The sequence below is a fragment of the Marmota marmota genome, unplaced genomic scaffold (genome assembly GCF_001458135.2).
Source record: "Marmota marmota marmota unplaced genomic scaffold, marMar, whole genome shotgun sequence".
Taxonomy (NCBI): domain Eukaryota; kingdom Metazoa; phylum Chordata; class Mammalia; order Rodentia; family Sciuridae; genus Marmota; species Marmota marmota.
The window spans coordinates 7122376-7266554 of NW_026000137.1; the positions used below are offsets into that span (position 1 = coordinate 7122376).

The following is a 144179-nucleotide window of genomic DNA, read 5'->3' on the forward strand; positions in this document are numbered from 1 at the left end:
AATCACTGGGTCAGGACCTTTCCATTGTCCTGTTAGAATATCCATCCAAAGTACCTTGGGCTTATGTACATTTTTTGGACACATGTGCCTTTCCACAGCACTAAGCTCTGATGAATCCAAATTTTAAAAGTTTAGAGTAAAAAGGGTTATTTTAAGTTTATCGTTGGGGGATATATACCCCTTTCCAATTCCCTCTTTTTGCTTTAATAACTACATTTTAATAGTTTGATGAGCTCTTCCAACTATAGCTTGTCCCTGAGGATTGTATGGGATTCCTGTTATATGAGTAATGCCAAATGATGAGCAAAATTGTTTAAAAGAGGTAGAAGTATAACCAGGGGCATTATCTGTTTTTAACGGTTTTGGAATGCCCACAGTGGCAAAATTTTGTAAGCAATGAGCTATAATATCTTTGGTTTTTTCTCCGGCATGAAGGGAGCCCATGAAGGGAAGAACTATCAACTGTAACATGCAAATATTTTCATTTTCCAAATTCTGGCAAGTGTGTGACGTCCGTCTGCCAAATATGGTTAGGTATCAGACCTCTAGGATTGACTCCAAGATTAACTTGTGGTAAAAAGGTCACACAATTTTGACATTGTTTTATTATTTGTCTAGCTTGTTCCTTAGTTATTTTAAAACGCTTCTGTAAAGTATTAGCATTGACATGGAACCTTTTATGAAAATTTGTGGCTTCTTCCAGTGTGGAGAAAATATGTATGTCATGTGCAGTTTTATCTGCTAAATCATTGCCCAAACTAAGGGCTCCAGGCAATCCTGTATGTGCCCTGATATGTCCTATGAAGAATGGATCTTTTCTGTCCCAGATTAGACTTTGTATAGTGGAAAACAAAGAGAAAACAGTAGAGGAAGGGGAAATCCTACCAGCATCTTCAAGAGATACTATAGCATTAACTACATACTGACTATCAGAAAATAAATTAAATACAGAATCTTTAAACATCACAAAAGCTTGTAATACTGCAATAAGCTCTACCTTTTGAGCTGATTGTTTGGGTACTAAAAATGTAAAAGTTTGATCAGGGGTAACTACTGCTGCTGTACCATTATCTGACCCATCAGTGAATATATCTGGAGCATTCATGATAGGGGTTTTTCTTGTCATTTTGGGAAAAACTACAGGATGAGAAGACCCAAAACACGACAAAGGATTAGATGGTAAGTGGTTATCAAATGAAATATTAGATTTGCACATGATTATTGCCCAAGTATTTACCTCATTAGCTAACTCATCAATTTGATCCATAGTATATGGAGTCATAATTTTATTGGGAGAAATTCCAAACACTCCCTTTGCTGCTTTTATTCCTTTGAGTATCAGCTGTCCTACAGCCTCAGGATACCTAGTAAGAATAGTATTAGGAGAATAAGATAAATGCGTACACAATAATGGACCTTCTTGCCAAAATACTCCTGTAGGAATATTTTTTGTTGGTAGTACAATAAATAATAAAGGCAAACTTATGTCAATTCTATCCAAATGCATATTTTCCATATATGTTTCAATGACTTTTAATGCCTTTCTTGCTTCAGGCGTCAACATGCGGGGTGAATTTGGATCTGATGGATCTTTCAGGATATCAGATAAAGGTCCCAACTCTCCTGTTGGTATGCCTAGATAAGGCCTTATCCAATTTATGTCTCCTAATAACTTTTGAAAGTCATTAAGTGATTTGAGTTGATCTACTCGTATTTGAATTTTTGGTGGACGGACCATGGTTGAGGATAACAGAACTCCTAAATAATTAATTGGAAAATTTAATTGTTCTTTATCTATTGCTATCTCTAGATTATAATTTTTTAATTAGTTTGTAAGAGTGGCATAACATTCTAGCAATGTGTTTTTATCTTTGTGTGCTAATAATACATCGTCCATACAGTGAAATATTTGTAGTTCAGGATTTTGATTTCTAAGTGGCTGGATTACTTTGTTAACATAAATTTGACACATAGTTGGGCTGTTAGCCATCCCTTGAGGGAGTACTTTCCATTCATATCTCTGATCAGGACCTTCATGATTCAGTGCAGGGATAGTAAATGCAAAACGTGGACTATCCTCAGGATGAATTGGAATTGAAAAAAACACAATCTTTAATATCTATAACTAAAACATTCCAGGTTTTTGGCAGACAATTGAGGAATCCCCGATTTGAGCAGGTCCCATAATAACCATCTCGTTATTAATAGCTCTTAAATCTTGCAATAATCTCCATTTACCAGATTTCTTTTTGATGACAAAAATGGGAGTATTATGGGGAGATACGGAAAGTTGTATATGACCCTCCGCTAACTATTGTTTGACCAGGTCATGGGCTGCTTGTATCTTTTCTTTAGTCAGGGGCCACTGAGGAACCCATACTGGCCTTTCTGATTTCCAAGTAATTTTTATTGTCTCAGTGACCTCTCCTGAAAACCCAATCCATGTCTGTCTGTTCCTTGATCTATTTGTATTGGTGCTGCTATACCTTGTTCTTGTTCTCCTAATCCTTTTTCCTTCCTAAAACCTTGTCTAGCCATAATAGTGGGCGCATTTGGATTGATGTTATTTGTTAATGTCAAACCTAATCGATCTAGGACATTTTGTCCCCATAAATTTACGGGAAGATGATCCAATACATATGGCTGTATAGTTCCTTCACATCCTTCAGGATCCTCCCAATCTAATACCATTGCACTTCTATGGGGATTAGTTGCCACTCCTAGGCCTCGAAGCGTTTGAGTGGCTTGTTGTAATGGCCAATGTTTTGGCCATTTTTGACGAGAGATGATGCTAAGGTCTGCACCTGTATCCAGTAGCCCATTAAATTCGTGTCCTTGAATATTTAGTTTTAGCATGGGGCGAGAATCTAAATTTAAAGAAAGCATAGCCCAATCTACACCTGTGGAGCCTAATCCCCTGGAACCTCTTTCTATAATACAGCTGGAAAATTTATCATGCAGGCTGGGTATTATTAACAACTGTGCTATTCTATCTCCTGGTGAAATTACTGATATACCCCTTGGAGAACTGGCTATAATTTTTATTTCACCTTCATAATCGGGATCAATTACCCCAGGACTTATCGTAAGTCCTTTGAGAGTAGAAGAACTGCGTCCTAATAGTAAGCCTACTGTTCCTTGGGGAAGAGGTCCTTTTACTCCTGTGGGAATGATCTTAACTCCCATCTCTGGAGTTAATACTGCTCTGGCGGAGGCGCAGATGTCCAACCCTGCGCTCCCTCTGGTTCGTCTGATGAGGGATCTAATGGATAATGTGTCCTGGGCACCTCCCTGATGGTGTTGCTGGGTTCCTCCAGTGCCCCGTATATTTGTGGTCGTGGGCCCCGGAGCATTGGGCCCCCCGTCCGTTTTTTGGCAATGGAGCCCGATGGTTTTCTCCACGATATCGTGGATAAACACCTGGTCCTTGTCCGTTTTTTGATAATGGAGCACCCTCTATGGTGGTTTGAGAACGGCATTCATTAGCCCAACGTCTCCCTCTATGGCATCGTGGGCAAATACCCGGTATTTTACCCCTTTGATCATATCCAGTTTTGTTAAACCCTCCTCCTATGGGGCAACTCCTTCTAAAATCTAAAATGTCTTCTCTTTGACTAAGCAAATAAGATTGTACCAATGTCCGTAACGGTAATGTGCCAACTGGCAGAGTTCCTGGGCTTTCCTTTTCTATCTTTTTTAAATCTTCACCATGATGGTTCCATTGTGATATATTTAATAACCCCTCTTTATTGAACCATGGGCTACACCTTTGTATCGTCTTAACGTATGCCCTGACTGTTCTTGATTTTACTGAGATGCCTCCTTCCTCTAGCAATTTACTTAACACCCTTTCGGTTTGGTTTTTACTAATTTTTAATTCCATATTTCTGCTATAAAAATAACGCAACCCAACAAGATAACACAAAACAAAACCGAAGCAAAACAAAACAAAAACGGAACAAAAAATCATTGTATCAGTTTTTCTATTTTCTTGACATGTGTATTTGTGGTCTATCTCTATCTCTTCCTCAGGGCCGAACAACTTCAAACCTTGAGCCAACCATTTTCCCCAGTTTGCCTGAGAAGGTTCTAGGGACAGGCAGCTTGAAACAAAAACAAAACAAATCAAAACAAGAACACACTGTTTTTTGAAATGGTCACCCATTCTCTGGCCCTGCCCTCAGGGGCGAGCAATTTCACTTACCCCCAAGCCTCAGGCGTCCACCAAATGCTGCAGTCTGGCTGGGCACAAAATAACCAAGGCGTCACGAGGCACTTGTAGGTTCAAACAGGATCTCCTTTATTGCCCAAACTCCCCCGCATGCCACCCACATGGCCCTTCCAGGAACACCACACACCAACTCCCTCCCCTGGAACTTCCTCTGCCCTCCACCGGGCTCTGTAAGAACTCAATGGGGAACTCCGGAACTCCTAGAGAACTCAATGGGAATTCAAAGGGAACTGCCAGAGAACTCAATGGGAACTCAAAGGGCCCATATACAACTGAATACACAGCCTGTTTCAATCCAGCATCATCCACAGCTTAACTTAATTATCATCATCTTAATGGCTCGCTGGCATCACCTCTCAACCACTCCTTCTGGTAAAATGCCAGGCGCCATTCCGACTCGGCTGTGGCTCTCAACAACTAATGTCTCCAAACAAAAGACAAAAATATGTGGTGAGTGCTTTATTACTCATGGTTTACAAGCCATATTATATATAAAAAAAAATCGTTTTTAAAACAACCAGGTTTGCTGGGAAGTGTCCTTTTCCCCTTTGCACCATGAACTTTGGCACCATGAACACCTGAGTCCTTTGTATTAAACATACCCTTTGTGTAGATCCTGGGCAAACCTTGAGGACTTCTGAGGTCTCGGCTCACCCCCCAATCCCCATCATCAATGTTAGAAACTTGGGGAAATGCACACGCACTGTTTCACTTTCTGAGCCCTTCTCCCCACTGGACATGTCCAAAGAGGTGGTGGCCTGGTCATGAGTTAAGAAGCTCCCCCAAGGTCCTCATTGACGATTCGTAGAGAAATCTGAAACACAAAGACTGACTCAGCTACAGAAAAAAAAAAAAAGGCCAGATTATCCAAATGTACATTTCCAAAGGAACACAACCAGGGCGCACCTGAGGGTGCAGCAGGGCCATCGCAAGTGCAGGTCGGGAGTCCCGCCTGGGCAGCCCCACACAGCGAGCCCCGGCAACGGTGCCTGTGTGCACCCACTCAGGTCAGCCCTCAGAAGCTTCCTCAGGACCTCCTCTCAGCCGCACCTCAGATCCACGGCACAGGGAGAAGCACACGAGGTCGTTCTGGCCCATTCTCCCCTGCTGCACAGAGGAGGCTCCGGCCCTGCTCTGCAGCGGGACAGTCCCAGCCAGCTCTGATGCCTCGAGGCCTCTGGGCACCTGGCCCTGCCTGTCCAGCCAGGGGGCGAGAACTCACTGCGCTTCCTTCCAGGCTCTGCTCCCACTCCTAAGGGCCTGTTCCCATCAAGACTCCTGCCTGAGGCTGGCACCTTGCCTCTGTTCCTACAACTGAGCGCACCCCTGCAAGCAGGAGGCTCAGCCCTAGGGCTTCACCAGCTGGTATCTCCTGGACAGCTCCACTGGGCAGAGCAGCTACACTGAACCTCCTGAGTCTGCAGACGCTGTTTCTTGATCTTGTGCCCACCGCTGAGATGATGCCCTTCTGCCTGATGCAGCCTTGCAGACTGTCCAGCCATCTGACCAGGTGAAGCACAACGGCTACTTTGAATGTTCTCAAGGTCGTGCTACAAGCCAGGCGAGCTGTACTCTGAAGTGCTGGGCTCAGTCAGCGCACCCAGGTCACACCACCTTGCAGTCAGCACAAGGCCGCTGTGCACACACCTGCACCCACACCTCAAGACAGATCCAGAGAGCTCTCTGCAGAGTCTGCCGGGAGCTCAGTAACTCTGTCCAGTCACTCAGAGGTACATGTGCTTTCTATACGGACCCACACAGATTTAAGGGAAGAAAACAGACTTGTCCAGGTCCTCTGTCCCTCAAGACCCCCTCCCTCGGCACTGGGTCTTGTGTGCCAGGCAGCACCGAGACAACTGGCCTGGACCTCATGGAGAGGGCCTCTGCAGTATGATGTGGCAGCAGCTCTGGCTGAGCTCCTGGGGCTGCTGTGGGCCTTTGGCTGGTCCACCACCAAATGAGGTGCCCCAAGTGGGGCCAGAAATGATGAGCACGGGGCCCAAGGATGCCACACACACAGGGCTGGGGGCACCTCACAGGACCAACCGCTGCCCTAGGCGGTCTTGCTTCCTCCAGGTCTCCTGCCAAGCCCTGGGCCTGGGGAGAACAGTGCTCAGCTCTGTCCCTCCTGCCAATCCGGAGCTGGAGCTGAGACAGGAGAAGGGGCAGAGTCACAGCCACCAGCATCTAGACCCCAACCCTTAAAACACTGCCGTCTCCTCAGGGAGCATGAGCGCGTGAACCCTGAAGAGAAAGACACGAGGCCGTCTTGGCAGACTGCCTACGCACCTCAGCACTGCTCCACTGGCCCACACCCACGCCAGCCACAAGGCTGGCACACTCCCTGGCCACTCAGGATGGGCAGGGCTCAGTGGAGAGGGTCCTGGGACCAAACTGGATGCCAGGCGGATGCTGGGAGCCCCACAGCAGGCCACCCCTTCGCTCTGCTGCTGCTTGAGGGCTGGGTCAGTGCACTGTGAGGACCCAAGAAGCAATGACAACTGCGGAACAAGAGGAAGAGAACTTGGGGCTTTACAGCTAAAGGGACAGCAGCAGAACATTAGGCCACCAAGCCTGGTGGGCTGTGGATCTCCTTGTGCATAAGATGTGAGAACCGGGGGGTGAGTTCCCTGGGCTCTGAGCCTGTGAAGTGCAGGACCCAGGCTCAGCATCTGTGAAGTGGCCAAGGCAGCAAGCACCCTGTGGTCACCAAGGACCCATGCACTGAGCAAAGAGCAGGATGAAGGACATCACCATCCCTCAAGAAGGGCTTGTGTGTAAGCGACAGGGGTGTGCTCTAAGGAAGCCACAGAAACGCCCTGCCCATGAGCACGTGGAGGAGTGCTGAGACCAGAAAGCATGACGGCCGCTCTCCTCCAGCCCTGCTCAGCCACTGCACCCCAGGCCACCCTCACCGCCCGCAGAGCAGACCAACGTGGCACCCGCTGTGCCAGCAGCACGACCACAGCGCATGTCCTCAGTGGGAAGACTTGGGAGGTAACCCAACCTTCAGAAAGGCTCACACGTCTGTAACCTCAAAGTAAAAGGTGTTGTCTTCACACTAGTGATGGTTAAAATAGCTCCTTGCACACACAAGTTCTTCCCCCTGAGGAGACGCATCCAACTTAGCTCTGCGCTGGGCGAGGCAGTGAAGGCACAGTAAGAAGCCGTTTTTATTTAGCACCCCAACCAGCCAACCAACACCAACGCCGCTGGGGGGAAAGCTGATTGCTCACCTCTGAATCGAGGCCCACTGTATAGACACCCCCGGGAACAAGGGTTCCTGGAGCCTTGGAGATGGTAGCTGGCCAAGGTTCTCAGGTCCAACACTAAACCAGGTCATTCAGAAACACACTCTGAATGTGACATCTCAACTGCTTCCTCCCGATGGATGAATGCTTTGCTTCAACCATTTTTCAGACTGATTGTCTTCAGCGCTGGCTCTGCTGGGTTGCTGCTGGCACAGGGGTGGGACCCAGCAATGCAGAGCCCTGGCTCCCCGCTACCACTGAGAGGACTGCCCAGAGTGCGAGGCTTGGCGGGGAACAGCGCACGGCACCACATGGGCAGCACACAGGCTTTCCACAGCCAGCTCTGCTCTCAGAGCTTCTAGCTCCTCAGGCCCTGCTCAGGGCAGGAGTTAGGAGACACTGGTGAAGGGGCAATGAGGCTTTGCAGCAGGAGCCCAAGTCCACTTCCCCTCAGCGGTAAAAACATTTGACACCCAAAACGGTGTCCTCACTAATGGCATTTTAAAATAAAGATGAGTTAATACTCCTAGAGCTGTAATTCTGGTCGCCCTGGTGAGCTGTGTGCCTGATACACACTTTTTATGCTGCACGTGTTTTCTGATGCACAAAAGCTCCAGCCATCTCAAAATAAGGTCATCGTCTTTGAGAGTTCATGCTCAGAATCAGAGCACTCTGCAGAGGGCAGAAGGTGCTGCTGTTAAATCACCCCACAGGCAGTGTGCTCAGGCTGCACCCGCCCTGGGTGACTCCATGGTGTGTAGAACAGAGGCTCTCAGCTGCGCCTGACCGTTAGTGATCCCATGATTCACAGAACAGCAGTTCTCGGACAGCATCTGCCCTGAGTGATCCCATTTTTTAAAGCTGTTGTTTGCCTTGAACTACTCCATTTTGAGTACCAGAGCCAAGTGTAATGACTCCATACCTGGTTTGTACAGTAAACAAACAACACCTGCCCAGCACCACCATAAGGCATAACTTAATAAATAACTTTCATGTGCTAACTTATCAAACTAAATCCCGAGTACCTGGACATGTGGCCGACCCAAATCCTATCAGGAACAACAGACACGGGACCTAGCCAACCCAACCTCACCAGATGCAGCTGCCTTACCTTAGGCCCATAAAAGGAAAAGCCTGCAAGACTGTCCACAGTGGCACCCTGACCCTGTCACCTGGGACTAGTCATGAGTCTTGCCCAGGAAAATGGCCACAGGCATGAATCTCCCATGTCCGGTCCCACTGGGCTTCAGCAGAGAGCAGTTTTTCCTGCCCTTGGAGGTTATGCATGGCCCACTCAAGCTAACACTGCCCTCCGTGGGGACCCTCTGCCTTGACGACTCTGCAGAAGTGCTTGGCTAAGACCCTCACCTGACCACCCACAGTGGCTCTGGGACTCTGCCTTCAAGCGTCTGTCTGTGCTCCTGGCTCAGCATCCTGCCATCTTTCCTCTCTTCCTTAGTCTATATCTGCCATCGTGTGAAGTCTCCTTTGTGACTTGAGAGTTAGAAATGTTAGAAGTGAAGGCTGTGACCGTCAGCCAAGCATTCGGTGACCTGCCACTGCTCGGTGGGGCAGCCTGTGACGTGATGGTTCCCAGTGAATCCCGACATTGTGGAAAGACAGACACGTTGGGGGTGTGTTGAGGCATCACCACAGCATGACGGTGTGTGTGCATCACACTGCCCACAGAAACCGTGAAAACTGAGGAGTAAAGAGGACACATACTGGAAAGAGAAAAGCAGAAAGCAGCAGAGCGTCTGAAGGCATGGGACAACCAGTGAAGGCCCGACACACGCACAACAGGAGCTCCAAAAGCACATGGAAAGGACAGCGTGACGCCATGGCACCCAGAGCCCCACATCAGCGTCAGACATGAGGCGCAGCCCAGGGAGCCAGAGGCCACTGCACAGGACAAACACTTAACATCACATGGGGCAAACCATGTTCCACGTCCAAAAAGCCAGAGAAAATCCCGAAAGACAGGGAAATACCTCCTGTACTGAGAAGCACAGCTCAGAACTTCACCTGATAAGCACAGGCAGAGGAGGAAGCACTCACTTCAGAGGTCTCAGTTCAGAGCGCCACCCCGTTTCTAGGGCTGAGCTGAGGCAGCACAGCCTGGTGGGTGTGCTGGAGGAAAGAAGCCGGAGGAAGCAGAGGGGAGCTGCGCCCAACCAAGGCACAACAGATACCAAAGGCACAGACCACCTCCTCCAGCACCCCCCGCCTGTTCAGTCACCACCCAATCAATCCCTGTCAGGGACTGATGACCGATGAGGTCAGACTCACAGCCCACTCAGGCCATCACTCCTCTCAGCCCCAGGAAGGCAGCCAGCTGCCTATGGACTGAGACCTCTGAAGCTGTGAGCCCCCAGAAAAAACCCTCCTCCTCTAATTGTCAGGTCTTTTGGTCACAGCATTGAAAAAGCTGACCGCAACACAGTCTGATTTCAAAATGGGCTACAGATCTCAACAGACACTTTATCAAAGAAGTGATTCAGAGGGCAAATAACTGAATGAAAAGAAGTACCACACCATGAGTTCAGGGAAATACACATTAAAACAAGATACCACTTCACACCTAATAAAATGTCCCCAATCTGGAGTGCTGGCCACACCAAATGGCAGCAAGGACGTGGAGCGGCAGGAACTGTCTTCCATGGTGGAGGAGATGCAAAGCGACAGTCATGCTGGAGGACATGTGAAGCACTGCTTATGGAACTGACCCCACTCTGTGACCCAGCAAGAGTCTCCCTTGGTTTGTACCCACAGGAGTAAAAAACTTACAGTCACACAAAACCTGCGTACAGCTGTGTTTGTGATTCCCACACCTAGAAGTAGCCCAGCCGTCTCAGCAGGCGTGGAGGACAGCCCCCTGTCCATGTGATGGGGCTCAGGGTACCCAGAGGACTGGCGAGGAGTCCTTTCTGGGTGTGAGTGGAAGAGTGTGTCCAGAGGACAGCAGCTCCTAAACTGGTGTGTCCAGAAGTAAGAACCATGTGCCTACTGAACAGATGGACACGTGTGCTCTTTCCTCTGGGGCTGACACCTTTCTCTCGACCTTCGATGTCAGCACTCTGGGTTCCATAGTCTTCAAGCTCCCCCAGATTCTCTGGCCTTGGCAGTGACACTGTTACCCCCTAGTTCTCAGTCCTGTGGACTGGGCCTGAGCCACACGACTGACTTCCCCGGCTCTCCAGCTGGCACACAGCCCAGGGAGGCACTGCTGAGCCTCGTAACGGTGGAACCACTCCCAAGATGCTGCTGTCCTCTGACACATCTAGGTATAAACTCTGCAGATTCAGAAGGAGGGAGGATCAACAGGTGGCACATACAGGAATTCAGAGCAGGGGAACCACTCTCTGTGCAGTACTGCAGTGAAGGGTGTAGGTCCTCTTACATTGGTTCAAACTTCAGAAGGTTCAAAACCAAGAGCGAGCTCTAATGTGCACCACGGAGCTTGGGTGATAGTGATGTGTCTGACAAGTGTGCCCCAGGTATGGGATGCCAACAGTGGGAAGGTGCATTATGTTGGGGGCATGGGCATATGGAAAACCACAGCACTTTCTCTTCCATCTTGCTATGGACCTCAACTTCGTTCAAAATTTTCTGGTGTTGTTGGGAATCAAATCCAGGGCCTCTGCCACAGAGCAATATCCTAGCCCTACAAGATTAAGTCTTGGAATAAAACCCATTGATTCTAACATTGCAAGAATTGTTATTAGCAGATTTACTAATAGCCAGCCCTCTGTGTCTGTGGGCTGCACATGCATACACACAAGCAATCACAGATTGAAAATATTTTTAAAACACTGGTCTTCACTGAACATGTGCACACTTTTTTCCTTGTTGTTATTCCCTAAACCATGCAGTGTATCAACGATTCACACAGTGTTGACATGGCACGGGGTATTAGTGACCTAGAGATGATCACAGGGGCAGCAGGAGAGGCACGGATGACCCAGCAGTTTCTCCCCCTGAGTCCTGGAACCGTCCCTGAGGATACTGAGGGCATCACCTCTCCCCTTTGTTCCTGAAGTACCCATCTCCTCCCTTCCTCTGCTCTCAGTGCAGTGGGGCTTCTTTTCACTGGGGTGGAAAAGGGACTCTAGGCTGTAGACAACAGAGGTGAGGCTCTGGGGACAGAACAGTCCTGGGGACGGAAGGAGACCCAACAAAGTGAGGCTGTGTGGCTCACAGCATGCTGCCATGAGCGAGTGACCCAAAGCCACCTTGCTCCTGGCATGTGGCAGTCTGCGTGGCTTCACTGGACTGACTGCACGCAGCATCACCCACACACCTGAATATCATGGTGTTAGCTTGTGATGTGTGTTCAGAGTAGAATGTCACATAAATACCATCTAAAACTGCCGACTGTCTAAGCCTTTAACAATTGAGAAAAGCAAAAAATTTCTTAAAATCTGAAGTGAGTTTCAAAGAAATCAGGCCTTGCTACTACATTCTGAGAATTCCCAGTTGAGCCAACAGGGTCTCATTTCACTGACAGTGATTAAAACCAGGGTCCATGGGACAGAAATGGATCCCATGACCTCCAGGCAACTCAGTTCTCAAACATATTTGTAAGGCCAATTTCTAGAAAGTGAGCATCCAGGTGATTGTGACTATGAAACAAGTCATGAAAGCTACTTTGGACGACGTCCACTTATAAATTCAGCGTTTTTGAAAGCCTTTCTCCAAAGGAAGCAGCCGACCTGGAGTGGAGTTTGTCACCCTGGTACGTGTAAAGCAAGGACAGCCTGCTCCAGAGCCTCAGGAAGAGCAAGCAACACTGTCCTCCCAGAGAGGAGGGGAGCAGCTCCTCAGAGGCTCAGGAGGGGCCGTGCCACCCAGCATGGCGATCGTGGGAAGAGGCACTGTGCTCAGGAAATGCCCCGCTGCAAAGTGTGGCGAGCCAGCAAAAGCAACGTCTACCTGGAGAGCTTCTGAGCTAACGCCCTTCTCTTTCCAGAGCAGAAAGTGCCAAGTGACCATTCTTCCCTGAGACACACAGAAGTGCCTCCCTCTTCCTCCACAGCTTCTGAGCTGCTGATCTTGAGCATGGCGCCCACTCACCTCTCTAGGCTGTCCTCTTCCAGGGTGATCTCCATGAAGGCCTTCAGCTTTCTGTGCACAGTGGCTGCAGTCTCCTTTACTTTGGAACTTCTGTGTTTACCTGTGACAAGAACATAGTGGGAGAGGGGAGGGAACGCAGTGTCACCGCAGAGGCACAGAATGCTCTGCACATGCAGCCACTCCCATGTACCCTTCCAGCCGACCCACCCAGGGATGCTGTTAAGGTCCAGCGTGTATTCATGGAAGCTCGGCTGTGGGCGGAGTCCCGGGGCTCTGATCCCACAGCCTTAAAGAAGCTCTCTGCCACATACCAAACAGAAGGGGCAATGGGCATATTTCAGAGCTCTCCCCCAGTTTAAGCATGGTGGACACTCAGCACCCCAGGCTCCATCCTCACAGCTCCTTGTGGGCGCTGCCCCTCATGCTGTGCATTTAAACTCAGGAGTCCCTTAGAGAAGCTCATGGACCTTCAATGTGGCACCTCCCTGGTGTTGTGCATTTTAACTCGGGGCGGAGGGTGGGGGGAGGTTCCTCTTAGACAAGTCTTTTCTGTGCCTAATCAAGTCCAACAAAGTTAAAAAATAGTACATATTGGGCTGGGATTGTGGCTCAGCAGTAGAGAGCTTGCTTAGCACGGGCGGGACCCAGGTTCGATTCTCAGCACCACATAAAAAAATAAAGGCATTGTGTTGTGTCCATCTACAAAAAAAAAAAAAAATTAATTAAATAAAAAAATAAATAAAAAAAATTCTCTCTCTTAAAAAAAAAAAAAAAAAAAAGTACACATGGAGCTTCCCTAATCTGGAAGTCTATAATCTGAAAGACCCTTAAATCTAAAACTTTTTGACTCTTCTATGATAGTCTTCTAAAAGTTTCAGATTTTGAACCATTTTGAAATCTGACTTTTTTCAGATTAGAGATCCTCACCCAGGATAGTCTATGCAAATATTTAACAATCTGGAAAACTTCCAAATCCGAAAGACTGCTGGTACTCGGCATTTGGGATAAAGGTAGTCCACCTGTATTATAAATCTATAGACACACATCACATTCAGTCTCTTGGGGACAGCCTGTTTCAACAGAAGACTTCTCCACCTACAGCAAACTAAATTTAAAAAGCCCTGCCAACAGCTGAGATGCTGAAAGATAGGCCACCCCAGTGATGGTGCTGCGACTGTTGCCAATTACTCTTCCACAGCTGTTTCTACTTGTTGGGATATGAAAGAGGCAGAGTACCGACATGAACACCATTAACAAATTACATTTTTCATTTCTGGGGGGAGCAGATTGGGAGGCGGGCAGTCTTGCTATATTGCCTATATACTCTTACTCAAACTCTTAGTACTGAGTAATCATCCTGTGTCAGCCCCACAAGCAGCTGAGACCACAAGCCCGTGCCACCATGCCCAGCCAGCACATCAATAGAAATTCAATTCTACGGCAGAAAGGAATGCTGGAAGGCACCCAGTGTGCAAGGTGGAAGGTGGACTGGAACTACAGTGCAGAAGGGACCACAAGCTCCTGCACAGGCAGGCAGGCTGGCTACGAGGGCAGGCCCGCCTGATGGGGAGCCAGCAAGGAGCAGAGCGCCCAAGCATACCTGCCAATGGCTCAGGCATACCCAGCAGTGTTCCCGATGGAGGAGAGAAAAGGTAACCCACCTTTGTTGATCACCAAAATAAGATGCAGAACAGCTGTGAGGCACACAATGCCTTCAATGTCTCCAGAAATCACACACGCCTTCAACTCATCCAGAAATGACCTGTAAAATTAACAAGCATCTGGCTTACTCCACAGGACGTGCTGATAACTACCAGAACAATAAACAGGAGGTTCATCAATAACCACACCACCGTTTGCAAGGTGGGAAACTAGCTGAACTCTTCCCATACACTGTACTGAGTGCACCATGACATGCAGGTCAGGCACTGAAACCAGGTGTCCTTGCTGGAGAGAGCACAGCACTGGCGGGTTAAGAGAGCCTACACCCGCCACCACATGACTCAGAGCTGCCGAAAAAGGTGCTCTGGGTTTTTCAGCATTCAGGGCACGCACCTGCCATGAGGGCCTGAGGTGTCTGCCGTCTATAGAACCATTCCCTCTGCACCGCCAGTGCTCTGTGCCACCCAGACCCCGAGATTTCAGCCGTGGATTCCCCACATGGGCCGGGGAAAAGGGTGACAGCTACTCATGGACAAAAGCTGCCCTGATGTTTAACCCAGTAAGGCGTCTGAAAGCACATGTGCAGGGAGCTGCACTAGACGACCTCATGTTTCCTCCTCAACTAAATGCTACTTATGTTCGCATGACAAGACAATGGAGGTGAACATGCTGTACAGGAGAACAGGGGTTTTCTTTATGTAAGTTTCTTGTAAACATCTTTTTATCACTGAAATGGGGGGGGAAAATCCATGGAAAGTTTTCGTTGCAGAAGAAAATGCACCTTTCCAAATGTAAGAGTGATGGGAAGAGCAGGAGCTGTCAGAGGAGGCACAGCCAGGCAAGCCTCAGACCCGCAGAGAGGACAGTTACCTGACCACGTCCGGAGACTTTATTACTATTCCTATCAGGCATCTTGAAAACTGGGGAAGGTCAGAAAGGCACTCTGGTGGAGTGAGCTCTTCCAAATCAGAAATCTAGAAAAAGTTTCAAGTCAGTAGGTTATAAACTGAGGCTGGGCTAAGGCTTATTTTACATTTCTCTGAGCTTTCCGCTACACCTGAGAAAGCTCTCCAGAAACTCGAAAGAATGACTTTCAGTAACTATCGAAATGTCCACAATAAATATGAACAATCCATTATTGTGCACCAGGGAGTCTTAGTGAGACAGAGATAGAAAAAAAGAAAAAAGGTCTTTTGTGCTGGATGCGGTGGCACATGCCTATAATCCCAGCACTGAGAGGGAGGCTGAGGCAGGAGGATCATGAGTTCAAAGACAGGCTCGGCAGTTTAGCAAGGCCCTAAACAACTTAGCAAGATCCTGTCTCTAAATAAAACTTATAAAAAGGGCTGGGGATGTGGCTCAGTGGTTAAGCCCATATGGGTTCAATCCCTGTATAAAAAAAAAGTCTTTTGTTTTGGGGTCATATGCTATGAATATTGTGTATTTATGCTAAGTCTTAACTCCCTCCTTTTCAGAGCAGATCAGGATCTCCCCTGGCCTGCTCCATTTCCTGGTGAGTCTGTGTTGTGCCAGGCGGGGCATGCTCTGCCTAGTCAAAGGAAAAGCATGCTTCACAGCCTGCACAGGGCAGAGTCCTTCAACAGCGCTCTCGATAACCAAGGCCTTTACCATCAGCCACGAGGTTACACAGGTGCTTCCCTGGTGAATGAAAACCACCGGCACACAGCTCTAGGGAAGGCTGTATCCAAAACTGCTCTGCAGGGCTCGAATATTAATCTGGATGGTGAAGTCAGCCACTGTGATATGTGTAACGATACTATTTATCATTAGAATGCTTTACATCTAGAGCTGTGTTGCAAGGGCTTTTCTGATACTATTAGACAAAAGATTGTTAATTATGGGTCAAGATTCCTAGCCCACATAGAAGTACAAATAGGACCACAGCAGGAGGGTGGAAGGGTTCTACTGGTAAGAGCACTGCTAAATCCCCAGCAGGGACCTGGCACGGGTGGCTGTGGAAGGCAGACTCTGATGACTGCACCTTGCATATGGAAACGTCTAGAGAAAGCACTCAAAAGTACACAAAGAATAATGTGAAGTCAACAGAGAAGATACTAGAGTAGCAACACCTGATTCATCAAAAAAGAGCAAGGAAAAAAAATCTGAGAAAGTCACAGGGCAGATGGGACCAGCGGGAACAAATGGTGAGATGGTCAGCTTAGTCCCAGTGTGTACCCAGTAAGGAAGCCCCAAGCACAGAGGGAGGGGGACGGCTGAGTGGAGCACGGCCAGCAGCAGGCACACACTTGGCCTCATCTTCCTGTCACTAAGGCAGACGACCTCCTGTCCCACTATAAGGAGGCCCTCATTCTATTTCATGCTTATAATTTAGGGAACACCTTAGGCAGTTTATATTCTCACAGTCACGCACTGCACAAGACCTTCCAGCCACCCAGGGACTGCACCATGCCAATGTCCCCTCAGACTGTGCCATCTGGCACACGCACGGTGGAGCTCTAGAGCGCATCCCCACTGGCAGGCAGACTCCAGGAAGTGGTACAGGAAGAGTCGCCCAACAGGGGTCACGGCGTGTCCTCGTGGTTAAGTGGCACATGTGTGTGTAAACCCAACTCTCCCAGTAGGAATCCCGTCAGAGCCCACCTTTCTGGGCTGAGACCCTGCTGTTAACTCCCATGTCCTCTTACATCACTACCCACCTCCTCGTGGTCTCTTTGTCAACTGCCACCCTGATTACATAGCTCTTCAACCAAATCGGCTAATAATTTTTGTATTAATGATAATCACCCTCTATTCATCCACAGCTACTATGAGGAAAATAAGATACTCTGTGGGAATGAATGAATTATCAATTTATCCTATCAGGAATTCAAATTTCCTATGCTTAAGAAATTAAAAAAAAAAAAAAGGTCAATCATACAGCAGGTGGAGACACAAGATGTTCTACACAAACACAGCCCGGTCCTCCTGCATTCTGCTCACCCCCGACTATCCAGGCTTTAGGAAAGAATGTTTTTTGTTTTGTTTTGTTTTGTATTTTTATTACCGGGGATTGAACTCAGGGGCACTCGACCACTGAGCCACATCCCGAGCCCTATTTTGGATTTTATTTAGAGACAGGTTCTCACTGAGTTGCTTAAGGCCTCACTTTTTGCTGAGGCTGGCTGTGAGCTTGCAATCTTCCTGCCTCAGCTTCCTGAGCCGCTGGAATTAAGAAGCATGTGTCACCCCACCTGGCTAGGAAAGAATCTTAACAGAGATGGACCCATTCGGACCTCTAAGGTGTGACTAGCAGATGTGTTCAAGGTGAGCCAGCCCATAAAGGCTGTGTTTGAAAACTCAAAACTGTGCTGCTGGTAGAAGCAGCGTTGTGGACAGTCAAGAAGGGGCACCACCGTTTCAGGATCCAAATACTTTACCTTCCGCAGACGGTGACTCATCTCCACCACAGGCGCAGCAATCAGAGTGGAGAGCACGCCCCGGTGGACAGGAGTGTCCTGGTGCCAGGACTGCACGGTGGTTATGAATGCATGAAGAGGGGTCTGGACAGAGTAAAGGAGCTGCAAGGAAACAGAGGCTGTCCTCAGTGGAGCTGCAAGCCAAGGTTACCTAGGACAGGCAGACCCTGAAATGAGGATTCCCACCGTCCTCCCATGGTGCCAGCGCCAGGAAGCTTACTTCCCTGCCGTCAGAGCCCACCGGGCTCCCTTCTGTGGCTGACTCAGACGTGACCAAAGCCCACTGGAAACCACCATTTGACATTCCCTCACCAAGAGCAAACAAAAACTTTTGAAGACAGACGAGTCAACAGTAGTCAGGGAAAGAGGGAGGGAGGGAGGAGGAAAGAAGAAAGAACCATAGGGAGAGACATCGATGACATCAAACCCAAGACAACGTGTTCTGGATGAGGCCACTCAACCAACGTCAAGAGGCGACAGGAACACGAGGTCTTGGCATAAATTACTTTACACAAACAGATCACAGACACCAAGACACAAACATTTGAAATGAATTCAAGTACACACTAGAATAGGAAAAATATGGCAAACAATCTTCAGTTTTACCCATCAGCTAAGGATAGAATAAAATTGAAATCTTTAGTATTTTAAGAATGTTAAATAGAAAAAGAATGGCTCTCCAATAACAACACGACCTTGTCCAGGAACCGGCACTGCATTATCTTTAGGAGTAAAACAAATATGGTATATGGGTTTTGTATGAGTTCCTTCTTCAATAATCCCGCATCACTTCAATTAATGCAAATTGCTTCCAGGCAAGGTGTCTACTCATTCCACACATAATCAAAAATTAGCACTTTTCAAAAGCCTATTCTAATCCCCTCAACAGGCACAACTACAATGCCCCAATAAAAAAAAAAATGTGTCGGGTGGGGGTAGTCTATTCTATCTGGATATTTCTAGCAGTAACCGTTGCTGGGAGGCTGGGGCGATCTGTTCTGCTTCTTGCTAGAGCCCTCGGTGGAGAGTGTCTGAGTGGGCCCTGCAGCACAGACACTGGCCCAGCCCTGCAGCAGATGCATGGGTGAGGGCTGGGCCCACATACCTGCCACTGGGTCTCCACAAGCCCAGCCCAGGGACCCAAGAACACCTCACCCACAGCACAGCCCACCACGAGGGTGCCAGTACCTGGAGGCCTTCTTCTGGTTGCTCCCTGAAGCTCCGTGCAATAGATTCCAGCATTTTCTGAAACACTTTCTGGACTGTATCATACAACACTGTAATGACCTCATCTGGATCTGGTTTCTGAATCCAGGAACTTCCTGTCACCTCTTTCAGAATGCCAAGAAGCAGTGAGACATAAAAAAATCCCTTCTCTGGAAAGGTAAGAAGAAGAATCAGTCACATGATACACACGCCCAATGAAATCTCTTAACATGCGTATCTGAAGGTAGATCAAAGGAGCATATAACTCCATGTTGATCAGAGTAATCTAAATTCTTAACCTAAACTGAAATATAAAAGCTTTGTCTGATTTAGGTGTGAAACCCAATGCCCTCAGCCACTGAGCTGTGTGAACACAGGGCAACATGGCAGTGAGGCTCCTCCCACACCCCGTGACTTCTCCCAGCTAAGAGTGAAGTCAACATTCAGCTTCAACAAGCACCCCAGAGCGAGGGTTCTGTGGTTAACACTCGGCAGTAGCATATTTATTCTCTTTCTTTTCCAGGTTTCTCCTCACTGGGCTGCATTAATTTGGTAAAATTTACTCCTGTGTAAACCTGATTATATTATACTATTCATCCTTGAAACCCTGAATTTTCATCTTTGTTTTGTACACTGAACTATAAAAGCAGAGCCAGCTCCTGTGAGCTTTGTGGGTGAATCTGACACACCATCCAGAAGCAGGCTGGGCCTCATCTGTATGGCCACAAGGCCATGTTGTAAGGTGCTGTCCTAGAGTCCACCCCGTACTTAAAATATACCCCATTAGGAAGCATAGGAACTGTGAGCGCAGGCAGTTAGCTAGAGGTGAGCAGGAGGGTCTGACACGGCAACTGACCCGGAGGCAGCAGTCTCACTGCACCTTCCATAACGGGGTCATAGGCTTATGGGCACATCATGCTCTCAAGGCCACATGTGTGCCAACAAGCGGCTGAGGGTCAGCTGATACTTGTGTGACTTTGTGCTGGTGGTGCTAGGCCAGAAAGGGCAAAATGACCCAAGTCATGCCATCAATTCTACACAACACTGGCGCCTGACTCGACCCACAAGGGGCAGCAGCTACACTAAGTGCTGGGCTGGGAAGCCAGGCTACCTGGCTCTCCAGGGCTTTCCGTCCCCTCCAGCCCCACCCTGCAACCTCACCCAAAGACCAGAGCCTCATCATTCGGTGCATCTCACCTTCCCTTACCTTTCCACTCCCTTGCAATGACCTGCTCTAGACACCATCTCTACCTTGCAGTACCTGCGTTTCTGTGCCCAGGGAACAGTCCTAACCCTAGGCAATCTTAGACATCACCCTGTTGACCCTCAACCTCCAGTAACAAGACTTCTCCTGTGAGACCAGCAAGGAGACAAGGACACGGGCCTGCAAGCACCGCAAGCAGCACGACAGAGCAGAGGCATGGGAAGTTCTGCCTCAGACCTCTGGATCCACCTGCAGAAAGGAGATCTGGTGCCACCTCCAGGCCTGAGGTTCACAGCTCAGCCAGGATCAGCAGCAGATGTGGATCTCTAAGCCCACAGCAGAGATCTTCAAGGAGCTGCACTCGGATGCAAAGAAGGTGCAAGGACACACTCCTCACAGCTCCTAGTGTGGAAACGCCCTCAGTGGGGCAGGTGAAGGGGCACTGTGCTCTGCAGACCACAGGCCCACAAACCAGAGGACCTGTCCTCTGACATCCCCCTCTGCAGGGGTCGTCGCTGTGATGCCGGCAAAAACATCCAGAAACTCTAATTCAGAACCCTGTTATCTTCAAGCATATGTGCCTCATAAACCTAGAACAGAAGAGCACTGGTCAGGCCACCTGGCCGCCTGCAGACATGCAGGATACACAGCAAGGAAGGACATGGCAGGTGCTGGCCTGAGGCCTCTGCAGGTGACAAGAGTTCTCAGCACACTGCTAGGCAGCCTGAACCTGAGCGTCTTGGCTCCGAGGGCTCTCCCCAGAAGCTGATCTCTTTAGGATGCCCCTGGTCTGTAAATCAACAAGTACTTGCTAACAGGGAGGGCAGCAAGCCATAGCACCAGCCTGGCCTGAGCCCCCCGGCCCCCGCCTCAGATCCCGCTCCACCAACCTCCTTCACCTTTGCACTCAAGATAGTCTCCCACGGACCTAACCTTCCTTTTCACCTGCGATGGTACTTTTCACCAGGAGACGTTCTCCTGTGAGTCCTGCGGCTTTGGTTCCTGACTCTGCAGAGCGGCCATGCTTCTGAGGCACACGCATGCGCTAGTGGGGGCACCTGGATGCCTGTGGCTGGCTTCAGCTATGTCCCAGGAAGACCCCTTCTTTGGTCCATGTCAGTGTGGAGAGTACCATAATCAACATCAACATAAATAACTTCTTAAATTACAATGGTTTCTTGACTAGGACTCTCTCAGGTTAGGAAAAGGTCCAGCCAACTACGGACTGCAGGTCTACCAGGCTGCACTGCCAAGCAGGACTCCAGCTGCAGGAGAATGGCTGCACAGGGCACCCCATCTGGGAGCGCTGGTTACTGGAATGTGTGGGTACAAAGTTCACAGCTACGGTCAAGTCGGGACCTTATTTTGAGGAAAAAGACATCATCATGTAATGAAGCTGGAGACCAGGACTCTACTCAGCTCCTCGGAAAAGAAGACATTATAAACACTAGAAGTAGTCCTTAGAGGAAAATTATTCGTAAATAAGTTTAAAAAAATCAATCATTCTGACTGTTCAATCATCGAACTCAAGTACAGAACATAGAGCTTAAGAAAAAAGGCCACTGACCACAAACAATACTGGCTCTGCTTTAGGTGTGGGCTTTACCTCTGGGAATTCTGAACCAACTCCAGGGCCTGGACCACGTCCCCGCTCCAGGACCACCCCAGCACCAACTCCAGCAGCAGCAGAACGAGACAGGATGAGACCCTCTCCTGTTGTGGGGCTGCATGACCAACGGGCTCCCCTCCAAGCGGCTGCAGTGTGCCCAATGCAGCTTGCCACAGGGAAGGGTCCTCAGCCTCACCCAGCAAGTCCAGGCCTACAGAAATGTCGCCTTCAAATGCTGAGGCTTCCTGGGTCTCAGTCACTCTCAACAGTTGACCTCACGGAGGCAATGGGGCTGGAGGCTGGCTGGGGCTGGGAGTAGGGTTTAGGGGTCACAGCACAAGAGTACTCTTCCTAGCCAGAGACAACACTCAGAAGGTGGAGGGACAGGGCAGCAACCCCAGATCCCAGGCCCTCCAGGGCACATCACATGCTACCATGCTTCCCATACCACACCAAGTACACACCATGCTTCCGACCATTCTCTGACACAGACTCCAAGCCTCTGGTGGCCAGGACCTCAATGGCTCAGGTGGCTGCCCTCTCACCGCCTCACTGAGCACATGAAACTGAGTACCTAGCAGCAGCAAACAGGGTGCCATGTGGCCAGCTGCCATGGGCTACCTACACTACCTATCCTTGGTCCTGGGGGGCATTACCCAACAACTCCCAGCTCACCCCACACCAGCAGCACAAAGCCAGATCCTAGCCACCCAGGGCTCTTCTGCCAGATTCCCTGCACAGGAAATAAGAAGGGGAGTCGGGATGGGTTGGGGCGCAGCAGTAGAGCGCTTGCCTAGCACGTAAGAGGCCCTGAGTTCAATCCTCAGAACCACATTCATAAAAATAAATATGTAAAATAAAGATATTGCATCCAACTACAACTAATAAATAAATAAATAAATAAAAATATTAAAAAAAAAAAAAAAAAGAAGGGTAGTCTGCCCGGCTGTGAAGCAGAAAGCAGGAGCAGTGTGTCTGGCACCAAAAACACCTGTGGACGTCCTGGCAGCCTCAGCCAATAAACCCTTCTTTTGGTATAAGCTGGTTGCACATTTATTTATTGTCACTTGAAAGCCAGAATCCTAGCCCACAAAGCACAAGAGGGACGGGCAGGGGACTAGCTATGTTGCCATAAATAGTCCTTAAAGGATGGAATATACTGTGCCTGTCTGCATGATTCCAAGACTCCGCTGTAAAAGCTGTATCTGGAACTGGGGGTCTCCGAGCCCAACCAGGACGACGTCTTTACAAACAGTCAGGTAGGTCTGTAAGAGACAGATAAGGTTCACCGGCAGAGCTGTTAAAGAGGACCAACCAGGCATGACAGAACTTCTCCTATGTGATGGATCACTTCTCAAAGTGGTCCGACACAAAGATGTTTCTAAAGGAATCTCTGTGAGGATACATTCTCATTTCTATTGCCTTAAGAAATCTAGAGACATATTAGATGTGATTCCACCAACCTAACCAAATACCTATCACATGCAATGTGTGAAGCTGCATTCATATCACACAGCCTGGACTTTGCACAAAGGAAAACTCCAGATACTTAAGTGCCACTGTGCACACTTACAAGGACCCAGGCCATGGTCTGCAATGACACATGAAGCAGGGAACACAGCTGTGCACAGAGCACACGGTTGGAGATGGCGCCACGTGCCCAGATGGCTCACCTGGATGATCTGCTGGTAGACAACCCTCTGAAGCTTCAGATGCTCTTCCTCTTGATCTTGAATTAAAGGCAAAACTTTGCTTTCTAGCCAAAACCCAGTGTCTTCCAAGATGGACAGATGAACTCTCCCTTCTGAGCAGAACTGTGCAACACAAAACAGCAAGGTGGGTGGTAAAGAAAGTGCCTCTGAAGGGAGCTGCTCGCACCAATGGGCTGGGGCCGCGCACCTTGACCTGCAGGTGAATGCTCAGCCGGCAGTGCAGACTGAAGGCTCGCAGGGCAGCTGCTTGGCTGAAGTGAGGAGGCTTCCCACCTGGCGACCGCAGAAGTGATTCCAGATCTACCTGCAATGTCACAACCTCAGTGCCACATTCTGATTACCACGTCCCCATATCGTCCTAAGGCAAGTACCATCAGGATGCACAGGGGAACTAGAGGTACCCAGCTCTGGTGAAGCTGACCTCTGCTGTCTCTCTACCTGAACGCGAACAGCTGAGTGGGCCCGAGAAGCACACAGCTGGCCCAGCAGGACAGGTCCACAGGGTGTGCACAGAGCCCCATGTGCCCTGCCCTACCGGGCGCCTGGCTCTGCTAAACTACCACATGGGATAAGAGCAGGGGCAGGTGCTATTCACTGCTACAGGAGTAGCCAAGCCAGCCAGGAGGGAGGAAACAGGTCCACAGGGCGCTGAGGACATGAGGAATTCACACACTGCCCAAGGTTCCTGGAAAAACCAAGGACTTCAAGGGAGCCAGTGTTTCCTCCAAGTCTTCCTGGACTGGCATGCTGAGCAGGGATGACCCACCCACCAAGCCCGGGGCCCCCAAAACCTGGGCAGAAACGCAGGCTTCGAGCAGGTAGAAGGCTCTGCTGAACTCCCCTGCTGTCTCAATGTCCTTGTGGACTATCTGTCTTCATTTCTTTCAGCTCAAAAAATACTACTGCACCATCAATAGCAAAACTTCACATTTTACCTGTCACTGCTACCACCATTCAAAATCACTCAACTTTCAAGGAGAATGTTACCTTTGACATCTCAAGTGCTTTCAAAAGATGGTTAAGTTTCTTCCAGGGCATGGAGAGCAAGCACTCCCTATTCTTTGGATGGGTCAGCAAATACTCCAAGTAAACCAATGCCAGCTCAGGTTTCGCTGGGCGCGTGTCATGGATTTGCACTTTGCGTTTGGATGCTGGATGACTCTGAAGGGGAACAGAGGCGTTAAGTGGACAATTACAGCTCAAGCCCCAAACAGTTGTCTGCACTGGCCTGGCTCCAGAGTCATGGCACGCACCTGGGTCTGGGGCCGCTCCCTGGGCAGCCAGTCATCGATGAGCTCCAGGATGTGCCCCACCTGCCCCCACGAGCAGAGGCAGTCCAGCAGGGTGCAGTAGCTCCTATCTGCTGTGCCCTCCTCCTGGCTCCTCAAGGTGGAGACCACACTGCAGCTGGGAACGCCAGGTTCAGAGAGCAGATCAGTATCCTGACCACAGTCCTCCTCTAAGTAGCTCTGTATATTCTGGGCTCATAACACATCTCAACCCAGAAGGTCAGTGACGGCGGTGAGCTGGATCTCGAGCTCTGTACCTGAACACGAGTGTCACCACCCCAGGTGCTACAGCGCCCAGACTCCCGAGGGCAGTCCTGGTACTCGCCCTCATCTCTCCAGGGCCCACCCGCACAGGGAGGGGCCACAGCATGGTGGCTGACTGAAGCCAGTGACCCGGCACAGTGGTGCTGAGATTCTTACTTTACTGTAGCATACCTGAATGGAGGGACAGCAGATGCTGGCAGGAAGGACATCAGCATAAACAAAGGGATCTTGCAGCGATCATCCTAATAGCACAGGACGGAAAACAAAACAAACAGGGTGACTGACACCAGGACGCCTCACGACCCATCTCCAGGGCTGCCAGTGAGCACTGCAGCAATCCTTCACCGTACCAACTAATCCCACTGGCCAGGAGGGAGAAGATGCTTCCTAAATCAAGTACCCTGCAAGTGACACAACTCCAGGACTATGTAAATACGCAGGCTCCAACTCGGCCCTGCAGGCAGACCAGTCGCCAGAAGAAAGTCCCTGCTGCAGTCCCCAGTGTCCATTCCTTAATTTTTATTCTGTAAATTCTATTTGTGCTTTTTAGTTACACATTGGAGTGCATTTTGGATTCCACTCTTGTGGTTGTACCTGACGTGGAGTTTCACTGTGGTGTGTCCATATACATACAAAGGAAAGTCATGTGAGATTCGTTCCATTGTCTTCCCCAGACCCACCCCCTCCTTCATTCCCCTGTCTGCTGTTATGTGTTAACATAGGCTCGCTTTATGCATTTCAACATATTATACATGGAGTATAACTAATTCTCATTAGGATCCATTTTTGTGGTTGTACACGATGTAGAGTTTCATGGATTGTGTATTCATATATGAACATAGGGAAGTTATGTCCCATTCATTCTTCTGTTTTTTCCTATACCCACCCCCCACCCTTCCCTTCATTCCCCTTTATCTAATTCAAAGAACGTCTATTCCCCAGCTCCTTATTATATGTCAGCATCTACATATCAGAGAGAATACCTGGCCTCTGTTTTTTGGGGATTGGCTTATTTCACTTAGCATAATAGTCTCCAGTTCCATTCATTTATAGGCAAAAGCCATAATTTCATTCTTCTTTATGGCTGAATAATATTCCATTATGTATATATACCACATTTTCATTATCTACTCTTCTGTTGAAGTGGTACCTAGCTAGATTGTTTCCATAGTGGGTGCATCATTGTAGTATGTTGATTTAAGTTCTTTGGGTATATACTGAGGAGTGGGATAACTGAGTCAAATGCTGGTTCCATTCCAAGTTTCTGAGCAATCTCCATACTGCTTTCCAGAATGGTACACCAGTTTGCAGTCCCACCAGCAATGTATGAGTGAACGTTTTCCCAACATCCTCACCAACATTCACTGTCATTTGTATTTTTGATTGTTGCCATTCCGACTGGAGTGAGATGAAATCTCAGTGTACTTTTAATTTGCATTTTTCTAATTGCTAGAGAAATTGAAACTTTTTTTCATGTATTTGTTGAATGATCATAGTTCTTCTGTGAAGTATCTATTCAATTCCTTTGCCCATTTATTGATTGAGTTATTTAGAGGTTTTTTTTGTTTTGTTTTGTTTTGGTGTTTCTTGAGTTCTTTATATATCTTGGAGATTAATGCTCTGAAGTGCAGGTGGCAAAGATTTTCTCCCACCCTGTAGGTTCTCTTCACATTCTCGGTTTGTTTCTTTTGCTGCTTAGAAGCTTTTTAATTTGACACCATCCCAAATATTGATTCTTGATTTTTACTTCTTTTGCTTTAGGAGTCTTATTGAGGAAGTCAGTTCCTAAGCCCACATGATAGAGAGCTGGGCCTACATTTTCTTCTAGTAGGCATAGGATCTCTGGTCTAATGCCTAGGTCCTTGATCCACTCTGAGTTCAGTTTTGTGGAGGGTTAGAGATGGGGGTTCAACTTCATTCTGCTACATATGGATTTCCAGTTTTCCCAGCATCATTTGTTGAAGAGGCTATCTTTTCTCAGTGTATGTTTATAGCACCAATGTCTAGTATGAGATAACAGTGTTTATGTGGGTTTGTCTCTGTGCCTTCTACTCTGTTCCATTGGTCTCCATGTCTGTTTTGGTGTCAATGCCATGTTGTTTTTGTTACTATATCTCTGTAGTATAATTTAAGTTCTGGTATTGTGATGCCTCCTGTTTTTCTCACTAAGGATTGCTTTGGCTATTCTGGACCTATTATTTTTCCAAATAAATTTCGTGACTGCTTTTTCTATTTCTATAAAGAATGTCATTGGAATTTTAATAGGAATTGCATTGAATCTGAATAGCACTTTTCATAGCATGGCCATTTTGACAATATTAATTCTACCTATCCAAGAACATGGGAAGTCATTTCATCTTCTAAGGTCTTCTTCAATTTCTTTCTTTAGTGCTTTGTAGTTTTCATTGTAGAAGTCTTTTACCTCTTTTGTTAGATTGATTCCAAAGTGTTTTGTGTTTTTGTTTTTTTTTTTTGAGGCTATTATGAATGAAATAGTTTTCCAAATTTCTCTTTCAGATGATTCATCATTGGTATATGCGAGTGCAATTTATTAATTAGTGTCAATTTTATATCCTGCTATTGCTGGATTAATTTATGAGTTCTATAAGTTTTCTGGTAGGTTTTTGGGTCTTCTAAATATAAAATCATGTCATTGGCAAATAGGGATAGCTTGAGCTCTTCTTTTCCTATTCTAATCCCTTTAATTTCTTTCTTTTGCCTAATTGCTCTGGCTAGGGTTTCAAGGACTATAATGAACAAAAGAACATGGTAGTGAAAGAGGGTATCCCTGTCTTGTTCCAGTTTTTAGAGAGAATGCTTTCAGTTTTTCTCTGTTTAGAATGACGTGGCCTTGGGTTTTAACATATATAGATGTCGGGGTATGATCCTACTACCCCTAGTTTTTCTAGTATTTCAAACATGAATGATGCTGCATTTATATGCTATGTTGTATATGAACATGAATATTATATACTGAACATGAATGGATGCTATATTGTTACCAGGCACCCATCAGATCCCACAGACACACCAGAACCAGAAGGAACAAAATTCCATGCTGTCATTTCCTTTAAAAACAATAATAGAGCTGGGGTTGTGGATTAATGGTAGGCACTCACCTAGCACGTGCGGGGCCCTGGGTTTGAGCCTCAGCACACATAAAAATAAATAAATAAAATAAAAGTATTGTGTCCAACTACAACTAAAAAAATAAATATTAAAAGAAAAAAACAATACTAGCCAGGCGTGGTGGTACATGCCTGTAATCCCAGCAGCTTGGGAGGTTGAGGCAGGAAGATCTCGAGTTCAAAGCCAGCCTTAGCAAAAAGGGAGGTGCTAAGTAACTCAGTCAGATCCTGTCTCTAAATAAAATACGAGAAAGGGCTGGGGACGTGACTCAGTGGTTACGCGCTCCTGGTTTCAATCCTCAGAACCAAAAAAAAAAAAAAAAACTGATGAGCTGAGTGCAGTGGTACACCTGTGATCCCAGATACTAGGGAGACTAGGGCAAGAGGATTCCAACTTCCAGGCCAGTCTCAGCAACTCAGCTAGACTCTGTCTCAAAATAAAAGTAAAAAGGACAGGGAATATAGCTCAGTAGTAGAGCACCCCTGGGTTAAGCCATAGTATAATCAATCAAAGCAATACTCATAAAAGGAAAAAAATTAACTGTACACTTGGAATCCTGAACTCTCAGAAGAGGAAAACTATTGGGAAATTCTACAAAATGAACCAGAATATCCTTAGAAAACAGTGAAGATTGCCAGGCACTCACAGCTTCGGAGCTCTGAAGCCAGTCTAAGCCTAATCAGAGCACACAACCCAACAGCAGGCAGACACTGTACCAGGCCTCCCGGGGCAGCAGCACCCAGTACTGTGGTGTGCTCGTGGATAGCAGCTTTATTAGAGCTAGCAATAATGCAACAGTACAGAGCAGATCTTGACTGTTCAGATTCCATTGAGAACACACCTACAGCAAAGATCTTGGCTGGGAGAACAAGAAAATAGTGGATCCTAAAGGGACAAGAAGAACTTTTCCTGAAAATATACATGAAACAAAAACATGAGAAGTTGGGTCCTGATGTGTTGTGTCTTGCCATTCAGTCACAGTGGCCCACCCTCCCCTGACTCCCAGTAAGGGATATCTTCTTTTTTTGGTAGTACTGGGGATCAATCCAAGGGCCTCCCACATGTGACACTGGTTTCTCAGTGTCACATGTGGGTAACATAATTGAGTTTTTAGACTTACTGATAAATTTGGCAACTAAGATGACTTGCCTTTGTGGTAGGCCATCTTCATTTCAGAAGCAGAAAAGCTTAGAAACTTGAGAGTCCCAGAAACAAGACTCATAAAAACTACACAGCCCCCAGTTGCACATAGTCAGCAGTAAAGCCAAGAATGACGTTTAAGCAGAAAAGGGTGGTTCATAAGACCTGGGACCTTTCTATATTTAAACTATGCTTTCTATATGGTTGGGCAAAAAAATACGATTTCACCTCTTAGATATTTTAAAATTTGGTTTTGAAACCTGAACTTTGTGCAGGGCTGGGGATGTAACTCTGTGGTAGAGCACTTGTCTAGTATGCATGAGGCTTTAGGTTTGATCCCCAGCGCTTCAAGAAAGAAAAGAGGCTATTTCTTCCTCTGGAGTTGGCTTACAATCTCCCTTGAATGTGCATCTACTTTCCTAAATAAACCTCTCTTTAAGAAAAAGAAAATAGGGCTGTGGATGTGGCTCAAGCGGTAGCGTGTTCGCCTGGCATGCACAGGGCACTGGGTTCGATCCTCAGCACCACATAAAAATAAAATAAAGATGTTGTGTCCACTGAAAACAAAAAAAAATAAATATTAAAAAACTCACTCTCTCAAAAAAAAAAAAAAAGAAAGAAAGAAAAGAAAAACATGAACTTTCTTCAGAGTGCCAAGAAACAAAAATTCCTTTCATCCCAACAGAAATCACACACATGGAGAGCATGGTGCTTGTAGGGGCTGGGGCCAGGGGATGTCAGCGAGAGGACACGAGTTCCAGTTAGACAAGAGGAGTCAACTCAAAGGTCTACAGCAGCACACAGGACCACAGTTCACATAACGTATTATACGGTAGTCTCAAGCCCTAGTAGCAAATGTTTACATGTTTTTGCCACAAAAAGCAGCTGGTATGTGGGTAACACACACGTTAAGGCGCCAGATTCACCCACTGCACGAGGCACACATTTCCAAACACCACGTGGACACCATAAACGCCCTGTGTACGAGTGTGGCCAGGACTCACCTTAAATACCTTCAGGTACTCAGGAAGCACAGAGGCGAACTTGTTGACAGTATAGACCTTGGCCTCTTTATTGTTTTCCAGACTTTTATGGATGCTCTTCCAGAGAATCACAATGATTTCTAGTAAACCTGCCATGGACGCAACATCATTCACCGACAGCATTTTGTCCAGAACCTAAGACACAAATACTATTATTGTGACAGCATCTGACAGCAGGTGTTACAAGCCAAGAGCACTGTCCTCAAAAGCACATCTCAGATTTACAGGCCAGCTACTCTGAAATCTCAACAGAACCGGATTGTCTATTTTCGAATCTCTACTAGGGAGGTCAATTTCCTTCAAATGCCACCCAAAAAATAAGTTCTCAATAAACTGCATTTAACTTCCTTTAAAGAAACAGTTTACGAGGCTGTGGTTGTGGCTCATGGCAGGGTGCTTGCCTCCCACACGTGAGGTACTGGGTTCGATCCTCAGCACCACATAAAAATAAATAAACAAAATAAAGATATTAAAAAAAAAGAAACAGTTTACATGAATTAAAACTCTTTTAAAACCAAAAGACGCTACTTGTCAACACAAACCCCGAAACGAATGAAGGAGCGACAGGCTGTAAGCCTGCCACTGGCCCTGCCTGGGCTCTACGGGATGCAGCACCACAGCCACCTTCCTCTGCGGTCGGCAGCCCACGGTCCTAAACTGGAGGGACACGTGCTCGCCACCTCCAGCCACCAAGTCAGGGCTCCCTGGTCTATTCTGACATGAAGCTTCCTGACCTCGAGCTGGTATGTGGGGACCACACCCCTGCATGCTCACAGTGACGCACACACGCACTCTGACGAATCCCCTCCGGCCTCGGTACAGGCACCCTGCCTGCCGGCCCTTGTTGCTGCACACCAGAGACCACACTGCACATGGCCGCCTGCAGACACACACTGGTGAGGTCCACCAGCGATCCCTGTAGGAGGCCTGTGCATAACAACATCAGGACAGTCAGACAATCTGTTAAGTGACCAATGCAGCAATTTCCTTGAAGGAAACTGCCTTGAGATGACAAGGATGAGCCAGATCAGGTTTGGGTTTGTTTGGCTCGTTAGTTGTTTGTTTTGTGCTGGGGACTGAACCCAGGGAGTGCTTTATTACTAAGCCACATCCCCAGCCCTTTTAATTTTTCATTTTGAGACAGGGTCTTGCTAAATTGTTGAGACTGTCTCAAACTTGCAATCCTCCCCTCACTCAGCCTTCCTGTCCTGAGATTACAGGCATGTGCCACCATGCCCAGTCTAGTATTTTTTTGCTAACTACACAAGAGTGGGACAAGGGAAAAATTAAATTTGATTAATAACAGTATATAGAAGAGGTAAATGTGGTTTCTACACAAAATTAGAATGCTTTGAAATGCATTCCAGCCAATCAATTTTAAAAGCAAAGAAACCACTAATGGCTTATAACCTATCAGAAGAATGATACAAGTAAGATTGACAAAATTTTCATTCTGCAAGGGGAGTGAGGGGAGAGGAAGGTCTGTGGGGATGGGAAGGATGGTGGAATGAGACAGACGTTATTACCCTATATACATGTATGATTGCACTCCTGGAGTGACTCTGCACCATGTACACCCAGAGGAAGGAGAAGTTGTGCTCCATTTGTGCACAATGTGTCAAATGCATTCTACTATAAAATAAATAAATTTTTAAAGAAATTTCTTTCTGCATTTAACTCTCCTTTTTCCTGTTCCAACTCTGTAGAAAGGGGAGAAATTCATTACACAGAGCACTCAGGTTCATGACAGGTAGGTACCACCAACGTTAAGTTTAAAAACATAAATAGGAACATTTATTTTAAAACAAACCAAAGCAGCCCATGACCTAGCACAGCAGCCTTGCTGTTTATTTTCTGCTATCACCATCACCTCCGCTTTGAGAACATCACTTGAGAAACATGCTCAACAATAAAGTTTAGCAGAGGACATCTTTGGTTTTTAGGGGACAGCTATTAGAAAGCCTTAAAAGTTCACTTCATAAATGCCTGCTCTTGACCACAGATATTCTTGGAATAACAACTCCTAGCAGACAAACTACATGTTTTCCCCACAGGCACAATGGAATAGTTTCTAAACCCTTGTCTTTGCTGGCGATGTGGAACCTGACCTGTGGATACAACACACACATCCTCAATGATGACCAGCTACTGGACTGGGGTAAAGAACCCCTCAGCATGTACAGAGTGAGAATCTCGTGATCACCACACTAGGAGATGTGCATTCTCTTTTGCAAAAGTATCCCTATTCCTGGTGTGAGCAAGAAGGTGTCCCCTGGGGGCCATTCCTCCACACCCGGCTGCTCTTTCCCCTCAGTGCACACCGGGGTTCTGCAGACTGAGCAGCGTGAACCCCTGAGCTGGCATCTCCAGCTAACTCCAGAGCGCCACCTCCCTGGCAAAGCCCCAGCAAAGAGGGAGCCACAAAGGGACTTAAACTCCTCCCCGAAGCATGAACATGATCCCCGAGGAAGTCACCAGGTGAGAATGACATCGGCACTGATCTGTGTGCCTTCTCCCTCCACCACACTTTTATTTTCCTGGACTTTTTTGCAGCAAAGAGAAAAGGAAATGTCTGGTGGCCTGTCAGGGCACAATGGGTGGGTATGTTGGGACAGGCTGGTGGAAAAGCCTCCCCAGAGAGGAGGCAGAGCTGCACCTGCCTGCCTGGCCCTTCCAGGTGGGCTCAGATGGCAGCACCCGAGAGGGGCCCTCAGCCCAGCACCTGCCCACACAGGGACACACAGGCACAGCACCTCAGCACCGGTACCTTGAAATTTCCCTCCAGGGTCAGCGTCCTCATCCAGCTGGGTACGATAGTGACCTCAAGTTTTACTTTAGATGTCCGCAGCTCAAGAACTTGCGTGTGAGCTGCATGTAAGTAAAAGTGTGCCCACATCTGGCTGCTGCTGCCTTCTGCTAAAACAGGGCACTCTGGACTTGTAATAGCAGCTAAAGATTCCCTTTGACAAATTATACTTCCTACATAAAGCTCATACCCAGAAATCTAGCCCCAGGACATTTCTGGCAGCATCTTATGTGAATGGCTGTGTCTGACACTACCGCCCACCCAATGTGAACTTGGGGACACCAGAATCCAGCCCGTCTGAGCTATCTCCAGGTGGGATCAAAACACATAGTGAGGCAAAGGACACTGGCACAAGGTGCTGCAGCAGGGAAGTTTCTTCTGCTTTACACCCACCCTCACTCCACAACAAACTGCAAAGGATACCCAGAGGGTCTTTCAGAAACAGCACTCGATCTTCCAAAGTAATTTGCTTATCAGTACTAAAGAAGTAAATGGAAGATAAAGGTATCCCTAACACAACAGCCCAGGGAGAAGACACCCGAGGCAGGAGGTTGGGGTGCCACTCACACTCACGTTCTCCTTCTCCCGCTCCTCAGGGTCCTCCTGCTGTCCCCGCAGTGCCCTCTGGACGCAGGCGTTTAAACAGTGGCGAATAACATGGATCAGCTTGGCTAAAACGTTGACAATAATCAACAATCAACAATCAACATGTTTCTCCTACAAAATTAATCTTCTAATCAGAACTATGATCCCAAACAGTGAAACACTTTGAAAGAAGTCATCACAACACACTCCAGCGTGAAGCTCCAGAGGGGCCAGCCCTCACTTGGTGGGCAGGAGCATGGGGAGGGTAGGAGTCCAACCTATGTTGCTGCAGGCGGTGTGCTCGTGGGCGTGCTGGTAGAACCTCCTAGCAGCCGCGTGGTTCATCTGCACCAGCGTGACGCAGCGCTCACACCAGACCTCCTCTGGCTGGTTCACGGGCAGGAAGGAGTTGAAGACGAGGCTCACCAGGCGCCGGGACACAGGCCGCGAGTCCATTTGCAGACGAACCAGAATGTGCTCCATGGGGCATATTTTCCAGAACTATGAATAGCACAGGGGCAGAAGGAAGCATCAATCACCCCAGTGACCTTGGAAACTGCTTCAGGGAGATTTCCAGAACAAAACCAAAGGGACTAATTCTGCATTCAAGAACATTCATTTCAAATGACTGTACTAGAATCTGTGATTCCTGTGAAGAACAGATCAATCTACCTCTTAAGAAGACCAGTGTATAAGATGCCCAAGTCCAAGGCTGTGGAGAAGGTTAGTCATCATTACTCACCACCACGGTTTTTCTACAGTAAACTCTCAAATTACAGACATAGTTTCCAATCAAGCCATTTTTAAATTTCCTAAAACCTAACATTTTGGCCCATTAAATGTGAGTAATAAATTTTAAAAACACATTTAACAATTTCGAGACGGATGCAATACTTCTGTCTTAGCAGCCTGGGCATGGCTCCTGAACACCCCAGGGCTGCCTGGTTGGTCCTTCAGCAAGGCTCCTCCAATGCCAGCCCCCTTCCTCACGTCCTCCACAGCTTAGTATCTTCCCACCACGCCCTCCTCTAGCCACCTCAAAAGCCAGGCAAGTACAATACTCAGAACTGACCATATAGTCCTCACACTGAAAAGCACTCAAGTCGCCTTAGGAAAACACCAAGCTTCTGAGCAAGAGATCCAAGACAAGAGAGGACTATCACAGAACGGGAGGGAAACGGATCTGAAGGCAGGATGTTCAAGCCTGTCCCAGCGCACTTCCTCACCTGCACACAGGGACCTGGACCAGGCTTTTCCTCAGGAGCCTCGGTCTCAGGACCATCTCCTTGGTATTTTCCACAGATCCTTCTCATCACCATTTGAGTATGTCACATTGTTCTGACATAACAGATGCACACACAAGCTCACCTGAGTTCTGTCTCCGGGGGGCCGACTGACGGGGGACTGGTAGGTGCTCTAGCTCCAGCCCCCTCCAGCTGCCTGGCATCCTCCTGCACCGGAACTGTCATCAATGCCACTACTAATTCCATGGCCATTGGACACCCACCTGGTTCTGGGGAGACAGGACATGGCCCCGTGCTTCAGGCACCACTAGGAGGAGCACTCAGTCCCCCTGTGGACCAGAACCTTCAGCTAAGGGGTCTCAGGGGAGTCAGGCCGGTACACTCAGGGTGCGGGAGAACAGGGACAAGTGCCAGGCCTTGTTCCGACTACCTGGGCAACATCTCTGAAATCTGCTTCACACATGCGCCCCTTTCTTCATGTCCCAGCGTGAACTGTCCAAATGGGCAACTCTGGACAGCACCAGCAGGCCTGCATGTGTGGCTGCTACAGCAGCAGATGTGTCCCAGCAGCCACTGGCCTTGGGTTCACCTGCTGTCATTTCACAGAACTCACTTTACAGAGTGGTCAAGCACAAGCCCCAGGGGCTGTTCTGTCACACTGTCACCACTACCCCAGGCACAGAACAGAGGTTTGCGACAGGCTCCGACCAGCATTTGCAAGCACAGGGGCCTCTCCTGACCTCCAGCTCAGCCTGGGGGCAGCCCACCACAGCTAACACAGGATGGAAAGCCACACGCAGAATACACTCAGAGGGTCAGCCTGTCCATTACTGAAGTACACGACTTTTCTCCCCAGAAGGGCCCTCCACCTGCCCACACTCCCAGGAGCACTGGCATGAGTGCCAAAGCACAGCCTCACAGAGCTCAGCACTGAAGCCCGCACAACGCTTCCTTCCCCTACATGCAGGACCCTTGCGTCTCACACCTTCCAGGGGTATCTCATAAGCGGCTGCGTGCACCAGTTCCCATGTTATACAGCTGGTCACACATTATAGATACTTCAATGCTTTTCCTTTTTACTTACATACCTTAAGTTATTTCCACACAAGTCCCACAAATGTCCCTCCTTGTCCTTTTATGCCAAACAGCATCATTCCCCCACGTGAACACACAAGTCTGCATCACTGACCCAAGACCAACAGACCTGTCAGGTGTTTCTCAATGCCGTGTCATAACAGCATCATTTAAGCGACTGTGACCTGCTAGGAAGAGGGACAGAGTTCATGATGTCACCAAGTAACAGCTGAGTCCAAAGCAACCAACGTCCTCAGCAAGGACTGAAGGGCCCAGAACTAGTAGAGGACGCTGGTGCCACCAGCATGTGCTACGCCCCAGTGCACACTTATTACAAGCACGGACGCCCTGGCCTCCCTTGGCGGAGGGAGAGGGTTCACGGTCAATCTCCCCAAGGAAGGTGTCAAGTATCTAAATATTACTCCAGATACTGCAACAAACACACCCAATGCACGATGAACAGTCACATAAGAGGTGTTTATATCAATGTTTTCAAACAAGAAACATACTGGCATTTCCAGAATCTTCAATGAAAATCACAAAAAGTCTTGGAACAGCTATTGGTCAAAAGCAGCAGTCACCAACTTTGTCAATACCAAAGCACCTGAAATTAAAATTGTTTTGTCTTTTTCCAGGCCCAGTGGCACACACCTCTAATCCCAACAGTTCTGGAGGCCGAGGTAAGGGGATCACAAGGTTAAAGCCAGGCTCAGCAACTTAGTGAGGCCCTAAGCATTATAGCAAGACCCTGTTTCAAAATAAAAAATATTCATAAAAAGGGGTGGGGCTACAGCTCAGTGGTTAAGCATCCCTTGGGTTCAATCCCCAGTACAAAACAAAAAAGCTCTTTCTTTCTTTTGGGCGGAAACAAATGCCCCTCTTTCTTCCCTGTGGTAACAGAAACTCAGGCTACCCCACCTTGGCAGCTCGCACAGCTTTGATCTTCAGCAGCAGCTCCACGAATGCCACTCTCACTTTCTCCGAATTGTCATGAAGACTGTATCTGAGTGCCGGCAAAAGCTGTTCTAATAATGGGTGGCTCAGTTTGTTATCCAGAATTATCGGCAGACACTACACAAAGGGGAAAGAGAGAGCTCAAAATCAGAATATGCCAAGAAAAGTTTGTTTAGGAGGATGCTCAGTTCCACCCTTACCCAATGCACCAGGAAAATAAACACTTAGGGCAAATCACATTTTCCTGGAAGTGCCATCCCACAAGCACTCAACGAGCTAGCATCACTTTGACAACTGGGGGCCAGCCATCACTGCTCCATTCCACAAGACTGATCTGGTGACAGAAGAGACCAGAGTACCCTCTGCCCAACCCTGTAGGACCTTAATTGGAAGATTCAGAGCAGACTGGCAAACATGGCTGTGTCTAAAGCCGGGTCTTTAACAGTCAATAAACTTCGTATCCTGACTCAATGTCCACCTGGGTAACTAGTATGCCCATATGGCTAACCTGGATATTCAGACCCCAGCAGAAGAGGTGAGGACTCAGTATAGGTCAGAGGAGGAGTATAATCCCTCTCTAAGGACTTTTAAATACTTATCTGTGAAGATGGCAGACTCACAAAGTGGGCAGAGGAGTAGCTTCATATGGCTCAGGGGCTAGATCAGCAGAGTACAGAAACACCAAGGCCAGGCCCAGTGAAGGGGCTCCTGGTGCCTCCAGGGTGGAGGGCGCATGGCCAGGTCACACAGCCATCAGCACAGGCCACGAGCTCTAAGCCGAGGTCCTGCTGTCCTCTCCCTTGCACCTGCAGACCCTGTTCTCAGCCACGACACAGGCATCTTCCCAAGACACTCCACAAAGACAAAAAAGAATGAATTCAAGAGTACTGAGGAGTGCGCCCCATACAGTGAACACTAGGATCTTATTGGGCAGTCATTTTCTGTAGAAAACACTTTGGTTTCTTTATAATTGTACTTTGCACATACAAAGTATCAACAGCTCTCTCTATGGAGCCCAATAATGGGTATATTTTGTCTTTTTCCTTCTCTGTATTTTGCTACTATTCTACAATATCTAAACATCACCATATAATTTTAAAAATCTTACCTTAAAGACAGAACAACGAACATCAGCTGAGCTGGTATCAAATGCCAATTCCCCAGTTATTTTCTTCAGGAGATCGATAAGGATGGTTGGGGGCATCATTTCCCAGTACTGGGAAGTTATTTTACAAACACCAAGGATCCCTGTGGAACGGACCATCGGATAAGGATCTTCTAAAAGGCTCTGTAAGTAGGAAGGGAAAAAGGCTTAAAAATCTTAAATCAGTTCCCTTTGTGTTGACATTTGCTTTATACACTAGCATTTGGGGAATCTATAACTTAATAAGTTATAGAAACATTGGTCACACTGTCTCCAAGGGAATTAGTTCCAGGACCACCCTCTAAGGATGCTGAAGTACAGATGCTCTACTCCCTTAAATAAGAGGCAAAACAAAAACGGATACACCTTGCCATGCACCTTACTGCTGGATTACTTGTGATGCTAAAACAACGTGTGTTGTTTAGGACACAGTGACTACAACGCCTTACAGATAAAACACATTTTCTCCCAATATCTTCAACCCACACTTGGCTGATGAGATGCAGAGGTCCCACCCCAGGGGTGATTCTGACGTGGAGTACTCAAGAACAGCTCCGAAGCATGTGCAGCTCATTTGCTCCCTGCACATAGGGCCTTGTTCACAGTGGGTCTTGAGCACCAGCTCCACCATTCAGAGCTCCGCACACCATCAGATGTGGCCAGAGTTCATACAGAAACTACCCATGTAGTCCACTCTCTTGAATTCCAAAATGCTATAATGCAGAGCCCAGAAAAAAACAATGCTTCAATCCAAGGCAGGACGGTCAGTGGCTGCTCATGGCTTAAATAATCGTAGTCATGTGCCCCATGGAAGTACAGGACATCACCAGGGCACAGCCTCACACAGCAACCCAAGCCTACAAGCACAAACCTTACCAACTCACTTCATTAACTACCAATTCACAGGGAACAAAAGTGCAGGAACTCATTCCATGAAATCTAGACTTGGGAAACAGAAGCATCTTCTCCAACAATAACATTAAAAACTAGGGATGCAATCACCATAGGCCCCAGCTATCCCATTCCTGGGTATTTTCCCTAAAGATTTAAAATCAGCATGTTACAGCCATATAGTTACCTCAATGTTTACAGCAGCACAATTCACAGCAGCTAAATTATGGAATCGGCCTGGGGTACTGTCAGTAGATGGCATATATATATATATGGTGTGTGTGTGTGTGTGTGTGTATATATATATATACACACACACACACACACACACACATACAGTAGAGTTCTACTCAGTCATAAAAACCAACGAAATTATGGTATTTGCCAGGAAATAGATGGTACTGGAGAATATCACACTAACTGAAATAAGTCAGACTCAGACACACAAAGGTCAAATATTTTCTCTTGTATGTGGAAACTCGTATAAAATGAAGGAAAGGGAAGGACAAAAGGAAATCAGTGGGTAGAAGAAGGCAATCCAGAAAGACTAGAGGGATGGGTAAAGGAGGCAATGCAGAATGAGTTCTTAAAAAAATCAGGTCATGTGCATACATAAATACACCACAGGAAACCCCACCTTTATGCCTACGTAGAAAGCACCAATCAAATATAAATTAACAGATAAACAAAAGGAAGCCTAGCAGAATAGAAGAAGGAGGAGGGAGTGGGAAAAGAAAAGGGGGATCATGAACAGAAATCGAATTCCATGCATGTGTAACTTGCTCACGTTGACCCCAACTACTATGTATTACTATAAAGTTCTTAAAAAAACAGTCACACAGGTGCGGTGGCACTCACCTGTAATCTCAACAACTCTGGAGCTGAAAGAACTCCAGTCCCAGAGCAGCCTGGGCAACTAAGGGAGACCTCATCTTCAAAATGAAAACTAAAATGGGCTAGGGCCGGGGCCGGGGGTGTGGCTCAGTGGTAGAGCACTTGCCTAGAATGTGTGAGACACTGGGTTCAATCCCCAGCAACAAACAAAAAAATAAACAAACAAAGGTATTTAAAAAACAAATGGACTGGGGATGGGTTCAGTGTGAGCTCCACTGGGTTCAGTCTCCAATGCTGCAAATAATAATGCTGATCCTGGTAAGGAGCAAGTCCAAAGAGACTGCTGGAAAGTGACCCTCAGCCTAAAAACGCATCAACTCAAGCAATACAGAGTTAAACATCACCATCAAAGCGTGGGCAGCAACTGGGTCTCGCTAACTTCAAGGAACCACTGCTCACTGTTCCTTAACAGTGATGAAGCACGACTGTGTCCTGCCTCTCAGTGCCACCTGCTGAGGTCTCACAGGAAGCATGTTCGAGGAGGGCAGGTCATGTGCACTATAGCTGAAGATGACCAGCAAGCCACACACTGGTCTATGCGTTTGTCACCAGGCACCCTGACATCACCCAGAGTGCGTGCCTGCTGTTCACGAAGCCCACCCATGCCAGCAGCAGTCATATCTTCTTGACCATGTCTGCCACAGTCTGGCTGGGCACAAAATAACCGAGCCACCGGGAGGCACTTGTAGGTTCAAACAGGAACTCCTTTATTGCCCAAGCTCCTGCGAATGCCACCCACGTGGCCCTTCCAGGAACACCCCCAACTGGAAATCCCTCCTCTGGAACTTCACCAACCAACAGGGACTCCCCAGGAATCTTTGGGAGAACTCCAAAGCGGGTGCCCAAGGCAGACAGTGGGGGTCTATATACAACTGAATATGCAGCTTAACTTAACCATTATCATCTCAATGGCTCCCTGGTGTCACCTCTCAACCACTCCCTTCTGGCAAAAATGCCATGGTGCTCAACACATGTCAAAGGGCCACTTGGTGACTGACCCACATCATCAAGAATGCTCATGATGGTGCCACTGCCAACAACATGGTTTTCAGCCACGCCCACCAGTAAGCGACACCTGACTGCAGTCCCAACACCACGTTCCATGTTACCACTGACATATTCTTAGTGCCCCCCAGACAGTGGCACCTGCTGCAGCGTTAGCACTGGGATGAGCTAAACAATTCCTTAGCATTCTTTATTTTGAGTTTGTTGCATCCCATGAAATACTGATTCCCAGCTCCACATAGGAATGGCCAAGCAAGCAGCAGGGCCAGGACTGAGGTGAAGCTGTCTGAGCTTTGCTCCCCACTCTGCCTGCTGAGGTGTTCCAAACCCCTACATGTGGTCAGGAACAGGAGTGACCATCCTGTAGGGCCAAGCAGTCAAAGTACACAAAACAATGCAGCAGCACTCTGAATGGGAAGGGGCAGCTGACACACCCCAGAGCAGGGCATCCCGTGTGTGCAGCAGAAGTGGCTCAAAACTCTGCACCTGAGTTACCAGAGCAACTGCCAAGAGCTACCAAGCCCAGCTGTGGTCTGCCCAGCAACATCTGCCCTCAGGCTTCCAAAGGAACCTTTCTGAACACGAGTGGATCAGCCGAGCACAACACACTGAAGACTGCTTATTTCCAGGGTTCATGCCAGATCCTAGCTGTACTACCAGTTCCACTTTCCACAGGTGAAGTTTCTCATAAATCAGAAACAAACGAAGGAGCATTCAGGAGTACCCTGGGTAACATCAGGGCGGTGACTACTCTTCCTGTCATTTTGCTACTAACCAGAACAAAAAAAACATAACACATCAGGAACTGCAAAGGTGAGGGGACCAGAACCAGCACTCTCCAGCCACGGGAGACAGGCGGCCCCCCGCCAGAATGCACCTCGCCTGAAGCACAGCAGTGTCTGCATGCTCCCCATGACTTCAGGCTGGCACCCCAAGCCACCCCAAGAGATGAAGACACAGAGAAGACCAACAGCTCGTCAGAAGTCACAGCCAGCAAGTGGGAGGTGGTGTCAAAGTCAGGGGTCTACCTGATGCCCGTCTCCACTACAGGACAAGGGGCACCATGTATGACGGTCACAACTACAGGGGAGAAGGAAAAACTGAATGTCCCAATGGACCGACAGAAGAAAGGGACGGCAGGGCCGGGTCTCAGTTTTCAAGGAGGCCAGGAGAACGGGCCTTTTCTGAAGCAGGGCCCTCAGTTCCTCAGGGGCAGGCCCCTTAGGCTCCTGCCAGCAGCAGCAGTGCCCCACATGCACAGAGCTGGAGCGCATAGGCAGCCTGACCACATGGGGATACGTACATAGAGTTCTTCAAACTGTTTCTGAATTTCACTATCCATTTCCATGGTGTGGAAGTTTGGGTCTCTAACAGGAAACGCTTCAATAAACAGCAATGCAGCATTTGATCGCACTTCTGAGTTTCTGGCCTGTAATAATAAGAAGAGAAGTTCAGAATCCCAGAAAAGCACACAAAGCCTTCAGCCTGATGTTCTCAAATGAATACTTCTATTACCTTAACAGAAACCTATTTACAAGTTAAAGACCATTATAGCATTGAAAATGACCAAACTAGCCTAAGGGTAGCTCAGTGGAACACTAGGCCCAGGAAGCTCAACATGCCTACAGGGATGAACAGACTAAGCAGACCGAACTTGGTAAGGACATCCTGAAATCAAGCCAAACTCGATGTCCACAGACATAAAAGATTATCTTCTTCACATCAAAGCCCATCTTATGCGACAAAGAGACAGCCATCCCATGTCAGGTGACACCAGCAAGGTTTATGGAGACTTGTGTGTCCGTGAGGATGCTCAGGAAGTCTCTGCCTCTTGCCCTGTTGTGGGCATGAGGACACTGAGGTGGAGTGGAGGATGAAGAATGGGCAGCCCACCCAGCCTCAGTGGTGTTCACACATGTCCCCAGTCTCATTCCTGACTTGCTACTTCAAAATAACTGTGTACTCAGCACTGAACTAATCTACCTTTCCAATTAAGTGCATCCAAAAAATGATTTTGCTAAAGATTTGATCAGAAGGCTGAGAGGTGAGTTCAAGGCCAGTGTGGGCAAGTTAGTGAGACCTTGTCTCAAAATAAACACTAAGAACGGCTGGAGATATGGCTCAGTGGCAGAGTACCCCTGGGCTCAATCCCCAGTGCTGCAAAACCAGGCAAGAAGAAAGAAAAGATTCTGAGAGCTGGGCAGAGTGGGTGCGTGCCTGATCCCAGCCACTCAGGAGGCTGAGTAAAGAGGACTGCTGGAGGCCAGGATAACAGATCAGGACTTCATCTTAAAAAAAGAAAGAATTTTGTTCCAAAATTCCAGAAAACACAGGTCTGCAGCCTTACTCTTACCACCAAGTCCACTATGAATGATGGGTTCCAATCAGAGCCCACCCGGCCCCGCTCCACGTGCACACCTTCAGCCCCCTCCACAGGATGGGCTTGTACAGCCTGTACAGCATCTCCTCCACACCCTGCCGCGCCTTCTGACGGTGGAAGTAACTCAGCACCTGCAGGCCAGGACCAGGGAAGGGAGGAAAAAAAGGGTGCTGCTGCTTTCAAGAATTTGAAAGGTGACAAGTGACTCTTTTCTTTCTGTGGACCACGTTATCAACTCTGGTATTAATGATGTGCTCACTTCACAGACTTTTAAACAGCAGTGATATATAATTCATTCCATGAAACCCAACCTCTCACAGCACAGGGTTCTGTCTCAGTAATAGCACAGCTCTGCTGTCCTCATACAACCCTCATGACAGGAAAACAACTGCCAGGCACCAAACATCCATATCCCAAGGAACCCCGCCAATCGGTAACTGGATTCTTAAGTTTAGCCAATAATGACCTGAGGACAAAAAGGATGGGACAGATTTCAACCCTGTGTTCACAGTCCATGTGACAAGGGTCTCGCTCACCTCCCGCACTCTGGCATGCACTGGAGACCTCCTGGGCAGGTGGATGCCGTGGAACATGAAGTCCTGGATGCAGTCACTCTCGATGGCCTGCAACGACCAACACAGGGCCTGGCACTTGGCACATGGACAGCATGCCTCCTGTCCTCATCAGAGAAAACCTTTATTCTAAGTCCCTAATTCTGACAGTGCCTTCAGTTTCCACAAACCAAGGAGAAGGTTCAGCTGCTATCCTGCCTGACAAAGCATCGAGTCTGTGCCACAGAGCAGGGCAGGCTTCTACCTACCACTCAAGGCCACTAATGACAGACTGAGGGGCGAGGGCACACAGACCTGGAGTCCCCTACCCTATGACATCGCTGACATGAATGATCTTTGCAAACCTGAACCTCACAGAACTCAAGAGGAAGAACCTCTACAGTGGAGGCCAGGACTCCAAACAAACTGAAATAAGAACTCTCGGGGCTCATGGTGAGAAAGGCTGGGCAGGGGAGGGTGTGGGAACCTCCTCAGCAGACCTCAGGTGAAGCCAAAGAGGAAAGACTTGCAACAGGAGCCCAAAACCTCAGCGGACGGTCTGGTCCATTACCCTGCATTGTGGTCCCTCCACCCGTTATTCCAAGGTTCTAAGGGAGGACGAGAGGAGGCTGTGCTATCAACTGGCTTCTTCTTGGTCATCTTAAAAAATATCTGCTTCGCCGGAAGCCACCACTGAACGTGAAACAGGAACCTGTGGGACCTATGATGAAACCTGAGCCACTACACTGCTTGGGAAGCCAGCAACGCTGCGAGGCCTGAACCCAACCAGCCACAGAGCACAGGCACTCCACACCACAAGACAAGAGGCCTAGCCTCCAAAAGGCCAGCGCACACTAGAGGGCCACGTGGGGCTGGGATGCAGCTCAGAGGGACAGCGCTTGCCTAGCATGCGTGAGGCCCTGGGTTCCAATCCAGTGCCACAAAAAAGGGAAACAACCAAGCAGGAACAGTCTTCAAGAAGTGATTTACAAGGAAACAACATGTTGGTAACTTTTTGGATCCTGACTCAAAAGATTTTAAAAGACACTTTGAGACAAGTAGAAAAATTTAATATGGTTGATTAATTTAAAAAAAATACCAAGAATTTATTGTTAGTTTTTTAGGCATAAACACACTTTTTAGAGATACACACTGAATTTTGTAGAAATGAAACATCAAATCTGGAATTTGCTTTAAAAACTTAAAGTAAGTGCCAGGCATGTGGCACATGTCTGTAATCCCAGTGGCTTGGGAAGCTGAGGCAAGAGGACCGTGACTTCAAAGCCAGCCTCAGCAACTTAGTAAGCTCCCAAGCAACTCAGTGAGACCCTGTCTCTAAATAAAATATAAGCAAAGGGCTGGGGATGTGGCTCAGTGGTTAAGTGCCCCAAAATAAAACAACAAAAAACTTCAAGGAAGAAAAGAAGAAGAAGCAGGGCTGAGAAATACACATTTTGGAGATAATTTTGTACAAGTCTAGTCAATTCTTTTCTTGAAACACTACTAGAGAAAATGGGGCAGGACACTCTAAAGACAAACACTGTTTCCTGAGAACAAGTTTGATGCAGTGATAAAACAATACAAAGAAAAAAAAACATAACAATTCTGGTTCTGCCCCCAAAGTTTATTCTAAAACTTTTAAAAGTTGTCTGCAAGGGAATCTAATGGAAACTTATGTTCTAGAAGCAATGTCAGTTGACATGTGGCAAGAGAAGCAAGTGTTAGGCAGAAGAGTGTGGCCACAGAGGCAGGGGTTGTGGCTCAGTGGTAGCGCACTTGCCTAGCATGCATGAGGCACTGGGTTCGATCCCCAGCACCACATACAAATAAATAAAATAAAGGTCCATCAACAACTTAAAAATATTAAAAAAAAAAGAGTGTGGCCGCACGCCCACTGGCCATGGCCAGCTCGCCAGAGCAGCAGGATGCTTAGCGCTTCCTTGAGAACCCAGCCTGAGGACAGCATGAGGGAAAACAGACGGCGCTCAATGTTCCACTGCAATTCTGAATTCCATGCCATGTCTGCATAACCCGAGTGTCACAGCTGCTAACGGCTAACATTCTCAAAACAATGCAACAGGAGGAGGTATCTGAGGGTCCTGAACAGTGCTAAACACAGAAACAGGACGCAAGCCACCACACAGCTTTATGCTTTGTAGGGGCCACATTAAAAACAGGAAAAAAAAACACAGTAAAAGTAAATAATATATTTTGTTTGTTAGTATTGTTCTGACAGTATCTTTTATTGTTATTTTTAAAGATGTTTTGTTTTTGTATAGTTTGAAATACTTTTATATTTTAATTCATAACATATTCTAATATTATTTTTTATATGAAAATATATTTATTAATGTTTTCTACATCCAAACCACTACCGTTTCAACATAAAATCAATATTTTTAGAAAGGACTGGTGAGATATTTTGAAATCTGGAGTGTATCTTGCACTTTCAGCACTCCGCGATCAGGACAGGCCACATTCCTGGCCCCCAAACACGTGACTAGACACTCCAGGTTTCAAGCTGTGCAACAAGGGGCCAGACCTTGATTCCACTCAAGCTGCACTCCAGCAAGTGACTCGAGGCCACAGCTGCCCTTGTGTGAAGTGCACCAGCAAGTCACTCACCCATCAAGGTCCTCCAACCTCCCCTTCTTAGCACCAGCCAGGGTTAAACATCCCTCCTTGGTGACTCTCAGTAACCAGAGTACAATCAACATCTGGTGTAAATACCTCCAGTATGTTCCCTGAAGCCTTCTTCCAAGCTCTGAAATAAATTTCTGCAATGTGTACCATCAAATGCCTTTTGGAAAAAAAAAATGAAAATTTTATTAGTACAAGTTTAAAAAATTATTGGCATATATCATTTCAGGGACCCTCCTACCTCAGGGGAGAGGAAACTTTGCCTAACTAGAGCTCTCAAATCATCTGCAGAGATGTCACCTACCTGGAGCAGAAGGTAGAAAAGGGCAAGTCTGGGGAAGGAAGGTGAGTGGCAGACTCCTCTCCTCAGTAAAAGGTACCCCTTACTGAGAGCTTGACCATTTTCTGAGACCATGGGAACATAAGCCCAGAACCAAGTCTAAGGTCAAAAGTTTAAGTATTAGAAATGTTTATGTGGAATCATTCTGAACTTTCCAGACTATTAATTCCTCACCTATAGGAAGCCTCATGACACCAGAATGGACTTCAGAGTCACAGAAGTTTAGAAACCTATTAGTTCAACCCAACATTCTACAAATGTAGCACATCCGAGATCAGAACCCAAGCCTAACTTGGACCCGACACGGCTGCCTGACACTGGGACACTATACCCCACGCCCACCTAGAAAAAATCGTGAGGATGGACCTGCAACACATGTGGCCCTGTCCCTGACGGCTGCTGGGAAGAGGGTGGTGCTGGTACAGCACCCTCCACCAGTACCTCTGGTGCTTGCTCAGCTCCTCCCAGCCCACATTTAACTGGAAGGTGAAGTGGACATTCAAAATATTTTCAGATGTACTAGTGACCTGAGCTTTACTGTGAGTTTTTGTGGCCAAGATTTAACTGGCATCTAATCTGACTATTTAAAGAACTATCACAAGTTAAATCTTAATTTCAACGGTCACTATTGAAAGATTTATGACCTATAGAGGGTAAAAAAAAAAAAAATACTATTCAGTGATACAACAATAAATGATAAGTAATGAAAGACACAACTTCTAAGGCTTTCATATATTACATTAACTATTAAAAGTCAGGAAAAATGGAATCTTTCAAAATCAGATTAAGATAGCATAAAATTTTAATTACCTTTAATACTTACTTTTGTAATCCCTGTAACTGGTTTTTAATGGTTCCATGGATCATTTTAATGAAGTTTATATTCCAATTGAAGAGAGAACTAAGAAATCTTCGTCCCTACAAATAAAAAATGTATAGCATTCAAATTGTATTTAAATAAAAACTTCCAATAATAATTCTATTAAAGCTAGCTGTTCCTAAAAAGGAAGTGCAGCTGTAACCTGGATGTATGCACAGGAATGGAGTTGGGAAGGCTGCAGGTGGTGGCTCTCGTCCGCAGAAGCCTGTGCTACCCTGGAGCTGCAGAGTCTCCTGCCCTGGGATGGAGTAGAGGCTACCCTGAGTGCCTCTGTTCTGGCAGAACCATACAGACTCAAACCAGGGGTCCATAAACATTTCATTCTGGCTCCACCGTGGATAGGAGGTCCAGAATCAAAGAATGAGCCAAGCATGGTGACATAGGCCTGTAATACCAGTGACTCAGGAGACCGAGACAGGAGGATCACAAGTTAGAGGCCAGCCTCAGCAACTTACTGACACACTGTCTGGGGGGAAAAAAAAGAGCTGGGGATGTGGCTCAATGGTGAAGTGTCCCCTGGGTTCAATCTCCAGTACCAAGAAAATAAATAAATAAATAAATAAAATGCCTAAAATGGAACTGAGTAACAGTTTACTTAAACTGTGATAAATGAAAACACTTGAGTCAGTCTGGGGGCTGACACACCTGCAATCCCAGCAACTCAGGAGGCTGGGGCTGGAAGACCCCTAGTTCAAGGCCAGCCTTAGCAGCTTCGATAGGCCACAGACAACTTAGCAAAATTCTGTCTCAAAATAAAAAATAAAAAGAGCTAGGAATATAGCTCAGTGGTGGAGCACCTGAAGTTCTATTCCCAGTACCGAAAAAAAGGAATTAGGCTCAGTAGATAAGAGGTAAGTGTTTGCCAAGTGAGAATTCGCATACATACTGAGCCTGAGCATGAGGACATTAATTACACCTTGTAAGATCGATTTATGTACATGCTACTAGACTACAGCTGCACTATGAGCTAAGAGTACAAATCCGCACACTGCCCTTGAACTTACCGGTGAGCACAGCACGGTCTCTGCTGCTCACCAGCACCACTACAGGCAGCGTGGCCCTGAAGAAGCAGCAGGCTAACTGGAAGGAGGCCAGTAGGGTGGTGTGGCTCAGTGGCAAAGCACTTGCTCAGCATGACAGAGGCCCTCAGTCCAAGCCCCAGTGCACACAAAGCCAAACCAAACCATGTTAAGAACAGCAGTATCCAGTAGGAGTAGACAGCATGGAGGGCAGGGCTGCTATAGCTCAGTGACCCAAAGCTCACCTGGCATGTGCAGGCCCAATCCCCAGAAGAGTTGTGGCTCAAAATGACTGGAAGTGAGTTGACTCAATCAGTGACTGATTAGGAAACAGCAGGGGTATTCTACACTCACAGGAGCACAAGATTTAAAAGGGGGTGTGGGGGGACACAACAAGCCTAAGCCTATGCCACACACCTGCACACAGGTGTGGGATGAACAGGTGCAATTCAACTGCTCACGTGAGTTGATGTAAATAAACAGATTGGCATGACTCCCCGTTTTTTGTTTGTTCTTTTGGTACCGAGGATGGAACTCAGGGGCACTGGACCATTGAGCCACATCCCCAGCCCTGTTTTGTATTTTATTTAGAGACAGGTTCTCACTGAGTTGCTTCGTGCCTCACCAATGCTGAGGCTGGCTTTGAACTTGTGATCCTCCTGCTTCAGCCTCCTGAGCCGCTGGGATGTGGCTCAATGGTCCAGTGCCCCTGAGTTCCATCCTCGGTACCAAAAGAACAAACAAAAAACGGGGAGTCATGCCAATCTGTTTATTTACATCAACTCACGTGAGCAGTTGAATTGCACCTGTTCATCCCACACCTGTGTGCAGGTGTGTGGCATAGGCTTAGGTTTGTTGTGTCCCCCCACACCCCCTTTTAAATCTTGTGCTCCTGTGAGTGTAGAATACCCCCTGCTGTTTCCTAATCAGTCACTGATTGAGTACAGATGTACACCACTGTGCCCGGCTGTGACTACCCTTATAACTTCTTTCCTCTCCCAAACTTCCTAACAATCCTGGAGATGAGGGTGTAGGATGTGTCTGGAGTCCCTCCAGTAGCAACAGTGTCATACAGCAACCACAGACAACCCAAGCTGAGTACCTCCCTGCACGCTCACTCATGGGCAACTGCACTGGCTGTTTCCCTAGTATAGCCTCATCTGTTCCTCGCAGGGAGGCTGTGACAGGGCTGCTCTGATCCTGGTGAACACTGAGGCCCAGTTATCTGACTAAGGTCCCAGCCTACCAGGCAAACAAACAGGGATGAGGACACACACTCTCAGAGGCTGCACACCCAGCAAACCTGTCATCCCAACAACAGCTGTGGGACCTGGAGCAGGCAACTGTTTCAGAGGAGGAGGAGGATGCCCTGTCACCGTCTGTCGAGCTACCAAAAACCCAAATAGGCTGTGTCAGAGCAGCTTCGAACACAGCAAGGGCACACAGTCCACACTAAACGCACACCACAGAGCCATTCCAGTTTTTAATTCTCTGGTAGCCACATTAATAAAAGGACATTGGTTTTAATAGTATTTTATATAAAGCAATGTACCCAAGGGGCTGGGATATAGCTCAGTTTGTAGAGTGCTTACCTTGGGTTCAATGCCCAGCACCACCAAAAAAAAAAAAAAAAAAAATGGAAAACAATGTACCCAAAACATTTTTTCATGTAAGTCCTCATATTCACATGCATCTTACATCTAAGGCACATTTCGATTTGCACTGGCCAAGTTCCTGATGCTCAGTTGCCTTGTGTGAGCACCCTCAGGACAAGCAGGGCATCAGGCCACAAGCCTCCCTTGGAATTACTGGATGGGTGAGAAAGGGAAATGGAGAACCCTACGAGGACAGTCCTAAGCACATGCTGGTTATGGCGGGATCAAGGCACTGGGTGCAGTTCAGTGGCAGGGAACTAGCCAGAACGCAGGAGGCCTAGGTCCAAGCCCCAGCAATGTGGTAGAAAAAGCATTGGCTGGGAGTATGGATCAGTGCAAGACCGCGAGCTCAGCATGTATGAGGCCATGCATTCATCCCCAAACCCCCAAAGAACAAAGAATCTGGGCAGAAGTCAGATCTCATCCACAGGAACAAACTTTCTCAGCCTCATTTTTTTTCCCCCCAGTTTTTGTAGTTGTAGATGGACAGAATGCCTTTATTTTTATTTGCTTATTTTTTTAATGTGGTGCTAAGGATCAAACCTAGTGCCTCACACATTAGGCAAGTGCTCTGCCACTGAGCTACAGCCCCAACCCTCCAAGCCCTATTTTTAACCCTCTTAATTTAAAATGCAATTTATGCCCCCCAGGATTCACAGAGACTCCTGTTATCATCTGACCAAGTGACAAACTAAGCAAGGACTTGTAAAGTATTTGCTTTGACACTGCCCTGCAGGAAACACAACGTGTGGTGCCTATGGAGGTCTCAACGGTTGAGCCTGCTCTCCCTGGGAACCAAGACTACGCAACAGCAGCCACATAAACTGGGAAGAACATCTACTGGGAGGTAGCCAAAGAGACCAAAGCAGAAAAACCCACTTACCTCTTCTTTCTTGACATAATTAACATTTATGAAACACTCAAGCAGCATATCTTTGATTTCTCTACTTTCCTCCAAATTGTAGTCAAAGCAGTACAGAGCTTGATGAACACGCCAGAGCCGACATATGTCTGCACCCTAGGAACAACAAGGGAAAGAAAAACGTTATACTTGTTTTTTGGTTGTTTTAATGAATGATAAGGTCTTATTTCAAAGTATATTTTATGTCACAAATAATAATTATAGATGAATCATCAAAAAGTAGGAAATAGTGACAAGTGAAAACAAATCTTAAAAATTTGTGATCCCCCTTGGAGCTCTAAAGAACTTTGTTTATTTTAGCATTAGGGATAGAACCCAGGGGTGCTCTACCACTAAGCCACATCCTCTGCCCTTTTTAGTTTTTGAGACAGGGTCTTGCTAAGTTGCTTAGCATCTTGCTAAGTTGCAGAGGCTGGCCTTGAAGCTGTGATTTTCCTGCCTCAGCATCCTAAGTTGCTGGGGTTATAGACATGTGCCACTATGTCCAGCCCTAGAGAACATTTTTGTAAAACAGACAAAAGCAATCAGAAATCAGTGCTATTCACAAGGATGAGGATGTTGTCCCCTTAGGCCAGTGCAGCAGCTGTTACCCATATCTGCCAACTAAGCTCCTGCAATGTAACAGTGCAACTAGGGAACCAAATTCTTCATTTTTTTACATTAAATTGAAAAACTCTCAAGTGGTCAGTGGCTACTTAAAAATGGAGTATTGATTTAAAAGCTAAGTGGCACAGAAAGTGGATTTTAAAAAAGACAAATCAGTGATGGCATAAATTCTCATGGAAAAAAAAAAGTTTCTCAGTTAATCCCTTGTCCAGCAGGGAAAATGACTGAGCCGAAAGGCTTTCTATTCTAATACTCACTGCTCTTGGATGGGGTCTAGACACAGAAGCCCAGATATGGTTGGTGGGAACTCAATAGGTACAAGCTTTTAGAAAACCCTCAAAAGCCATCAAGTTAGGCAGAGGTGCATATCTGAAATCCCAGCTACTTGGGAGGCTGAGGCAGGAAGATGGCAAGTTCAAGACCAGCCTGGGCAACTCAGGAAGACCCTGTCTCAAAATTAAATTTTTTATAAAGGGCTGGTCATGCAGCTTAGTGGTAAGAGTACTTGCCTAGCAAGCTTGAGGCCTCAGGTTCCATCCCAAACACCCCAACAAAAGAAAAAACCTCAAGTTCATATCCTACAGAATCCATCCTAAGGAAGGAGATATTGGAAGTGGGTCAGTAAGAACTACCCTTGAGCCAGGCATGGTGGAGGATGCCTGTAACCCCAGCTACTCAGGAGGCTGAAGCAGGAACATCACATGTTTGAGGCCAGCCTCTGCAACTTAGGAAGATGCTAAGCAACTTTAGTAAAACTCTGTCTCAAAATGAAGGAAAAAAAAAAAAAAAAAGAACTGGGCATGTGGCTCAGTGGTTAAGCACCCTGGGTTCAATCCCCAGTACCAAAAATAAGAACTCTCGTTGGTGTCCTAAAATAACAATGAGTACCTTGGGTGGTGGAATTATGCATGATTTTTATTTCATTTGCCCAATTTGCTAAAATGTACATATGTATTATTATGTTGAGATCCAATTGTTGATTTTCAAGGACAATCATTCATTTTCTAGATTTCTGGACTGGACAGCAAGGATGAGAGCCTGAGAAACAGTCCAAGTGAAATCAGCTTTCAGAGGTGCTGTCTCCTCCTCGGCCCAGCCATGTAAAACAAACTCAGTCACCCACAATCACACCTGAATCTCAAAGGCTCCTGACCCACCCCGCCCATCCAGGTGAGGCTGTGTCTGCCCCTCAGCACTGCACACACACACACAAGCACCTCTCTCCGCAGCCCAGCCCTTCTCTCATTCTCCTGCAAACAGTAGCAGTGGAAGCTAGCCCCCTCTTCTCCCACTCTCTTCCGACCTGAATTGGTATGAGGCAGTATAGGTGGAGCAGCTGCCTCCCCACTGAAGTGACAAGAGAGAAGCCACACCCCAGAAAACAGAGGAGGAAGCCTGGCTTTCAACCTGCATGGAGCTGCCACACCCACCCCTGACTTCTACACATCTGAGGTGGTGAAGAATCCCTACATGGGGAGGCCGCCTTAGCCAGGCCTCTGGCAGCCACACAGCCCCTTTAAGTGAAGTATGCACTAAGAATGCAAACACACTGTTTTAGTCTCCAGACTCCTCCTCAGCAGCATGATAAAGGCAGTCTTTCCCAAGTCCTCCTTGGCAGGCAGGCCCTTCTCCCACCATGTGACACACAGATCCTGAATGGAGCTGTGGAGCTTTCCTTCAGATTCAGGTAGTGCATATAAAATGCCTAGAACAGAGCACAGTGGTTTCTCCATTAGTGAGCCAAATGTCACCTAGTTTCAACAGTAAACAGAATTGACTCTCTGTACCAAGACTCATTGTTAAGCAAAAAATGTTAACTTATGTTTAACTTGCCAAAGATTTATGAACATCATTTGTAGAATGTGAATGTTTAATAAAAAACTAATCTACTACTATTATAAAGACAGACACAAACCAGGTGTGGTCACTGTAATTCCAGTGACTCAGGAGGATTAGGCAGGAGGATTCCAAGTTTGAAGTCAGCCTCAGCAACTAAGTAAGATCCTGTCTCAAAATAAAAATGCCTAGGAGTATAATTCAGTGGTAAAGTGATTCTGGGTTCAATCCACATACCAAAACTAAAAAATGAAAACAACAAAAAATCTGGAATGGTTATATAAACAGAAAAGCTCAATAATATTAACTGTGTTCATACTTATCCATAGATTTCTGAATGCCATTATACAAATGTAAAATTCTGAAATTGACTGGGAACACAGCAATAACTACAAGGTTAGCACTAATCATTTTATCAGTTATTTAAAGTCAGGTGCAGTGGCACAGGCTTGAAATCTCAGCAACCTGGGAGCATAGGCAGAAACATCACAAATTTGAGTTAGGCTAAGCAATTTACCAACACCCTGTATCAAAATAAAAAAATAACAGGGGCTGGGGATATAGCTCAGATGGTAGAGTGCTTGCCTTATACACACAAGGCCCTGGGTTCGATCCCCAGCACCAAATAAATAAGTAAATACAAAGGATTAGGGATGTAGCTCAGTGATAAACTGTCTTGGGTTTTATCCCTAGTATCAAACAAACAAAAATAAAGTTATCTGGAGACTGCACAAATAAACTGGTACTAAAATTCACGAAGCATTTGGAAACTATTTTTATATTGATTTGGGTTGACTTTTTAAGATACTGTACTTCAAGAATACAGAGTAACACCACATACTAAGGACATACACAAATCTAAGTGATGGCAAGAAAGAGGTCTGACCAGACAATCTGTGACATGAAAACACACTAATCTAGTGACAGATAAGGGTTCTTGGAAATGGTCCTAAAAAAAAAAAAAATCAATCCTGAAGATAACACTGCTTTTAAAATATACTCTATTGTTATATATATCAAAAAAGAACAAAGAAAAAAATAACATTGCTTTTACATATTTTATATGTGTAAAGTAACTTTATGTAAATATTTCACAATTATATTTTTCATTAATCCAGACTAAGGCCTCCTAAGTTAATAGCTCTTGCCTTATAGTCCAGCTAAAACCTGGTAAGCATCTTGGGAGTCCACAATTTCTCCTCACATCATGCTCATGGCAGATTTAAAAAATAAAAATCAATGCCACAGGGGCAGGGGTTGTGGCTCACTGGTAGAGCTCTTGCCTAGCACGTGTGAGGCACTGTGTTCGATCCCCGGCACCACATAAAAATAAACAAATAAAATAATAAAGGTTTTATGTCCATCTACAACTAAAAAAATATTAAAAAAAAAATCAATGCCACAAACCCTTGGTGACAAATGATACTTATCTGACAGTAACACAAGCTGACAAATTTATAATCAGACACTGTCCTTCAAATAAGCTCTTGGTCACTAGTCCAGTGAGTCAAGACTGATATTCTTGACTCAATAACAGCAGTTAGCTATTCAAAACTGTTCATCTTCACCACTGAAACACCTTCACAGAGCCAAGACTGTAAGCTGCTCAGCACTTATAGGACACTCCTTTTCTGAGTGTAAGCTTTGCCATTAAGCCATTTTGCTTCCACAATGCTGAAACAGAAGGCCACTCACACTAGAGGTGCTTACCGTTTAAGATGATAGCACATTCCAAGAGGGCCTCGTAGTTCTCACTCTCATTGATCACTGGCACAGAAGCCAGAATCACAGATGTGATTGCCTGAATTATCTCTATGCTTTTTTTCTATAAATAAAAAAAAAAAAAATCAAAGCATGAGTGTATCAAATCAACTTAAAAGTTCATGTTTAAAAGAAACTTGAGGGCTAGGGATATAGCTCAGTTGTTAAAGTGCTTGCCTTGCATGCTCAAGGCCCTGGGTTCAATCCCAGCACCACAAAATAAATAAATAAGTAAAAGAAACTTGAGGGGCTGTGGTTGGGGCTCAGTGGTACAGGACTTGCCTGGCATGTGTGAGGCACTGGGTTCAATTCTCAGCACTGCATGTAAATAAAGAAAGAAAATAAAGGTCCCTCAACAACTAAAAAAATATATATTAAAAAAAAAAAGAAGAAAAAGAAACTTGATACTAAATTGCTAAAAGCAAGACACTTCTAGCTTATTTTGATGACTGAACTGAAGCAGAGTAAGTCAGCTGTCCTAGGGCTGTGGACGGAATTCAGTGGCAGAGTGCTCACCTGGCACGTGTGAGGCCCTGAGTTTGATACCCAGCAGTTGAAAATCCTAAAACAGCAATAGTGAGTGCGAGACAGCAGGCTGGGACGTAGGCAAAACTACAAACAGAACTGACTTCTAGAGTTCTTGGCTTCTGGGCTGGGGATGCCCCCAGCAGTAGAGTGCTTGCCTACTATGCACAAGGTCCTGGGCTCAACACCCAGAACCACAGCTGGGCATGGTGGTGCACATGGGTAATCCCAGCAACTCAGGAGGCTGAGTCAGGAGGATTGCAAATTCAAAGCCAGTCTCAGCAACTTAGTGAGGCACCTAACAACTCAGTGAGACCCTGTCTCTAAATGAAAATTGGGCTAGGGATATGGCTCAATGTTTGAGTGTCCTTGAGTTCAATCCCCACCCCCCCCAATCAAAAAAAAAAAATTCAGTAATGCACAATAAATACTGTATTTTTTTAATACCCCTTCAAAGGAGTAATTTTTTATTTTTAAAAGACAGCGTACCAGGGCTAGGGCTATAGCTCAGTGGTAGCACACTTGCCTGGCATGTGTAAGGCACTGGATTCAATTCTTAGCACTGCATATAAATAAATAAAATAAAGGTCTATCAACAACTAAAAAAAAAAAAAAAAAAAAAAATAGAGAACATACCACTTTTGGACCATGATCCGTCTCCATACTATCTTGACACTGGACATCCATTAATTGCCACCCATCCACCGGGCTTTCCAACAACATTTCTGTTAGCAGATTCTTCAATCTTTGCCATAATTCTTCTTTCTGTTTCCTTGATAATTCATCTAGCAACTCATTTAAGCTGAAAGGGTCAGAGGCATCCTTCTGTAAAATAAACACAAAAAAATAAAAAGTTAGCTGTATATTCTTCAAAATGTCATCAAAAGAAAAGTTTGTTAACTTAGTTACAAAAGCATGGTCACACTGGGGCTGAGGTTGTGGCTCAGTGGTAGAGCGCTTGTCTCACATGCCTGAGGCCCTGGGTTCGATCCTCAGCACCACATACAAATAAATAAAAATAAAAGATATTGTGTCCATCTACAACTAAAAAAATATTACAAAAAAAAAAAAAAAGCGTAGTCACAGTCTTCAGAAGCCTAAAAGGAGAAAAGTATAGGTACTATCAATTAGAATGGAGTGAATTCTTCCTCTTGTTCTTTCCTAGGATCTAATCTTTAGAGTTTAAATTTCACCCACTTAGCAAAACCTTCCCCTCAAATGTTCACCAACTCCAGACCTATAATTAGGTCATAAAAGAATGCTAAACAATAACAACCTCATGCAGAATGATTCTACTTTCAGTTTCTGATGTCCAACCCCATGTGGACCCTCAAAATCATCTTCTACTCCTCCTTAGACAGTGATCTCTCCTTTAGCCAATGGGACCCTTTCAGATTTCCCCAACTATCCCCTGGACCCATTTCCTCTCATTCTATTCTTCAATAGCGCAAATATAGATAGATCATTGTCAAAAAGATACAGAATTGAGGCGGGCACAGATCTATCACTGCAGCAACCTGGGAGGCTGATACAAGAGGACTGGCAAATTCAAGGCTAGTCAAGGCAACTTAGCAAGATCCTGTCTCAAAATAAAAATTTTTTAAAGGGCTAGGCATGTAGCTCAGGGGTACAGCAGTTATCCAACATGTGTGAGGCTCCAAGTTCAACCCCCAGAACCATGAAAAAAGAAAGAACTACAGAGTCCAGTTAAAGGGACTTACTGCAGCCACTCTGGGACAATCTGAGGACCAATATGGTGACATTGCCTACCAAGTCAGAACCAACAGTGTACTATTACTTATACCAACTTAATAACAAACAATAACAAACCTTACATTAGTAGCAATGGCACGCTGCAGAGTGCCGGTGAACAGTAATGGAACATGCACAACTTTACCACCATTATCACAAAGACTCAGCAAGGTTTTCAAAGGTTGCAGAAATGAGCAGGTAGAAGTCTTCTGAGAAGCAGGTCATCTGTAGCGCCAACATCTCCCCAAAGACTGCTGATGCTTAAGAAGGGAAAACAGCAGCCCCAGTGCAGACTAATGGACACCAGCAACCCACACTGGACTGATGCATGCTCTGGTTCTGACAGTGCTGCTGAAATGGTGCAGAAACTGGATCTGCTCAGACATCAGACAGACAGAGGGAAGGGTTTTCTCAAAAGCCACAGAGAGGCACTCTTAAACCCTCAGTGCTATGGAAAGAACAGGAAGGTGGAGAGATACCCAAAGAGCATGACAGCTAAAGGAAACACATGACTCTGGACTGGGCCTGGTTCAGGAAGGACTGCAGAGAAGGACACTACTAAGACAATAGTGGAAATATGAATATGTACTGCACAAAAAGGTATTACTGGAGTGTTAAATTTCGGATTTTGAAGATTCTTCTCTGTGTGTATTTGTGGTGCTGAAGATAGAACCCAGGGCTTCATGTATGCTAGGCAAGGGTTCTTCCACTAAGCTAGCCCCTAGCACTGTTATTTTATTTTGACAGGGGCTCACAAAGTTGCTGAGGCTGGCCTTGAACTTGTGATCCTCTTGCCTCCGCCTCCTTAGCAGCTGAAATTACAGGTGTGCCCCACTGCACCCAGCTTGAGGATCTTAATGTGGTTATAAAATGGAATACTTTATAAATATATACACTTAAATTTGGGGGTAAAGAGGTCTACAACTGACTCAGTGTTTTCAAACCATGTGTGAACACAAGGCTGAGGACAGGTGGCAGTGCAGCCACTGGGAGGTCTCAGTGTGCTTGGAACCATTCTTGCCACATCTCTTCAACTTTGCAGTTTTTTAAGAGGAAAGAGAATGGAGGAAACAGGGGCCTTCCTCCCTCCTGATCCTGTAGGGAAGGGTCAACCTGTGTCCCTGGGCAACATGCTCCGGCTCCACCTGTGACAAGGACCATGCGCAGGAGCTTTGTCTTTCTGGTGAGCCTCATCACCTTCACTACTTGTGTGAAGGTGCATCTGAATCTGAACCTCATGAGTTAAGGCCCCCCTCACAGCTCCACCAATCATTCCTACCAAGGTCCACAATACCCAAAGCCACTTTCCAGTCCTCACTAGGCGAGCCCTGGCACCCTACACTGATACCCTCTCCTTACCTATCCCCCTCTGTATGGGTGCTCCAGAGGAAGCGGCCCTTTTCCCACTTACAAGGTTCTATAGGACCTAACCTGGCTACAGTTCCATATTCATCCTGTGCCTTCCTCCTTCCCAAGTGTGCCCTACCTCTCCATTACTACAAATCTCTAGGGTCCCTTCAGACCTCTGTCAGATGTCACCTCCTAGAGGCCTTCTCTAACCACCAAGCCCTCCTGCCCTTCCCTGCTTTGTAAATTTACATATTTAGCTTCTCTCCTTCTGCAACTGAAATATCAACTCCATTCAGGCAGAACCTCTGCTTTGCATGCACCATAGCTCCAACTCTCAGAGCAGTGCCTGGCACACAGAAGCACTTGACAACTCTGTTGAAGGACTGAATCCCCACCAATCTGGTGGCATACACCTGTAATCATAGCTACTTGGAAGGCTGAGACAGGAGAATTGCCAAGTTTGAGGCCAGCCTGGAGCACTTTTAAGACCCTGTCTCGAGATAAACAGGGTTGGGTATGTAGTTCAGTGGTAGAGCATCCCTAGGTTCAATTTGCTGTATCAAAAAAAAAAAAAGACTCCTCAGTGCTGTATCCTCCCTGTCAGAGAGTCTCCAAAGAGGACAAAACACAGGGAACAGTCAGTTTTCCATAACACATGTTTGGAAATTTATTCCAATGCTATCTATATGTTAGGGAACTATTTGAGAAAAAATGTGAGAAATTTTATGAGCAAGAAACACCTGGTAAATGCAGAAAAGTGTACCTTGCTCAGTGGAGCCACCAGGATCACGCAAAACACACACGCCTTGGGCACCTGGCAGCCAAGTCCACCACATCTGCCTCTCAGCATAAGTACCCCATTCACTCACAGGTCCCTCCACTTCACCACCCCATCCCCTGGCCACGCTGAGTGTCCCTCAGGCTAGCAGTGTCTTTGTTTGTCTCTCGTTCTCTTCCCGCACACAGGAGGGGCAGGTATGTCATGCAAGCATAGGCACCCACTTCCACTTATAAATTCCAATATTTGTTAAGGTAAAATGTCACAGTGTAGTACTTATGTGTTTCTTAGTGACTTAACATGCATAAAACTGCCATTTTAGTAGGTTCCAGTATTGTGGGGGAGAGGTACCAGGAATTAAACTCAGGGGCATCTGACCACTGAGCCACATCCCCAGCCCTATTTTGTATTTTATTTAGACAGGGCCTCACTGAATTGCTTAGGGCCTCACTGTTGCTGAGGCTGGCTTTTTTTTTTTTTTTTTAGTTGTAGATGGATACAATTCCTTTATTTATCTTTACGTGGTGCTGACAATTGAACCCAGTGCCTCACATGTGTTAGGCAAGCGCTCTACCGCTGAGGCATAACCCCAGCCCCGAGACTGGCTTTGAACTTGTGATCCTCCTGCCTCAGCCTCCCAAGCTGCTGGGATTATAGGCATGTGCCATACCAATTTTGCAGAATGCAATGATTGTCAGCAACGCACGTGTAAACACATACCAGAACTAACTGTCCTTGGAGAGGTCACCCCAAACTGACTTATGTCAATACTACCTTTCTTTTTTTGCACGGGGAATTGAACCCATGGGTGCTCTGCCACTGAGCTACATACCCAACCCTGTTTTTTTATTTTTTATCTCAAGACGGGGTCCCACTAAGTTGCTGAGGCTAGCCTTGAACTTGCAATTCTATCTCAGCCTCCCAAGTCTCTGGGATTAAGGAATGTGCCACTGTGCCTGGAAAGTCTTCTTTAATTCTTATCAGATTGAATATGGGAAATTGTCCTTGTTACACAAAATGGAATTTCAACACTGAATTTGATGAAACCAAGCAACACATAACCTTACATATACCACTTTTATTTTTTTAACTATGAGCTACACAGGTACTTATTGTTAATAAAGCCGGTTAATTATAAACTAAAACTAACACTTCGTTAGTATGAGGCACAATTCAGAAGTCCACTGAGATGTCACTGGCTGCCAAGCTCATGGCAACAGGGGCCACTGGAGGAAAGGCGCCTTGGAACACCTGTCATCAGGAAGCCACTGATGTGCTCCCAAGTGCCACTTTTACCTTTTGATTTAAATTGATGTTAACATGTATCATCAGTTCAGCTGACTGTGGTTTTAGGAACACTGGGGCATGCTGTTTGCAACAACAGTCTTTTGGACTTTAAATACACATGTGTTGCACTCCTAACACAAACACACAAACGTCTATTGCCAAAGCCAAGAGGGCCTCCCCTTCCCTTCCACTCCTTACACCTGCACTCTGGCCCTGCAGAACCTCTCCAGGTTCAAACTGCCTACTCCAGTCCTAGGGGATCCCTCCATTCGACTGGTCCTTTAACTAGTTAACTCCTGTTTATCTTCTTCACTTAGCTCAGCCATCAACAAGCCTTTTGAATCTAAAAAATTTGCTATCTTATTTAAAATAGTGGTTGTTTCCTAAGGATGATATAAATGTATCTCATTTAGGGACATAATAATTTTGGGACTTTATATTAACACTTAACATCACAATAAAGCCAAACCACTTACGTCAAGTTGAACAAACTGCAAAAACTTTCCAACCAGCTCCTTAGACACTGCTTGTACAAACGTCTCACGCTTTTCCATGACGGATGAAACTGTTCAAATGGCATTTGTTTTGTAACCCTAATGGAAAACAAAAGCATACCAGAACTTACATTTGCAAATGTATCTTTTCCTATAAGATTTAACTTGGTATTAAATATCCAAGAACTTTGAGAAATTCCTGTACCAACTATGGTAGATAGTTTCTAAGAATACAAAATGCATAATAATCTGAAAAATGTTTTCTTCTCTGATATTATCAACATAATATCAATAATGTCATTATCAGTTGTTAATGAAGTTATCAACTAAGGAAAGAACAAATTCAAATGGCCCAAAGAAGCTCACCTCCTATCCCTTTTAGTGTTGAGAAGCCAGCTCAGGTAGATCTGAGTTAACTCAACAGCAGAACAGGTTGGTCCCCAATGATGAATTCTGAAGATTCTTCCTTTCTAAAGGGTCATTTTCCCAACAGGAGGATCCTACCTACAGTCTCTTATTATTCAGCATGAGCTTGTTATTCCAAGTGAGGACCAGGTGGCTCTGGGGACACCTGGAAACTTGTTTAGAGGTGCATTAGGCATGCCCAACCTCAGTGCCCTCCTCCCTGCCCCTGTGGATTAGAGCTCAGGGGACTCCCTGCACCCTCCTTCCCAATGAATCCTATTTACATTTACACCACTGCTAGCTACGCCCTACTCTAAATATGTCACCTAAAGATGAAGTAATAGCAAATGATGGGACATATTTGCAACAGAACCCCTCACTTTAGGAATGACAGGAAGATCAGTAAAAGAGGAGAGAATGGGAAAAAGAGGAGGCAAGGGAAAGGGGGAAAATGGGGATGTAAATCAAATTGCTGGTATGTATTGTTTTGTCAAAATGAACCCAAATACTATGTACAACTATAATGCTCTAATAAAAAAAGCCATAAAAATTTAAAACATAACTTGCATTGCTATAAATAGAGCAATATGAAAATTACTGGTGATACTTTTGAGGATAGGAAGTCATCTTAACATATAATCCTAGTTTTTAATTTCATCTTTTTTTTTTGTTTGTAGTTGAACACAATATCTTTATTTATTTATTTTTATGTGGTGCTGGAGATTGAACCCAGGGCCTCGCCCATGCTAGGTGAGCGCTCTACCGCTGAGCCACAACCCTGCCCTAGGTTTTAATTTCTAAAGTGAACAAACAAAAGTAGAATACAACCTCAGTCTGATGAGTCCCCACATATGTAAACCTACATACAGCTATCTAATCCCTCAACTCAAGTGGTTGAATGATGGGCAAAAACTCCTACAGACCAAGAAACTGAAGAGGGAACAGAGACTGGCCAGCAACAAGCTTGAAGAATAATAATGGTCAGCACCAATTCACCCCTTTAGAAAACTAAACAATAAGATACAGTAAGCACATGGAGTCACATGCCCCAGACAGGCAGATCTGAGACCCTCCCCTTTGACCTGATTCTTGTCACTTTTTCCAGTTCCAGGGCAGGGTCCTACTTGAGTCAGACCCAGATCCAGTGCTGGGTCCTTGCTAGGTCAGTCCCAGGTTCAGGGACAGATCTTCCCTAGATCATCCCAGGTCCAGAGTCCTGTCTGGATCAGTTCAGTGTCCTACCTGAGTGAGTCCTGGGTCTAGTGTAGGGACTCTCTGGTCAGTCCTGGCTTCAAGGCTGGAGTCCTGCCTGATTCAGCAAGCCCAGGGTCTCTCGTCAGTCCCAGGTCCAATGCTGGGATCCTGTATGGCTCATCCCTAGTACTAGAGTAAAGTATCTCTAGTCAGTCCCCTTGTCCAGGGCTGGGGTCCTGCCTGAGTCAGTCTCGGGCCCAGGCTGGGGTACCTCTAGTTGGTCCCCAGTCCAGGGCTGGGGTCCTGAGTCAGTCCTGGTTCCAGGGTGGGGTTTCTCTGGTCAGTCCTGGGTCCAGGGCTAGTATCTCATCTGAGTCAGTCCTGGGTCCAGGGCTGGGATACCTCTAGTCAGTCCCCAGGCCAGGGCTGGGCCTGAGTCAGTCCTGGGTCTAGGGTGAGGCTTCTCTGGTTAGTCCTCTGACGAGGGCTGGGATCCTGTCCCAGACAGTCTCCTGTCCAGGGCTGGGGTGCTACCTGAGTCAGTCCTGAGTCCAGGGTGGGATTTCTCAGGTCAGTCTTGGGTCTAGGGCTGGGATTCTGCCCGAGACAGCCCCCTGTCCAGGGCTGGGGTCCTGTCTGAGTCAGCCCCCTTAGGGCAAGGGTCCTCCTGGAGTCAGTCCCCAGCTCAGGGCTGGGGTCCTGACTCAGTCCCCTGTCCAGGGCTGGGGTGCTATTCGATTAAGTCCTGGGTCCAGGGTGGGGTTTCTCTGGTCAGTCCTGGGTCCAGGGCTGGGGTCCTTCCGAGTCAGTCTCTGGCCCGGGGCTGGGGTCCTATCTGAGTCAGTCCTGAATACAGGGTGGGTATTCTCTGGTCAGTCCTGGGTCCAGGGCTGGGGTCCCGTCGGAGTCAGTCCCCGGTCCTGGGCTGGGTCCCGTCTGGTCAGGCTCGGGTCCAGGGCCGGTTCCGCTTCCCGGTGCGGTCGGGGTCTCCGCGGCTACTCGCCCGCGGCCCGTCCGTCCCCACACCCCAAGTGCCAATCGCGGCCCCGGGCAGAGGGCTGAGGCAACCCGCCCGCGTGGCGCTGCCTGCCCGCCCGTCCGCCCGGTGCCGGGCCGTGGACCCACTCGGCTACTCGCCCGGTGCTCACCTCGCCCCAGACCCGCCGTTTCCCGCGCTCGGACCAGATTCAAACACACCCGCCGGCGCCCTAGCGCGCCCGCCCTCCTGCGCGTCATCTATGGGTGCTCTCGCGAGAGCTGTGGCGGAGGCCCCTGGTACCACCCACACTTCCGGGCGCGCAGGCTCTCTGGCCCCGCCTCCTGGGCGTGGCCTCGGGCCGCCGAGCCCGGTCTGGGTCTCGAGGCCATAGGGCGCAGCCGGCCGGTCTCCGCGGCCTGTGCGTGCGCTGACGTCACCGCGCTGGTACGTGTCCTGCCGCCTCCTCGTCGGAGGACGTGGAGGAGGCGGATGGGGGCAAGAGGGAAGAAGAGGAGGAAAAGCGGGGTGTAGGGGAAGGGAGGAGGAGTTGGAGAAGAGAAGGGGCAGGAAGGGAAGAAAGGAGTTGGGGGAGGGGCGGTAAGTGGAGGGGGGAAAGGCGGGAAGAGGCATGGGAGGATTGAGGGAGGGGAGGACTTGGAGAGGAGAGGGGCCGGAAGAGGGAGGAGGGAGGGGCGGGAAGAGGGGTGGGAGGATTGAGGGAGGGGAGGAGTTGAGACGGGGAGGGGCCGGAAGAGGAAGGAGAGAGGGGCGGGAAGAGGGGTGGGAGGATGGGGAGGGGAGGAGTTGAGACGGGAGGGGCCGGAAGAGGCGTGGGAGGATTGGGGGAGGGGAGAAGTTGGAGAAATGGGGGCGGGAAGAGGAGGGAGGGGCAGGGAGAGGGAGGAAAAGGAAGGAGGAAGAACCGGAGAGAAAGGGAGGAACGAGGGGGAAGAGTGGGAGCAGGGAGGATGAAAAGGAAGAGGATGAGTGAGGAGGGGAGGAAGGGGAAATTATGGCTGAGCAAGTGCAAGGGGCACCCACAGGTGCATTAGGAAGCCCATACCCCAAGAGGCTCTATGATGTCTGTAAATTCTTTGCCCAATATTTTATTTAGTTTTTGTCAGCTAAAAACTTGATTGGTTTTTCCAACTTTTGTTGAAAGTAGAGCCTTAGAAACCACTGGGCTTCCCAGATGTTTTACCCAGGCACTTGGGGCCATTCCCTTTTCCTTTTTCTAGGAAATTTACCAAAAAACCACTACCCAGGTACATTTGTGATGTCTGTTACTCTTCGTTTGAAGGCATATTTGCCAATACAGTTTTTTAAAATTAAAAACTGTCTACTGGGTCTAAATGTTTTTGTCAGACCTTGTACAACTACAGATTGAAATCACTAAATTTATAGGAAATGTTCTAAATAACCCACTTGTTGAATGCAGACCTCACTGTCAAGCCAGTCAGCCAAATTACAGTTAACCTTGTCCAAAAAAAAAAGATCTGGGAGAATATGAACCATTGAAAAATAGCACATTGCTATGGATTTTTAGGGTTTGGTTGTGGTGCCCCCCCCAAAAAAAAAAAAAAACTGGCAATGCAGGAATGCTCAAAGGTGAAATGATTAGATTATGAGAGCTGTAACCTGATCAGTGGGTTAATCCAAGTGATAGAGTAATCATTTGAATGGCCTAACCTGGTGTTAACTAGGGCAGGTGGGCATGGCTAGAGGAAGTGGGTCACTAGGGGATGTGCCTTGGGGATTATATATCTTGTCCCTCTGCTTCCTTGTTGCCTGTCCTAAGCTGCTTTCCTTCCCCACACCCTTCTGCCATGATGTTCTGTCTCACCTTGGGCCCAGAGCTGTGGAGTTGGCTGACCATAGACTGAGCCTCTGAAACCATTAGCGCAGATAAACTTGGTCACAGAGAACAAAGCTGACTGTTAGGTTTGGATGTGAGGTATCCCCCAAAAGTTCACATGTGAGACAGTGCAAGAACAACATTCAGAGGAGAAATGATTGGTTGAAAGAGTCTTAACCCAATCAGTGATTTAATCCTCTGATAGGGATTAACTGAGTGGTAACTGAAGTAGTAGGGTGTGGCTGGAGGAGGTGGGAATTGGGGTGTGGCTTGGCGTGTATATTTGTGTCTGACCAGTGGAGTCTCTCTCTGCTTTTTGATCATCATGTGAGATGATTCCCTCTGTCACACTCTTCTACCATGATGTTCAGCCTCACCTAGAACACTGAGGAATGGATCTGGCCTTATATGAACGAAGACCTCAGAAATTGTAAGCCCCCAAGTAAACCTTTCCTCTTTTACAGTTGTTCTGGTTGGGTCCTTTAGTCACAGCAGCGAAAAAGCTGACTAAAACACTAACACAGGTTTGAGTGTGTCCCCTCTAGGAATCTGTGTTGCAATGTGACATTGTTGGGAAGAGAGGCCTATGAAAGGTGACCAGGCCTGGAGGGCACCTCCCTACTGGGCAGGATAAGGTACCCTTATAAGAGGTCTGCAGGGAGTCTGCCCCTTTGCCATTTTGCCCTCTGCCATGTGAGGAGAAGTATCCTCTTGCAAGTGGGACCCTTACCAGACAGGGAGCCTGCTTCTGCCTTGAGCTTGCACTTCTCACCCCAGAAGGGGAAGAAATAAATTTTAGTTTTTCGTAAATCACTCAGTCTCAGCTTGGTGTGGTGGTGCATTTCTGTAATCCAAATTACTTGGGAGGCTGAAGAAGGAGGATCACAAGTTTGAGGCCAACCAGCTTCAACCACTTAAGCCCTGTCTCAAAATAAAAAGGATCGGGGATATAGCTTAGTGGCGGAGCACCAGTGAGGTCCATCCCCACGCTTCCCCCCATTTTATTTTAATAATGAACAAATTACAGAGTCAGGAATTGTAGCACAAAACACTAAGACAAGATGGTGCATCTTTTCAGATCCCCCTCCACTCCTGTCGGTGGAGGGGAGCCTGCTGCCCAGCAGACCACAGCCCCCATTTGCTGTAGTTACAGGCGAGTGCAGCCATTGCTGCAGCATGGGTCAGCGTCTCAGGCAAGGCCTGTCTTCCCAGGCTTTCTGCTTCCATCCCAGGAAGTAGAGAGGGAGCCCCAGAAGCCAGCCTGCCCCCTCCAGAGCATGTCCTCCCAGCCCACCTCCTCTCCTGCTCCACCCTCCTGCTTCTGCACTCCTCCCCAGTTCCTAAAGCCTCACACCATGTGCACTGCAAGCAGCCACCTGCTTTACCTGCCCTGTGAGGACACCCCACTCCTGGGCCACACTTTCTCATGCCCTAAGTGTCTGGGCAGGGTTTTGTTTTCGGCACTGGAGCCTAAAGGTCTTGATGAGACTGAAGTGGCACTGCCACCAGAGGAGCCAGTCCTGCCCAGAGAAACAATGTGAGCAAAATGCAGCTGGGTATTATGTAACTCAATACATCAAAAATATCACTTAAACAAGTAGTATAGAATGATGGGTGGACTACTAGGAAGTTGATGTAGCAAGGCATGGCGAGCCAGAGGAGAGAAGGAGACCCCCAGATGTGCCACACTGGGGATTTGAATCACAGCGGGGAGTGGGCAGGGATGGGGCAGCTGCCTGAGCAAGTGACCACAGTGTGCAAGACCTTTGCAGCAACAGGGGCTGTGTCTGGGGCTGCTCCTGCCACACGCCTGCCTCAGCCAGAGAAAGGCTTTGTGAGAGTCACCATGTTCCAGCAGACTCCAGACAGGAGGTGTTGGCCCTGAGTCCCCACTAAAATCAATGAGTTCTTTAAAGAGCAGACCTAGCTGGGCCTTCAAGAGCCAGTTGTGCCATCAACACAGACTAAACACTTCTCTCTCCACAATGTTAGAATTTGCTGAATGGCAATAAATTCATGGCTGCCATTTAGGGGCTGCCATTCACTGAACACCTGCAGGTCACCTGATAGGCAGGCAGCTGCTGAATCTTTCATCCCATTCTAATATGAATTTCTAATATTGATTCTGCCGGTTATCGGTGATGAATTCAGCTTCCTCACATGTTGAAGATTTATATTCCCAAATGAAGGCTTTGTTCTCTGCAACCTTGTTCTATTATCTTCATGGTGTACACTGACATGTTCCAGATGCTGCACCATTTATTCAGTACTCATGTTTTCTGTTTCTCTCATAGAAGCACTCATCTCCAGATGACTTTACCACTGTTCTTCCCCAACCAGACTTCAATCCGACCTGACTTCTAAAAGGGAACTGCTTGCCCACACTGCCCCCTTCCAGCTTGAAGAAGCCAGAACAGTCATTGTCCCTTTTCCTTAGGGTAGTAAGGAGCTCCTAAAATCGGGTGGGGGTGTAGCCAGAATTAGACAGGCAGTCAGTATAGATGGGTAAATCGAGTCAGGTCAGATCACGGAAGCCAATTTTGAGTGAGTCTGGGAAGTTGGAGACTGTCCCCTGAAGGATTGAGATGTTAATTCCTTCAGAGCCCTTCCTCCACCCTTATCAGGAACTTCCCCCTGTTCCAAACTGTTGCCAAGGTAACATGTCCCAGAAGTTGCCCCTCCCTGCAGGAAGCTATAAGGTTGTTAATTAAGCTATAAGGTTGTCCTTGACTGCTCCATCCTGCCCTTCCCACTCAGCCCACCTGTTTCCCACCTTTCGGGCATCCCACCAGCATTTCCTAGGCTTACTCACATACTCAGAAAGGAGAAAGATAAGGGGAAGAGGGCAGGAGAAGAAAGGAAATCTAGGACATATAAAGAGGGCAGAACACCGGGAGAAGTCTATGTTACCCCTTTTTAAATAAACCCTACTTCATATGCTTGCCTAGGCGTGCATCTCTAATGTTCAAATTCAACCCACCCTAACCCCTACTGATCGCTCAGTGACATCATTTACCCTGGGGTTAAAACATCTGGTCTGGTCACCTCTCCCTCTTATGGGGTGAGGACAGCCTGCCAGAGGCTTCACTCTGAGCTTGTCAGGGTGGGGAGAAGTGACTTGTTGTGTCTCAGGCCATACTGGAGGGCTCCTTAGGTGTGCCTGGTGGGACTGCAGGCTTCAAACTGGAGTTTTAAAAATGGAGTTGCTTAGGCTCAGGCCTAAGGCCATCCTCACAACAAGATGTAGGTCCATCCCCAAATTTCTTAGCTGCTTGCTTTAGGGTGGCCTCCTTCTTATTGGAGGCTAAAGTTTAGCTAAGTAATAACATAATATCTTTCCAGGGGAAGTCAAACACCTGGCATAAATTCTGAAACATCCCAATGTATTTATTTAGATCCTCCAAAAATCTCCCTGAATTTGTTCTTATCTGTTTTACGTTGGGGGCCCCCTTGATTTCTCTTCCTCAGTAGGTGATTCCATAAGGCCTTCTCTCATGGTAGAGATTGAGGTTAGGCCTGACAACACATGAAAACAAGGCACTTTCCTGATCATCTGTAATTTCCCAGTATGTCGACTAGTGGTCAATCTACACACTGATTTGAGAGAGAAGCTCCCAAATGAGTGACGGAAAATTCAAGTTTTCTCCTTCATCGGAGAAAACTATTTATCCAATATATTAGGGACATCTCCCTAAACTTGAGCTTCATTATAGTCCAGAAAACCTGTCTCTCATCACCTGGCTTTGCCAAAGTTATTTCCGGCCTCCTTTGGGAAAGTGCTAGGGTCCCAGTTTGCCTGTGCCAGAGACCCTGGGAGGATTCAGACTTAAGGGCGTTACTGCTTTCCTCCCTGTCACTATAACTCCTAATTACGAAAAACCCATGAAAAAAAGAAAATAATTGTATATGTCTTAAGCTGTTGTGTCTCTTGCCGTCCTGTAGACTAAAGGGATCTCCAGAAGGTAAGGGGACATCTGTTGGTTGTTGGCGTATAACAGACACCCCTTTCCAGAGGAGCTGAATGGAGGGTTAGTTAAAATAGAATGCCTCCCTCATGCCGCATTTTTTTTTAAAATACATTAAGTACATCTGAGCACAGAAACAGTAATGGGAGATTTTAAACTGGCTGGTGAAGACTGACTAAGTGAACAAAGGGAACTGGATGTTTTCTTACTAATCATCCCATGTCTTTCTCTCAGTCCTACAATCTGAATTGCTGGTGTTTCTGATCTGCTAAGGAAGGAGAGCATTCAGGAGGGAATGGATGCAGGGGTGGGTGTTGCGTGGCCCACAGGAGGCAAATGTAATGGGGCTTTCCCTCAATGCCATTCATCTATCAATTACCCTAGATACCCCTTAGTGGGGTCGGGAGGGGGTTCAAAAGAAGGAACCTTAGGATTTTTGCCTGAGTGTAGCTCAGGCTGGAAATTCCACAGTGGTTCCATACTCCTTCCTCCACCTCCACACATCCAAGGCAGATAGGGACTAGGATACTGTGTACTCACGCCAATTGCTCTCCAGGCCTGGACAGAAGAGTAGGAAGTGGCTTCGGCAGAACCCAACATGCCTGCTCTGTATTGAACGGGTGATTGAGAGCTTCTAGGCCGGGAAACCTTTCACCTGAGTCTTGAAGAGTGGTGGCTGCACTAACTGCATTTAAGTAGCCAACTGGTGCCCATCATTCTGCCAAAATGAAGGAGACAGAAAGATGCACCTCAAACAGATGTGGGGTGTGGGGAGAGGAGCTTACCTCGGTGTAGATCTGTGTGGAACCTCCAAATATGATACCGCTGGTTATCTGGTTATCGTTGACCAGTTCTGCTCCCTCACATGTTGAAGTCTGAACGTTAGAGAAGCACACCGAGGAAAGCATATGAAGCAGGGCTTATTTAAAAAGGGTAACACAGACTTCTCCATGAGGGAGAAGGGGGCCATAGCTGGTACCCAAGAGGTGAGGTGTTCTGCCCTTTTTATGTGTGCTAGGCTTGTTTTGTTCTCCTGCCCTCTTCCCCTTATCTTTCTCCTTCCTGAGTACATGAGCAAGCCTAGGAAATGCTGGTGGGATGGCCAAAAGGTGGCCACGTGTCCATGTGCTCCTGATTCTATCACGTTGTGCCTTCTGGTTTTACTGGGCAGATGGTGGCTGTTTACTTGTACAAATAACGTACAGAGTCATTATACTTTGGCTCAGGTATTCAGCATAGAGTAAGTAGTTCATGACCAACTACAATTCTACAGAATGGAATAACTAAGGATTATGCACAGCCTGCGAGCTGCTGTTCTGCACCTCACGGGCCCACTCAGGGCAGGCCTGGCCTGAGAACTAGGAGGAAATATTTGCAAAAAGCTCATCAGAGGGCTGAGGTGTGGCTCAGAGGCAGAGCACTCGCCTAGCACCTGTGAGGCACTGGGTTTGATCCTCAGCAACACATAAAAATAAAATAAAGATATTTTATCCACCTAATTAAAAAAAAAAAAAAAAAGAAAAAGCTCATCTGATTGCAGGGCTGTTACCCAAAACACACACACAACTCCCAACTCAACTAAAAGAAAGCAAAACCAGCCTGATGAACAACAGGCTAAAGACCTTAACAGACACTTCATAGACACCTCATGAAAAAGAGACACAGATAACAAACAGCATGTGCAACGGTGTTCTGCATCATGTCATTGAGGAAAAACAAATTAAAACAACACCACTGTACACCTCTCAGAAAGGCCCAATCAAGCCCTGACCATACCTGCTGCTGGTGAGGCTGTGCAGCAGCGGGAACTACTGACTGTTGCTATGGGAATGCAAAATGGTGCATACACACTTGTGACCCGAGATCAGCAGGCCAAGGCAAGAGGAACCCACAGTCAAGGCCAGTGGCAGCCTAGCCTATTTGTCTCAAAATAAAACACAAATTAAATAGGGTTGGGGACTCAGCTCAGTGGTAGAGCACTTGCTTAGCATGTACAAGGCCCTGGGTTCAATCCCCAGCACTGCAAACAAACAAAAGAAAAAAAGTCATACCCTTACTATACAATCCAGCAGTCACTTTCCTTGATATTTACCCAAAGGAGCTGAAAATTCATGTTCACACAACCACAGGCACACAGATGTTTACAGCAGCTTTATTCATATTGCCCAAACTTGGAAGCTACCAGGAGACCTTTCAGTGAGTGAATGTCATTCAGCACTAAAAAGAAATGGGCTAATAAGCTAGGAAAAGACAGAGGAAATGTGAATGCACATTGGTAGGTCACAGAATCCAGTCTGGAAGCATGCATACCATCTGACGGCAAAGCCCAGTGTGGCCAGGGACGGAGGACAAGAACAGGGGAGCACAGAGGGTTCTAGTATAGTGGTGCTGCTCGGCACCAGGCTGTGTGCAGAACCTGCCTCCCAGGCCGCCCAACACAAGCATGGCCTCTGATGGGATGTGTCGATGTGGGTGCTGGCTCCTTCAGCCAGAAGATCATCTCGCAGTAGATGCTGGCTATGGAGGCTGTGCGTGTGTGGGACCAGGATGCATGCGATCTCTGCTCCTTGTCCTCAGTTTTGCCAAGAGCTGAGAACTGCTCCAAAATTACGTTTGAAATTGTTTATACTTACATGTGAGAAATCCTGCCCCCAACAAGGAGAGATGTGGGTGATTACTAAATCCACACAGATTACGAAAGCTGACCAGGATCAAGTCACAACAAAGGCTCCAGCTTTCCTACCAACTGGCCTTGTCAGGCCAGCCCTGAGGAGGCAGGGGCAGACAGGTCCCGAGCAACTCACGGAACACAGTTGCAAGGTTAGTGACAATGTGTAAATCCAGATCGCAATCAAAGAATGTGTCAAAATTGGGAGATGCAGCTAAAGCAATATGTAGGGTTAAATTACAGCCTTGGGGCTAGGGTTGTGGCTCCATGGTAGAGCCCTTGCCCAGCACGCGTGAGGCACTGGGTTCTATCCTCAGCACCACAATAAATAAACAAACAAACAAATAAATAAATAAATGGCATTGTGTCTACATACAACTAAAAATATTTTCTAAAAAATTAAGTAAATCTAATTTTTTAAAAGAAAGATGGCAAATAAGTTTGTTGTTCAACTCAAGAGGTACAAGAGGAAAAACAGATCTAAAGTCGATAGAAAGGAAGGTAAGTATGGAGTTGAATATGACAAACAGGACAACCATTAATAAAATAGAGAATTCCTTACAAAGCTAATATGTGGCTTTGTAGCTAGAAAAGGGGAAATGGAACGTTATCAAGAAGCATCTGCAGCTGCACCTACAGTGGGAACATTCAATACCTAGGAGATATTCCCAGAAAATTCAAAAACTGACAAAATTGATAATTCTCTTCAAGATCCATTTGATAAACATTGGACAGCACAAATTTTAAAAATTCAAAAATTTAAAAAGAATGGGTGTTCAGAATCTCCCTGCTCCAAAGGCACAAGGCGAGGCACACTGACGCCCTGGCCCCACCAGATTCCCAAGAGAGATGATCACTGTCCCACCAAGCTGTTTCAGAGACCCCACCTGGGACCGCATCTCCCGGGTTCTGCCTCACTGCGCCCAGGACAGATGCCTGCCCTGAGGACAACTGTCTTGAAGAGCCAAACACCCCCATGTCCGCTCACAAATGTCACACGTACCAGATGTGCACACACCTATGCACACCCGTGCATGTTTGCATGTACACTCCTACACAAGTACACACTTGCACACACCCCAGAGTACGTGTGTACCTGATCTGGAGGACAGGCCTCCTCACTGCCGTGCTCACTGCCTGGTATGCAGCAGGTACATGTTTCAAACACTGCCACGTGAGGGGAGCACTGGGCAGCATTTTGTGTATCTAGTGTGTGTTGTCCATGTATGTTGTGTAGTACATGTGCTATGTGTGACTTGTGTTTTGTGTATTCTACATTTTGTGTTATGTGCATATTGTGTAATGTGGAGTGTTGTGGTGTACCAAGTGTGTGCTGGCAGGTGTGGCATTATGCCTGTTCTTTTGAGCGTGTGTTGTATGTATTTCTGTGTTGTGTGTGTTGCACACTGTGTGCTGTGCTGTGTCTGCTAGTGTGGCATCTGTGTACTAGATATGACTTGTGTACTGTGTGTTGTATGAGTATTGTAGTGTGTTGTATATATTGTATGCTGTATGTTATGTTGTGTATCGAGTATGTGTGCTGTGTAATTTTGTGCGAGTGTGGTCACAGTTCTCGGGAGACTCTGAACTTGGCTGTCCTGCACTGCAGGATGGCGGGAGCTGAGCACCTGCCTAGGGACAGCCCTGGCACTGCTGCCTGGCCTGTGGATCCTCAGGGGAGCTGCTGGTGAGGAGGTTAATTCTGGGGGAGGAGAAACCAGGCTGCGGGTCTTGGGAGGAGGCAGGCCTCTGGGCAGAAGTCTTTCCTGCCGGCCTGGTGTCCTGGGCAGAGGATGGGGTGCGCTGGTATGGGTGTGGCATAGGGATGGGTGGACACTGTGCCACAGGCTGGTCTTAGGGCGTCTGGGGTGTGGACGTGGCCACTTCTGGCCTGGGGTTGGTCCCAATCACTGCACCCCAGACTTCATTCTCACCTTGTTAAGACACCGCCTGCCCCTCACAAACACGACGTCCGCGCAGAAGCCAGAGGGAGCAAGAGCCACTGAGTCCACTTCCACAACGCTGAGAATGGCATCCAGACACTGGATAGAGCTCCCCCTGGAGGGTCAGGGCACAGGCAGGGACCTGGAGTGCTGGTGTCCCCAGCTTCCCGTGGGGTGGGACAATGAAGGCAGGAGATTTGTGCTGGGATGAGTGGAAGAGCCACCAAGAGCACTGGCTCGCTGCATGGTGCACTGTGCAGATGGAGCCACCACGGAGGAACCAGGCGACAGCTCTGACCTCAGGGGGTGGGCAGGAGAGGGACTGGTTCTTGGACATGTGGCCAGGGGCAGGGAAGCCAGAGGGTCGCTGTGGGGAAGGGGAACGGAGCACAAAGGAAAGAACAGCACCGCTGGTGGGTGTGGCCGAGGCTGCCTGTCCTCACGCCTGACGGGGGCCCAGGCTGGGTGCCAGCCCGGGTAGGGTCTCCTTTTGCCCTGGGCACTTCCTTTTGGATAAGCAGGGCAGCTATCCCACTTTACTGACAGGCACCTGGAGGGGCAGAGAATGACGGCCTGCTCCAGGTCTCACGCGGCAGCCTTGAGGTTTGGACGTGGGTGGTCAACTCTGCATGTCATGCTTTATAACACTGGACCCCGCCCCCCACCCTCCAGACTACAGCAGACACCATGGAGAGTGCTTCAAGACCATAAATACATGCAAAGACAATGAAGTGATAGTCACCCTTCAGTATTTCTTATAGGGCATGCTGGCCAGTAATAAATTATTTTTATAAAAAAAAAAAATCTGGCCTGGTATGGTGGTGCATGCTTATAATCCCAGCTACTTGGGAGGCTGAGACAGGAGGATTGAAAGTTCCAGGCCAGCCTGGGCAACTTAGCAAGGCTGCCTCAAAATGATTTTAAAAAAAAATAAAATAAAATAAAAAGAGGCTGGGAGAGTAGCTCAGAGGTAGAGCACTTTCCTGCAGGCACCAGGTCCTGGTTCCATCACCACCACAACCACGAAGGCAGTCACCAACCCATCCGTCTGACAGTGCCTTCATCTTGCTGTTGGTGAGACGTCCACCTTGACTCTGCTCCTTGTGGGACCCATGGCGACCGACCTGGAACCAGCCTTCTCGTCCTCAGGGCTGGTAGGCGCCTTCTCTCATAGCTTGATGAGGTGTGCCCAGACAAGGCTCTTTCTAAAGTCTATCCTACTTAGAGCTCCTTGAGTTTTCTTAATGGGTAAAGTTTTCCATCCAATGTGGTTTTGTTCATTATTTCTATTTTTTCCTTTTTTCTATCTTAAAACTTTTTTTTGGGTAATTTTTTGTAATCTTTTTTATCTGGATTTTATATTTCAACCTTTTGCTCAGTGTTCCTGAAGTATTTCTCCTGGTGCTGCTCTCCTGGCTCCCTCCTCGGACTCCCACTGGGAGTTGGTGCCTGCTCTTTCCTCTGCAGGCTGTGCCTTTGTGCTCCTCAGACACATTATCTCGTGGACTGGTTCTTCTCAGTGTCTGTTAAGCTCCACTGAAATTCATGTTCTACTTACTGTATCTGAACCCCAGGAGCTCTCCTTTTGTGCCCTCCTTTGTTGACATTGCTTTGTGAGGCATCATTCTGACCACCCTTCTAGTTCTTCAGCACAGCACCCTGGATTCCTTTTTTTTTTTTTTTAATATATTTTTTTTAGATGTAGATGGACTCAGTGCCTTTTCTTTATTTTTATGTGGTGCTGGGGATCAGACCCAGTGCCTCAGGCACGCTAGGCAAGCACTCTACCACTGAGCCACAACCCCAACCCCCCCACCCACCTTTAAAATTTTTTTCCTAGTTGTAGATGGACACAATACCTTTATTTTATTTATTTTTATGTGGTGCTGGGGAAGCACCCTGGATCCCTTTGATGACACAGTCGATTTAGTCTTCTGCTCAAGTCCAACATCTGGACTTCCTTAGGAGAGTCCCTCCTGACTTTCTCCCCTCGTGGCTGTCTGTGTTTTACTATTTCTTCGCAGGTCTCGTGGTTCTTTGGTTGGAAACTGGATGTTTGAAATAATAGGGTATGATAATGCTGTAATAAGGTCCCTTGTCTCTCTGCTCTATGCTTTCTTGGTGCTCTAGAAGCTGTGTTCTCTGCAGTCTCTGCCTGGCTAGTTCATTTGGTTGGCTGGGAAGTGGATGGGGACTTTGAACACTTGGCACTGTTGGTCTCCTGTGCTTTGCTGGGGCTGTGTGCTGGGTGTGCCTGTTCCAGCAGGCTCTCCAGGGCTCTGCCTGGGCTCTCCCTTCCTGCCGCAGAGCCCGACAAAGGTCTTTCCCAGGATGCACAAGGCCCTGTGCAGTGTCTTTCTGCATCCCAGGAACACCAGCGTTCTGAGCCCCCTAGGTTTTCCTTTAAAGTGTCGATCAGTCTCTTGTTGGTCCCAATGGTCTCTGGACTCAGGCAGCTGCAGTGTTAATTGCCACTGAGGGGTTCCTTTTTTTTTTTTTTAATTGGTGGATTATGATTATACATAGTCACTGTTTGTTGTGTTTTGGGTGGTGCTGGGGACTGAACCAGGGCCTTGTGGACATGAGGCAAGCACCAACTGAGCTATGTCCCCAGCCCCCAAAGCTACTGTTTTTGACAAACACTCTGGAGAGTTTTCCCAGGACCCAGACAGTTTACATAGTAAAGATTCTTTGGAGATGGGACTTTCTGGAGAGCAATAGATCCATTCCTCCCTCCTTCGGTGGCTGCTGGTTCTCACTGATGTGCAGCTTTTTCCATGATACTTTCCAGTAGCCTTTAATGGCAGCATGTAAGACCCACAGACTTGTTTGTACATTTCTTCACTGACCTCTTTATTATTGTTAAATCCAAGAGTTTTCAGATTATTTTCTTGGGTTTTTCAGGCAGACAATCTTGTATCTGAAAACGACTCTCCCTCACAACAAAAATTTAAAGATAATCTATTCATTTTTAAATTGAACTACCCAAGAGTTCAGAAAACAAACATACACATACGTACGCACGCACGCACGCACGCACGCAGGCAGACAGACTTCCTGGCTATCTTCCACTTTTTTGCCTCAGCTGTTCCTCAGATAATTATGTTGGGGGCTTTTGGTTTCAACAGTAGTACTATGCTTATCAGTACATTTCTTTCATCTTTACTGAAGACTGTCAATAGGTTTCTATCTTTCTTTGAATCAAAACTTGTTAAGACAAATGAATGTCATGTACGGTCTGCCAAACTGTGTACACCATTTATTCAACAGATATCTGGTGCACTGACTGTGTGCCAAGAATGGCCATGAGGAAAAGATTTCAATAACACTCAAGTGATCCCTGCCCTTGGGAGTTTACCAACCCGGCAGGAGAATCTTCAGTAAACCTAAGGTGTGACTGTATGATGAAGGCAACCGAGTTTGCAACAGGAAGCCAGCTTGAGAAGTGAATGGCAATAATAAGGCATCCTGGGGAACCACAAACTGTCCTTAAGCTGGGAGCTGAAGGGCAGTGGAAGCCAGCCAGGCCAGTCTCATTCAAGGAGCGTGCCTGGCGGTGGAGGCAGGTGAACTCAGGGGAGGGACCGCCAAGGGAACTGGCTGGGAAGGTGGCAGGGCCCCACGAGCCCTGTAGTGCTCTGGGTTGTTATTGTTAAGAGCAATGGAGAACAGCAGAGTTGAGGGTTTTTGAAAGATCCCTCTGACGGTTGGTGGCAAGGGGAGGGGGGAGAGGAGGGGGAAAGGCTGAACCCAGGAGTTGTCAAGAGGAAGGGCTGGGTTTGGGCTGGGGACAGCAGTTGAAGTGGACACACTCTAAAGCTGGGGTTCAAGGACTAGACATCTGCCACAGGAGAGAGCAGTGACAGGTGCTGTCCAGCTCTCCAGCTCTGGCACCCAGGCAGACGGATGCCACGAGGCAGGTGGACGAACTGGCCTTGAGCTCAGAAGGACGGTCTGAGTGTGACGAAGACAGTGTTGAGCATATGGCTCGGTGGCTGAGCCCCTGTCTGGCACATCTAAGGCTCTGGGTCTGATGCCCGCAACACAGGAAGAGAGGAAGAGAGGAAGAGAGAGAGAAAGGCATGATCAAGACGGCAGATGAGCAATGAGTAAAGAAGCAAACTTACATTCTGAGAAGCGAAGAGAAGACTACCAAGCACCCCTCGGGCCATCCAGTTCTGTGGTCAGGACAGACACCCCAGCACTCCCAAGAGTACTCAAACACCCTTAGCGGCTTCTGTCTCCTGACCGCTTGGTGCTCTGGTTAGAAAGTACACTCAGGGTCTGCTTTTCCTGCTCGTGACTGCCCTTCAGAAGAGCTGCTTTCCAAACTGAGTCTAATAAACTAGGCAGAGGGGAATCAAACTAGACGGGAATAGGAGGAACAATACCCAGTGATCTGAAAATCAAATCCACGGGGAAGTGAATTCACACTGTGTCGGGACTTACTTTCCAAGTTATTTGGTACCACAGTAACAATTTCATTTCAAAAGACAAAGGAAAAACAAGTCACAAGTGAGATAATGTAAAAGCTTTATTGAATAAATACATGCACTGTCATGTGAAGTTGGTTAAGCAAAAAGGACTTCCTATGGTTTGACAGGCCCTCGCCACCCTCCACCGGGGCAGACCATCCGGCTGGAGCAGACTTCTGCAGCAACCAGAGAATGAACACACAGCTGCCCAGTCTAGGAGCACTGGCCTTCAGGTCTGGGGCAGGACTGACCTCTCCTCAGAGTGCAGACATAAACTGTGTAAACCATCTCCAAGGCGCTCCTGTTTCAGGCTGGCACTTGTAAACAACACCTTCCCAGTTTAAGGCAGGGCATGGGCAACCCACGGGCACAAGCCAACGGAACTGCACTTCAAATTTCATCTGAGTTAATTCTCCTCCATTTGTTTGGCTTTCCGTAGTCAAATCAATTGTTAGAAACCCAAAGCTAACATTCTGAGGACAACCCAGGTGCCTCCCCGGTCAGACCCTGAGTGTGGAGCCCGCCTTCCCCACGTGCTGCGACAGAGCTGTCAGGGAGACACACTGCCTGAGGTCTTCCCTTGCCCTTCTCCTGCGCTGGGCACGGAACCCACATGCTAGGTGAGCTCTGCACTATAGCCCAGCCCCTTCCTTCCTTTTAAAGAGAACTGAGGTACTTCCCAGAGGTCTCAGGACCTGCTGGTGGGGACCTCATACCCAAACCCTGGGTAACAGCTCTCCCTACTCACGGCAGCAGAGGGCAGCGTGTCCTGCTGCCCACCTGGCCTCCTGCAGGCTCTCTGCCCTTCACTGCATTCATTTTGCCTAGCTGCTTAAATAAAGCATTTTATTCTATTAAGTGAAGCAATTAAAAGTGCAAAGCCCAGATGTGTAGGACGTTGGTGAAAATTCTGATGCATCTTCCCCTTCACACAGTGGAACAGAAGCCTTCAGTAGACCTAATTTTTCAACAATTGAAAAAAAATCTTCAAAAAAAACCACCTAAATACCAAGAAACAACTAGATATTAATAAGATTTTACTGCTCTCTGGCTACAAAAATACAATTAAATGTTCTGTGTACATATAGGTCACGTGTGTGTGACACATTAACTTCTTCCCAGGACAGTCCTGGTAAGAACTGGAGTGACTGACAGGCTTCAGGGGAAAGTGCCAGCAGACAGGAGGCAGCGAGACTGTACTGGTCCTACAGTGAAAGGCAACGTGAGCCGAAGCTACAGACTCCACTACAAATTCACCGTGGAGAAGATTGTGAGCCACAAACGGAAAGAAACTCATGTGGTGGACAGGAGGAGCAGTAACAGTCGGCGTCAGCCACAGGCACTTTGGGACGTCTGGTGGAGTGAGCTCCCGGCAGGTGCCCAGCCCGGGAAGCACACTGCACGCTCTCTTCCACTGGCATGAGGAGCTCTGCGTGTTCCCACAGCCAGGGCAGCCCTCTCCCCTCTCGTCCTGCCGCCTGGGACAGATGAGTAGCCGTTCTGCACAGTGCACCCTTGGCAGGCCTGCATGACTCACACCACCACAGCCTCGCCTAGGACCAGGCTTGGGAACACGAAAGTCTACCAACGTGCTCTGATAATCTAAACAGAAAGAAAGCCCCAATAAGGACTGCATGACAACACCCCATTACTCAGGTCAGCAATGGCATAAAGGGAGGAGCCCCAGGTAGCGCTGGGCCTCACGGCCTCAGTGCTGGCAGTGGGAGAGCTCCCTGGGGACTGTGGGGCCCTGTGTTCTGGCAGAGTGGCAAAGCTGGGCTCTGCTTCACGTCAACAGGCCCGTCATCAGGCTTTAGCAACAGCTCCCCACCTGACCCAATGTCCCTCACAACCTGATGGCGGCATTCGCTCCTGCCGTCGTAGGCTGCGAACCTGACAACCAGCCTCCATCACGATCTGGGGACCATGACACACATGGGAAGCCTCACTTTCAGGAAAGCCTCAGGTGTCCATCTTTGCACTGCTGCATGAACCAGCTGCAATAAGCAATTAAAACAGACGTTTGTGGACCGCCACAGCTCTCTCCACTTTTTCTGTCAGTCAGGCACACAGCACTTCTCCTTACAAGCCCTTCTCTTGACTTCTCAATAGTACATCTTTGTATTTATGAAAACATTAATATTCTGAATACTTTCTTTTATCATTTATAATGGATAATCATCATTTATAATAAAGATACTAGATAATCTTTCTAAATTTTCTTTTTAAAAAGAAACACCACAAAATAGGTCACTGTGAACTTTCTGCTGCAAAGATGAAAATGATTATTTGTCACAAGAATTTAACAAGTTTTAGAAGAAAATATGTATTTCCTTGATCCACTTTCTTCTGAATCCAAGCCAACATGTAAAGATTATAAAAAATAGAGTCTATTTACACGGCATAGGGCACCTCAGAGGTGGACGAACAGGGCGTGGCACAGAGGGTCAGCGCTCCCTGGGCAGCAACGCCAGCCCTGCTGCTCGTGGCAGGCCAGGCGAAGCACAGAAGGAAACGAGCACATTTAACGACCATATTGGCCACATTTGCCTAAAATGTCAACAGTTTTATAAAATCATCAAGGTAGGCATAACTAAGTACATGAAATTATAAAAATAGCATTGGTGCGTCTGCAGGAAGGTGCGATTGGACAGAGGCAGCAGGCCCCAGGTCGCCCTCATGTCCGTGTGGCTACGTAACCAGCTGTGGTCTCACGCCATCCTCGGTGAGGTCGTACCTGGGGAGCACAGAGGGCAGGGCAGACAGGTCAGGCCCTAGCCAGCACCTAGGACTGCGCCCACTCCACCAGCTCCACCCGCCTGTGGGGGAAGGCCACTCACCACTGGGTCCAGCCCTTGGTGAGCTCTTCAGATGCCAAAGCAACTAGCACCTGTGGGCGAGAAGTGTCTGTGAGCACGGCAGAGAAAGTCCTGCACGCCAGGGCTCCTTCCCGCAGCCAGAAGAGCTGACCGATGGGGCCTGGCCAGTGTGCCATCAACGGCATCGTACCTGATGTGGGCTCCCTGTGCTGCACCACGAGTGGTGTCTGCAGTCCAGAGCTCCCTTCCCTAACTTAACCTTCACGTGTCCTGGTGGAGAATACGGAACCACATGCAGAAACTAATGTGACCAGGGACAAAGATGGCAAGGAATTCCGAGATGAAGCCACCACTGGTTGGAAGAGGGACTGTGCAATCAGTTGAGAAGGTGGAGCTATACAGAACATTTCATTTGTGATTTTTTTCTCATTTTTATTTTGTTTTGTGGTCCTGGAGATTGAACCCAGGGCCTCACACATGCTAGGCAAGTGCTCTGCCTCTGAGCTAACCTCCAGCCGTGTTTTCTTTTAGCGTGGTACTGAAAAAAAATTTAAAAACTTGAGAACCAACTTTTCTTTAACTGAAGGTTCCTGGTATGACTAAAAGCCCATAAATTGAAAGTGTAAAGACAACGAGAACAACTTAAAATGCCTTGGAGTGCACTCTATCCTGTGCAGCCCTTCATAGCTGGGTGTAGTCTCAGACCTGCACGGGGTGGGGCCTGAGGACCACCAGGCACAGCAACACAGCAACACGCCAGGCTCTCGACACTTAATTTTTTTTTTTTTTTTAAGTTATTATTATTTTTTTTTTATTGTTGGTTGTTCAAAACATTACATAGTTCTTGATATATCATATTTCACACTTTGATTCAAGTGGGTTATGAACTCCCATTTTTACCCCATATACAGATTGCAGAATCACATCAGTTACACATCCATTGATTTACACACTTACTTTGCCAAGAAGTCCCTTATCTTTGGACAGGAAGCCGCCACTGTTTTTCACTGCCACGTCCAGGGTTCTCCTCTGCACCTCAGGGAGTGACACGCTGAAGTCAAAGCTGAGGGGACACAGGGCCTTACCAACTTTCTCCACACTTCTGTGTATTTCAGTTAAAATGGCATTTCTGTTTATAAGATCGTTCCAAACGTTATGCTTCTTTTGTCTTGTAAAATGGGGTTCTCCTATTGGTGCATACCTGACAGCTTCCAACAGTTTAGATCCAGTTCCTGGTATGGAGACAGTGAGCCAGCTGCACCTTTCTTGTGAGCCCACAGATACTGGTACCACCCAGCTTCACTGCTTCCAAACCACCACCAGCAGACCCTGAGGCAGGGCCCAACCTAATCATCCTACATGGGTCCTGAGATGCTCTCAGGAAGTCACCTAGCAAGACCCCACACAAGCAGATGACAGCCTGTCAGGTCAGATCACTGGAGGTTTGCAAACATGTGATAATATTATTCAACAATTTTTAAGAAATTGTTTTGGAAAATACAGTTGTTTTCACAAAAATGTTGTTTTTTAAGATGTTATGAGCTTATTACGTTATTAAAAAACAATTGCAAAATGTGTGTGGCTTCAAGTCTTCAGTAAGTACCCACAGCCATTGCCCACCATAATGAATTTTCTTCAGGGCCTTCAGAAGACCTTTGTTCAGCCACTAGTCTCCCTACTGGGTGCCTGTGACCTGCGCCTACTGTGCTCAGCACTGAGGTTTCTGCAGGAAGCTCAGAATGCTGTGTGCTTATCATAATGGGCGCACCCAGGAGAGGTGGGGGTAGAGGCCACACCTCTGCCTTGTGGCCCCTGGTAGCTACAGTCTTGGGCACCTGGCTGTGCAACCCTTCTCTCATTCCCGCACCTCTGCTGCTCTCTTCCCTCCTGAGCTAAGGCTCTATCGTACCTCTGATCGAACACTGGGTTTAATGTCTTCTTCGACACGTGGGTTTTTCTCCTCCCTGACCTCCTCTTGTCTGGCAGTAAATACAGGCGGACATATGGATCAGAGCCATCTTCTGAGAAGGCAATCAGATTTCTTTTAACACAAACCAAAAAAGACAGGACATCAGAATCGAGGGAAAGAAGAACACCATCACATCCACATTTACTTTTCCCAGTTGTGGGCTGAGTTCGCCTGAACAACTGGAAGTAACAAGGAGACACCAAGCTGAGCTCCAGAGGTCTGCCCTGCCCACCTTTGCCTGCTGGCCTCTTGCCCTAGCTTCCGTCAGCAGCTTTGCCGGAGGCGACCTTGCCTCTGTGTCCTAGGTCCAGGGTCGGGGGACATTCTGCGTCCCTGCTGTGCTTGTACATATCTTGACATAATACTCCCACTGCTTTACCCACATGAGGAAACAGGAGTTAGCCTCACGGTCAAGCCACCAAGCTCCAGAAGGCCACTGGACCCTTGTCGGCACAACCCTTAGGGGACCCCTCCCAGTGGCCCCTCTGGCATTCCTGGTTGGGGACTTGGCTCCACTGCAGACCCTCCCAGGACCTTCTCCAGGAAGCCCTGATAGGCAGGGTGTCTGCAGACCCGCTGCACAGCCTTTGCTGTTCTGCCTCTCCTGTTCTCCCAGTAGCAAGGATACACAAGGGCTCTGTGCTTACTGAGCCAAACTCCATGCTCCTCACATGATCTTACTTCTAAATGTTACCAACTCTATCTTTCTGTTTGTCTCAACTACTACCAACACAGACAAAATCACATAAAAGGAAAATAACTAGTAGTCCCATGCCATCATCCTTATTAAATTAAGTGACACTGTCAACCCCCTTGCACTCCCTCACTTGGTGCATGGGGTCAGGGACAGGTCACATGACCCTCTCCTGCTGTGGGGAAGGAACCAAGCAGTGTTGGGCCCATGGCCACTCTCTGAAAGAGCTGCACCACACCTGTCGTGAATCACACCTTCACTGGTTCTTTTGAATTAATACTACTCCTGGAAATTAGTGCAAAAAGTTGTTCAATAAAAACGCTCACTATGGTATGTAATGCAGACATGTCCAACATCGAGGATCCTCACAAAGTACAGCAGAGCAAGTTCAGAGTTACGGTAACATCGTGAGCATGACCAGAGTGCAACAGAGATGCTTATGAAACAATGTTGACAACAGAAAAGGGATGCCTACTAGGACTGCAGTAACAGTGAACGGCACGCCTGCGATCTCACTACTGGGAGGCCGAGGCAGGAGGATTCAAGTTCAGGCCAGCCTTAGTAACTTAGCGAGACCCTGCCTCAAAATAAAAATAAACAGGGGGCTGGAGTAGTGGCTCAGTGATAGAGCACTTGCCTGGTGTGTATGAGGGCCTGAGTTTGATCCTCAGCACCACATATAAATAAATAAATAAGATAAAAGATCCATCGACAACTAAAGTATATTTTAAAAATAAACAAACAAGCAAACAAATAAACAAATAAATAGCCTGGGCGTGCAGCTCAGTGATAGAACATCCCAAGTTCAAATCCCAGTACCAAAAACAAAAGCAAAGCCCACGAAGGTGGCATGCCTGTGTGAGCCAGTGTGTGTGTGCGGCTGCTGGCATGTTCTGCTGAGGGCAGAATTTTTGGTACTTTTCTCAGAACGGTCCATGTTGCTGTATTTTGTTTTGTTTACTCATTCAAACAGCTCATTCTAGGTTGCAAGATTTTGCTGTCAGACTTGGGGTGAACGCTTATTTCTTCCAACACCTCTGTGTTCCCATTTCTCCGTATTCCAGCAACCTAAAAAACTTGTCTTCCAGTTTGCTCAGACTTCTTTTGAGGGAGGGAATGATAAGTCAACAAGTAAGAGACATTCTTTTCTCAGCTCTCCCCACACCCCAACCATATTCACAAAAGCGAGCATGCTGTGTGTGGCACAGGCTGCTCCCATCTGGGTGACATGCACCTTGCTGCAAGCCCTCAAGTGCCACACGGCCTGGAAGGGCAGAACGGCTGCCAGGGCCACCTCAGCAGGCTTGCCTGGCTGGCTCTCTGCGGGCAGGTGGGCCTGCCTGCTGCCTCACCTGCAGGAGTGCACCACCACGATGAGCTTGTTCCTCTGGGAGCTGTGCCGGATGGTCAGCTGGACCTGCCCCAGCGGAGACTGGCCCAGGGTCGTCCCACTGTGGGAAGCAGAGCAGAAAGTCACCAGGAGAGCTGTCACTCAGGGGCCACCCGCACACGCACAGGCAGCAAGCGCTACTTTACCAGAAGGTTCTTTACACTTATTCAAAGCTAACAGTTTTCAGGTGAGAGGCCAAAGTAACAAGGAGACAGACGCATCTCCCTGTTGAGACACGGGTTGTGAGTTGGCTGGGACACAGGCCCTGCCTTCCTTCCCCCTCAAGGCCCCTGCTCCAGGTGGGAAGAGCCTCCTATCACAGCCACTGCTCCCGCTCAGGGTCCCAGGGGTGGTCAGCTATCCCCCACTATCATCTAAGAAAAGGTGGCTCCTTGCTTAAAACTCGGTTTCCTTCAGAAAGAGAGCAGGAAGAGTGATTTCTTTTTCCCAAAATAATGGACATGAGAAAGTGCCCAGGAGAAAGTGAGCGTGGGCCAAACACAGCCTCACAGATGCAGACTGGCGGACACTGGTGCCTGGTGAGCTCGAGAACCACCGGGAACAAGCACCTTCCACCTCTGCCTCCCTTCTGTTTTCCCACTACTCAACACCCCTCTCACAATAACAGGAGAAACGATTTCAAAGGTCAGTCCTACTTCTTCCACTTAGGGGAAATGTTAATGTCTGAAGCTTTGATGACTGGTCTGTTTTTCTCCTTTCTGAAGACACCATCAGCAACATCTATGAATCACGGGGGTTAATACAGTATCCAAAGATAGACACACAGGGACTGGACAGCAGGCACGGGATGCTGACCACACACAGAAGAGCAGTACCTTTGTGTGTGTGTGTGTGTGTGTGTGTGTATGTGTGTGTGTATTAGAGAGAGAGAGAGAGAGAGAGAGAGAGAGAGAGAGAAAGCGAGAGCACTTTTTGAAATTTTGAGACAGAATCTAAGTTGCTGAGCCTGGCCTCAAACTTGTGATCCTCCTGCCTCGGCCTTCCTAGTCACTGGGATAATAGGTAAGTACCACGGGGCCTGGTGACCTATTCAGTTATTTTTGTACTGGGGATTGAGCCCAGCTGTGCTGTACCACTGATCTATATTCAGCCCTTTTGTAAATTTTGAGACAGGAGCTAAAGTTGCTGAGGCTGGCCTTGAACTTGTGAGCCCAAATCCCTGGGACTGCAGGCATGTAGCACAACACTCAGCTAGACAACCTGTTCTTTTACAATAAAGATAAGCCTTCTGAGCTGGGCACAGTGGCACATGCCTGCAATCCCAGCGGCTCAGGAGGCTGTGGCAGGAGGATTCTGAGTTCAAAGCCAGCCTCAGCAAAAGTGAGATGCTAAGAAAATAAAATACAAAATAGGGCTGGGGATGTGGCTCAGTGGTTGAGTGCCCGAGTTCAACCTCTAGTGCCAAAAAAATAAAAAAATAAAATAAAAAAGCCTTTTGCCAAACCTTCCCACTCACCACCCACTAAGTCTCTAGGGTATCTTTTGAGTCTGTCTTCCTGGGATGGGGGGTGGTGCAATAGCTTCATGGCTCTAAGCCTCTTTCCTTTCCCATTTAGAGAACCTCTTACTCGACCACCTCCTAATCCTTAAATGGTCCTAGAAAAAAATGACAGGTTCTCTTTTTTCAAAATATCTTTTTTTTTTTTTAAGTTGTAGATGGAAACAATGCCTTTATTTTATTTATTTATTTTTATGTGCTGAGGATTGAACTCAGTGCCTCACATGTGCTAGGCAAGAGCTCCCCCACTGAGCTACCCCCAGACCCCCCCCCATTTTTTTTTTTTGAGACAAGGTCTCACTAAATTCCTGAGGCTGGTCTCCAACTTGCCATCCTCCTGCCTTAGCCTCCCAAGTCACTGGGATTACAGATGTCTGTCCACACACCCAGCTTGGCAGGCTTTATTTTGAAAGTCAGACACAGTGGGCAAAACGGCAACACCACCTGAAGTTGTTCCAGTGAATTTAAGAAGACATCTCCCGCCCTGCTGGGTGTGGGACATGAACTCTGTCTGCCTACCCCCCGTGACATGCTGGGTGAGCGCCGAGCGTGATGAACAATCACCCGGGCATCAGGTATGTGGCACGGTGAGAGCCAGGCAGTGGACATTTACTTTTCGAGCTGTCGCAGCCTTTGCCGCAGCTCCTGGGTGGCGATAGGCAGTGATATGTCTGAGGCTATGCTGGGGGTGGGCTCCTTGACAGATATGTGGCTCGGAGAGGCCAGGAGGCTGGAGGAGCTTCTTCCCAGGTCACGCTGGGCCACAGGGCTGGCCTCAGGGGGCTGGGTCTTCTCTTCCACACCAGGTTTATCACCTCCCCCAGTGACTGGTGTGGACGGGGCCGTGCTGCTCCCGCTGGTGCCTGGAGATGCAGACACCTGAGATTTGACAGGTATTTTCCTCCCTTCTTTGGACACAGAGGGTCGTTTCACTTGAGCTGAATGTTGGTGGTCTGGAGGCCGCTCCTGCTTTTCGAGATGGAGTACCTAAAGGTGGACATAAACAAACACTGAAACCAATGACACTGGTAACCTCTTGGCACTTGGCTGGCTTCAGATGCACTCCTCCACAGATATTTCTTTAAAACCGGCTCAAAATGTTAAAAAAAAAAAAATCTAATCTTTGCTGTTTGGTTATTCAATTATTAAAGTAATACCATATCACAGAAAGTTTAGAAAAGCAAAGTTTAATCAAAACATCACTTGTACAAAACAAACACCAGGTCTGTGTCTTCTCCAGGCTCCCCCACTTGCACCCTTTCCTACACAACTGTCGACAGTGTCTCACACAGAGCCCACTGAACCTGCCCCGACAGGAGACGAAGGCCCTCATCTGCACGGGTAGACTGAACCAGGAAGCCCAGAGAGAGAAGCACCCTCCGAACCCTGCTACCTAGCAGGAGCATCCCAGACATGGCACAGAAAGAGAAGGGCAGCCACACCGTTTCTCCTGGGACCTGGGGCTGGCACGTCCCACTGAGCAGTCTCCTCCACTTTGGGGTTATTGAGATGGCTGGAGGATTTTTTCTGCTCTCATGAAATAAAGCTACAGCAAAGGTCTTTATTCTTATGGCCTCCCTGAAATTTTTCCCCGTTTTTTGCAGTTGAACTCAGGGCCTCACGTGTGTTAGGCAACCTCTATCACTGAGCTATATCCCCACCCCTCCCACATTTTGCATTATTATCAAAAGTCAGATTTCAGGTTCAAAGAGTCCTGGAATTCATGGCATGGGGATACTGCAGTTCTTCCTGAAAAGGCTATACCAATGCCCAGTGTCTTGGCCAGGTACAAGGAAACCATTTCTTCTGGACCCTCTACAGACGAAGTCTGTTTTAAAAGCTGGCTCTTGGGGCAGGGGAATAGCTCAGTGGTAGAGTGTGAGAACCTGTGTTCAATCCCCAGTGCCCAAAACAAAAACAAAAACAAAAACAAAAACAAAAAAAAAAGAAAAATTGACTTTTCAATTTGTATATTCTTATTACTAAGTTTTGGCATTTCCCCATATATTTAATGGTTTTATTTTCAAATCTGCCCTCTTGCTGGGTTTAAATTCTCTCTCCTGAATAATTCTGAAAATTCGGCCTCAGGAGAGAATTCTGTCAATGCAGAAGCAGCACCTTCTGGACCACAGGGTAAAAACGGCTGGTAGACTCGGCAGAGCACTGTGTGATCCAGGCCGGCCTCACCATCTGCAGGTGCTGCAGCTGTCCTGGGAGTGAGCCCAGTGGGCTCCTAGGACCAAACGAGGGGTCCACTCTCCTCAAGCAGCACCTCTGTGGGACCCTAGCACCGCCTGCCCTGCATCCATGGCAGCATTTGCCAGGCTGACCAGGACGGGCGTGGCGCTGCCAGCAGATGGCCTCCTCCCACACAGCACCTATCACCAAAGGCTGCACGTACTCGGAGGGCGATCTTCATCTTTAAAGTGCTGTTTGGGCCTGAGTTGCTGAGCTGGAACCGCTGGTTAATGGTCATGTCGTCGCTCGTGAGCAGCTGACTGAGCGGGATCCTCAGACTGCCCAGAGAACACTGGTGCTGCTCATCTTTGACCTGCGGGTTACAGGGCACAACACTGAACTGGAGGGGAAGGCACAGAGACTACAGAGAGCCCACAAGTTCAGAAAACACATTTTAAAAAGCCCAGACATGTTTGAGCCATATTCTTTCAAGTGATGTCTCCATTTAGAGGCATGGGCTGCAGGAATCTGAAGGGTGCAGGCAAGGTCCTCAGCCCCTGTGAGAAGGCCGATGCTCACGCGCAATGAGGTGTGAGGTCTTCACTGGTGACACTTGGTTGTGCAGTAAATGCACCTCTAGGTTCCTTTCAAGTCTTCTCTATTCAAAGTCTACATGGTTGGTTTGAAAACTGACAATATCTGCTTTAAAAGCCTGGTCATCCGCCGGCCATGGTGGTGCAGCCTACGATCTCAGCCCCTCAGGAGGGTAAGACAGGAGGATCGCAAGTTCAAGGTCAGCCTGGGCAATTTAGTGAGACCTTGTCTTAAAATAAAAAGGACTGAGGGTTGGGGCTGGGGTTGTGGCTCAGTGGTAGAGTCCTTGTTTAGCATGTGCGAGGCATTGGGTTCGATTCTCAGCACCACATATGAATATATGAATAAAATAAAGATCCATCAACATCAAAAAAAAAAAAGAAGGACTGAGGGTGTAGCTCAGTGTTAGACTGTTCCTGGGTTCAATTCATAGTTATGTGAAAAACAAACTACAAATCTCCAAGCACAAAAAAACCCTGCTGAACAAATAGTACAATCATCTATTTAAAAATAACCTATGACCTTTCTCTGATGCTGTAAATGAAAATTAACTTGACACAGACCTAAATGTGAAGTTAGAAATACAACCTCCAGGAGAAGGCAGAGGAGAAACACTTAGAAACAAGGGTATGACAATTTTTATTTCTTTTATAGGACACGAAGAGCATGAACTAAAAAGAAAAAGGTGAAAACAAATGAACATCAGCAAATTTTGAAGGTTCTGATTTTGCAAAGTCTTTGTTATCAAATGTAAAATCAAGCAAACAGATTGAGAGAAAATATCCACACGACATGTATCCATCAAGCACCTGTTTCCAGAATTCAGCATTAAGAAGACAAGTAACAACAATAAAAGGGCAAAGGAAGTGAGCAGACGTGATGTTACGGTAGAGACACAGAGCACAGGAACACAGCATGAGGCTCATGCTGCAACGGCCACCCCACACCATTGCAAAGCAGCAGGCCCTTGCCCTGGTCCCTGGGCTCCAAGACCCGTGGGCACCCGAAACCTTATGCACCACATGTTTTCCTATGCACACACACCTGTGATAAAGTTTAACTGACATATTAGGCACAACAAGAGATGAACAACAATAAATAATAAAGTAAAACAATCTTTAACAATATATATAATAAATTATTAGTTATGTGAATGGGTCTCTCACACTTTCAAGATAACTTAACGTGATATATGCATGCTCCCTACTTTATTTTTGGTACTAGGTAGTGAACCTGGGGTGCTCTACCACTAGAGCTATACCCCTACCCCTTTTTTAAAATTAAAAAAAAAAATTTTAAGGATCTCATTAAATCTAAGTTGCCCAGCTGACCTTGAACTTGTGATCCTCCTGCCTCAGCCTCCCAGGATGCTAGGATTTCAGATGTGGCCACGGCACAGGACTCTCCCTTCCTGTGATTATGTGGCCTGTGGTTTGGACCAAGGCTGACCACGACTGACTGAAATCACAGAAGTGACCATGATGAGGGGCCTGCTTTACCTCTACCCACTAACCATGGAGCCTTGGCAGCATGTGAGGAAGAGCACCTGCTGCACACTGCCAGTGGGGACATGAAAGGCACCACCACTATGAAACATGACTTGGCAGCACACTAAGAAGGTAAATGTGCATCTACCCTTCTATTCCTCAGTACATACCCAACAGCAACAAAGGCATAGGTCCTCGCAAAGACTCAGAGCAGATTCATTCGTAATAGGTCTTGGCAGGAAAGGATCCAAACTTTTAACACCCTTGTACTGTCACCCTTGTACTGGACAAGCCAATAGGGATGCTTCCATCCCATGGAATATTACATATGGAATACTACACCTATCAGTAACAACACAGCAAACCCCAAAATCATTACACAAAACAACAAAACAAAAAGAATGCACTGTGTAACTCTATTCACACAGTCCTATAAAATCCAAGCAAGTTACAGTGAGGCCCCAGAAGGCAGATCTGCGTTATGTGTGTGTGTGTGTGTGTGTGTGTGTGTGTGCGCGCGCATCTGGCCTGAGTTACAGAGCACCAGGGAGCTTTTCCTGCGGATGGGTACTACAGTCCTTATCTTGACTGTGGTGATGTGTCCATGGGTCTGTATACATCTTCATCTACACCTGCATGTCATAACTCATCCAACAGCACATTTAAATATGTGTAACTTACTGTACGTCAATTCCATTTCAACACATCAGTTAAAAAGTTGCAAACAAAATACCTCAACTTCAAGGTCTTGGCGCTTGGGATTGTGAATGAAGAAAGTGAAGTTCTCCTCCCAAACGGGCTCACTGGTTTTGTACCGAATCTGGAAGAAATATACCAATATCAGCTCTGCAATACCTTCTGTGGAAAAGGGATCCCAATGTTGTGCTTTCTGATTTAATGTGTTCAGAAGCATAGGACGACTTTAATATAATCCTAAGACATATACTTATAGTGCATGTACCATTATATTATTATTATTATTTTTTGTTTTGCTTTTTAAAATTTTTTATTGTTGGCTGTTCAAAACATTACATAGTTCTTGATATATCATATTTCACACTTTGATTCAAGTGGGTTATGAGCTCCCATTTTTACCCCATATACAGATTGCAGAATCACATCAGTTACACATCCATTGATTTACATATTGCCATACTAGTGTCTGTTGTGTTCTGCTGCCTTTCCTATCCTCTACTATCCCCCCTCCCCTCCCCTCCCCTCCCCTCTTCTCTCTCTGCCCCCTCTACTGACATTCATTTGTCCCCCTTGTATTATTTTTTCCATTATATTATTAAGCATAAACAGTGTTAAGAACATACAGGATGGTCCAGAGCTTTCTGAATATGTCAGGAAAATCAGCTGTTTCTAACCTGACCAGTCCGCTCAGTGACCGCGACCTCATCAGCTCAGTGGTACTACACAGAGGTCCACTTAGGTTTTTTTGTGTGTGTGTACCAGGGATTGAACCCAAGGGTGCTTAACCACTGAGGGACATCACCAGCCCTTTTTTTAGATTTTTATTTTGAGAGAGGGTCTCACTAGGTTGCTTACAGCCTCACTAAGTTGCTGAGGCTGGCCTCAAGCCTGCCACCCTCCTGTCTCAACCACCACAGGAGCTGGGACTGAAGGTGTACACCACCACACCTGGCAGCAACACCTTCTTTCAATTCTTGAACCTAGCTGCATTGGCTTAATTTTAAGAACTATTGGTTATGTTTAAATATTAATAGTGCTCAAAAGAAACTTGGGGAATTTATTCTATGCATACCCATGAAACATCTGTATGGTAATTTTTAATATTATCTTAAAAAAACAAGCCACATATTTTTTATTGAATTAAGTAGCTGGTTATTTACAAAGTGAATGTTCTGAGGGAAAAAGGATGTAGGAAACCAAGGGTGCCTTAGGCGCGCAGTGGCAGTGACCCCAGAGGCAGCCCGGAGGGGCAGCCCACATGAGGACGTACCTTACTCTCCTGAGCCTTGTGGCCGACGGACATTTGGACGAGAGGATTTGGGCTGCTGTTCATTTTCTTCCCTGACTATCCGAAAACAAAAAGAAATAGACAAAATAAACAGACATAGATTTTGAAACGGGCCTACTAAACATGAAATTTTTGGCTGACGTTGAGAGCCACTTCTACTCATCTGACGTTTCAGATAGAAGGAGTACACGGGGAAGTTAGCCACAAAACAATTGCTAAGCACACCCTGGGCCATGACTGCTCCAACCACAAAGTGAACTAAAACACACTTACATTCATGTACACTCTTTTTTTGTTGTTGTTTCTGAGATAGATTTTTTTGTGTGTGTGTGATGCCCAAGCCCAAACAATACTCCTGCCTCAGCTTCCTGAGCTGCTGGGACGTGGGTGCATACCACTACACCAGCTGCACCTAATTTTTACATGTTAAAAGTTTTTTTTTTTTTTTTTTTTTTTTAATTTTAAAAGCAACCTTCTTTGTGAAAATTAAATTTTTAAAAATATTAATTTAATTTAGTTGTAGTTAGATCCAATACCTTTATTTTATTTGTTTTTATGTGGTGCTGAGGATTAAACCCAGGGCCTCACACGCACTAAGCGCACACTCTACCGCTGAGCCACAACCCCAGCCCTGAAATTTAAAGTTTTTTAAAAAAAATCTTTAATCACTATTGTCGTGTATCAAAAAAAAAATAATAAAATCAATAAAAAAGAAAAAAATCTTTAATGTTAACTAGAGTTCTCAAAAGTTGATAACACAAATATATAAAAGTGCAATGAATGGAAACCAAAAAACATGAGAAAAGACAAATGTAAAAGAATGGTACTTCAGAACACCCCTGGTTGGAGTGAGAGAATGCCATAGAGAGGCACAGCTTCACATTTTTAACTGAGCATGCTCCGTTCAAATACACACAGCTATCAGACATCAACTCTTGCTTACCAGCTGCTAAGGAATTTTGACTCGGAGAACAAATGTCAGTTTAGAACCATTAAATTAAGCAGATATAAATATAATGGGAAAATTCAGGAAAGAAAAAAATGGCAAGCACATTAGCACAGACAATTGATAAAGGAAAACATAGTAAGACAAGAGGTATGTGTTCTGAGGTTTATTTTCAACTTAGCCCCACAGGGAGATGCTCTTAAGATCTGTTAGTGGAAATTAACTAGAAGGTCACAAAAGTGCTTTTAGTCTAGTAATTCTGAGTCAATCCTCAACACTGCAGCCATGAGAAACAGGTATCAAAATCATAATCGTTGGGGAAAATAATCCTAGCCAAGATCCACTGTGATAATCTATTTTCTGGTTCATCTTTCTGATGTGCATGCATTCTGAAAAATGAAGTAAACACTGTGAAAAATAAATGTCCAAGGCCACAGAAGACCGTGGCGGAGGACAATGACTCCGCTGCTCAGCTGTTTCTCCTTCCACCAGACCCCAGGAGCCAGCTCTACACTCCTCCTCTGTGACCAGCTCTCCCTTCCACAGCTCCCCGGCAGCTGGGCACAGAAAGGCAACTGGTTCTGGCCCCAAGGGGGGTGGGTCCTTGCCAGCCACCCTCCAAGAGGTGGGAGCCAGGAACGAAGGTCCTGAGTGAGCCATCACTGCGTTAGGTCCTTAACACAGAAGCTGAGCCGATTTTTAACTGATACCAATTCTTCCTCACTGAAATAGGCCATCCATTCAAGTACCTTACAATTTTAAGACACACTTCCCCCTTCCCTTTCTAACATCTCTGAAAACAGAATGAGACTCGCCATTACTAGCTTTGCATGCCTGCTCTTGGGCAGTCTGCAGCAGTAAGACAGTTGTCACCGCTCTGGCCAAGTTACTGTGCTTACATCTTCCTTTCGGATATGCACGTGAGTGACAGACAGCAAAAATCTGTCTAACCTAAATCTAAAAAATTTTCTAAGTATAAAACAAACACTATCAAAACACAACTGGCATTTTATAATCTCCCTTAGTGGTACATAAAATAGCAGTGTATCTTTTTTTTTGGTACAGGGGACTGAACCCAGGAGTGCTCAACTACTGAGCCACACTGCCAGTCCTTTTAATTTTGACACAGGGTCTTGCTAAGTTGCTTAGGGCCTTACTAAGTTGCTAAGACTGGCTTTGAGCTTGTGATCCTCCTGCCTCAGCCTCCCAAACCTCTGGGATTACAGACATGCACCCCTGCACCCTCCCAGCAGCAGTGTATCTAAAAACGGATGGTTAGGTTATGTGAAAAAAAGTTAAATCACTTACTAACTTTTAGACCATGACACGATATTCAAAATACGTCAGCACAATTCAAAGTCACAAACTGAATGAAATATGAGCTGCTGAGTCAGACTGCCTCGAGTTTCAATCTCAGTTCTGTGTCCTGACCCTTGAAACCTGTATCCATGACTATCACATGGGCACAATGCCATTTTCAGAAACTTGGTGGAAGGCTTTATTAAATGGGTTAATGTGATAACAGGATAATGATAATACATCTATTTCTACCTGAGGATCTCTCATATGCCCTGCATTAACTTCCTCAGCAAGCCAAAGGAGAAGATAGCACTTACACCCCAAGGACAGCAGAGTGAAGCCCACACCCCTGACTTCTAAGCCCACCTTGCTGAGCACTGCACTGCTGGCCAATGGCCTTCCTCAGCAGAGCACAGGAGAGCACTGCTGACCAAGCTCCCCAGCGTCCTGTGGGTACAGGCTTCACCGAGTGCTGACTGGCACACACAGGCTGCTCTCACCACCCATGTGTCACTCTTCAGTGTAGGACAACAGACATGAAGAAGCAGATTTTGTGTCCTGTGTCCTGCTGCAAGCTCATTCATTTTTCTGAAGGAAACAACCATTCCTGTTTCTTTGGGAATTTTCTTAAAAGAATTATTTTTAAAATTTCCCCACTCCAAATATGTAAGCCTAAAATGTTCAGAGAAATTAGAGAGAAAAAACCCAGAACAATATAAGTCATAGAAACGTGCTAACAATTTAGCTGCAAACACACGCTACCATGTCTTGGCAGTGGAGCTTAGTTTCCAATATACCTCGTTTAATGAACTCAAAGCTCTTGGAAAGATCTATCACCCAGACCCGCAGCACCAAAGCCATGAGGCTGTGGCCTCAGAGAGCCCCTACTCAACATATTGGAAGAGGCGATTTCTTAAAAGCATATTTACAATTCGCAAGGCGTGTCTTTAAATCACAGTCTAACATTTGGTTGAGATTTTAAGTAGAACTTCTAGATCACCATTTTAAAAAATTCAAATCCAAATGAAACACAGATGTTTAAACTGCCCTAGAGGGAGCTGCTCCAGGCCAGGAGGAAAGACACCGTGTCATACTGGAGCTTTATAAAATTTACCTTCTGAGTTGCTGTGTTTCCACCTACCACTTCTCAGATAACAGCAGGCTCTCTTCCACAGGATGACCAACCATGGGCTGGCAGGGAGGCAGCCTGCCACGCCTCTCGAGCTCAAGTATCATCTCTTTCAATATGCCTCGATACGCTGCACCCTCGAGGGAACACTTGGTTTACCTTTAGCGCTCTCTGAACGGCAGCCTTCTTCAAGACACCAGGGTTAAAGTCTAATGGATTATTCTTTCAGGTCAGAAGAAAATGAATACACCAAGGGTTAATAAAACGTGCAATGAGGAGCTTATGGAAGGTTAATGACACGAACATCTAGGAGAGTAAACACAAACTTAAGCAAAACCCCCAACCATAGGAGATTCTCTATGCCCAAGATTTCACCTTAGAGGCTTTCAAAATGTATTTCAAGTCCTCCACAACCCTTTACTCTCCTAACGCCTGTCCTTTGGGACTTGAAAAATTCAAGAGAGATTTTAGGAAGGGTTCTGTTTGTTATCATCTGCCTGAGTAAACTCTTAAAATCTTGAGCACTAAGTACACAATGATGGGCCACGCTGCCCAAACCTCTCGAGCCTGGGAGCCTTGGCCCTCGAGGGTAAGGACTGACGACTCCAGATTTCAGAGACTTTTCCTGATGCTCACACTGGGCAAATGTAGCTGAGACAAATGTGATTATTATTCCAACATGCATCAGTTACAGGGCAACAAGGAGAGCCGCTGTGATGTGGGGCCAGGGGTGCAGGAGGAGCTGTGTGGGATCATGGAAAGCTGCAGTCCTGGATGTGAGAGAGACCAAGTCACTGAAATGCTTTGGGCAGGTGTCCAGGCCTAAGGCTTAGAAGTCAGGCATCATTCCCCCTGGGTCTCTCACCATCAACTGAGGCAGCAGCTGCACCTGGACTTTTTTGTTTAAAGGAGAGCCAAGAAAAGCATCCTCGCCAGGGTCTGAGCAGTGGTGGCTATTAGGCTGCACTGTTGTGTTCAGGGTAGGCACTGTAGAAATACCACTTGTCTCAGATATACTCCACATGTGGACTCATGAGCCCATAAACCTGCTGACGTGATAGCTCTGCTAATCCCAATCCTGTGGTAATCTCGGTCATTATGTCCTCTGTGCTGTCTCATCTCCAATCTGTAAAACATCATCAACAGTCTAGGGGCTAGATGAGGTGTAGGTGTCGGGCCCCTCCTGCCCTGCTTGGCTCCTGGCAAGTGCTCAATAACACGAGCTACGGTGTACGCCTGACTCCTGAATGCTGGCCACCACGGTCAGAGCTCAAGTGCAGCACGTGATGGAGAGGAAGAGCAGGGCATGTTCCAGGAGCCTCCATGAGGGCGAGATCGTGCCAGCGTGCAGGAAAGCTGCTGCTTTCAGTTCCGGGTGGGGAGTGGGGTGAAATGGCTGAGAAGGGAAGGCAGGCAGCAGGGGCCACCTGGAGCTTTACTAGTTCCCATGGCAGCCTGTCGGGGGAGACCCAGAGAGCAGATCTGACGTCACGCTGGACATCAGCAGGTGACAAAGTGTTCCCATTTGCATCATGGAATAGCCTGTGGTGCATATATCCTAACGGAACAGCACAGTTGACCATGTGGGAGGAACCTGACTGAGAACCCAGCAGTGTCATAGGCTAAATACTAAAAAACAATGTAAAAAACCCGGCTCATCTCCTTTTTGCAGAAGCAGGCAGCTGTAGAATGGGAAAAGCAATTTGGAAAAGCTGCTGGAGACAGAATCCACACAGCACAGCTACTTGGTCATCACTAAGAAACGCCAGAAGCAAAGGACTGCTTCTGAAACAACAAGAGCACGTGCCACTGGCCTCCTGTCCTTTACAGAGGCCGTGAACAGGGGAGTGTGGACAGAGCTGGGAGGGCCACAGTATCCACCTACCGGTGTGACTCAGGATTTTGGTTTTCTTCATCTGTAAAACAGGGCCAAATATCTGTCCTTTAGGTATTGTCCTGCAACCTTCTCTCTCTCTCTCTTTTTTAATATATATTTTTTTAGCTATAGGTGGACACAATATCTTTATTTTTTATTTTTATGTGGTGCTGGGGATGGCACCTGGTGCCTCACGCATGGTATGCGAGCGAAGCTGAGGATGCATGTGGAAAGGCTCTGGAAACAGAAATTCCGTCTCCGGAGAACACAAAGCACTGTCACCGTAAGATTCAGGGGCAAACTGACTCTGGGACCCTGCCAGCCACAGAGTTCAGTCTGACGGGCGAGTCGCTAGACTAACAGGTCAGTAGTGGTTTTCTGTGCCCCTAGCAAGTGAGACCAGATCCCAACTAAGAGTACCTACCCAGAACAGCACCCAGTGAAGGTCCCACCCATGTGGCATGGTAACAGATGTAATGAGACCAAGACAAAAAGTCCATAGTTATCTAAGAAAGCCTTCGAATTCCTTAAAAGGAACTGAACAGTGACCTCAAAGTGGTTTTCTTCTCCCTGAGGGAGAAGGCCTGACCGGGAGGGCACTGCCTGTCCTCACGTGACCATGCCTTGGTGACTGAGCATGGACTAGAGGGATGGACTGTAAGAAAGGATGCTCTAACACTGCTGTGTTTGGTCAGGAGGAAAAGGCAGATGGAAGAAAGTTTGGGGAAAGGGAACAAGAAGATATTTACATCTCACATGGAGATGAACTACAAAACAATTTTCACATCGTGGCTTCATTTCTTCGTCATGGGAATTTTTATTTTTTTACGGGCCAGCAGCAATTGAGGCATCTCAGTTTAGTTCATCTCCCGTCAGATGCACTTGCCAATGTTAAAGCAGTGTTACGTTTTACAAAACCAGCACAGAGTGAATACACAGAAACTGAAATCATGCAGGAAAATGACGACAGCATGCCCCGTCATTCCACACGAGCAGACTCCACAGAAGGTCCAGGCCACACTCCGGCAGAACTCAATCAACAAAGGAAAGGACCTGGAGGACTCACAAATAGTGCTCTATAGACTGAGGTAGTATTCTCACAAAACACTAGTCCCGACGCTCGCCTCTCTTTTAAGTAGCCACACCCAAAGTTTCCCTCGAAGATACTCTTAAGAAAGTGCAGACAGGAGGAAAAAGCAAAGAACGGTGGATTGTGATCAATGAGCGCACCAGAAGCACAGGAAAACAGTGCCAAGGCAGAGCCAAAGGATCCCAGCTCATGGGGACCCCAGGGAAGGTCCCCACCCTCACTATACCCCAGGGTAGCGCGTGGCAGGGATCCTGTGCCTCTGACGGCCACAGCACACTTCATGCACAAATTGCCCAGCTAACAGAAAATCAGTACATCACTTTTCTTTTTTCGTTTTTTGCTTGTATGACATGATTGAAATTTCAATTTAATGTGACAAAACACATCAGTTCTATAGATGGGCCTAAGCCTTTCTTGCCAGTTCACCCACCCTATGCTCTATATTCTAAAATATAAAACAAATTCACTTTCACCAGGCATTATAAGTCATTGTAACATTAAGACATTTTATAATAAACATCATTGATTAAAATGAGAAAGTTCTGTATGAGAAACTCTGAAGAAGGATTAAATGATAATGAAGTAACGTTTCCCAAAGTGAAATTATAACAGATAAAGCCACAGATTTAGATATAAAGATTGGCAAAGAGATTAAGGTAAATTCTTCTAAGAAAAACGTAAGAAATTTAGAAGGTAAAATCAGTCAAGAAAGCTCCATTGAAAGAAAGTGCATGATAGACTGAATGAAACACGTGTGGTGAAGTCCTCGAGTGAAACAGACTTGCGCAGTCGGCTGCTTGTCTGCAGACTGCTACTCACTAATGCACTCACGTGAGGCGACGCACTGACCATGCAGGGAGAAGTAAGCGATGGCCAGTCCTGGGGCCACCTCAGTACCTGCTAGCAGTGTTCTTTCTTTCAACAAAACTGGTCATTGATACAATTAAATAGAGAATGACTGCCTGGTGAACCAGCATGTGGGCACTTGAAAAAATACCAAATGGTGTAGCGTTCACAATGACAATGACACTACCCTGAATGGGGGGCTGAAGTCTGGCAGTGTTCCTACCTTGTCTGGTCAACAGAATCACCTCTCCAAGGTCACCATCATCCCTATAGACCTGTATTGTGTGTTTCATTTTTCCTTAGGACAAAACAATTCTGATGTAAATAGGCATGTGCTTTTAGGCTGCAGAACAGTGTGTGTTTGGCAGCAGATTACTCAGACACTGTTCATCTCTACCCATTCTGTTGGAAGCTCCCTGGACACCTCCAGGGTGCAGCAGCTTTTGCACTGTTGTGCTGCAGCTAGGACAAGTTTGGAGTCTGTGATCAGAAAGGCTTCATTTTATCCCCATTCCAACTAAAGGCAATTTCTACCTTTAGGCAGTGAAGTTTTACTGATTAGAGGTAAATCTAGACATGCAAAGCAAACATTAACTTATGCTCTCTGTTCCTGCTCTTCTGCACTGCCGTGAAATCAAATTCAGCTAGACAAGACCAGGTGCCATACCGTGGGTAAACAAAGAAGTGATTTCCAAGTCAGAACTGCTATCAGGAAAAAAAGCACCCAAATGAACAAGCACTGCTATATTTACCGGAAGGTTCCGTGCTGAGTCCAAATACAAGATCAGCAGTGCAGAAGAAAGGCCATCATTGGCTTGGTCTTTGTCAGCTCTGATGTCCATCAGGACCTAGGGGAGGAAAAGGCCTTAGTGTGTGTCCACGAGACTAGAGACTCTTCCTATCTGTATATGTCAATTATGCACAAGACAACCACAAAAGTGAGAAATTAACAACCAAATATGTGCAGCAGACTGAAAATGTACAATACGTGTCTTTTAAACAAGACTGCTATCCCACACACACCAATCAAATGAAGCTCTCGGTGATGTGTGGCCCTCCAAATCCCTGTACTGTAGTAAGCATACCATTTCAAGATATATAAAACAGGTGTATAACTTGTCACGTCCACTATAAAAAAAAAATCCCATTTTCTTTAATTTATCTCTGATACTACTGTAGACACATACAGCACAATAATAAAAATTACTGGTATAATTTTTTTTTAGTTAAGGAGCAACACCGTCTGGAGAAACTGATCCCAACAATCAGGAGGGGAGGGTGTGTCACTGCACAGTACCTTGTCAAGGTTCACAGCGTCAGGCACAAGAGTGAGCCACTCCAGCTTCAAGTGCAGCTTCCCTCGGGGAACCTCGTCCAGAGTGAACCACTGCAGAGAGAGAGTTCAAGTCCAGTCCCATGTCCAGCCCTGCCTCCACAAGCTCTGCTGCTGCTCCCAGTGCTCAACCAAGCTGACGTACCGAACCTCGTGTTCCAAGATGATGGCCAGGAACATGAGATCATCAGCCCCTCCCTAGGAAAGCCGCCAAGCAGCACTACCACCACTCCCATGCACACAGGATTCGTGCCCTAGGAAGTCCTGCATGTAACTCACAGGGAGTTCAGAGGCCAAGAGACAGCCAGCGTGGTTCCCAAACACTGAACACTGGCATCAAACACTGGCTTAAAACCCACAAAATGGTCCATTAAAGAGGGTCCCTAACAGTGAGTGATAAAAAGCCCAAGGCTCTGTTCTGTTTGTCTTGTGCAATTGTGGGCAGGTGGCTGCTCTGGAAGCAGCAGGATCTCAACGCCAGTCTGGCTAGTTAGAGCTCGCTTGCTTAAATCTGACTATCTCTTAGAAGCCTCTATATATTTTTCCTCTTTGATGTTTTATTCTGATACCAATATCCCTGTTTGAAATAATATTTTCTTTTTCTTAAAATTTTTTTTTGTTGGGGCTGGGGATGTGGCTCAAGCTGCAGCGCGCTCGCCTGGCATGCGTGCGGCCCGGGTTCGATCCTCAGCACCACATACAAACAAAGATGTTGTGTCCGCCGAGAACTAAAATAAATAAATAAATAAATATTAAAAAAAAAAAATTTTTTTTGTTATACATGGACACAATATCTTTATTTTGTTTATATTTTTATGTGGGGCTGAGTATCGAACCCAGAGCCCCACACATGTGCGGCAAGCGCTCTACCACTTAGCCACAACCCCAGCCCTTGAAATAATATTTTCTTGCTCTAAATTCTAATGGTATTTACAGCTCTCTTTTATAATCTGATTGCATGGTGCGATTTCTGCTATTAACTACAGATATCATGACAACTCCCCTTATTGGTGGGCTTCTCAGACTCTGCCCTAACCCTGTAGTATGCCACAGTTTGCCTGCCACAGAGTCAGCTTTATGTTCTTTTGTCCATAAGAATTTCTAGCATGTGGCAGGTACTCTATGCGAACCATCTGATTTGATATTTCTTTTTCTTTTTTCGTGGCAGAGACAGGGGATTGAACTCAGGGGCACTCAATCACTGAGCTACATCCCTAATCCTATTTTGTATCTTATTTAGAGATAGGGTCTCACTGAGTTGCTTAGTGCCTTGCTTTTGCTAAGGCTGGCTTTGAACTCGCAATCCTCTTGCCTCAGCCTGCTGAGTCACTGGGATTACAGGCATGTGGCACCTTGCCTGGCTTAATTTTTTTCTTTTTAGCTTGTTATTTTTAAAGGTCTACATTCTTTCGTTGTTTTTTTTTTATTTTTTTAGTTATTTTCTTTTTATGTTTTTAAATTTTTTTTGGTTATTTTTTAAGGGCCTGCATTCTTAATACTTATGGAGTAAATGCTGTCCTTACAGGATCAGCCAGGATTCCTGCACTGACAGTTGGGCAACAGCATGGTTCTCCCTATCTCTGACACACAGTAGGTGCTCAGGCAATGCTTATTAATATACCAAACTCAGAGAAAACTTACTTCATCTAAAAGGCGCTCCTTCTCAACTTCAATAAGATCAATCATAAGACTATAGGAATAACAACACAAAAGTTTAGAACACAAAAACACAGCTCTTACAAATGAAGTAATCTTAAGCACCTGTCTATGAAAAAGTACTCTAAAACACAACACAGGTGATTGGGAAGCAGGCCCCTTTCCCACAGGCATCCTCCAGCTTCTGCCCGAGTGTCAAGAGGAGCAAGGACAAGAGTAGGGCTTGCACTTCTGTGAGATCAGAGGCAGAGGTCAGAGCCGTCAAGAACTAGGCCCCCTCGGTGCAGTGTGCACGCCAGTCCTCGTGTTCTACACGCTCTGCTGGGTACTGCCAAACATCACTGTGCACAGCACTTGGCACGTACTGAATCAGGACTGGCTTTCTGTGCATGCTTGCTCTAGGCCCACCTGACTTGGGGTCCCACGGAAGCCTCTGGCCAGCCTGTGTGAGAGGAAGCCTGCTCTACAGCAGAGAGTGCCCCACCCCACAGGGCCAGCAGCAACTGTGAAGGGACGAGGTGCTGGTGCTTCCTCCTGGCGGGCCCTCCTCTTTGCCCCTATGCTGTGGGTCTGTGTGGACCTCTGTGCCCTGTCCATGGCAGCAGGCTCCTGCAGGTCTGCACCCTGCAGCCTCCATGCTGAGCTCCTGCACGTTGGATCTGCTCCCTGTCCTGCCTGGACTGCTCTGGTTGTCCTCTGCAGGCTTTTGGTTTCTGGAGCCAGGGCATGACACTCAGGGCTGTTCTTGATGAGGCTCAAATCTCTGCAGTGTCATCTATCTATTCCTGCATCTTTTTTTCTGTCATGATAAATTAAATAATAAAGATCAGGCAGAAGTCTATTTTTTAAAGTTTGTTTTCCCAAGCTATGTAAATTTTCAATTTAAAACCAATCATTATTACCATAATATATATCATTTTAAATAAACAGTATTATCATTATTATTCTCTTGTGGTACAGGCGATTGAAAGGGCCTCAAGCCTGCTAGGAAAGTACTCCACCACTGAGCTATATCCCCACGAATCAATATTTATTTTCTCAGTGTAGGAACAATGCAACTTACTATATCCCAGTAAACTGAAATAGTTGCACTCCGCACAGGGGCAGGCTCTGCATGTGACTACTGAGTGTCCTGGCTTGCTCCATTCTAATTGGCGGTTCAAGTACCCCTGGGTGGTCACTGTGACAGACAGCTAGAGCTAGTGGCTTGTCTTCTCTTCAGTGTGACTTTTTAGAAATTGAAGTGTCTTAAGAAATTAAATGTGAAACAAAAGTTGTATCTAAGAGGCATTTAAAAATGCACACATGTAAGTAAGTAGATTCAAAGCTCCTATCTGTGAGGGTAACTGACAGCGGAGTGCCCACACTGTCCCCACAGCCAGGAGGCTTTCTTCACCTTCCCAAGAAGTCATCCTTGTCTGGGTCTTCATCAAAGAGCTCAATTTCCAGTTCTTGTCCGGGGTGTTCGTAGACCAAAGCCTGGAAGATTGATGGTTAGCAGCTATTGCATTTTTACTAATATAGTCTTCTATTGAGTACGATGGTTATGACAAATATTGCCATTAACCATTCTCCAGCAACAAACAGTTTTTACATTCAGCTTGATGACTGGGCCATTTGAAATGCTTGCCAATGTAGTGACAGCCTACTATACCTACCTAGAGTTGACTGCATGACTTCTCAAAGCTCAAGTATATTCCTTCTTAGAACAACATCACAGGATGTCACCCTAAGACTGTCCAAGGTCTGGGACAGGGCAATGATGCAGGACCCACTGCCCAAGCCCTGAAACGGCTCCGTGCCAATGCTGCCCTTGAAAACCACCAGCTGTCCACTCACCTCGCAGAGTGGGACACAGGGGGACCAAGCACCAAGAACGGGAGGAGGGAGAGGTGAAACCCCTGTGCTCTGGAGAACAATCCATGATCTGATCTAGCATTCCTGGGATTTACACGGGGAGAACTGGGCAGGTGAAACAGAAATCCATGCCATCCTTGTACAGTGCCACTGGCGCTCCCAGCCCTGCGCGGCCTGTCCTCCTACAGTGCCGCTGGCGCGCCTGCCCTGCGTGGCTTGTCCCATACAGTGCTGCCACCCTGCGCAGCTTGGCCTCCCCAGGTAAAACACCAGGGTGCCACGCAGCGGGTGGTATTAAAATCACGTAGCTCTCCTTCACTGACATGTAAAGATGTCCAGATGTATTAAATGCAAAGTCTGCAATACAACATAATGTCTTTTTTGTGTTTGCGTTAATAACAACGCATGTTTCTTAGTTAGAAAAAGACAAACTATTCGCATTATGAAAAATATTTTTGCCAATTATTCATGATGATATCATTATACAATTAAGGTTTAAAAACCTATGTGTTCACATGGCAAGAACACTATGAGGAAGGGAGAGAAGGTACAATGCTTTTAAAGAAAGGGAAATTAATACAAAGAAGTTAAACCATGGTCTCAACTGGCCATGCATCTGCACCGCAGACCTGGAGCAGACTCCCAACGCCCTTGCTCAGCACCGAGGGCACCAGGCCTTACCTCATACACCTCATTCCACTTTGGACTCAGGTTCTCTTTGATGACCTTGCTTTGGAAGATTTGGTTGCCCACTCGGATAATTCCATAGGGATCTGACTTTCCCTTGACAAGGCCCTTAAGATAAGTATCTTTCCCCTGAAGATCCTGAGCTTCAATGAAATGTATCCTTAGGACACCCTGAAAAGAAGTACAGCCATTTTCGTCATTCTCTGGTTCACTTATGGAGAACTGGAGGCAGCTGTGTGCCTGACCCTGCCCTAAGAACTGCTGAGGGAGCAAAACGAAGACTTTCTTCCCATTAGTATATCCCAGCAGAGGCAGCGGAGATGTGGCAGGTCAGAAAACAAGGGCTGAGAAAAGGTGCCAGTTGCTGGGCTTGTGGCACACACCTATGATCCCAGCTATGGGAGGTTCAAGGCCTCAGCAACTTAGCCAGACCCTTTCTCAAAATGAAAAAGGGCCAGGGATGTGGCTCAGTGGTAGAGCACTAGCCTAGCATGTGTGAGACCCTGGGGTTGATCCCCGTACTGAGGTGGAGGTTGGTGGGCGAGAGCACAGGAGTGGAGCTGTCTAGAAGGGAGAATAGATACACCTCAGACACAGGAGAGACTGAGCCAAAGACACGTGCAGAGAGCTCCCTGGCAAAGAGACCCTGAGTAGAGGTCCTGGGGCTCACAGGCCTGTGTAAGCTGCCAGCAAGCCCGGGTCTGGTCTTAAGAAAGCAAGGATGAACATGACAGGAAACATCAGCACTGGATATAGCCATGACACCCAGTTTGTTTTTTTAACTGGGGATTGAACCCAGGGGTGCTTAACCACTGAACCATATCCCAACCCCTTTTAAAATATTTTATTTAGAGACAGGGTCTCACTACGTTGCTGAGGCTGGCTCTGAACTCACGACCCTTCTGCCTCGGCCTCCTGAGCGCTGGGATTACAGGCGTGCGCCACTGTGCCTGGCAACACCCAGTTTTAGAAGGGTATGAAGTGCTGTTATAAAACCTGCTTTATAGAGGACAACACTGGAACTTTGAAATAGGCGTTACCCATCAACTTCAATACACTATTTTTTCTCAAATGTTGTTTGACTGAAAAGAAAACATTTACTCATGTTTCTCTCAAGGCAAACAAAGGTGGTAAAGTTTGGCAGGGTAGCATTCTGGCACCCAACCGGACTGGCACAGGAAGACAAGCGCTCTGTGGACACACAGTGAGATGTTTTTCCCTCATGCTTGCCTGAGGCTGAAGCCTGGAAGATCTGGCTCTTAGGCCCTGTGGGGTGAAGGGCAGCAAGATCCAGGTAGAATCGGGGCTTGCTGCACTCAGGGCACAGAAGGCCCACGCAGCAGAGGAGCATGACAATTTCCACCTGCATCTCCAGAGGGGACACTCCTCTCCACCTTAGTGTCACATCACATCCGTCAAACGCCAACGGAACTACTCCTCTGGGCCTCAGATGAAAGGCCTGTGTGACTCTTAAACACAGGAGTGCTCAAGAAGGTCTGATGATCTATGTACTGCTGCTAACATCTAATTTAACCAAAAAAGGAGAAGGTGTGGAAAGCTGTCTCCAGCTCAGGAGACAGGTGAGAACCACACATCCTTGAAACAGCACCCACCTGCCTCCTGTTTCAATGAAAGTGGCCTGACACATGTCAGCGCTGGGCCTTACTGCACCACAGCAGTTGTCTCCCTTACAACTGGAGGCTACAGTCCAGGCAGACTCAGGAGGTGGCACCTGACCCAAGGGGCTGGCACACTCGGGAACACCATACCCTCAGGACCAGTGGGGTTCCACACTCAGGCAAAGGGGCTCACAACCTCTGTGTGAAGGCATGAAGGGGACTCTGATGTCTGGGACGCAGCCCTGTGGGCCCAGTTACCCCATCTTACAGCTGCAGAAACTGAGGCCCAGCTGGCCAAGTCACACATCCACAAAACAATGTGCCACTGAGTTCAAGAATCTGCTCATCCAATTTTGTCCAAGTGAGCTGCTTCATAAGCCCCTCGTTTACCACATTATCACCAGGTGACTCCAAGCTAACCATTCCCCAGTGTCCCAGAGAGAGCTGATACACGTCTCATATCAAAATCCTCATCCTCTCAGTCACTGTGCTTGGGGCTGAGAGCGATTACAAACAAATCTGACGGACGCCTGCGGTGGTGACCAGGTTGTCTGCTGCTCCTGGCAGTCCTGAGAACTTGCACACCCTCTGCACTGTGGAGGAAAGGGACTGAGGTCCAGAGCTGCCCTGGAGTCTCTGACAGACTCCAGGCCTGACGTGCAGCAGCACCTCTCTTCGGAGTGTGGTTGGACAGCTGTTGCTATGTCGAGACCCACCTGTCTGAAAAGGCCGCCCGCCACGTGTCTGAAACGCAGAGGAGGCTATGGCACACTTACCTTTGGTATAGGAAACCGCAACTGGGCTATCTGAACTTCGCTGACAAGAGGAACAGTGATTCGATTGGGAAGCACCAAGTAGTTTGATATCATATCCAAAATGATAGTATCAGATAAGCCACTGTTATTTGGGAGGTAAAAAGAAAAAACAATCAGATATATCAACACTTGCTATCAACTTAACAAATGTCACCACCAACACAAGGTGGTGTCTGCTCACAGGGCAGGAGTAGGCTCGCTTCTCCAACATAACATCTAAAGCCAGCACTCAGGGCGTCAGCTGGGCTGCTGCATGGTAACCAGGAGCGAGAATTCTAGCTACACTTCATAATTTCTAAATAACCTTCCATGTACTCCTAGCCGGCTTCGTCAAAGATTTAATACCTAACTAAAGCATTTCTATTAACATATACATTAACTGGCTCCATGTTTGTGTACATATTAAATTTCTCCCAAAGTATAAGGTTTTCGTTGCTCTCTTCATACCAACTAACAATTCTGAACTTCTATATACCGCTGCATAGCAAACTCGGTAACAAGAATATAATTGTTTAGAATAAAGGAACAAACATACTGTGTGTGTGCGCACATGCATATGTGTGGCACGTGGGACTGAACCTAGGGGTGCTGTACCACAGAGCTACACCAATAACCCATTTTAATTTATATTTTGAGACAGCCTCACTGAAATGCTGAGGCTGGCCAAACTTGAGATCCTCCTGCCTCAGGCCCCTGCAGGTGCCGGCCACTGTGGCCAGCTTGGTCGTCAATTCTTCTGAACAGACTTGGAGGGCTCAAGCTAGGGGCGCTGAACACAGGCTGTCTAAGGAGGTACTGGATGGTCCTGGGTGCTCTGGAACCTACGGTGTTCTTACGTAGAAACTGCCTGTGTTCACACTGAAAGAGTCCCTGAGTAAAGGGTTTTGGAGCATCCCCTTGCTGCTGTGCTGGTGAGGGAGAGAGAAGCAGAAGGGTGCAGGCCGCCAGAGTAGGATGGTGAGTGAGGAAGTTAGGGCAGGGTCAGAACAAAGGAGCATGCAGAGGGTCTTCTGAGGAGGTCAACTTCCCACAAGCGGGGGACCCAATCAGATAGACATGTCTGTACTTGTGCTCCTAAGAAACAGAAAACTAAAACAGATGTGTAGACATGGGGGGCACCAATCAATAACAGTGAGAAGCATGTGGACGACAGGAGATACGCAGAAGAGGAAATTCCAGAGACCACAGAAAGGACAGGTCAAACCCCCCAACCAGACTACTGGCTCTGGAGCCCCTTCTCTCCGGAGAAGTCCGTCTGTGGCCTGTGCAGTAAACCTGTTGACTGCTGTCTCTGTCCTGTTCTTCAGTTCTTTGCTGAATGGAGTCAATCAACCCAGCACCCCTGGACGGTAACACCTGTGCAGTTCATGCTGCACTGCCACACCTGCCCTGGTGTCCAGGAGCCAGTGGCCACTGGCCAGCACTCCACAGACCCTGCTCCTCCCACAGCTCCCAGCGCCTTCCTGGACCCTGGTGCAGATGCTGCTCCTGGCTTCCTCACAGCCCCCGAGGCAGCAGCGGCTGGTCTGGGAGGCACCACTCCCCATCCTGTCCTGGAGCACTGCTGCTGCCTGCCAGCCCCCACTCGCCCCTCTACCTTCCACCTTCCTCCTGGCAGGGTGCTGCGGTGGGGGTGGCCACGGAAGTATTGCGGCACCACTCCCTCCACGGTGCCCGGCTTCCTTTCTGCATCCTGAGTGCAGCGCTGGCTGCCTGGCTGGCTGCCTGTTCACACGCCTCCCCAGAGCTCATCCTGTCAGACGCAGTGTCGAACACTCACCTTTTTAGAAAACACTAATTTACTTGATAGTAGTGCTGAGGATCGAACCCAGTGCCTTGCAGGTGCGAGGCGAGTGCTCTACCACTGAGCCCACCCCAGCCTAAAATAAGTGTATATCTTTTAACAAATATTTTTAGTTGTAAATGGACACCTTTATTTTATTTATTTAGATGTAGTGCTGAGGATCAAACCCAGTGCCTCACACATGCTAGGCAAGCACTCTACCACTGAGCTACAGCCCTAGCTCAATTAATGTATATCTTAATATAATTCTATATACAGAGAAGATCATATAGGAATATTTTATAGAATATATACATAAGATCTATACATAAACTAATGGCTAGAAGCATATTAAATAAAATGAAGCTAGATGTGTATAGGTATGTTTATTGTGTGCATATGTGATCTGAGACTGGCTACAGTCTTGCCAGAGCCCTGCACGCCCTTGGATGTCACCCTTCAGGTGGTAAGATGATGTGAATTAGAGGCAGCACTCAGCGAGTCCACTTTACTTCAGGGCAGACTGATGTACACACAGTTGTTGCCCTCACAACACTGAAAGGAAGCAAAGCAAAAGGAGACTTTCTTTTGTCCTTTTTGCAATACTGGGGATGGAGCCCAGGGAACTCTACACTGAGCCACACTCCCACCCTTTTCATTTTGAATGGGGGTCTCACTAAGGTTCGAGGCTGGCCTCCCGAGGGGCTGGGACTGCAGGCATGTACCATCACACCTGACCAGAATAAACTTTCCTACACTAGCCTGAACAGATGCTTCTTGTTTCTGCCTAGCTACCCCGCGAACATTCCCCTGCTTCCACTGAAGGATATTCCATTCACTAGGGTTTTCCCAAGCAACTAACCCATTTCTTAGCCTCCTTTAGGGGTACACAGGAAACAAATCTGATCACCAGAATCACAGAAATTGTGGACACATATGCTAACCCTGGGACTTTTTCTGGAACTAGCGAGAAGGGTTCATTTTTTTTTTTTTTTTTTGTACTGGGGATTGAACTCAAGTGGGGCACTTGACCACTGAGCCACATCCCCAGCCCCACTTTGTATTTTATTTAGAGACAAGGTCTCCTGAGTTGCTTAGCACCTCACTTTTGCTGAGGCTGGCTTTGAACTCGCCATCCTCCGGCCTCAGCCTCCAGAACCGCTGGGATTGCAGGCGTGCGCCGCCGTGCCTGGTCAAAGGGTTCACTTTTTGACAGAGGCTGCTGTCTACCGAGCAGAGGCTGGCAGCAGCTGTGGAAGGCAGGATCCTGAATGCCGAAAAGCAGGAGGGCTCACCATCTGCCTGACATCCTCAAAGAACGCTCTGTGAGCGGGGAAACACCAGGGGAAGGCTAAGCTCCCTGGCAGCGGGATGAGCCGTCGACCACGCTGTACTTTCACAGGTTCCTGTCTGGTGGTGACTGACAGGCTGAGGGCCTGTCCATCACCTGCGAGTTACACGGGGCAGGGTGGTGGGGGTACTGTGTGCAGCTGTGGCACTCGGCTTTCATGGTCTCAGATGCTTCTGAAATTTATTTTCAGTACTGGGAACTGAACCCAAGGGAGCTTTGCCGCTGAGCCGCATCTCCAGCCCTTTTTGAGACAGGCTCTCACTAAGTTTCCCAGGTTGGCCCTGATCCTCCCGACAGCCTCCTGAGTAGTTGGGATCACAGGTGTGCGCCACCTCCACTGGCTCTCAGATACTTTTTTTTTTAGTTGTTGATGGATCTTTATTTATCTTTATGTGGTGCTGAGAATCGAACCCAGTGCCTCATACCTGCTAGGCAAGCGCTCTACCACTGAGCCCCAACCCTCTCAGATGCTTTTTAAGGGGCATTTTTTCTTGTTTTTCAGATACTGAACTGCTACAGATTATGAAGGGATTTCTAATGATATGATAGAGAAATTTCACACCTAGGTTCCATTGTGGACCCAATCCTTTCAAGGAGGAAGGACAAGGGCAGCCACAGTTTGGAAAGAACACAAAAAGGGACAGAAAGGGTTAGTTTTGAAGCAGATTCATTTTCAAGTTTTCTCTATTATTTATGGAAAAATAGTAAAACTCAAGTTAAAAATTAATTTTATAGAACATTAAAAGGCTGTTACTTTTCTGAAATGCCACAACTGGGACAATGCCTCAGGACAAACAAGAAAACCAAGGGGGCAGCGGCTCCGGGGAGCACACTCCTGAGCCTGAGGGGGCTGTGAGGGCAGGGCTCCTCGTGCTCCCACTGCCCCTCCAGGAGCCGGCGGCAGCCACAACCCGCCCGGCAGCCACGACCCGCCTTCAGCCTTCCCCAGTTGTTTCTGCGACACGGAGAGACAAGGCCTCACCTACCAGCCAACGGCGACAGGACGCACACAGGACTTACTTCAATCCAGGGATGTCCAGGAGGTTGGTCAGTCCTGTCCAGTTAATCTCTAACAGCTGTTTAAAGAAAGGGGGGCAAAAATGTTAAGCATCCAACTGCTTCCAGCAGTATAATCAAATGCACACAGCCCGCATCTGTCACCTTCCCAGGGCTCACCCCGGGGTGCGTCAAGGGCAGGTTTCCTCCCTGTGTGTGCAGATCTGCCTCTGCCTTAGCTTTGCGACACTGCCGTGGTCTTCTCTAGAAGAACTATATAATGATGTATTTGCCCATCCTCTTACACACAGGCACTTCCAACACTTGAAATCTCTCTTCTGCTACAAGTAATGCTTTAGTGAATGTCTTTCTACACACATTTTCTCATCTACATATGCAGACTAGCATTAAAAAAGTGAGATCTGAAGCTAAAAATTTATGTTCATGTTCATAAATGAACCTGACCTCCAAAAATACCGCTTCCAATTTATATTGCCAACAAAAATGTGTGAAAATGTCTTTCACATACCTGCACCAAAAACAGATGTTTCATGTATAATAAACAAGAATATATAATTTTAAAAAAAGATGTTAAAAAGCAGCCCAAATGATGGTACTTTATTACTGCTTTAGTTTGCATTTTCCAACGAGTGGAATACATTCAACCCACTTATGTGACATTGGTCATCCACCATCTCAGAAAGGAATTCCTCTAGTTAGCTAAGATCCCATTAAGTGGACGTGGACTAGTTAAAACCACTGACTGGAAAAACTATTTTTCCTATCAAATGGAATCACGTAGTCAATCACGCAGTAAAACCACTTGTGTGTTGTACTCGTGGACAAAATGCTAGGTGAGCTGTATGCTCTCCGCTGCGTTCACAGCCAGGGAAACAAAGCTCTTCAAATTTGCCCTGGAAGTCAGTGGTTACACACAAATATGAATTGAGAGTCAAGATTCTGTTGGATAGACTAAAACTAAGGGGAAAAAAGCATCAATTAAAAACTATAACTTTTTTCAGCATAGAAGTGATACATGAAACCTGGGAAGAAAGTAAGAAAAATCACAGGTAGTTAATCTTACAGACGGAGTTCAGGCCCAGAGGTGATGGCCACCAGGGGTAACACCACCAGCAGCCTGCCTAAAACCTATAGAGCTTCTAGCAGGAGGAACCAGGCTTTGGAAAAGGGCTGATTCCAGGGCTGGGCATCCCTCTGACCACCAGAAGGACTGCTGTAAGCATGGTATATGCCACAACCAGAGACACACGCTAGGTGAGGGATGGACAGTTACCGTCTGGGCAGACTGAGAAGCACCGTGACACTCTCAACGAGGAGGATGAGACGTTTCAGAACTGAGGAAGGAAAGGGTGCTCCCCAGTGTTACCACCCATGACCTCGAAAAGCACTTGCACACGAGGCAGCTGCAGATTGATGAGAACGCTGTGACAGGGTTTTATTGTTAGTTTTGAAGGCCTTTTCTCTTGACCACAGAATGCTCAGAGGTGCAGTGTGGAATCTTTGCATTTGACTCAAGTTCAAATGCGAGCACTTTATGTGGTGCTCTCACAGAAGATGCCTGCGTCACGGCTGCAGCATCTGCAGAGCTGAGATGGGGAGCCAGAGAGCCCCAGGACAGGGCTGCCCTGCTGAGGGGAGATGGTAAGCTTCTGCAGGAGAGCCAGTGACACCACCATGGGTGAGACAGCACCAGGGAGAGAAGTCCACAGTGGCATGCAGTGAAGAGCGCCTCTTACAGACACTTCCCCTCCAAGTGCTGCGACCACGCGTCACTGCGCTGCCACCTTGGAGACTGCAGTCCTAACCTGCTTAGAGCAGTATGACACTCACGTTTTGGGAAACAGAATTAACAATCCTATTAATAGCACTGTTAAGTAGTCATCTTTTAAGGAGAAGAATATAATGCAGAATACTTGAGAGCTGTGTTGTAATGAGACTTTATTATGTTTCCAAGTGGCTACATGGTATTTTTGGACCTGTTAAATACTTGAGTGAGACAAGGGCTGGCTTTAGAACTAAAGTCAGTGTGAAGCTAATTTTAGTTGGTGTTTTGGACCTGCTAAAATACTCAGGTGAAACAGAGACTGGCCTAAACTCAGAAGGCTGAACCGCCACATAAATTGCATTCTGGATAAAAATGCAAAAAAAGGACAAATGTAACTTGTCACATATTGTCAAAGACAAAAACATGTATGAAGTGAATAAACAACAACAAAGGAATCTGCTCCCAGTCCTGTTCCCCAAGATTCACATGCTTCATGCTCTTACTGCACGCAGCAATCCCAAACACATGCCCACAACCAGTTTTGACATCTTGCTTGTTTGATCAAAATTATAACCCAGAACCCAAGAATTAACTCTAGTTATAGTGACTCATCAGCTTTTCCTCCAGCTGTACCCTGCTGCAGATCGGTGGAGAATACAGGACATGCCCCAGGCTGATACTGGAAACTTACTATGTCCTATACAATTGTGCTATAGAGAAATCCTTGTAGCCAGCACGGTGGTGCTGAGGCTGAGGCAGGACGATAGCTTGGGCCCAGGAGCTCAGGGCCAGCTGAGCAACATAGTGAGACCCTGCCTCTTAAACCAAACACAGAACAGAACAAAAGAAAACCCACTATGAAGTGTGTTCTGGCGGGCCTCTAATTGTTTTGTTTAAAAAAGTATGCTTCTTGGGCTGGGGCTGGGGCTGAGCAGTAGAGCGTTCGACTAGCACGTGCGAGGCTCTGCACCACATAAAAATGAATGGATAAAATAAAGGTATTATGTCCAATTACTTCTAAAAAAAAATAAAATAAATGTTTTTTTAAAAAGTATGTTTCTGTTTTAACTGATGGAAACGATGTTCATCTGCCTATGAGTAAGCCTGCTATTGCATGAAGATTTTAAAGGTATGATATGGCACTAAAATAAACATTTTCTAGTATTTTAAATATTAAAAACTGCTCCTAGCTGGAAAGTAGAAACTCCACAAATGGGCATTAGTAGACTAGCTGTACTTGTGGGAACCAAAAACCAACTCTATGAAGACGATGGAGAATTCAGAAAGATGTCTTTCTGCCACAGAAGCAAGGGCAGAGGGCATAAAACTACGGAAAAATTATAATGTTTTTCAAAGAGCATGAAAGCATTACACAAGAGCTTAAAGGTTTATTGGAATAAGTCAAAGAAGGAAGCAAAACAGATATACATTTTAAAGTTATATGTATAAAACTGGCTTAAAAAGTAGATTCAAATTTAGGATTTGTCACAGAACTGAGAACAATCAAATCTTTGAGTTTTACAGATAAGAAAACTGAGACCCAGAGGAAGTGATTTCACTTGTAACCCTTTGAACTCCACAGCTGCGTGACAGTAGGACAGCAGGGTCTCCCCACGGGACCCACGGTTTTAAAGGACGGTCTCTGCTCTAAGGCAGCCCTGCTCCCAGGCCCTGATGTGTAAGGCCTCCCTGTCCTCCAGTTGCTCCATAGGGGACCACCCTGGCCACACCTGCTCCTAAGCATCGCCAGCTTGGCTTGGATGAAGTTTATTCATGCTTCTTCCTCTCACATGAAATGACTGAGATGCACCTGAGTGCTGCTGAAGTTCACAGAAACAAACCTTCAAGGAGGCAGGGGCAGGATCCGAGGGAGGGCAGGACTGAGCTGGGTTCTGAGAAGAGTCTGAATGCAAGAAGGCAGGCCCTGGGCAAAGGAAAGGTCCCCATACTCAAGGCACTGAGCAGTACATGGCTTGTCCCTGGGCACAGGAGCTGGGAGCAGGGGAATCCGGCACTGAAGATCAGTGGGGGAGACTGGGCAAGCCTGTGGGTGAGGATGAGTGTGAAGATGAGTGAGAGGACAAATGTGTGAGGCCCAGTGTGTGGTGGGCGAGGTCAAGGATGAGAGAGTGAGAGCATGTATGCACAGAGCTCAAAAGCTCCCCTTGGAAGTCAGACAGGACACAGAAGATCTGGGAGCAGCCTGACCAAGGCAGCGCTCTGGGAAGTGCCTCACAAAAGCAGGCCAGAAGCTGCCCCTGCTGGCCTCTACAGGGCTCCAAGATTCCTGAGGGAAAACGCAACCAGTGCTTCTGGATGACTAAGAGCTCTGTTTCAGAGACTGAGCAGTGAGTGGAAATGTGTTTCCAGGCACAGAAGTTGTCTCTGGGCGCTGGTGGCTCTTCCGTGAGAAGGAGAACATGAGCGGCAGCTGGAAAGGCACACCAGGTTCACTTGAACAGCGAGGCACACCCACGCGCTTCATGAACAGCAGAGGCCCTTCCCTACTGCTAGGGGATGCACTGTCTGACGGGGCAGTCCCACTGCTGGTTCCGAGCACGAGTGGCCCCTGGGAGGTCAACGCAGGCCAGGCACCCAGGAATCTGTTAAGAATACAAACTGACGGCTCTATTCCTCTCCAGTGGGGTTTTCTCCCCAGTGTTTTTGATTTAGTGATTTGGGTTGGAGTTAAAGTTCAAGAATGCTTTCCTTATGTTTTAAAGTCCCAGATGTCCAGCTTTCCCCTGGAGTATGAAACAGTGAAGCAAGTACCACTCTTGATGGCATGGGAGAGCTGAGCATGGAAGAGGACAAGGCCCCTACTGGGCAGTGAGATGAGTCCAGCTAGACCCTAAAGAAAGACCAAGGGCCAAGTATGGGTGAGCCAGAGACCCACAGACACTGGGCATGCACGCCGGAAGCCTCCTGCACTTCTGCAGGAGAGTGGTCAGGAAGGGGAGCACCACAGAAAGGCACAAAGAAAGCCCCGTCCCCCCTCCACCTTAAAGGACAGAGGCCACTGGGGGAAGGAAGCACAGGTGAGGTCCCAAAGCGAGGTCCCTTGGGGGTGTGGCAGGAGAGTCTCAGTACCACAAGACCCACCACAGACAAAGGACACATGGAGGAAGGGCAGCTGCTGAGAGAGCTCACCCTAAGGCCCGGTACAGACAAGGACCACAGGGGTAGGACAAGACTGTCAAAATAATGAAAGAGTTCACATCACAGTTCCGTGAAACTTATCAGAATAAATGTCCCCACAGTTTTCGGGTCCCTTAAGGTGTGGTCTGAGTCTGGATGTGTCCGCAGCTGGCCTGCCGGGCAGCAGGGATGAGCTCCTCAAGCTTCGTCCACTCCCTCGTCCCCGCTCCCCAGGCCTGGTCCAGTGTGAGGGCGGAAGGAGGGAGGCTCGGAGCCTCCGGGGGGTGCAGTGGCATGACTCTGACAGGGGCTAGAGAACCAAAGCCGGTCTCGGAGGGAGGAGTGGAGCAGAAGCGTGGCGGCTGCCACCTGCGTGATTCCTGGTTCCAGGTTGTCCTGGGACTCGCCTGCAGCCCTCATGTGAGGCTCACGAGACAACAACATATGCTATTGTTATTTGTAATTAAGTTCCTCTCCTCTGCTGCCCCATTTAAAATACTTAAATTTCTCGAATCTTAGTCTCATAGGACTCAAGTTCTTCTCACACTAACTCTAAAAGGAGGATATCATTTCCATTTGCCAGACGAAGAAATAAATTTGTGGCTCAAAAGACATCAGCAGCAGCCCCTCCCTCCTGGATGGAAGGAGTCCTGAAAGATGCACACATCCAGAGCAAGCCCTGCGAGGGACCTCGGGTTCACCTCAGCTTCAGGGCACTTCTGGGTTAACACCCTTCAGAATGCACACCTGAGGCACATCAGAAGGTTCCCTGGGATAACAGCCAAGGGTAAACAGGCACCATTTTGGTTCTTATCAGTTGTTTTTTGCAGTGCCCCAGCATGTGCTAAGCAGAACTTGGTCACTGAACCTCAGCCCTTATCAGAACACTGGCTCATGTTTTCCTTCTTTCCAATCACCATAACTCACCTCTAGTGTTCAGGAGCTAGAATGTGAAATCTGAGTGTAGCAAAATGTTTAATGTCTTAAAAATCTAAAGACTCACTATGTGCCAGGCATTGTCCATTTTACATGCACTGACATTTAATTCTCACATTTAATCATGCTGTCACCCCCATGTTACAGACAGGGAAACTGAGGCTCCGAGAAATGAAATGAGCTGTTCAAAGCACACAGCAGGAAGAGAAAGAACCAGGAGTGGAACCAAGTGGTAGGAAGCCTGCTACATTAAACTGTCTTCCCCTGACCCCAAAAGCCTATCGCTTCAGTAAGTGTGCGGTTTTCCCACAAATTCCATATCTTCAAAACTAATGTGAGCAAATCGACAAGCAGAAAAATGTGTAAGTTTCACATGAATCTCTGGCACTATACTTCCAAATCAGACAGACAGTAAAAAATAATAAAACTAAAAAATCCTTCTACTGCATTTTTTTACCAGGGTGAGGGAGAACTACTTGGCAGCTAGCAATAAATCCATTCTCATATTTTCCAGCTAAAAGTAACTAAAAAAATTTCCTTCCCTCTGAGGCATGTTTGGTGACTTTACTCACCATATAAGGAGATGGGAGATTCTGCACTTTCAGTCTCATCCCTTGGGCAAAAAAATATAATTTGGAGGTTAATACTGTAAAGTTATTTTAAAGTAAATTAATCTGTAGAAGATCCAAACTAAGTAAGAGCACTGCTAAATTTTGAAGAAGACTAAAATATTTGGATTTTGTTACATTCCAGGAAAAAAAAAAAAGACTTTTCGGTAAATTGTTAAGAATGCCCTCAGCCAAGGAGGAGTAAATTTAAACTATTCAGCAATATGCTAAAGAGTCCCCCTCCCCCAATGGTGCTGAGGATCAAACCTAGGACTTCATGCATGCTAGGCAAGCACTCTACCACTAAGACACCCCCCCAGCCCCTATTCTCTCTTTTTCTCTCACTTCAAGAGACAGGTTCTCCCTATGTTGTCTAGGCCAGCCTTGAACGCCGAGGCTCAACTGATCTTCCCTCCTGCCTCAGGAACTACAGCCATGTGCTACAGTGCCGAAGATTAACTTTTTATAGTCATTAGTGAAGTCAGTTTCTTATACATACTGGTTTTAAAATAACTGATATGTGAAAAAAACAAGAATTTTATTTATTTATTATTCATTCATTTATTTTTGTGCTGGGGGATTGAACTGAGGGCCTCAAGTATGCTAGGTGAATACCCTACCACTGAGCTTATCCCAGATTAAAATATGAATTTGAAATTTTTTATAGATTTCTTCATTTCCTAAAATTTTAAACAAGTAAAATTTGATACAGACTCTAGAAGCTTTTAAATTTTACATGTTCTATAGGCTTAAAATGCATTTAAAATAAGTCCATGATTTAAGCAATGAGTCAATGAGAACAAAAATGTTAGTGGTTACAGAAAGCGAAGACACAATTCTGTCTTTCCACAGAAAAAGTACAACCTGCAGGGCTGGGGTTGTGGCTCAGTGGCAGAGTGCTTGCCTAGAACATGCGAGGCCCTGGGTTAGATCCTCAGCACCATATAAAAATAAATAAATAAAACAAAGGTATTGTGTCCATGTACAACTAAAAAAACTAAAAAAAAAGAAAAAAGAAAAAAAAGTACAACCTGCACTACACTTAGTTTGACTTAGATAAACCCATATTTTAAAAACAATAGCACACATCTATATTCCCAGCAGCTCAGGAGTCCAAGGCAGGAGGACTGAAAGTTCAAAGCCAGCCTCAGCAACTTAGTGAGACCCCGTCACAAAATAAAATGTAAAAAAAGTGCTGGGGATGTGACACAGTGATTAAGCACCCCTAGGTTCAATCCCTAGTGCCAAGAACAAAACAAAACCATACTTTTAATTATGTTATTTGAATCAACCTATATGAATTAACATTCCTGCTTTAAACTACAATGCTATTAAAGGCACCTTCCCAGAGGACTCTCGGGACACCCCGGAGTGGCAGACCTAGAAGAAGCTGTTCACTTGCAGACATCTGCTGAGCTATATGGAGACAGCTGCCCTTACTTTCAGAATTACCTACAATGGCCTAAAATGGTACTCTGTCCCATGAAGGGACATGTGGAAATTTTCTGGAAATAAGTGTGTGGGGGGGAGGGGAATTGAAACCAACATTCTGGGTGGAAGGAAAAAGTTGAGGGAGGAGCCAGGTGCAGTGGTGCATGCCAGCAACTCAGGAGGCTGAGGCAGGAGGACTACAAGTTCAAGGCCAGCCTCAGCAACTTAGTGAGACCCTGTCTCAAAAATATAAAAGGGGGTAGGAATGAGGCTCTGTGGTTGAGCACCCCTGGGTTCAATCCCTGACACCAAAAAAAAAAAAAAAAAAAAAAAAGAAAGAAAGAAAGAAAAAGGAGGAAGCAATGGAAGAGGGAGCTGACAATTTTCCTGGTGTCATTCATTGCCTGTGGCTGGAACTTGGGATGTGTGCTGGGACAGCAGTGGAAAATGAGGCTGAGAGAGAAATTCCTCCCTGTCACTGTGTCTTGTCTGTAAGGGCAGGGCAACTCCCAGTGGCCAATTTGCATCTAATAGGAGTGCACCCTGAAACAGCGCCAGTCAGAGGCCGTGGTGCTCAGAGAAGGAGGGACTCTGTCTGGTAGAAGCAATAGTTGTGTTGTCATGTGTTTTGTTAACAGTAAGTGATGAATACTGCCTGTTTACATATCTAACATCACGAGATGGTAACATTACAGCTTATCCAAGTCAAGAAAAGTATTTCATTTTAAAACACAGTACACAACACTATGCATAGTTGATCAAATGTACCCCCCAAAGGGAAGGAACACATCCAATAGATATCAGCACTTGTCTCGGGAGGGAGCAGGGAGGGGTCTCAGGTAAGACACTGTATGAAGTGTTGGAAACATGGTTCTCTATGGCTAGTCCAGATCTATATGCAGGCTCCAGCTCTCAGTAGCTGTATGACCTGGACAAACAGACCTCTCAATCCCACTTCCTGATTTGGAGGCATGAAGGTTAAAAGAGAAAGACTCTATCACTTACCCTCAGTGACAGGCACTAAATAAAATGGTTGCTAAACCTACACTTTTTAAAAAGTTTGTGTTTTCAAATTTTCTACAGCAATCATTTTCATAATCACAAAGGAACATTGCTTATCAAGAGATGAAGTCCTCAGTGAAGGCACAAAGAGTATGAAAAAACTCACAGGACACATGCATCAGAAAGGGAAATGAGTAAGTTACAGATAGAATTTTGTCCTTCACTTTACCTATTCTTCCGTAGGTCCATAAACATAGCACAAGTGTTGACTTACTGGTTTTCTGAGGAAGAAGATGGACAGAGCTCCAACCAAAGGCATGTCTCCAATCAGAGGCTCCAGGATCACCCTCATCGTTCCGTGGATCTAAACGCAAACAGGAAACCAGAATGAATAAGAGAAGGTAGCTCTGCAGGGCCACGAGGGACTTTCAAGCATCTGACTTCCTGGGTCACTCTACGATCACAAACACACACTCACTTTAAAAACTTTCTGAGCTAGGACAAACTTCTTAATTTTCTTTTTGAATACAGATTAGAGAATTTTATAAATGAAATTTTTAAAAAAGTACCTGTATACTTTTCACACCAGCTCTACAAAAATATCGTTTGATCTCCAAATCGATCTCACAATTTCCTACAAAACTAGCAAAGAAAAAAATCTGCATTACATAAAGCGAGTGAAATTAACTGTTTTTTTGAATCACCATAGAACCTCAAGGTTTACAACAGTAAAGCAACCAAAATCAGACTGAAGGTGGAAACTGGACAGTGTGACCCGAGTCATGCACTGTGCTGCTCTAGGTCACAGGCACAGCTGTTACCAGACCTAACCCTGCTACAGCACCAGGGAGGGTTGCCATACGCACACCTGTCATACATAAACACTCAACTAAAGTGAAGTGTCCATTTCCAAAGATAAAATGTGAACTACAAGTGCGACTCCTGGATCACTGGGTGAAATGTAGTCCTTACTTGTCATACAAATCCTGTTTGCTTAACACATAAAAAGGTTCTGATTTCATTTCATCACTAGGAAACCCTATACCCCTTCTCTCCAGTCATGAACATGCTGTGGTTCAGGTGCTCCATGGCTCTGTGACGTCATAGGTTGGACACCGTAGGTCTGTTCAGGGCTTACCTTTACAATGATCAACAAATGTGAGCCCACTATGACACTGAGTGCAAAGTGTGCTGTTTTCAATAAGAACATGATAAGCCAAATACGTATTGCACAGGGTAGGGCAGACTGGAGCCGATGCTTGGCCTTTGCAGCAGGGCATCACATTCCTGCTTAGGCACTCTTGTGGAATTTGACGAGCACGGTCCAGGAATGCCGAGCCAGATGTGGAGAACAATAACAAAAGGGATCAGGGATGAAATTTTTCCAAGACTTATTTCCTAGTGTTAAAGCCCAAACCTACAGTTCTTCTCAATGAGAATGACTTCCTAGTTGGTGAACTCACCAATAGCCTGTTACAAAAATCATCACAAAACTTTACCTTTCTTCACCTAAGACTTTGTTCTTTTATTTCCTAATTCTTTTCCATTTCTCTTTCCCCATCCCCACTACCAATGTAGTTAAGAACTTTGTATGGAACTCAAAAAAAGGAGAATGCATATGCTGCCATGGCTGCATCTTCAAATGACATCCATTAACTGATTTACTCAAATGTTTATTCAGTAAACTCACTTGGGCTAAGGGACCTGAACAAAAGAACAAAGTTTCCACCATCATGAAGCTCATCATCAGCCCTGTGGACAGGCATTCTAGAGAAGGACCTACCCTAAAACACAAGTGGGCCTCCAGGAAGCTTGTCATTGGCCCTGTGGACAGGTCTTCTGGCCACAGCCTCATGAAGATGCAAGTGGCCCTTCTCTTATTCCACTGATGACAATGTTTTTTGCACAAATGTCAAACATTTTAAAAGGTGCAGGTTTTCTCAAAGACATTCTATGTTCTTTTCTAAACTAAAGGTAATTGGCACCTACTCTATTCAGTTATTGTATTATTGCAACTTAGTTTGAAAACTCATAAATGACATAAAATGATCCTTAATCAAGGGTCATTTTATGACAGACCACTCTGAACTGCTACAACCACTCAGCTGTTCTGCGTCCACAGTGTTTGGCACTCACCCTGCACAGCAGGCATCTATCTGTTAGCACTTGTCATAGTCTGAATCTGAAATGCCCCCAAAGGCCCATGGGCTGTAGGCTCAGTCCTCGGCCCTGGCCTTACTGGGAGGTGGCAGACCTTCTAAGGGGTGGGGCCTAGTGGAAGAAAGTCAAGTCGCTGGGGGCATGCCCTCAGAGGGGATGCTGGGACCCTTCCCTCTCTCTTCATTTCGCAACAGTTGCAGTGAGCAGTATCCTTTCCCATTGCTCCCGACGGGACTTGTTTCTCATCACAGGCCCAAAGGAAACAAGGCCAAGTGACCCTGGACTAAAACCATGAGCCAAAATAAATTTATCCCTTATAAATAGTGTATCTCAGATATCTGTCAAGAGTGACAACAAGCTGCCAGTCAGGCCACACCGGAATGCAGGAAGCCATAAGCACGTTCATTTCAATAAGAACCAAGACAAGAAGCATGCGTGCTGATCAGCTTCTTGTCACGCTGACCAAAATACCTGACAAGCACAACTTAGAGGAGGGAAAGTCTGTTTGGGGCTGGCGATTGCAGAGCTTTCAGTCCAAGGTCAGACGACTTCACTGCTGAGTCCCAGGTAACGTAGAGCATCATGGCAGAAAAGCATGGCTGAGGAAGGCAGCTCAGAACATGCAGCCAAGAAGCAGAAGGAGAAAGGGAAGAGCCATGGGGACAAGATACAATCCCAAGGCCACGTCCCCAGGGACCCCCTCCTCCAACCACACCCACCTGCCCACAGCCACCACCTGTTACTTCTCTACTTGGACTAGGATGGACTCAGTAATCAGGGACAGCTCTCGTGATCTGCTCATCTTGCCTCCGGCCACTCCAACACAGGAGCTCTCAGGGACACCTCACATCCAAACCATTAACACAAGGAAATCCGCCTTTTTTATTCTAGGCATGGTACCTGGCAGACCCTCAGATTTGTTTGTTTGTTTGTTTTGCAACTTTAAAAAATTATATTAAAATACACATAATCTGGGCTGGGGTTGTGGCTCAGCGGTAGAGCACTTGCCTAGCATGTGTGAGGCACTGGGTTCAATCCTTGGCATCGCATAAAAACAAATAAATAAAATAAAGGTAGTGTTCATCTACAACTAAAAAAAAATTTAAATATACATAAAATTTATCATTGCAACTATTCTGTGTATAGATCAGTGGCATAAAAAACATCGGTAAGGGGGCTGGGGATGTGGCTCAAGCAGGAGCGCGCTTGCCTGGCATGTATGCGGCCCAGGTTCGATCCTCAGCACCACATACAAAAAAAAAAAAAAAAGCAAAGATGTTGTGTCCGCCGAAAACTAAAAAATAAATATTAAAAAGTTCTCTCTCTTTAAAAAAAACAAAACACCCGTAAGGCCATGCAAACATCACCACCATCCATCTCCAGAACCCTCTCTTCTTGCAAAGAGTGAAGCTTTGTACCCAGTAACACTAACTCCCTATTCCTCATCCTCCAGTCCCTGGTTGCCCGCCATTCTACTTGGCTTCCCAGAGTTTGTTTGCTCTAGATTCCTTAAGTAAGTAGCACTGTACTGTGGTTGTCCTTTAGCACTTGGCTTATCTCACTAACATGATGACCTCAGTGCTCTTCCACGTTGCAACATGGGCCAGGATTCCCTTCTTTTCTAAGGCTGGGTAACTTGCATACACCATATTTTTGTATATGCATTCATCCTTTCCTGGACATCTGAGCTGCTTATATCTATTAGCTATTATAAATACATTTGTGTGTCACTTAACAATAGGGATACATTCTGAGAGACTCATCAGCAGGGGATTCCATCATTGTGTTAATGTCACAGAGGACACTTACGCAAATCTAGATGGCTACCCTGTCACTGAGCAAAGTCACCTATGCGACCACCATTGTACAATTGGTCTACCATTGATGGAAGTGCAGTTATGCAGTACATTCACTATAATAAACAAAGGTGTTCAAGAATCTGTCTAGTCTCTGCCTTCAATTCTTTCGGGTTTATCCCCAATAAGATCTGAGTGTGTTCTCCAAAAGTTCGTGAGTTAAAACCTTAGTTCCAGTGTTGGGAGGTGAGGCCAAGTGACAGGCATCTAGGTCATGAGGTGCAGCCTCTTGTAAGAACACCTTTTCTCACCAGAGTACTTATACCTGAGAACTGGACTGATTTCACATATTGAATCACCCTTGCGTTCTGAGAATAAACCTTACTTGTTCACAGTATATAATATGCTGCTGAATTTGGTTTGCTAGTAGTCTGTTGAGGATTTTTACATCAATATTCATAAGAGATACTGACTGGTCTGCAGTTTTCTTACAATGTTTCAATATCTTTTATTTAACACATTTTATAAATGGTATTTATCTAGGATATTTAGTCAAATTCAATAAACAACAGGTAAAAAATGTGCTCATTATATTCTTCACCTTGCGGATACAGCTAAGTGACATTATCCATCACTAACCATGACACAAGTACAACACAAATAAAAAAACTTACCTAATCTGAAGGTCCAGAATAATCTGCCTTTTGTCTACATTTTCAGTATACACCTTAACACCATTGACCCTAAGGGGCTGAAACAAAAAGCAGCTTATTTTAAAATACAGAGAATTAAAAAAAAAAGTCAAACATTGAATATAGCACAGAGGTGATGAGAACCAGCCTTAGCACCAGACTGAAGGGACTATGATTCTGCTCTCACAACACACTGGCTAGCTGCCGGACTCCAAGCAAACTATCTAACCCCATTCCTCAGTCTTCTCCCCTATAAGAAGGACTGCGTACACTGCCCATTGTGCAGTAAGCACTCAGTAAAAACTGGCATCACTGCTGTTCTGGGCACATGTAACTTTTGTACTCTTCCAAGACCCTCACTCTGTCTCTTTCAATTTAATTTGATCCTTTCCCTGTACTCCATCCTTACTACATTGTTTGAAACATAATTTCACTTTATTTTTTCTGTATGATTGGCAATGCTTCATTTCTGAAGATTTTCACAAAAATGAGGCTTCTGAGTGAATCAAAAGTCAAAGTGTAGATGTAATATCAACACCCAATATATGAAACAGGTAAATGAATGCAAACACAAAAGGCAGATTATTGGTATTTCAAGGGTTCAGGTATAACATCATCACATCAAAGCCTTTCTCCATTTGTAAATCCTGGATCCCTTGAAGAAAGCCCTTGAGCATTAACGCTGACAATGGGAGCTTCCCTTCAGAGGACTGCTGCTTACTTGAGTCTGAATGCCTTGAAGTCTGGCCTCTGGAGGAGCCGCACAACCACACTTAGGCTTCACCAAAGAGTCCGTGCCTCTCCTACCATCCCTGGCTCCAGAGTGTCCCCTCCACACTAGGTGTTGTGGCTTGGGTATGAGGTTCCCCCAGAAGCTTCTGTGGGAATGCAGGAAGGCTGGGAGGTTAAATGACTGGACTGGGAGGGCTGTGACCTAATCAGGTCATCCTAGTTTGAATGGACTGCTGGGTGGTAACTGTAGGCAGGTGGGATGCTAGGGGTGTGCCATGGACGGGCTCCTCTTCCCAGTGACCACTTTCGCTTTCTCCGGCCCTCTCTCGGCTTCCCAGCAGCCTCCCTCAGCGGCAGCCTGCCCCTATGATGTGCTGCCTCACCTAGGACCCAGAACAATGGAGTGAGCTGTCTACGGACTAAGACCCAAAACCATGGGTCCCAAATAAGCTTTCCCTTCTCTAAGTTGTTCTTGTTGGGTATTTTGGTCACAGTGTCTCAAAATTTGACTAAAACAGAAATTGGTACTGAGAAGTTGGGTTGTAACTGTGACTAACCTGACTGCTGGTTCAGAAGTCTTTCAAGCTGGAGGAATTTTGAAGTTTAGAGATGTAAACCAGAAAATTTTAGAATGTTGTAAATGCAGCTTAATGGGTGGCACTGGTGGGACCCCAGGACAGAATACCTATTGAGTACAGACTGTACTTATGAGGTTTCAGAAGAATTGAAGACTCTTTGGGGAATTCGCCTAGAGGCCACTTGTATTGTATTCTGGCAGAGAACTTGTCTATATTTTGCCCATTTTTTTTTTTTTTTTTTTTTAGAGAGAGAGAGAAATTTTTAATATTTATTTTTTAGTTCTCGGTGGACACATCATCTTTATTGTATTTTTATGTGGTGCTGAGGATCGAACCCAGTGCCTCACATGTGTGAGGCAAGCACTCTACCACTGAGCTATAGCCCCAGCCTCTGAACTAAAAATTTATTTAATAGAGGAAATTTCAAAGCAGTATAGTATTCGTTTGTGGCATTTGCAGGCATGTTTTAGCCAGATTTACTATGAGAATCAGGAGTAGAAAGCAAGGCTAAAGGATTTTAAAAACAAGCAATTTGACCAGAAGAATGCTTATAAAACTGGGGACAAGAAATAGATTACAACCCCTAAATTGCACAGAAGATAGGAGGAAGAGGAAAAAAATGCCTTTAGGACACCTCAGGAATGTGTAAGACCAACCACACCCATTGCAGGCTAAAGGATCCAGAAAGAAAAATTTCCTTGAGAAGAGATAGTGGGAGCACCCTGCTAACACAGGGGGTCTAGGAAGTTGCTTCACCATGATGAACCTTGCAGGCACTTAGAGGTTACTGCACTCATAATTCCAGGGTCCAGGTACTGCACTAGCTGGCAGCAGCAGACCTCTGCATCATCCATATGGTGCTGGTTCTGCAGGAATGCAGCATGCTAAAGTTGAGGAAACCAGGAGGCTCCCATGCATATTTCAAAGACAGGCCTGGGAGCCAGGCAAATAGTAGCAGGGTCTGAGTCCCTGCAAGGTGCCCCTGAGGCAGCCGTGAATGAAGCTATGCAAGTGAAGCTGGAATGGAGACCCTAGAAATTAAAGATGCCAGTAATGTGCATTGTCCGCTGAGAAAGGCTGCTGGCCATGCAGAGAGCAAGGCTGAAGAGACCACGTGTGCTGCACCCAGCATGGCCAAGGGCCAGGCTGCCAGGCTTCTGTAGAACGTATGTCCCTGCCCTATGTCCTATGCTGTACAGAGTCACAAGCAGAATTAGGAAACCTGTTTGCCCAGCTGGGTTTCTATCTTAGTTTTGGCTCACCCATTATTTCTATGCCCCATTCCCTAGTCCTTTGGAATGAGAATGTTCACTCTGTACCAGGGGTGCATAGCCAAGAGTTTGCCTTGGGTCTCAGAGGAGACTTGGGACCTACCCTGGGGGTTGCTTTTTCCTTGAGGTCTCCCTCTGTTTTCTGACACTGCAATAAGCTTCACCCTTCCTCCATGATGTGCTGCCTCATGTTGGGCCCAGAGGGATGTAGTTGGTTATCTATGGACTGGAGATCTCTAAAATCATGAGCTCCAAAAAACTTTCCCTCCTCTAAGTTGTTCTTGTCAGGTATTTCGGCCACAATGATGCAAAAGCTCACTGAAAAACAAGACAAGACACATGGACACTGAGGAACCACTCACAAACCCGATCAGCCCACTCTGTGGGAAATGAAAATGGGTTACCTACAACGTCCCTTACTTAAGGATGCACAGTAGCCAACACATGGCCTTCCCAAGCATAAGTGCCATCTTAGATTAGGGGAAGCATTAAGAAAAACCCAACTCCAGATGACTGAGAGTGACCTCACATGAGAAAGCTCCACAAACGGGATTCCATTCACGCTCTGGAGTTCTGGCAGGGACAGCAAGGGTTAGTAGCCACTTAAGAGATGTTATGGGGTAGATAGTAATAATGAAAGCCACCTTAAGTGACCTCCCTTTCTCTCCTGTGACCTTTCCCCTAGGTCTCCAGTGACCTGTCCTCCTCGACTGTCACTCTTCCGTAAGGTGTTCTTTAACCATCACTCTATTGCTTCATTCTTCTCCAAGGTTCTTATTAGTTGGTATCAAAACTCAAGCATGTGTAACAGAACATGAATATCATTAATAATAAACCCAGCGGAGGTTAGACTTCTAAATCTCCATAAACACGAGCATTCTTTCCAATAGGGGACAGTAGTAAACTTGGTCTGTAAGCTACAGTGATCTTTGTCCTATTTCTTGTACAGTCTGTAGCTAAGAATGGTTCTCACCATTTTAAAGGATTTTAAAAAGAAGGAGTGGAGAAAAAGAGAAGAAAACGCCATGAAGAGCTTGAATATGTACCATCCAGATAGTCACAGAAAGGCTTGTGACGCTACTTCCCAGTTCTTTAACTTGTATCCATGTTTTCCCTAACTGCTACTATCAGTTTAGCTCATGGAAGTAAAGCAGCACTACCCACACAGGGTCACCCAGGCAACCTGTGCAGATACCGGGACACCTGAACAGGGCAGTTGTGCATCCTATGTGGACATCGGAAAGCTAAGAGAAGAAGCCACCATAGGCTGGGCCGGGCGTGGCCCTGCACTGCAGACACTGCATATGGAATAACCACAGAATTCCATATGCAGTGAGCATTCTCCACAAGCGTGAACCAGATGTGATGGGTGAAAGTAACTTTCAACCAGTAGAGGTAGGATGGACACCGACACAGCCATGAGGTGACATGTGCAGCACCCGCCAGACACTCCCTTGGCCCTGTTACAGCACTGAGCCACACCACAGGATGACACCTGAGCGCTGTCTATGCACTGAAGTGTGTGAACCATGTATGGGTTTAAAAGTATAACGAGACTCCAGTTCTTACTAGGCATATAAAACAATGTTACCTTGAATTGTTGTTAATTCTTATAAAAACTGACTTCTGAGGCATGAGGATGGCAAGTTCTGGGTCAGCCTCAACAACCCAGCAAGACCCTGTCTCGGAACAAAAAGTAACAAGGACTGGGATGTACCTCAGTGGCACAGTACCCCTAACCAATCCCCAGTACTAAAACTAAAAACAAACAAACAAAAAATTGGAAACTTGAATGTGGCAGCTCACACCTCCAATCCCAACTACTCTAGAGGCTTCAGAGGCAGGAGATCATCAGTTTGGGGCAACCTGGGCATCTTAGTAAGACTGTGTCTCAAAATACAATAAAAAGGTCTGGAGGTTCAGCCCAGTGGTAGAGTGTTTGCCTAGTATGTGCAAGGCCCTAGGTTGAACTTCTGTGCAGCAAAACAAAAACAAAAAAAAGAAAGAAAGAAACTTGCCAGGCCCAAGTTATTTAAATTCAATCCTGAGGCTTTCATTAGAGGTGGTATCAGCAACCAGCAGCTCTCCTTTCTTCTTGGTAATGAACATGATCCTGCCATCTAGCAGGTATCCTTAGCTGTTGCTCTTAACATCTTGAGAGGGATAAATATATAAAGCTTGTTGTCAATTACTGGACCTTTCGTGTGAATTCACCTGTCGAACTCTAACATGTCAGACTGTACATCTGAAAGGCAGTTCTGCCAGAAGAATGTGGGGCAGAAAGACACATTACGTTAGACAAAGCGAGAGTCAGAGAGAAAGTACCCAATGGAGGCTGAGCTGGTGGAGAAGCGCAGCGAGTGTGTGGGCAATGTGGGGACTGCCCTGGGCAAAAGGCACCCTGTGGGTGTGGGTCCTGGGTGGCACTGTGGCACACAGGCTGGCTCCTGGTGGACAGTTCCTTCTGGAATATGTGGAGTGGTTAATGATGTCTTGTTCTGACAGTAATCCTACCGTGTGCACAATAAGACACCAAGAAGCAGCTGACCTGCTGGCCCACGTCCACCTTGGTGAAGCTGAAGGTGCTGAGGTGGGTATTGGCTCCCCGCACAGCTGGCTCTATGGTTTCTCGAAAAAGCTTCTCTACAAATTGGCAAATAAAAGGCCACATGTGCTTTACAGTCTGGAAGGAGAAAGAACTCATGTTAACAATCACTGTGATACACATGTACCTGAGTTATCCTGAAAAATTATAATCCTGTTGCTTGCCAGAATCTGGTTTTAAAAATTAAAAGGGGGAAATGCTTTTCTTGTTATATAAATCAACACTTTATAATTTAAACTTTAAAAACTTATGATGATAAAATACTAATTAACCACTGTGGTGCAGGAACAAGCTCTATAATAGTCTGTTGTCAGCACATCTGATGACTGATTTCAACTCACTGCTGGACACCTTAACTGCTTAGATTCTAGTAAGTGCCTGGGACTTCGTTTAAGGACAGACTACCAGGGCTACAGGGGTTACTATCTAGGTGAGTGTTCACACACAGCCCCAGAGATACACAAAGTACAAGATAAAGATCTGGCTCAAAGTCTACTAACCCTAAAACATATCTTAAAAGCATATTATACATTGCAAGGTTTCTTGGGAATTATTTCCCTTCTTATAATAACATTTCCTGAATTTGTGCTTGTGATTATCATACGGTAGACTCAATGCTCTACATTCAGAAAGGGAGACACAGGCCAGTTAGTGATGCAATGTGGGCCCCAAGTCTTCTCGGGTTAGCGGTAAGCCTTCACTCAGGAGGAAGGCAGCAGACCAAGTTCCCTGGGGAGCGAAAGCCTCCCACTGCAGTCTAAATGGGCTCTAGTCATGCCAACATCCAAATTCCCAAATACGGAAAGATGGTCTCTCATCCTCTAATTCCCACTGATATCTGGTATTTGGAATATTCTAATCTTACCTTATTTAGCCATTCTGCTCTTTCAGTGTCTGGAAAATGAACCTAAGAGAAAAAGATACAGAGACATGACTTACTGACTCCTGCCCACTGTGGATAAACACCCTGCAGGCTATTTTGTATTCTCATAGTGTCCTGTGTTTACATGAGGCTTCTTTAACACAGTCTGCTCCAAAGCTTGGAGGAGGAAAGCTGGAAGGTGTGGCCCCTGGCTCACCATTTCAGAACTTGAAGGCAGAAGAGCCAAGAGCCAACAAATGCCACCCAGAACCTTCTCTGCCTCCCACCGTCCAGAGAGATGTTTGTTCCTGGTGTCTGAAACATCACAGAACACACAAAAACAATCTCTTCTTTGAAAGGATCATCATTAGCACAGCCATCTTCATGTTCTAGAAATCTAGACTCGGAGCCTTCAGAACCCACCTCTTCCTTCTGTTGTCCCCTTTCAGTTCTACCCAGCCAGATGCCCTTCTTCAAGAGCTCATCTCCACCTGGTCTCCCACCCCCTCCCAAGTGTGCATTATCATTCTCCAAGGTTAGACCTGTGTACTAGAAGTGTTTGCAAAGGCAAAAATAAGCCTACTTAGAAAAAAAGCAGAAAACATATTTTTTTCTGCTGTTGGAGCTAAATAAAGCATCCTTACAGCAGAAGGCTAGCTCTGTTTTGGCCACAGACATAGAGTTTTCAAAGAAGGAAGAGCACACAGGCCACACCAATGCTGTGATAACACTTTGGTTTAGAGGTACAGTAGATCCCAGGCAAGTCTGTATTGGTGACTGAGGGGAGAAAGGTCTTGATGTCCAAAGCTTTCCTAAGCTACAAAGCACTTTAGCCAATTAAAGCTCTGACCTTGTGCTACAGAAGAGGAAGCTGGACTAGGCCGAGCAGCTGGGCAGGGAATATTCTCATGGCAGGTAGGGGGATTTCCAAGAAGGGGTCTTGAGATCCAACTCAACCTCTCACCTTTGAGTACAAACAACTGAGGGTGCCACCCAGCAGAAGGCAAGCCTTGGTCCCACAGAGGCCTAACTAAGGCACTACTCCAGCCCACCAGCCCCTGGAGGCCCTGGCACTTTTAGGAGAGCCAGCAGCGGCAGCAGGCTTGGCAGTGCTCTGGCTCCTTCCTGTCCACAAGCCTGAGCAGGCCCTATTCCTTCACACTACACGGCATGACGTACTTACTGTGCTTGAACCATGAGCCGAGCTGGAGGGCTTCTAGATTAAGTTAGCTTGAGTCCATTCTGACAGCAAAAACCAAAGGGGTAGCAACCTTCCAGAATCAGAGAATGGCTTAGAAGTCAGGAAAGAAACTGCTAGAGATGATCACTGGACTTTAGGGGATAAGTTTCTGTCAGTTTTGAAAGGTGAATTTTGACCCAGGTGGAACCAGTTTTCCCAGGGAACTGGGAAAGTCAGGGATTTCAGTGAGGAAAGTTGGAGAGTTGCTAGACCCATCGAATAAAGTCGCAAAATTAATTACGTGCAATTCATTTGCAATGGGTAATCTGCCATTTCTTTCCATTGCTGTAGAGTAGCTCAACACTCTAAAAGTCAGATCGGGAATGGGATGTATGGTTGACACACAGGGGTAAGCTAAGCATTAAAGCGGATACTCAGCTGTGGTCTCTCCCAATTTGCTGTGAGGCTGTCTCCCTTTCTGACCCTTCTCTCCAAATCGAACCCAACACTGGAGGCAAGAGAAAGAATAAAAGGCAGATACTGTGTACCTTGTGTGCCGACAGCCAGACTTTATTACTGATGTGCTCCTTCTGAATTCAAGAGTGAACACCAAAGGACATCTCTGCAGGTGTCTACCTAAGAGTCTGACTGTCCCAACTTCACTGAGTTTAGCTACAAGAAACATTGTTCTGTTAAACAAGAATCTCATTCCACCTCAAGCTCCTACTTATTTATCAAATAGTTAAACTTTCTCAGCTTGATATTCAAAGAAAGCTGGAATCACGTTTTCTTTGGTTCACCTTCAAAAACCTGCCTTTTTGTTTTGTTTAATTTTTTATTTGTTTTAATTAGTTACACATGACATACAATGACCTTGACATATCATACATTTGAATCAGATGGGATACAATTTCTCATTTTTCTGAGTGTACAGGTTGCAGAATCATATTGGTCATACAGTCACGTATATACACACATAATAATAGGTAGAGAGAAGTGATGGGAGGGGAGGGAAAGGGGGGAAAGGAAGGACAGTAGAAAAACCTGCCTTTTATCTCACTCCTGCTGAAGCCAAACAAAACAGCCATGACTACAAAGAACTTGCTCTTTTTTGCTTACTTCTTACCTTCCCTACTTCCTCCTTCTGCCAGCTCCTCCTGAGGAGCTGGTGCTGGACAATGAACCACACACGCCCAAGTCCAACTGCTCCTCCACCTACAACACCTCCAGGCTCACACTCTCCCCACAAGCCTTAAATGCTCCTCAGCTGGACAGGGCCAACTCCTTCACCCTGCCTCTTAGTCCACCCCTTAAAGTTACGGAGCTTCTATCTGCTCAGCATCAGAGTATTATGTGACCGGTTCATCAGTTGAGCCAATAAACAATAGTCCTGATATTTTCCAGTCAGTACACTATATCAAATCCACATTTTAAACACATCAAACAAACTTCCACTTTCTAACAAAGCCTTTAAAAAATTATGAGAAATGACTGTCTGGTAATAGAAGATATAGCCACATTTTCCAACCAATCAAAATTGATGAAAAGGGGCCAAGTATTCTTAAAATACTGTTAACATACATATGTATATATAAAAACGTTTTATAAGTTACACATTTCTATAAATGCAGACGTTTGCGAGAATATAAACCAAGACAGTCACAAGGAGAATGAAGATTTACCTTCCACTTTATGCATTTCCATAGTTTTGAGATTCCTTATGAGAAATGTAAATTACTTTCCTAATTACCACTGTAACTTAGGATTGAACATAAGAAAATATTCTAATACAGAAGTACTATTTTTATAAAGTAACTTAAACTGTGTAAAAACTGAATTTTCATAAATTAAATAATATTTTAACAATATTGGGAGAGAATGATAATTGGAAACAGGATTGTATTACACACAAATAATCTATTCCAAATTTGATTTTAATGAAAATTTTTGGTATATTAAGTTTTAAAGGGAAAATACAACCATGCTGACCAAACTCTTTATGATTGAACATGGAAAAATGACTCCCACCAGTGTTCCAGAATGAAAGTGCTCTTCTCCTGAGTGCAATGGTTCACACCTATAATCCCAGCAATTTGGGAGGCTGAGACTGCAGAATTCCAAGTTCAAACCCAGCCTCAGCAACTCAGTGAAGCCCCCTCTCAAAAACAAAACAAAACAAAACAAATGAACTAGAGCTGTGGCTCAGTGGTAAGGTTAACCCCCATATAAAAAAAAAAAAAAAGTAATCTGCTTCTCCAAAACCATTCACTAAGCTCAGTGACACTTCTCAGGTGGGTCTGCCACTGTGCTAGTGAATTCCTACTCCTGTCATTCTTTTTTTTTTTTTAAATATATATATTAGTTGTAGGTGGACACAATACCTTTATTTTATTTTCATGTGGTGCTGAGGATCGAATCCAGTGGCTCACGCATGGTAGGTGGGCGCTGTACCTGTGAGCCACAACCCCAGCCCGTCCTGTCATTCTTAAACGCCAGGCTGACATCTAAAGCTGAACATTCACCAGTGCCAGGGGCCAGGGCAATTGTACTAAAGTAAATACAGCATCTTTACACACAACCACACACTAGGACAAGAGCCATCTGACACCTGGGAACTCTGATTTCAGTCACGGGGCCATCCTTCTGAAGAAAGCATGCATGGAGCACTTACAGACCAGCTCCAGCCCTAGGGAACGAGGAGGGGGGAGAATAAGGCGGGGCCTTCTGGATTCAAGAAAAAGACAGCAGGGATATATTTGGCTAAAACCCTTGTAGATGAGGTGGTAAAAGAACCTTTGTTTCTGAATTAATCAGTGACACTGGGTCCCTGACACAGAACTCCTAAATTGTTGGAATTTCCTGGGTGATAGGGCATCTTTTGCTTTAATCAGGTGGTTCTAGAGGGCTCCTGGACAGCCTCCAGAGGGGTCTAGTTGTATTAAAGGGTTCTAGCCTCTGGCTAACAGCCTCTCCTCCCACTTCTGGGGAGGGGACAGGGTTAATGGTTGCTGACCATCAAAGGCTAAATGACTGAACCAGCCTGTGGCTATTTATTGATCCTGTACCAAAATGCAAAAGGATGGAGTTGGGAGAACTTCCAAGTTGTTGCACACACGGAGTGTGTGTGGGGGACATATCTGAAGAGGGCACAGAAGCTCTGGTCCTCTTCCTCAGACCCTGACCCATGTTATTTCTTTATCCAGCTGGTCTTCTATATTCTTTTTGGTGTTCTTTGTAATATACCAGTAAATACGTGTTTCCTTGAGACTGTGACCTAACGTAGCAAATTAATCAAACTCCTGGAAGGGGTTGTGGGAGCCCTGATTTATAAGTGGCTGGAAGGAGCACAGGTGACAATCTATTCCGTGCAACTGACATCTGAAGGGGAACAAACTTGCAGGACAGTCCTTAACCTTGGGGTCTGACATTAATTCTAGGCACATAGTGTCAAAATCAAATTGAATTATAGGACGCCCAGCTATTGTTGGCTGTTGCTTGGTGTGATGGCCTCTACCCAGCCCCCTAGCACCACCATATTTTGGTGATCATAGGTGAAGTGTTAACCATGAGAACAAAAGAGTGTGATTTTTTTTTTCTCCTATCACTTAAACAAGGCAAAGAAGAGAGAAGATTCTAAGCCACTGGGGATGGAGAGGGGAGGGGAGGAAGCCACAGTGCATCCTGACCATGTAAGGCACAATGTGTGAGGTCAGAATCTGAGGGGACGCTCTATAGAGGCCAATCTATCTGGATCTAGCAGAGAATCATGTGCGTAAGAACGCAGCCTGCATTGTTAGAACGCACAAAGGATGGGTTTGAACACCAGCAGCTCCTTGTAGAAGCATTCCAAGCATCAATAGTTCTCGGGATTTTAATTTATAAATGGTTGTTTAAAGGGGCCAAAGAAAATGAAAGAATATATCATATTCGAAGACAGTAAATCTTAACAAATTTCAAATTCTGTTCACTAGATAAAAAAATCTGCTTGTTGCTAATTCATATTCATGAACATTTGCTTGTTTCACAAAGCAGAATTTAAAGTAGTAAAGACATCATAGAGAAAGACCAGGATGCCAAAATAACAGAAAACATGTTCCCAAATCATATAAGAATGCATGAACATGTATCATTTAGTTTCAAATCTTATCCTCCAACTAAAAAAGTAGAAGTACTCAAATCTCTTTTAAGTTCCAACTGTAAAACAAGCTTTTATGTTTGTTATTTGTATTACCTCTATGAAGCAGAAGTAGTCATTATAATGTTACTCAAGTTTCTATTTTTGAGTCAACACCACCCAAAAATTTCTTTTCAGATGTTATCTTTAAAAAGAACAAAGATTCCTCAGTAGTGCAAAATAATACAAATAAGAAATAAAATAAAAAGAACAAAAGCCTATTTTAGGTCCTAATAAGCTGTTGATACTCATTTTACTTAGAAAATTAAACCAAATATACAAAAACAGACTGCTTAACTATGCCAGGAACTGAACATCCAGTACTATGCTCAGTGCACACAAGAACCCTTTGATCATCAATGCCTCTATCTAGTAGATGAGCAGCAGATAAGGAGGGATCCCGACTTGGGGGACTCCAAAGTCCTTCCCATTACACCCTGCTGAAGTATTAAGGATGAAATGAACTTACAAACTGGTCAAAAATTTCTAACTTAGTATTTTTTCCATTTCTGAGCATTAAAATTATAATTTGGGATAACATGTAAAGTTGAAGTTAAATAAAGGAACGGCTTTCTTCAAACAATGCTCCCCTTGAAGACCAACATTAACAATCAGCACTTTTGCAGGGTTTTTCCACTCAAAAATGCCATACTTCAAGCAGACACGAGCAGTACACCCAAACAGCACAGCAGGGAGGGAGGGCTCTCAAACCCTGTCAGTACCAAGGGGCCAAAGCAATCAGCACAAAGTCATCCTGTCCACTTCTCTTTACAAGAAAAATCTAGGGTCCCTTTAGATAGGTAACATCAGGGAAGCGCAAAGAGATACCAAACTAATTCTACTGTTCCTGAAGCCGTTAGGTCGGTGGTGGTGACTTGGTGGCCACTTAGAACAAAGCAGCCCACACGGGAAAGGAACATCAATCAGATGCCGGTGGAAACGCCTGTCAATCAGCCAGATCTCCTAACTAATGCCTGTCAATCAGCAGGACCCCCTGGCCAATCCTGGAGTTCAGCCAGCTCCCCTGACCAACTCCAAGGGGGCAAGGGACCCTAAAAACACCTTTTCCTGTCCCAAGCCCTTCCCTTCCTGCTGTAAGCCCCATAAAAGTCCAGTCCGGTCGAGCTTCCACTCGGTTTCTCCTCAGACCCTTCTCCTGTCCCCTCTGTGGGTCTGATCGAGTTCCGCCCATGAGTGATATCTCAATAAAGCCGCGGCCCTTTTAAATCTGCCTCCTTTGGTCGCTGCCCGCCTCGCCTGATCTGACAGAAGCATCACTGATTTAATACCTTTAAGTAAAACTTAAAAGATAAAGGGATACATTGATCATTTTAAAATAAAATTTACTAGTTCATGTTCTTCCTTGTTCCAAGGATTTGAGCTTTGCCCCACTCTAAATACCTTTAGACAATATCTTGAAACAAAATAAGCCCCACAAGATTCTTACTTGCAGCAGTGTTGCAGAGGAAGAATTTTCTCACCATCTGGGACCACACTGGAGGAGCTAAAGAAGGACCCCAGGCTTCAGGCACAGCACTGCTGATATGCCCTGGGGCAGGGAGGTGGGGAGGCTCTGAAAGACAGGATCGGGAAGTACTGGTCATCTGAACACACCAACCTTCCTATACCACTGTGCAGTTCTACCTATGTCTACAAACTGCAGAAACTGAAACAGGGAGTGTTGTTTTCTTGTCTAAAACCAACAGTTTCAAAAATAGGACAGATGAGGCAACATGAACATGACCGTAGTCCTATGAGAACATCAGATAACTGTTCTCTGTTAGTCATATCACAAGAGAAAGTCATTTTGTAGGAGAGGGGAGCAATCGGTGCTCACGGCGCTGGAAAGCACACTGGCAGGTTCACTAAGTCGGCCTGCATTCACAGAATTCAACCCGGACAGACACTGACTAAGGCCTGTAAATGTTTAAATTGCTTAATACTGTTTAGTCTCCATACAAATCAGTCTTAAAATCTGAATAAATGGGGGAAAGCCTTGCAGAAAGTTGAAATTTCCTACAGAGTGTTGGTTCATGACACAAAGCAACCAAAAGGCGTCCAAGGTTCCAATGTCGTAGAACATCTTCCTGGAGAGCCTAGGATTTAGAAACCAGTGTTACTGAGAGGCCAGCACAGATTTGTGACCTCCCATCTTTTCATATTCACACTTCTTTACCAATTTCCCAGCCTGACTGTCTCTCCTCAACGCCCTCGATTTCAGTCTGTCCTTCTCCATCTTCTTGAGAGCCAAGTCAGTATTCATGGTAAGTAGAAACAGGCGCAAGAAATCTTAATGTGAAGGTATTTTTCTAAGATACTGGGATTTTTTTCCAAATAGCTGCTTCTGTATAGAAAAAGTATTCAACGTTAAAAGGCTATGAAGTGTGTTTCTCTGAAAATATGTGAATCCTGGAACTCATACTGTCAGTGTCTGAATAGCTACTGTCCATGCTAAAAATGAAGTGTATAAAGGAGCTGTTTTACATATTTATAGTCTACATAAAAAGCAGGCAGTTGTTCACATAGTAAATAAAGCAACTGATCTGCCAGAAAACCCATAAGGCCACACTGTTCTTAATGGTTCTGTCAGCTTTATATGGATGTTGGTCACTGCTCCAGTGTAATCTGACTCACCAAATACAAGGTTGCCTGCCTCCTGACAAGAAACATTTTCAAAATATTCTGCTAGGAGAAATTACCCTAGGAAATGTGAAAAAGCACTACCACACTGACGTCCTTCCCTGAGACCACAGGTAGTGACCACAGTCACTCCCTATTCTCCCACAAATCACAGGAGGTCTACCAGAGTCAGAGTGAACCTGTGACTTTCCTGCGTCATTTCAAACTGACAGCTGGAACAAGGAAGGGCTGCTGACAAAGGAATGCTGGCCAAGCCACAGGGCGAGCCACCGCTTGAGAACTGCTCCTGGCCGACAGAGGAACGTGGCAGCAGACAGGTCAGCGTCTGGGCACTTTTGTCTAAAGTGCTTGCTGAAGAGTGTCTATCTTCAATAATTTGTTCCTATTTGTTATATGATTGACCATTATCTATTCTTGTAGATCAGGAAAGAGTAAAGGAAAAATTAAAAAACTAGGTCAATCCCAGTATACCTTGTATAACAAAACTATCTAAATTTTATTTGAAAACCAATTCTTTTTTGTTGTTACTGTTACTGGGGATTGAACCCAGGGGTACTCTATCACTAAGCTATGTACCCAGCCCCTTTTATTTTTAGCTTTTTTGGTACCAGAGATCGAACCCAGGGGCACTTTAAGCACAGAGTTACATCCCCAATCCTTCTTATTTCTATTTTGAAGGATGGTCTCATTCAGTTGCTTAGGGCCTCACTATGTTGCTGAGAGTGGCCTCTAACTTGCAATCCTCTTGCCTCAGCCTCCCAAATAGCTGGAATTACAGGCATGTACCACCACATCTGACCCAATTCTTATTTCTAATTTGCTAAGAGAATGCACATTGAATTTAGTGTTACATCTGACATACACTATGCATTCATCCATTTATCATGGAGAGGGGGCTTAAATTTCAATGCATGTATGGAATGGAAGCCAGGACTAATATTAAATGCAGAGTCAAAACAGGAATACCTCATAACCCAGAGTCAGGAGCACAGCAAGACAGCTCTTCAAAAACACTGAGAGTTACTTAATGACATTTTCCAAAAAGTTAAAGTATACTCTGACAAAACTCAGGTCCTCAGACACCCTTCTGCCACTGCTAACAGAAAGAAAAGTCAAACGAGCAGATTATTGATAATCTTGATATAAATTGAGGTTTGGGCATGAGTTACATCAATCTCACAAATTAAAATGAGTCCAAGAGGAGGAAGCCTGTGTTCTTTCTCATCTTCTTCATTTAAACGTGTCAGACAATCTGGTTGGTTTTTATCTTATTTCAAATCACAAACTGCTATCAAACACATGCTTGTGTTTTGACTGGAATGGCCTGGGAGGACTGCGGCTAGAGTTCACTGCACATCTGCCTCTCTGGAATCAATTTAGACTTGTTCTAACCTGCGCGCGCACACACACACATAGAACACTGAGGCTGTGAAGGCAGTTACACAGGTGGCAGGAATGTCCAACATCTGTGTGGCTTCAGAAGTCACATCAGGCTACAATTTTACTCTAAAGGTTTTGTTCTTAAGAAGTAGGTTCATATTATTTCCTGAGGGATTACTGTCACCCTCTCAGATAGCAAATATCTCAAGAGTTTGAGAATAAAGTCAGGAATTGGCCACTCTAAGCCTATTGATTCCAATCTTTTTAATCCTTCCTTTGTACACAAAGAAACAGTAGGTAATCTGACTCAAGGACTTTACACTTTTACACTAGGACTTTTTTTCTGATTATAACCATTTATCTTTTCTGGGTGTTTAATATCAAGATCACAGTATATCTATCCCCATAATGGCTGTTTGCCACACTTGTTATTAACTGTGATGTCAATATGGAAATTTTTAAAAAGCCTACAATTTTGGTATTACATTCATAATCCAGAGAGAATAGCACGGTTTACTCTATCATTTGCTGTTTTCCATGTAAGATACTGAATGACAGGAAACCTCAGGAGGAAAATTACATAATTTTGTATGTCTCCTGATAAAATTCCCGAGTGTCTTCACTTCTTCTTGGAAAGTCTATTAACGTATCCATAATTAGATCATAAGATCATGGTGATAAAAAAAATAGGTACTTGGTGTTTATCCTGGTTCCTGACACAGAGCTCCCAAGTCCCTTGGAATTTTGGGGTGACAGAAGCTCCTCTTGTTCTAATCAGGAGACTCTGGGTGGGTCTGTGGACAGTCTCAGGAGGGGGCTGCCCACTAGAACCACCAAGGCAGGACCAGAGGTTAGGATGTCCAGCTCTCCCCTACCCTGCAGTGCTCAGCGCTGCACTGCAAACTGAAACCTGCATGGGAACACCAAGTGGGTGAACACACGGGTGATGGGGTGCGGTGTGCCCAGAGGGGGCTAGGAAGTTCCGCACCCCACCCCAACACCTGTCCCCATGGGTCTCTTCCACCTGGTGTTCCTGCCTCGGCTTCTTTGTGATAAACTGGAGAGGGTAATAAAGTGCTTCCCTCAGTTCCAGAAATTACCAAACTTGAGGGGGTTTGTGGAACTCTGAATTTGAGGTTGGCTAGGAAGAAGTGTGGGTAGCCTGGGCAGCCCATTTGCAGCTGGCTTTGGAAGTGGGGGCAGTCCTGGGGGCCAAGCCCTTCACCTGTGGATCTGACGTAACCCTGGGTGGTGTCAGCCATACCAGCCAGTGTCCACAGAGTAAGTGGAATTGTTTTGGGGTGAAAAAAAACCAAAAACCCTGCACCTGTGGTGTTAGAGGTGTTCTGAGCTCAGAATCATCCCCAAGGATTTAAAAAATATAATTATAGGGGCTGGGGATGTGGCTCAAGCGGTAGCGCGCTCGCCTGGCAGGCGTGTGGCCAGGGTTCGATCCTCAGCACCACATACAAACAAAGATGTTGCGTCCGCCGAAAACTAAAAAAAAAATAATTCTCTCTCTCTAAAAGATATATATATATAAAAATTATAGAAGTTGTAAAAGCATAGAAAGGCCCTTTATGCCGTCCACCCAGTTTCCTCCAGGGCTTACCTTACACAACCACACTAACACCATAAAACCAGAGGACGGACATTGGCGCCTGCCCTCCACCACATGGCCCTGTGTCATGGCCATCACAGTCGAGACGCAGACCTGCCCCACTGCCCCCACCAACCCACCCTAGCAACCACTTCGAGCTCCCTCTCTACAACGCTGGCATTTTAAGAATAGTGTGTAAGTGGCCCACACTGTATGCTTGGAGACTGACTTCTTTGCCCACCCAAAGCCTCGGAGATCTGTCAGTTTGCCCCGTTGCTGCCCCCTTTAAATGCCAAGTGGTATTTTGCGGTGTAGTTGTAACACTTTGTTTGACCATTTGCCTACTGAAGGGCATCCTGATGGTTTTGTTTTTGACTATTACACATACACAACGCCTACTTATGTAAAGGTTTTTGTGCATATGTATATTTCACTTCTCCAAAAAAATGTCCAGGAGTGTGACTGCTGAATCACATACTGAGGTGTGTTCCATAAAACTACTTTCCAGAGTGTCTATACCATTTTGTGTCCTCTCCAGCAGTATTAAGATAGATGGTTTATTGTCACTATCTTATTATATTTTA

The 144179-nt window shown here is 46.4% G+C and overlaps 2 protein-coding genes across 6 annotated transcripts; both read right to left on the reverse strand.

Annotated features, from left to right (window-relative positions):
* Positions 1-4675: 4675 nt before the first annotated feature.
* On the reverse strand, positions 4676-64818 carry Ncapg2 (non-SMC condensin II complex subunit G2). Of its 5 annotated transcripts, none has more exons than XM_015502361.2 (29): positions 64371-64818; positions 63271-63411; positions 61606-61722; positions 56599-56787; positions 55387-55501; positions 53391-53545; positions 51196-51330; positions 47582-47676; positions 46509-46578; positions 43764-43850; positions 43266-43358; positions 42151-42276; positions 38022-38201; positions 36878-37030; positions 33920-34142; positions 33630-33727; positions 30212-30385; positions 25110-25180; positions 24639-24792; positions 24373-24546; positions 23573-23689; positions 23347-23487; positions 22839-22938; positions 18843-19030; positions 17616-17756; positions 15088-15191; positions 14217-14317; positions 12556-12655; positions 4676-5045 (listed from the first exon to the last, which is right to left on the reverse strand). In XM_015502361.2, exons 3-29 carry the CDS (start codon positions 61681-61683, stop codon positions 4994-4996), a joined length of 3414 nt encoding a protein of 1137 aa, XP_015357847.1. In that variant the 5' UTR covers positions 61684-61722; positions 63271-63411; positions 64371-64818; the 3' UTR covers positions 4676-4993. The 5 variants fall into 5 exon arrangements, with proteins under 5 accessions (XP_015357847.1, XP_015357845.1, XP_015357846.1 ...); XM_015502359.2 differs by having other exon boundaries at positions 33624-33727; XM_015502360.2 differs by lacking the exon at positions 63271-63411 and having other exon boundaries at positions 33624-33727.
* Positions 64819-79148: 14330 nt separating this feature from the next.
* Positions 79149-132857, reverse strand: Esyt2 (extended synaptotagmin 2). The gene is made up of 23 exons (XM_048785470.1): positions 132839-132857; positions 132625-132666; positions 131703-131837; positions 126556-126632; positions 122495-122567; positions 122200-122289; positions 113049-113104; positions 108856-108976; positions 106455-106631; positions 105313-105395; positions 103902-103950; positions 102225-102314; positions 101680-101775; positions 97275-97337; positions 93724-93798; positions 92491-92577; positions 89900-90049; positions 88112-88485; positions 85942-86040; positions 83836-83967; positions 82884-82989; positions 81948-81997; positions 79149-81844 (listed from the first exon to the last, which is right to left on the reverse strand). The coding sequence occupies exons 1-23, from the start codon at positions 132839-132841 to the stop codon at positions 81799-81801; spliced, it is 2274 nt and encodes a 757-aa protein (XP_048641427.1). The 5' UTR covers positions 132842-132857; the 3' UTR covers positions 79149-81798.
* Positions 132858-144179: the final 11322 nt, after the last annotated feature.

Bases quoted from the DNA above. Each gene is read 5' to 3' on its own strand.
- Esyt2 (XM_048785470.1), bottom strand. The intron at 92,578-93,723 runs GTACGTCCTCAT...TATTTCTTCCAG, and splicing joins ACAAGGCTCAGGAGAGTAAG to ATTCGGTACAAAACCAGTGA. The intron at 86,041-88,111 runs GTAAATGTCCAC...TGCTTCCCACAG, and splicing joins AGGCTGCGACAGCTCGAAAA to TGGGACGACCCTGGGCCAGT.
- Ncapg2 (XM_015502360.2), bottom strand. From the start codon at position 61,683: ATGGAAAAGCGTGAGACGTTTGTACAAGCAGTGTCTAAGGAGCTGGTT. The intron at 43,851-46,508 runs GTATTTACACCA...TGGTCGTTGCAG, and splicing joins CTTCAGGGAACATACTGGAG to GCCATCGAGAGTGACTGCAT. The intron at 25,181-30,211 runs GTGAGTCCTGGC...CTGTGCTATTAG, and splicing joins AGTACCTGAAGGTATTTAAG to GATGATCGCTGCAAGATCCC.